General features: G+C 50.1%; 2 protein-coding genes across 2 annotated transcripts in view; both read left to right on the forward strand.

Moving 5' to 3' along the window:
• The window catches only part of LOC137540868 (cytochrome P450 2F2-like), a 24,335-nt gene extending 11,848 nt beyond the window's left edge, over positions 1-12,487 (forward strand). Inside the window, exons 7-9 of the mRNA XM_068262056.1 lie at positions 4,022-4,209; positions 6,097-6,238; positions 9,953-12,487. Of these exons, the coding sequence (XP_068118157.1) occupies positions 4,022-4,209; positions 6,097-6,238; positions 9,953-10,131 (509 nt within the window). The 3' untranslated portion in view covers positions 10,132-12,487. The remainder of the gene's footprint in view (positions 1-4,021; positions 4,210-6,096; positions 6,239-9,952) is intronic.
• Positions 12,488-20,068: 7,581 nt separating this feature from the next.
• On the forward strand, positions 20,069-80,900 carry LOC137541430 (F-box and WD repeat domain containing protein 10B-like). The gene is made up of 13 exons (XM_068262712.1): positions 20,069-20,866; positions 26,498-26,680; positions 27,737-27,864; positions 31,294-31,413; positions 31,500-31,609; positions 45,077-45,280; positions 46,524-46,645; positions 58,262-58,410; positions 62,842-62,984; positions 64,633-64,791; positions 71,297-71,586; positions 72,430-72,630; positions 77,067-80,900. Exons 1-13 carry the CDS (start codon positions 20,356-20,358, stop codon positions 77,939-77,941), a joined length of 3,195 nt encoding a protein of 1,064 aa, XP_068118813.1. The 5' UTR covers positions 20,069-20,355; the 3' UTR covers positions 77,942-80,900.
• The last annotated feature ends 41,807 nt before the right edge of the window (positions 80,901-122,707 follow it).

Here is a 122,707-nt window from a genome sequence, read left to right on the forward strand (position 1 = left end):
AAACTGTCCCTTGCAGATGTGGGGTCTGTCAGCCTATTGCCGTGTTTAGACCAAATTTGCCTTACCCCTTCAAATGATACACACCAATTGATGCAAAAGAAGATACAGGCGCTCACGTCCCACGCAGTCTGCACAGTAGAATTCTGTATTACTGACCTGAAGAAGCAAGCGAAGATGCGTGAAACGTTTTGTCTACAGTTTAACCATTATCAATTTAAAAAAAAAAACGTATTTCCCATTTCTGTGTATCATCTGAAGAGGTAAGACACCTCTATTTACTTATTGATATAGGTCCAAAATGTAGGGCACATTGTATGTTACACATTGGGCACCTCCCACAAACTTTTCATGGTTTAGTGTCTAGGCTCCTCCTTTGGAGTTGATGGTCTGTCCGAACTTGTAATTTACTACAATTAGGAATAACCCAGGCAGAGCCAATGACCAGGTTCCTGAGGATCTGTGATACCGATCAGGGACGTTTATTTCCCTGCAGGTGTATACAGTGGTGGCAAGTCTGCAACCCTTTTTCACGAGTATCCATTACTGTAATTTCCTGTTCTTCTTTGAACATCTAGCGATACTAGACAAGGCACAACATTTATATTGCGCCAAAGCTGCAGCCACTAGGGGGCTCTCTAAAGGCAGAAGCAGTGTTGGGGAGCCTTGCCCAAGGTCTCCTACTGAATAGGTGCTGGATTACTGAGCAGGAAAAGCTGAGATTTGCCGAGGTTTGAACCCTGGTCTCCTCTGCCGGAGACAGAGCCCTTCAAGGTGCACTATGGCGAAAAAATTGTAAAATTTAAAATAATGTGCAAAGATAGAGAAATAATAAGTATGGGCAGCTGACAGATCTCTCTCTGATCAGGTTCGATAAGAGGGAGGTCTTCCCATCATCGATTGATGCATGGCTACCTTTTAATATTTACTGTACATCATTCTGTAAGATGGGGATACTCAGCTACAAGCCAGAAGCTACCTTCCCACACGTGGTTGTAAATGCTGAAGAGATGACAGAGAGAGGGTAATATGCTTAGAGGGGCACTATGGCGAAAAATTTTAACATTTAAAATATGTGCAAACATAAACATATAAGTAGTAACTTTTTTCCAGAGTAAATTGAGCCATACTTTACTTTTCTCCTATGTTGCGGTCACTTACAGTAGGTAGTAGAAATCTGACAGAACCGACAGTTTTTGGACTAGTCCATCTCTTCATAGGGGATTCTCAACGAGGCATTTATTCTTTATAAAGATATTCCCTTAAAAGGGTTTACACAATGATGCTGGTCAGCTTCCCTGCTCGCTACACAGTTTTTTTGGCAGTTGGACAGAGCAACTGCCAATTCACTAAGTGCTTTTGAAAATAAATAAATCCCTGAGAATCCCCCCATGAGGAAATAGGCTAGTCCATAACCTGTCGCTTCTGGCAGATTTCTACTACCTGTAAGTGAGAGCAACATAGGAGAAAAGTAATTTATGGCTCATTTTACTCTGGAAAAAAACGTAATTCTTATTTGTTTATGTTTGGTGAAAAATTGTAAAATTTAAAATATGTGCATAGTGCCCCTTTAACCATTACACACTATTTGGCACCTGGTTTTCTCTTCACACCATAGGCACCAGGACTCCTACTCTAGGATTCAGGGTAATCTTAAAAATAACTATATTGCCATGTTTTGTAGACAAACAAAAACAGAGACTCCCCTTGCAATGGGTGCATTTAATGCCCAACTATACCCAAAACTGAACAAGACAAATTCACAAGCAGTGATATAAATTTTTGGAATTATAAACATGAGGTCCAGAGTTGAACTCTAAGTTCAGAGATCCAGAGTGCCTGTAGCGGTGCACCTATCCTTGCAGGCCTAGGCAACTTGTCTCACAAGCTCTCCTACAGTATCTCACCATTTGAAGTCAGGTGTGCATTGGTCCTCCTACATAGGGTGTCACGTTACGTCTGGTTGACCCGCCCACCAGCTGCATCCAGATGGTAGAGGGTGAGAGCTGCACTGGAGTTACCATAGTGTTTGGTACAACAGCGTCTGTGTCTTCAGTATAAATAAATCAATACGATCCCAAAAATCCCAATTTTCTTTTGCATTCATTTTCGTGAAAAAAATGTTGAACATGATTATGAGGCGAAAATTCCATCAAAAATTCATTCAGTTATTTCTTTACGTTTTTTTCTGAAATTTTACCAGTAAAACAATATTGATTTTTTTCCCTTTTTTCATGGAGAAAATTGTTGCGGTAAAAATATAATTATGCGTTGTCATGCTTTTTGCGATTTTTCATGGTATAACTATTGAGTTTTTGCTGTAAAAATAGCGATTTCGCATTTTCACAAAAACGCAAAAATACAAGCTATTTTTCGCGAAAAATTTCTCAAAATCAAAAATTGCATTTATGATACGAAAATGACTTTGGCAAAATTTCACAAGCAGCACTGCTCAATGCACAGCAATAGAAACCAGATTCCCAGAGATGGGTAACGTCCAGGGCAGGGCCGAGGCAGAGGCAGAAGAGGCTCCAGCCTCAGGGCGCAGTGTAGGAGGGGGTGAAGGCCGAGGCAGAGGCGAGAGGGGCTCCAGCCTCAGGGAGCAGTGTAGGAGGGGGCGCAGGCCAAGCCAGAAGCGAGAGGGGCTCCAGCCTCAGGGAGCGGTGTAGGAGGGGGCGCAGGGCGGGGCTGAGGCAGAGGCGAGAGAGGCTCCAGCCTCTGGGCGCAGTGTAGGAGGAGGTGCACAACTCACTCAGCTATCATTCCCCTATTGTGTTTGGAGCAAAGAGAAATATGAAAAGGGGATACATGGCAGTGACTGCAAGCCAGATAACTAGAGATTAGGGTGTTGGGGGCCCTGGGGCGCCTCTTAGTCTAATAGCAATCGGTGTGGTACAGCTGGGGTGGGAGGGATGGAGGAGGGGCCTCTTAGTCTAACAGCAATCAGTGTGTGAAGGCACGGGTGGGAGGGATAGAGGGGTGCACTTTGGTGTCTCAGCCTTGGGTGCTGGAGGACCTTGTCCCGACTCTGGTAATGTCTCAACCCGCTGGGTCAGTACCTTGTGGGACCACCTCAGCCTTGAGTATGTTGAGATAATTCTCTACTGGCTTCACACATCTACCCTGTGCAGTATTTGCCCCTCTTCTGTACAGATGTTCCACCCTAGTCACATTGGACAGTGAGCTCTATTGGGCTGAATTCCTCAGATTTTCAGTTGGGTTTAAGTCTGAGCTCTGAGTAGGCCATACAAGGATGTTCAACTTTTTCTCCCCCAGCCATGGAGTGGTCAGTTTTGCCACGGTTTTGGCTACATAATCACATAATCTGACCATATTTTGCCTCAAAATCTTCAAGGAGGGTTTTTGCAAACCTCAATTTTTTAGAATTAATGTGGCCCTATTTGAAGTGTAGCCAGATCCAGGGAGGGCTCTTGTAGTGCCACTTTCCACTTCTTAATTTTAACCTTTATGAGGCTTTTAGGGAGTGAGTAAAGGCTTCACTAATTGTTATACACATAGTTTCTGACTTGTGCCCGTCTACAACTTTATCCCTGAGATCTTTTGACGGTTCCTTACCACCCATAGTTGATTGTTTGCTTTCAGTTGCACTACCAAGCAATGGAATACTCCAGAAATAGTTGGATTGATGCTGAATAAATACAAATCATGACATCTGATCACAGATGGAAGCCAGTTAATTTAGTGTACAACTGAGAAAGTGGTTCGTAAACAGCTGAATATTACAAGTATTTTTCAGGAGGAAAAGGGATCAGTTCTCCATCTCAGTGATTCGGTTTTTTATTTTATTTGTTTTCTGAAATGTTGCTATATTTTTGGATAGGAATAATTTTGTGAGTGAATTAACACATGGGGTGAGCGGGACAGGGCCTCAGGGGTGGGTAGGAAAGGGCCTCGGGGGTGGGTAGGAAAGGGCCTCGGGGGTGGGCAGAAATGGTCCTCGGGGGGAGGAAGTGACAGATGGGCGGGGGCTGTTCAGACATAACCTTATCATTTGCTCTTGCAGAGAAAGCTCAGGCGGAGGTTGATAAAGTGATTGGCACAGAAGTATGCCCGTCCCTGGAGCACCGCGTCTCCTTACCGTACACGGACGCCGTCATTCACGAGGTGCAGAGATTCTCCAGCGTTGTGCCCAACGGACTGCCCCATGCTGCTCTGAAAGACATCAAGTTTAAAGGCTACATTATACCAAAGGTAAACATTCCAGGTCATCACCCAAACATCTGATAGTGACTATCAAATCAGCTGCAACTGCATCTGACTGTATCAGTTCCTATATGCATACAATTTGCATTAATTGTGCATGCAAGTCATAAATGTTAGCATCTCACTGACCAATCTTTTTTAAAGTGCATTAATAAAATGTTGCAGTAAAATGAGAGGCAAGTTCAGCTTGTATAGCGCTGTGGAATATGTCAGAGCTATATAAATGTATAATAATGTGTGACTGTGGTGGGGACATTAGAGTGTAAGCTCCTCTGGTGCAGAGACTGATGGGAATGGATCAGTGATCTCTGTACAGCGCTGTGGTATATGTCAGAGCTATATAAATGTATAATAATAATAGTGTGTCACTGTGGTGAGGACATTAGAGTGTAAGCTCCTCTGGTGCAGAGACTGATGGCAATGGATCAGTGATCTCTGTACAGTGCTGTGGAATATGTCAGAGCTATATAAATGTATAATAATAATAGTGTGTGACTGTGGTGAGGACATTAGAGTGTAAGCTCCTCTGGTGCAGAGACTGATGGGAATGGGTCAGTGATCTCTGTACAGCGCTGTGGTATATGTCAGAGCTATGTAAATGCATAATAATAATAGTGTGTGACTGTGGTGAGGACATTAGAGTGTAAGCTCCTCTGGTGCAGAGACTGATGGCAATGGATCAGTGATCTCTGTATAGCGCTGTGGAATATGTCAGAGCTATATAAATGTATAATAATAATAGTGTGTGACTGTGGTGAGGACATTAGAGTGTAAGCTCCTCTGGTGCAGAGACTGATGGGAATGGATCAGTGATCTCTGTACAGTGCTGTGGAATATGTCAGAGCTATGTAAATGCATAATAATAATAGTGTGTGACTGTGGTGGGGACATTAGAGTGTAAGCTCCTCTGGTGCAGAGACTGATGGCAATGGATCAGTGATCTCTGTACAGCGCTGTGGTATATGTCAGAGCTATATAAATGTATAATAATAATAGTGTGTGAGTGTGGTGAGGACATTAGAGTGTAAGCTCCTCTGGTGCAGAGACTGATGGGAATGGATCAGTGATCTCTGTACAGCGCTGTGGTGTATGTCAGAGCTATATAAATGTATAATAATAATAGTGTGTGACTGTGGTGAGGACATTAGAGTGTAAGCTCCTCTGGTGCAGAGACTGATGGGAATGGGTCAGTGATCTCTGTACAGTGCTGTGGTATATGTCAGAGCTATGTAAATGTATAATAATAATAGTGTGTGACTGTGGTGAGGACATTAGAGTGTAAGCTCCTCTGGTGCAGACACTGATGGGAATGGATCAGTGATCTCTGTACAGTGCTGTGGTATATGTCAGAGCTATATAAATGTATAATAATAATAGTGTGTGACTGTGGTGAGGACATTAGAGTGTAAGCTCCTCTGGTGCAGAGGCTGATGGGAATGTATCAGTGATCTCTGTACAGTGCTGTGGTATATGTCAGAGCTATGTAAATGCATAATAATAATAGTGTGTGAGTGTGGTGAGGACATTAGAGTGTAAGCTCCTCTGGTGCAGAGACTGATGGGAATGGATCAGTGATCTCTGTACAGTGCTGTGGTATATGTCAGAGCTATATAAATGTATAATAATAATAGTGTGTGACTGTGGTGAGGACATTAGAGTGTAAGCTCCTCTGGTGCAGAGGCTGATGGGAATGGATCAGTGATCTCTGTACAGCGCTGTGGTATATGTCAGAGCTATATAAATGTATAATAATAATAGTGTGTGACTGTGGTGAGGACATTAGAGTGTAAGCTCCTCTGGTGCAGACACTGATGTGATAGGATTGGTGCGACATTGTGAAATAATTGAGGGTAAAATGAATACTTTGATTTTTAGGACACACAGATTGTCACCATGCTCCATTCAGCTCTTTTTGACAAGAAATATTGGGATAAGCCTGAGGAGTTCAACCCTGAGCGTTTTCTGGATGAAAATGGCAAGTTTGTGAAGAATGACGCTCTTATTCCCTTTGGAGCTGGTGAGTGCAGAGGATTCACTCCTCTCTCATTTGCATTGCTGCCCCTCCTCCCCTCTCCCACCCGATCAGGTGCAGGAAGTCTCAGCTGTTGGAGCAGACAGCAAGTGTTTACACTTGTAGTTCAGGTAAACAGGAACTTAAAGGGGAACTCCAGTGAAAACAATGTAATTAAAAAGTGATTAATTTTTACAATAACTATGTATAAATGATTTAGTTAGTGTTCGCCCATGTAAAATCTTTCCTCTCACTGATTTACATTCTGACATTTATCACATGGCGACATGTTTAATGCTGGCAGGTGATGTCAGTGGAAGGAGATGCTGCTTGCTTTTTTTGGCAGTTGGATACAGCTGTAAACAGCTGTTGTTATTTCCCACAATGCAATGAGGTTCACAGACTGGAAACTGTGGAAGGGGTTTCACCACAATATCAGCCATACAGCGCCCCCTAATGATCCGTTTGTTAAAAGGAAAAGATTTCTCATGGGAAAGGAGGCATCAGCTACTGATTGGGATCAAGTTCAATTCTTGGTTACGGTTTCTCTTTAAAGGACAACTGAAGTTAGAGGGATATGGAGGCTGCCATATGTATTTCCTTTTAACCAATACCAGTTGCCCGGAAGCCCTGCTGGTCTATCTGGCTGCAGTAGTGTCTGAATCACATACCTGCAACAAGCATGCAGCTAATGTTGTCAAATCTGACAATAATGTCAGAAACACCTGATCTGCTGCATGCTTGTTCTGGGGCTATGGCTGAAAGTATTAGAGGCAGAGGATCAGCAGGACAGCCAGGTGCATAATGACGTGCTTCATGACCTCGGCACCCAACTGCGGCGACGTGCGGCGGACCGTAAGTCTTGTAAGTCTATGGTGATGTGAGGATTTAAAAAATGATGGCGTGTCGGCGAGCATGCGTGGAAACGTATTTTTACAATACACTTCTCTGCACTTCCATACTTCTGAAACAGGAAGTGACTGCAAGCGAGTGTCACTTCCTATTTGGATGTTGGCCAGAAGGGGATTACCGCCTACTAACGCAGTACTCCCCAAAGGCCTTTTTTTGGCGGTGCTGCCCCGATCTGAAAATGGCCTTAGGTGAGTGATTCAGACACTACTGCAGCCAAAGCCATCAGCAGGACAGCCAGGTAACTGGTATTGTTTAACAGGAAATAAATATGGCAGCCTCCATATACTTCTTGCTTCAGGTTCCCTTTAATAATACTTCCCAGAACTTTGCCAAAACTCTTAGTGGTTCTCTTTTGAAATCTTGGCCTCAGGTTCCTGTTGCTTAGATCTCAACCTACCTTGATAGATAGATAGATAGATAGATAGATAGATAGATAGATAGATACAGTGGGTTGCAAAAGTATTCGGCCCCCTTGAAGTTTTCCACATTTTGTCACATTACTGCCACAAACCTGAATCAATTTTATTGGAACTCCACATGAAAGACCAACATAAAGTGGTGTACACATGAGAAGTGGAACGAAAATCATACATGATTCCAAACATTTGTTACAAATAAATAACTGCAAAGTGGGGTTGTGCATAATTATTCGGCCCCCTTTGATCTGAGTGCAGTCAGTTGCCTATAGACATTGCCTGATGAGTGCTACTGACTAAATAGAGTGCACCTGTGTGTAATCTAATGTCAGTACAAATACAGCTGCTCTGTGAGGGCCTCAGAGGTTGTCTAAGAAAATATTGGGAGCAACAACACCATAAAGTCCAAAGAACACACAAGACAGGTCAGGGATCAAGTTATTGAGAAATTTAAAGCAGGCTTAGGCTACAAAAAGATTTCCAAAGTCTTGAACATCCCACGGAGCACTGTTCAAGCGATCATTCAGAAATGGAAGGAGTATGGCACAACTGTAAACCTACCAAGACAAGGCCATCCACCTAAACTCACAAGCCGAACAAGGAGAGCGCTGATCAGAAATGCAGTCAAGAGGCCCATGGTGACTCTGGATGAGCTTCAGAGATCTACAGCTCAGGTGGGAGACTCTGTCCATAGGACAACTATTAGTCGTGCACTGCACAAAGTTGGCCTTTATGGAAGAGTGGCAAGAAGAAAGGCATTGTTAACAGAAAGCATAAGAAGTCCCATTTGTAGTTTGCCACAAGCCATGTGGGGGACACAGCAACCATGTGGAAGAAGGTGCTCTGGTCAGATGAGACTAAAATGGAACTTTTTGGCCAAAATGCAAAACTCTATGTGTGGCGGAAAACTAACACTGCACATCACTCTGAACACACCATCCCCACTGTCAGATTTGGTGGTGGCAGCATCATGCTTGGGGGGTGCATCTCTTCAGCAGGGACAGGGAAGCTGGTCAGAGTTGATGGGAAGATGGATGGAGCCAAATACAGGGCAAACTTGGAAGAAAACCTCTTGGAGACCGCAAAAGACTTGAGACTGGGGCGGATGGTTCACCTTCCAGCAGGACCCTAAACATAAAGCCAGGGCAACAATGGAATGGTTTAAAACAAAACATATCTATGTGTTAGAATGGCCCAGTCAAAGTCCAGATCTAAATCCAATCGAGAATATGTGGCAAGATCTGAAAACTGCTGTTCACAAACGCTGTCCATCTAATGTGACTGAGCTGGAGCTGTTTTGCAAAGAAGAATGGGCAAGGATTTCAGTCTCTAGATGTGCAAAGCTGGTAGAGACATACCCTAAAAGACTGGCAGCTGTAATTGCAGCAAAAGGTGGTTCTACAAAGTTTTGATTCAGGGGGCTGAATAATTACGCACACCCCACTTTGCTGTTATTTATTTGTAAAAAATGTTTGGAATGATGTATGATTTTCGATCCACTTCTCATGTGTACACCACTTGGTATTGGTCTTTCATGTGGAATTCCAATAAAATTGATGCATGTTTGTGGCAGTAATATGACAAAATGTGGAAAACGTCAAGGGGGCCTAAAACTTTTGCAACCCACTGTAGCTAAAAAGATAGATAGATAGATAGATAGATAGCTGAATAGATAGATATAGATAGAAAGATAGATAGTCATTCTTGTACAGTATATAGTAGCCTGGTAGTTAGGTGTGGCTGTTTGCTGAGTTTAGGGCTGGCTTCATTGAGGTTATTAGTATTTTTGCTTGTACAAACTTGCACCTTATTTCAATACGCACTATTTGCAGTTTGCTGACTCATTTCAGTTTATGCTGCCTGTTGTTGTGACCACAAATTCCTCTGGCAGAAACAAGGGGGAGTCATCGACATGTACTTACAAAAAAGTGCCTGGAAATTTGTAATAACAATAGAAAGATATCGGTATTTAATACTGATATTTTACTATGGCTAACCCAACCCCACCCACACTAACCCTACCCCCCTCCCCCCCAAACAAACTACCAACCTAGTGCCTAAAACTAACCCCCTCCCTCTCACACACACACACACACACACACACACACACACACACTACCTAACTATTGCTAAAAATTACCATCCACGCACATGCTACCTACCTAATACCTAAACCCCCAGTACACGCTAAATGCCTAAACCTAATTCCTCTCCCCCCACCCCCTCCCTACTGCCCAAATTCACCCCCTAACCCCCCCCCCCCCGTATCACACCCATGGTGGGAAGGTTTCCAGGATTGTGCCCTCAGATTGGCTTGTATATGTGTGACCAGTATTATGGTCGATGTCTCCTCTCTACAATCTCTGACCTCGTTCTTCTCTCCCGCCTCCAGGTAAACGAGCGTGCATCGGGGAATCTCTGGCCAAGACCGAACTATTCATCTTCTTCGTCAGCTTCCTCCAAAAATTCAACCTGAAGTTCCCTCCCGGTGAGAAAGGACCCATTGGCCTTGTCCCGGGAGGAACCCGCGACCCCCAACCGTTCAATATGTGCGCTGAATTACGCTCTTAGGGAAATGGATTGTCTCCAAGGAGCCGAGATGTAATATATATTTTTATAAAGACTGTTTTATTACTTGAGGGCATTTTCTGAAAAGACGTTCTTGTCCACTAGGATGGGCTTCATGTTCAATCCGAACCCATTGAAATGGTTTGAGGGTTGTTTCTTTCAAAATCAGCTCCCCAGAGCACAAACATTTCAGCGTCCCAACAAAAAGTGCATCGAGAGGAATGTGGTGTCTGTCGATGGAAGAAGAGCATATCAACGACCCAGAAGATTCTGATGTCTTCTTGACCAGGAGATAAACCTTGAGCTGCCTCCAGCCATCCTGCCACCGTATTACACATGAACTCCCGTATGGTGAATACCAAGAGAGAAACACAGAGGGCCCAATATAGTGTAGTATGTATTGGATTTGATCAATAGTGTAAGTAAATTGATACTCACAAACCAGGGTTACCCGATAGGCAACCACGGTAAATGCAGGTGGGGAGATTGGACCTGTCCTCACTCAGGATTAAGAAGTTGCTCTCTGCAGATCGGAAAGAAGGGGGTATATAACCCCTCTAGAGGTGGACACAGGTATTGCAGGGATTGAACAGAGGCGCCAACAGGATAAAATATGCTAAAAACTTTAAAATTGCTGAGGAGGCAGTGGTGGACTTACCTCCTCAAAGCAGACATGAAACTGTCAATTTTCAAAGGTTTAGATTTATTAATATACTCCAGAAACCAGTTACAACGCGTTTCACAGGTGTGGCCCCCACTTCATCAGGCATACAGCAACAAATGTCTCAGCCTAGCACCTCTGTCCCTTATGGGTTCATATCTTTCAGATCAGGACTATTACTATGATGCTGAATGTATTGTGATCTCTGATCCTGGCGGGTTTATGTTTTCCCACAAGCACAGCAGTCCTCATATCTCCACACTAAATTTGTACTTATGTTTTCTGGAAGTCTGGTTTACATGCTGGCCTCTTCTGTCAGTCAGGCGCCCCACAGCACACTTACCCAAGCCAAATTATGGCAGTGCCCTCCTGTGATGTACTCTCCAGATTATACTGTAGAATGTTTACAAAGAGCAAGAGGTTCCTGCAGTGACTGCTGCATCATAGCTATGTGGGAGGGGCAGAAACAATTGCTGCAGGGAGATCCCACCATTGTGGGAGGGGCAGAAACAATTGCTGCAGGGAGATCCCACCATTGTGGGAGGGGCAGAAACAATTGCTGCAGGGAGATCCCACCATTGTGGGAGGGGCAGAAACAATTGCTGCAGGGAGATCCCACCATTGTGGGAGGGGCAGAAACAGTTGCTACAGGGAGATCCCACCATTGTGGGAGGGGCAGAAACAATTGTTGCAGGGAGATCCCACCATTGTGGGAGGGGCAGAAACAATTGTTGCAGGGAGATCCCACCATTGTGGGAGGGGCAGAAACAATTGCTGCAGGGAGATCCCACCATTGTGGGAGGGGCAGAAACAATTGCTGCAGGGAGATCCCACCATTGTGGGAGGGGCAGAAACAATTGCTGCAGGGAGATCCCACCATTGTGGGAGGGGCAGAAACAATTGCTGCAGGGAGATCCCACCATTGTGGGGGGAGCCCAAACGTGCGGTCCCGTTTGGCGTCACGTGCCAAATGGATCGGTTCTAATGGATTAATATGAACTGATGCTATTGATTAAAAAAGGATCTGTTTACCCCCCTTAGGATCCGGCTGAACGGATCGTTTTTAGTGCCAATGTGCGCCGGGCCTAAATCTTGTGTTTGCCTTCAGTGGCGTAGCTAAGGAGCTCTGGGCCCTAGTGCAAGTTTTACAATGCCCTCCCCCCCCCCCCCCCCAAGTACTCTATACATAACATCTGATATGGTGCAATAATACTTGCCAAGGAAAACCACAGCGTCAGAGGTGAAAGAAGGGGAAGGGGAGGAGTTTATTAATAATCACTACTAGTCAAAGCATCTATAGAAGTGATTATTACCAGTAAAAGACCAAATAAAGAGCCAATACTGCGGTTGAGAGAGAGCCCCTCTGGCCCAGGGGCCCTGATGCGGTCGCAACCTCTGCACCCCCTATTGCTACGCCACTGTTTGCCTTTGATGTATAGCTGATGTCCAGGTGCCAAACCCTCTCAGGCCATGATTATCCCATATGTATTATATGTACACTGTATTATGTGTTTAATATCATTTTGTTTCTTACACTAATTACTAAACACAGTCATGGTTGGTTGGAGCAGCTGGCAGAGTGCTAGCTCTGAGGTCACCGATGTGTAATACTTCTATTGGCTGGCCTGGCTGTCCGCTCAGCTATTATTTTTTGTTGTGTGTATTCCGATTTTTATTAAAGCATATATCAAAATAAAAGTGCAATAGAATGATCATTCAATATTATGAACCAACCACAATTATTCAGGACAGAATATATGCAACATTGGTCCATTTCACAAACATAAAGGCAGCCACTAATTATACAATTTGCTGAACAATTGATTACAAACGATTTTTCCTATGAACGTTCACAAATGATCGTTTGAGACCACTAATGGACAAAAATCTTCTAACCAATTTGATCAGATGAATGAAATCTATCCGAATTTTGGTTTCACGTCAATCTGATTGGATTGTTTAGGAGATTTTTGTCCATTAGCGGTCCCAAACGATCGTTTACTGTATGAACGTTCATAGGAAAAAATCATTCGTAATCGATCGTTCAGCAAATTGTATCATTAGTGGCCACCCTGAGATATGCCATCGAAAAACAACACAATCTCCTAAAGGCTCATACACACATCAGACTATAGTCTTTGGAAAATGAAAGATCATAGACCAATTTTACCCCCTTCCATGTAGTATGAGAGCCATACCTACAAAGTCTTTTCTATGGAGCTGAACTCCCCATCAGACAGAAATCTTTGCAAGATGCTGCACACAAAGATGCTGTAGACATTCAAAAGATCAGTATCTGCAAAAGATCTGTTCCTGCCAAAGATCCGTTCCTGCAAATTGCATTCATAGTCTATGAGATCTGCAGATCATCATACACACCTTGTTTAACAGACATTCATCTGCAGATCAGATAATCATCTGCAGATCTGAAAATCCATCCTGGTGGATCTGATCTGCAGATGAATGTCTGTTAAACAAGGTGTGTATGAGGATCTGCAGATCTCATAGACTATGAATGCAATTTGCAGGAACAGATCTTTTGCAGGAACAGATCTTTTGCAGGAACAGATCTTTTGTGTCTGTACAGCATCTGTGTGTGCAGCATCTTGCAAAGATTTTTTTCTGATGTGGAGTTCAGCTCCATAGAATAGACTGTGTAGGTATGGCTCTCATACTACATGGAAGGGGGTAAAATTGGTCTGTGATCTTTCATTTTCCAAAGACTATAGTCTGATGTGTGTATGAGCCTTTAGAGTGGAGGACGAGGGCTTGATCCCCTTGTGACGTCCTCCTGCGATATAAACCAGCATAACTCGCACAAAACTAAATTTGCATGAACAACCAATAGAAGAACGATAAAACAGTTAAAGGACACCAGAATTGAGAGGGATGTGGAGGCTGCCATATTTATTTCCTTTTAAACCTTGCAGATTGCCTAACAGGAAATAAATAGGGCAGCCTCCAAATTCTTCTCATTACACTTGTCCTTTAAGGATAGGATAGAAAAGGTGAAGAGAAGAGAAAGAAGAAGAAAACTACAAGATACTACAGAGACAGAGAGAGTTGTGTGCTGGCTGATAACCAGCCCCCGTAGTAGGGACAAAGCACCCTGGTAAGCAGCGCCGGATTTACCATAAGGCACTGTAGGCTCATGCCTACAGGCGTCTGATGATGGAAGGGCGGCTCATTTCCCTCCCTTCTTCCCTATGCCTAGTCCCGATGAGAGTGTAAATGAGTAGTTACTCACCCTGCTCTTTGCATTCCACTGACGAGATCTCCCTTTAGCCAGGGGTACCTCTAGCTTTAATACTGAGGTTTCACTAGGTACCTAATATTGAGGGTACTTCTGTCTAATACTAAGGGTCTCCTGTAGCTACCTGTGATGGGAAGGGAAGTAAGGGAGACATGACAGCTGGGACCGCCAGCTCACCCATGGTGCAGTTTGGCGGGTGTTTGTAGGTTCATGGAGCATGAAGTCTAAAGCACCAGGAAATCTGTGCCTATAGGCTCCTTTCGGTACCTAAATCTCAGTATGTTGCAGAACTTTATCCCAGTATTTGCCCATTATGGGCGGAGTCCCAGAAGATAGGATGTAATGACCCCGTCTGAGCACAGTCCCTCCAGCAGAGGGGCGAAAGAGAGCTGGAAACCATTTATGTAGCCACTCCAGAATTCTATTAGACATCATCATCATTTTATATGCCCGAATATACTCGTGTATAAGCCGGCCAGAGTATTAGCCAAGGCACACAGTTTTCCCTCAGATACAAGGAAAAAGTGATTGACCTCAGGGTTGCTCGTAAACTACGCCAGTGCGAATCTACGCATCGTAGTTCATAGACGAAGTTTAAAAACTATGTGTACGTATTTCCACGTAGTCGTATGCAAAACTTTGCCCGCTACCCGTAGTTGACGTATGTATTGCGAAGTCAACTACGTGTGCGGTAACTGCGTCTATACGGATCAATGCGCATGCGCAGAAATATTATTGCTCTTCTATACGTATACAATTCCGCATTGGAAGGTGGAATGTACGCATATATTAGTTCACCCATGTGCATAGTGAGCGGATTATTGCGGAAATTTTTCCGCATAAGGGCATAAGCATCCGCATAAACTACGCTTCACACTACGCGAAGCTTCCGTATTTTAACGCGTAGTCTACGAAATGCAAATGTAGCGAAGCTTCTGATTTCGTAGCCGTAGTTTGCGAAGCGTAATTGCGGAAAACTACGCATAGTTCCAGCGTAGCGAAGTTGGCTGACTACGGCCATCCCTAATTGACCCGCATATAAGCCGAGGATAGGAAATGTAGCAGCTCCTGCGTTTTAATAATTGAAATAAATGCCAAATAAAATGACATTATAGGAAGTCCCAGATAAGTAAAAGTGTTTTATAACTGCTCAGGTACACTTTACCTACTTCTCCACCACTGTTTTTTTTCCCTTCAAAACCAGAGCAATTTTCACATCATGCTCCTCCCATTCATTGGCCAATAACTTTATTCCTACTTATCACACTCAAATGACACACTCAAATGATCTACATATTTTGTTGCGGGACAAACTAGGCTTTCTTTGGGCAGTACTTTTTGCTAAGAATTATTTTATATACATTGTACAGGGAAGAAGAAGAAAAAAATTAGCAAAAATTCATAATTTCTCAGCTTTCAGCCATCGTAGTTTAAAAATAGGGGTTAAAAATAATAATTTATTACATTTTTCTATGTAAAGGTGTATTATGGTGCATATGGGTATATTTTACTTTTTGGCCACAATTTGGCAATACACTTAGCTCCCCTCTGCTGTTAACAGTAGACAGGAACTAGTGCATGTATCAGTTTCCTTTCTGTTTTGAATGAGAGCTGCGTCTATGTCCCAAGCTCCCTTTCATCAAAGGCACGGTGATCGGGGTTGGGAACAGCTGTTTCTCATACCCTGATCACGGAAAGGCATGATTGGGAACGGCGGCGGTAAGTAAACAGTGCATATTATATATATATATATATATATATATATATATATATATATATATATATATATATATATATGCTCCTGATCCGCAAGTGAAGTAAACCGGGACATATATATATATATATATATATATATATATATATATATATATATATATATATATATATATATATACGTACCAAGGATCTGGAAGTGGTTAATATTTATGATTTATGATGAGCATACGCAAGTGCTGCATACACATATGCATTGGTTTGGGGACAGATTATCATACTGGAGTCTTACATTAGGTTCTGACATCACTGCTGCACACTGATTCGATCGACAATGTACTCGAGGACGAAGGCCAGTCTTCACACAGCAGGTGTAGGTGACTCGTGTATAAGCCAAGGGCGAACTTAGCACATTTTGTGTGCTGAAAGATTAGGCTTATACGCGAGTATATAAGGTATAATTTCTTTAGTTAAGACACAAATAGATTTTTTTGGCTGCATTTACAATATCAAAGACCATACTTTGCTATCTGTGGTGGTACCAAAAGCCGTCTCCCAATATTGCATATAAAAGTGTTTTTTAAGTCCAGAGACAAAGGAACAGGAGCATTTATCCAGGAATACAACATAAACCCTTTTGTTGTGGGAACATTTCCCGAATGGAGTCAAACTCGGTCTTCCTCGGGAACATCAAAGTTGGGGACAGGAACCGAAGGACGTTCCGGATCTGCATGTGTTGTAGAAAGTGTGTATCAGCAAGTTGTAATTGTTCTTTGAGAGCAACAAACTAGTACAATCAGTGGCGGCACCACGCTGGGGCTTACCCAGGCTTCTGCTGAAATGTTGCCCACATCACGTTTATTTTCTGCTGACATGTTGCCCAGATTGCATTTATTTTCTGGTGTGTGGTGTAACTGTTACTGCATTTATTATTTAATGGTCATAGTTGGCTGTGTTTGCTGCTTTGAGGTTACGGAATACTATTAAATAGCATCACACAGTTTCTGCACACCCATGATGCGAAACCTCGTCTGACCACATCATGGCGTAAACACTGCTTTCTTATGCCTCGCTGTTATGTAACACCTCTGAAATGCTTTCACTGTAAAGAAATCCTCCAGACACCAATCAAGTTCTTTTTAAGAAATATTTGTATTAAATCATATGGATAAAAAAAGTTCAGTGACAAAACACATTCATAAACTTCTTCTTAGCAGATGAGTATAGGTAGGCCTCTGTATACATCCGCCTGCTAGGATCAGGGCTAGTTCAGGAAACATATATGTGATACAGTTTATTTGCATGAACTTGCCAGAATTTTCCTCACACAGCGCTCCGCTATCTGACACTTCTTCACCACTGTCTTTTTAAAGTGGACCTGAATTCTTGCACAGGACAGAAGGAAACTTAGAGAAATGTCTGGCGGTTACCTAGCAACATCCAGGATGGGACAGAATATGTGAAATTGATAATTGTGAATGATCACTTAACATATAAGAAGCACCGCTGTCTCCTCTGTAGCTTGTCTGCCAGCTGTCATCACACAATCTCTTCAGACACCGCACTGCAGTCTTCACTGCTTTTCTTTAATCCTGTCACTTGTTGCTCTGTGTCACTCTTGTATGCATTGCTGTCCTGTTGTCTCTGTGTCACTGTAATGTCTCTGCTGGTTTCGGTTATCTCTCTCTGTTACAGGTACATTTTAATATCCTTGTCTTTCATTCTTATTGCTTACTGTTTCTCTTCTGGCTTATCTCTCCAGTATCGCTGCTCTTTACCGGCCTGTAGTTGTGAGTGGTCTCTCTCTTCTCCTGTAATGTCTGCAGCTCTCTTTCTCTTCCTTAGTTTTGTTTTCAGTAAGTGCTCACTTGTCTGTGGCTCTGCCTTGCTCAGACTGTCTCACCAATGGCTGGTCTCTTCTTGTGTCTCTCCTCTATTTCCTCACAAATCAAACTTATTTCTTGCTGCATCATCAGCTCAGTAGTGTTGTCCGGATCATGAACGATTCGGATCTTTGATCCGAATCTATTTTGAGAGTCGAATCATCCGAATCATCAAAATGAGTGATTCGGATCGAAAAAGGGGCGGGGCAAGGAGCGACACGCCCCCTCTCAGCGGGCAAGCGGGGTCTTGGAAGCAGAGCAGAGATGGATCGCTCTGTTGGAAGAGAGCCAGCCTTGCTGCAGGGACAGGTAGATGAGAGAGGGGACATGGGTGCCACTGCCAGATATGTGTAGAGCACACATACTGGCTATAATGTGCTGCTCATTATAGGCTGTCTGTTCCGTAGTGCTGCACAGTGATCACATTGGAAGCTTTTGGCTCAGCACAGCTCAGTAACTTTGCAGGCACTGTGATTGAAAGGCAATATGATCCTCCTGCACTCGGCACTAAACAGCTGCACTTATCTTCTGGGAATGCTTTCTTTCACTGTGCGACCTTTTCTTTCAAAGTACACAGATGCACATATAGGTGAAATACATGTAAAGCATATGATTGCAGCATGTGGGTATTGTGTGCAAACAAACATTTCTGCTCTCTGCTCGTCCCTCCTCCCTTCTCTGTCCACTCCCTGCCCTCTGTCCATCTTCTCCCCTTCTCTGTGTGTCCACTCCCTCCCCTTCTCTGTTCACCGCAGGGAAAGTCCTGTCCTGCTATTCATTTCACCCCCGAATGCTTCGGTAGTAAAATGATCCGAGATTCGGATCAAAGATCCAGATCTCTTCAATGATCCGATTCGAATCATCCGGATCATTGAAAAGATCCGAACTTCCCATCTCTACAGCTCAGTCTCCACGGCTACTTGACTCCTCCCCCTCACTAGCCTTCAACTGCCAAAACCTGTTACATGCTGGGCAGCTTCTCTCTCCTCTTTTCTGATAATGGGCTCCCCCTGGTGGCACCTGCAGACTCTTTACAGCAGCACTTTCTACAAAAACGAAATGCATATTTAACTCTTGCTGTGTGTGTTGCAATGACACACACACAGGGTTACATTTACATCATTACGTTAGCTCTGCCCATACAATGTCATGGCCACGCCCATTTCAACCGGTCTGAGACTTCCCCAGCATGCTCTATCGATACATTTGATTCATTTCTTGGTTTGGCTGTCGATCGGCCATGCTTGTTGAGGCACCAATTTTTGGCAGATTCGATAAAATTTGTGAATCAGATTAGATTTTTGTTTCTACAATTAAAATCGCTAGATGTCTAGCCAGCTTAAAGAGACTCTGAAGCGAGAATAAATCTCGCTTCAGAGCTCATAGTCAGCAGGGGCATGTGTGCCCCTGCTAAAACGCTGCTATCCCGTGGCTAAACGGGGGTCCCTTAGCCCCCAAACCCACCCCTGCAAGACTTGGTCGCAAAGTTGGTTGTGAAAAATCTCTTCCTGGTAGCAGGGCTAACGGCTGCAGCCCTGCCTCCCAGCGCGACTATCAGCGGCGCATCGCCGCCTCTCCCCCGCCCCTCTCAGTGAAGGAAGACTGAGAGGGCCGGGGAGAGGCGGAGACACGCGTCTGGCAGACGTGCGTGGGGCAGGGCTGCGGCGGCTAGCCCTGCCCCAATGCGGAAGCGCTCCCCCGCTGTACGGAGGGGATTTAGGGGATCAGGGACCTCCGTTAAGCCGCGGGATAGCGGCGTTTTAGCAGGGGCACAACTCTGAGGTCTGAAGCGAGATTTATTCTCGCTTCAGACTCTCTTTAAAGGACAACTGAAGAGAGAGGAATATGGAGGCTGCCATGTTAATTACCTTTTAATCAATACCAGTTGCCTGGCTGTCCTGCTGATCCTCTGCCTCTAATACTGGGAATTCATTCATTTCTGGCGCTCGATTCTCCTCTCGATCGATTCTGCAGTCGACTCTCTTATCTTCCGTTCGTTTTTCTTATCTTTTTCCATTCACTTCTATCAGAAATCGAGCGGCGAAAGGGAGATCGGACATGTAGGAAATTATCTATCGAACCATCTAGATGACTCAAAAACGAACCGTGTATTCCCAACATAATACTTGTAGCCACAGCCCCTGAACAAGCATGCAGCAGATCAGGTGCTCTGACTTAAGTGTGACTGTAGCTGCATGCTTGTTTCAGGTGTGTGATTCAGCCACTACTGCAGCCAAAGACAGCAGCAAGACAGCCAGGCAACTGGTATTGTATTAAGAAAAATAAATATAGCAGCCTCTATATTCTTCCCACTTCAGTTGTCCTTTGGCGCCACCTTGCGCTCCTTCCCTCTTTTGAGGCAGTTGAGCCGCTGGCTTTCCTCTCAGTCACATATCTGTGGTGATATCGGTGGGGCGACCTGGTGCTGTGGTCACTGCATGGTTAATCCAGGCACAGCACCTTCCTGTGCAGCGACAGGCAGGCTATTGTATGGATTACGGTACCTCCCCTGGCCTGGCTGCCGTACTCCAGTAATTGTGGCTTTCACCGTCTCCTTGGATTCCACAACAATGGAGAGAAAGTTGTGCAAACAGCGGCTGTCCTGGGAGTGAATCTGTGACATGATTTCCCGGCCTCGATGGCTCACGTTAGATGGTGGTGAGGGGATGGTCTGACTCTGGAGGAAGACCCCCTTGCACCGCTGACTGGCCGGCAGGATGAAAGCCATGGAGATTTCGGAGCTCAAGCTGCAGGGTGGGGCAGACCTGCGTTGCGAGAGCCAAGCTTGCGGCGTGCCGCTGTGCCAGGCGTGCGAGAGCTGCGTGCTGGCCGGAAAACTCGCCGTCACCAAGGAATGGTTCATCAGAGCGGGCGACAACTCCCAGCGGAGGTTCCTGTTCGGGGTCATCAGGCGGCTGAAGAGTTTGGACTTGTTGGCGTACGTGGAGCGGGTCCTGCAGCCGGCCTTAGGGAAAGATTTTACCTACAGCCGCTCCAGGATAAACCCGAGCCTGGCGCAAGACCTCAGCACCGCCAGCTCGGACCGGGCACTGAACCGCCACCTGCTGCTCCAGTTCATGGTGGAGACTTGGGACTGGTTCAAGAACGGGTCCTACTGGACCAAAGCTAACTACGCTTTACTGCTGCTGCAAATGTGCAGCCCACACCTGCTGCACGGCGCTGCCAACCTCATCCACGTGCTGATCGCTCGCCACAGGCAGCAGCGGGGTAAGAGAGAAGATCGTAGGCAGGACCGGTCACTGATAACTAGGAGGAGCTCAATGTAAACTAACATAACTTAAAGAGGACCTGTTGTGAAAATAACATTGCTTATTTTTTTACAATATTCATCTATAGATTAGTCAGTGTTTACCCATTGTAAACTCTTTCCTCTCCCTGATTCTGAAAATTATCATTGGTGGTGACATCTTTATTTCTGCCAGGTGATTTGTACACAGAGGGAGATTCTGCTAGATTAGCAGTTGGGGAAAAAAAATTCCCATAATGCAATGAGGTTCACACACAGCAAACTGTCAGGACCTTGGTCATGACATCACACTGTGGGGGGGGGGGGGGGGGGGGGTTCACCACAATATCAGCCATACAGCACCCCCTGATGATCTGTGTGTGAAAAGGTAAAGATTTCTCGTGGGAAAGGGAGTATTGGCTACTGATTAGGGTGATGTTCAATGCTGGGTTACAGGTCCTCTTAAAAAGAGAGTTTAAAACTAGATGTATATTTCTGGATAAATGGCCATTTGTCCTCTGTACAGGTTGGCCAATACCTTCCATCCAGTTCTACACAGTTTAGTTCAGACTGGGCCCCTTAGTACCCCATCGTATGTCCAGACTTGTATTTTGTTTTGGAGAGGCCCACATGGCCGAGGGGGCCCCACACAGTGAGAACAGCACTCCTCCCACCTGCTGACACTGGCTGCTATTGGGGTAGCCTCGGTCTGTGTGTCCCCTTCCATAACTATCGATAATCTACTACAAACATAACTACGCTATACTAGTCTCACCGTGTCCCTGCGTGTTCTGTATTCCTGGAAGATCCTCTAATAATATCTTGCGTTGTGTGTTTATTTTACACATGCTCTGCAGAGAGTCACTGAGATTTGGTGCTCTGCAGAGTCACTGAGATTTGGTGCTCTGCAGAGAGTCACTGAGATTTGGTGCTCTGCAGAGAGTCACTGAGATTTGGTGCTCTGCAGAGAGTCACTGCGATTTGGTGCTCTGCAGAGAGTCACTGAGATTTGGTGCTCTGCAGAGAGTCACTGAGATTTGGTGCTGTGCAGAGAGTCACTGAGATTTGGTGCTCTGCAGAGAGTCACTGAGATTTGGTGCTCTGCAGAGAGTCACTGAGATTTGGTGCTGTATAGAGAGTCACTGAGATTTGGTGCTCTGCAGAGAGTCACTGAGATTTGGTGCTGTGCAGAGAGTCACTGAGATTTGGTGCTGTATAGAGTCACTGAGATTTGGTGCTCTGCAGAGAGTCACTGAGATTTGGTGCTCTGCAGAGAGTCACTGAGATTTGGTGCCCTGCAGAGAGTCACTGAGATTTGGTGCTGTACAGAGAGTCACTGAGATTTGGTGCTGTGCAGAGAGTCACTGAGATTTGGTGCTGTGCAGAGAGTCACTGAGATTTGGTGCTCTGCAGAGAGTCACTGAGATTTGGTGCTGTGCAGAGAGTCACTGAGATTTGGTGCTGTGCAGAGAGTCACTGAGATTTGGTGCTGTATAGAGTCACTGAGATTTGGTGCTCTGCAGAGAGTCACTGAGATTTGGTGCTCTGCAGAGAGTCACTGAGATTTGGTGCTCTGCAGAGAGTCACTGCGATTTGGTGCTCTGCAGAGAGTCACTGAGATTTGGTGCTCTGCAGAGAGTCACTGAGATTTGGTGCCCTGCAGAGAGTCACTGAGATTTGGTGCTCTGCAGAGAGTCACTGAGATTTGGTGATCTGCAGAGAGTCACTGAGATTTGGTGCCCTGCAGAGAGTCACTGAGATTTGGTGCTCTGCAGAGAGTCACTGAGATTTGGTGCTCTGCAGAGAGTCACTGAGATTTGGTGCTCTGCAGAGAGTCACTGAGATTTGGTGCTGTGCAGAGAGTCACTGAGATTTGGTGCTCTGCAGAGAGTCACTGAGATTTGGTGCTGTGCAGAGAGTCACTGAGATTTGGTGCTCTGCAGAGAGTCAGGGCTCAGCCACACTATAAGCGCTTTTCTGAGCGCTTTTTAAAAATCGCTCCCATTCACTTTCATTAAAATTGTGATAAAAAGCGCATCGGTCTGTGTGTCCCCTTCCATAACTATCGATAATCTACTACAAACATAACTACGCTTTACTAGTCTCACCGTGTCCCTGCGTGTTCTGTATTCCTGGAAGATCCTCTAACAACATCTTGCTTTGTGTGTTTCTTTTACACAAAGACTGAGATTTAGTGCAATACAAAGATTCACTGAGATTTGGTGCTGTGCAGAGAGTCACTGAGATTTGGTGCTGTGCAGAGAGTCACTGAGATTTGGTGCTCTGCAGAGAGTCACTGAGATTTGGCGCTCTGCAGAGAGTCACTGAGATGTGGTGCTCTGCAGAGAGTCACTGAGATTTGGTGCTGTATAGAGTCACTGAGATTTGGTGCTGTACAGAGAGTCAATGAGATTTGGAACTCTGCAGAGAGTCACTGAGATTTGGTGCTCTGCAGAGAGTCACTGAGATTTGGTGCTCTGCAGAGAGTCACTGAGATTTGGTGCTCTGCAGAGAGTCACTGAGATTTGGTGCTCTGCAGAGAGTCACTGAGATTTGGCGCTCTGCAGAGAGTCACTGAGATTTGGTGCTCTGCAGAGAGTCACTGAGATTTGGTGCTGTGCAGAGAGTCACTGAGATTTGGTGCCCTGCAGAGAGTCACTGAGATTTGGTGCTGTATAGAGAGTCACTGAGATTTGGTGCTCTGCAGAGAGTCACTGAGATTTGGTGCTGTGCAGAGAGTCACTGAGATTTGGTGCTGTATAGAGTCACTGAGATTTGGTGCTGTACAGAGAGTCACTGAGATTTGGAACTCTGCAGAGAGTCACTGAGATTTAGTGCTCTGCAGAGAGTCACTGAGATTTGGTGCTCTGCAGAGAGTCACTGAGATTTGGTGCTCTGCAGAGAGTCACTGAGATTTGGTGCTCTGCAGAGAGTCACTGAGATTTGGCGCTCTGCAGACAGTCACTGAGATTTGGTGCTCTGCAGAGAGTCACTGAGATTTGGTGCTGTGCAGAGAGTCACTGAGATTTGGTCCCCTGCAGAGAGTCACTGAGATTTGGTGCTGTACAGAGAGTCACTGAGATTTGGTGCTGTGCAGAGAGTCACTGAGATTTGGTGCTCTGCAGAGAGTCACTGAGATTTGGTGCTGTGCAGAGAGTCACTGAGATTTGGTGCTCTGCAGAGAGTCACTGAGATTTGGTGCTCTGCAGAGAGTCACTGAGATTTGGTGCCCTGCAGAGAGTCACTGAGATTTGGTGCTGTGCAGAGAGTCACTGAGATTTGGTGCTCTGCAGAGAGTCACTGAGATTTGGTGCTCTGCAGAGAGTCACTGAGATTTGGTGCTGTGCAGAGAGTCACTGAGATTTGGTGCTCTGCAGAGAGTCACTGAGATTTGGTGCTCTGCAGAGAGTCACTGAGATTTGGTGCTGTGCAGAGAGTCACTGAGATTTGGTGCTCTGCAGAGAGTCAGGGCTCAGCCACACTATAAGCGCTTTTCTGAGCGCTTTTTAAAAATCGCTCCCATTCACTTTCATTAAAATTGTGATAAAAAGCGCATCGATTTTTCACGTACGCAATCGCTGCAATTTTTACTGCGATTTTAATGAAAGTGAATGGGAGAGATTTTTAAAAAAATCAATTTTTAATCGGTTGTTAAAGAAAACCTGAACTGAAAATTAAAAGTCAAAATAAGCATACACAAGTCATACTTTCCTTCCATGTAGTCTACTCCTCAGTGTCTTTCTCCTGTCCCGCGTCCTGTTTGTTCACTGTGATCAAGGGAATTTTCCGTCCTCCATTTTGAAAATGGCCATTACCCATAACAGCTTTTTGGTCAGCACACAGTTAAACTGTAACATCGCCCACTTGAGCCATAGGAAAACATGGACATTACCTGGTACATCAGTTTTCCTCCCAGCTATAACTGACAGCAACTGATATTTTACTGACAGCAACTGATATATTTCAGTTCTGACAAAATATTGTCAGAATTGGAAGGGATTATTGTCAAAAGAAAATGGTGAGCTTCTGAGAGGAACTGATGGCAAGGTAACTCTGTAATGTTCATTTGAAGTTACCTCATGTGTTTATTTTAAATATTTTTACTCAGTACAGGTTCTCTTTAATCACAAGCGCTCAGAAAAGCGCTTATAGTGTGGATGAGCCCTCACTGAGATTTGGTGCTCTACAGAGAGTCACTGAGATTTGGTGCTCTGCAGAGAGTCACTAAGATTTGGTGCTCTGCAGAGAGTCCCTGAGATTTAGTGCTATGTACAGAACTACTGAGATTTGTTGCTCTGCAGAGTGACTGAGATTAGTTGCTATGCAGAGAGCCACTGAGGTTTGGTGCTGGGAGTGGAGGTGCTTAGGTGGTCTTCACAGTGGTGGGGAGCAGGTAGAAGGTGGAGCAGTGACATATAGTCTGAAGAACTGGCAGGAGTGATGTCACCCATCAGAACTCTGTAGACCCCCCACCAGCACAGGTTTGGGGGGGGGGGGGGGGGGTTGATATGGATTGCAGAACTGGTGACATTTATACGTGGCAGATCATTTACTGGCAGCTCTGCACAGGGATGTAAGCGGACCCCTCTCTTACCAGGGAACTCTTATTTGTCAACGTTCATTTGTGTCGTCTCATATATCATTCATTAGTTTCCTGGTGAGCTGTGGAACTTTCCCCTACACCAAATGTAAAGCTCAGTTGTTATTAGCAGTACTGCTGCTGCTATTACTACTAATATTCACGCATTTATATAGTGCTACCATCTTCCGTAGTGCTGTCCAGACTGCGATATAGATGATAACAGGTATACAGGACATATACAGGTCATGCCTATTACAACAGAAACAGCCAACAATACCAGTGCATACATATACATAGAGGTAATTCATAGAGCAACTAGATCCTATGAAAATACAGTATGTGCATAGCTCCCAACTGTCCCTCCTTTGGAGGGACAGTCCCTCTTTGGGAGCCCTGTCCCTCTTTCCTCCTTATTTGTCCCTCTTTCAGGACTTTGTCCCTCTTTCTATATAAATATATATATTTCTCTACTAAAAAATGTGTTTGTCTGACTCTAAACTTTATTCCCATCCTTTAAATTGATATGTTACTAATTTTAAAATGTTTATATGAAGGAAAATTAACCAGGATAGAAAGGACCAGTGTGGTATGAATTACAAAACAACATTTTTCTTATGAAATCTTCATAGTATACGTGACTAGGGGTGTGCCAGGGGCGTGATTAGGGGTGTGGCTTAAGTGTCCCCCTTTCTCATCTCAAAAAGTTGGGAGGTATGTATGTGAAACAGTAGTGAGAGAGCCGTGTCCTTCAATTTCTCAGATTTTTACCCTCCTCTGATTGTCTGGCCACCAGGGGCGTCGCCAGGGTACAAGCAAGACAAGCCTTTGCTTAGGGCCTCACTTTAGAGTCCCGGGTGGCCGTCAGGAGAACGGGGGAGTTTTGGGGCCCGGGGGTTGGATCTGGGCCATGTGACCCACATGGGTAATGAGGGTTGGCACAAATTATTTGCCGCTTGGGGCCACAAATAAAACTTTAGCAGCACCCCTGCTGGACACCACTAGTTAAGGTTTTCTGTATTTATTCCCACAGAGACCCAGAAGGAAGCAGTTGAGGATGATGGTGGGCGAGTCCAGTTGGAGGTACCGGACCACCAGACAGAAGATGACCCGACACTCATGGTGGTCCCTACTTCTTTCCAGTCCACATCCGGTGTGACGAAGTACCGGGACTTCATACGCTGCCTCCCGGTCCATCTCTCCAAAAAGATCCTAGGTGAGTCCACAAACGTCTACTCTGTGCCAAGGCTCTGCCAGCTGGATAGGCTACTCAGGCATATGCCCAGGCCATCAAGATTTAGAGGAGAAATGTAGATGTTCTTTAATGATCTTTGCTCTTGGTTGGGGAATTTAGTAAATTTAATGATTTAATGCAAAATCATCTCCAACTTCCACCAGCGAATAATATATATATTTATATATAAAAGACACCTCTTTGCCTAAAAAAAGAGGCGATTTGCTATTGGAACTGGTCTGGTGCTCAGATCTTTCAAGTCTAAACTTTGTCGTACCAATTGTCTGGTCCACCGGAGACCGGAGCCATTTACCAGATTCCCTCAGTTACTGACCAATCCTGCGATAGCTCTGCTTCTGTTGTCTTGATGGAATTTCTTTGTTGTTATCTTGATATATTGCATCCTCAGTAAAACAGACAAACAACATGGAGTGGATAGCCCAACAGCCTCTTGGCAGGTCTCACCGGGAACTTTATCTGTGGCCTCTGAGGAAGTGGGGGAGACCCGTGAAATGGCTGTCAGGCTGTCCACAACACGTTGTTTGTCTGTTTTACTGAGGATGCAATAGAAAAGTGATTTGCTATTGGAACTGGTCTGGTACCCGGATGTTTCAAGTCTAAACCTTGTTGTAAGAACAAAGAGAACATGTCCGTTCCAGTTATCCTTGGACCTATCCAGTAAAGTCTGCCCGCCCATGCTCCTGACTGCCAGACAGTGGCCTAATTACAATTCATGGGGTTCCCCAGAAAACCTTTCATGCCCCCCCCCCCCCCAATGGTCACACCCCTTCCCTTGCCTCCCCTTGATGTCCTTCACGGCCTGGGAGTCCATCTCACAAGGGACATAACACAAGTGTGGCCATCATGATCTTCAAACCCATAACAAGTGTAGCCACAAAACTACCTGATCTGAAGTATAGTCCCCTGTATCGGAGGAAGGGAAGGTTAGTAGATGGGGCTCCCCACAGCTCTGGGCCCCTCTAGTTACACCCCTGGTGCCAGTCCTTGTTGTCCTTTTCTGTTTCTTGTTGCTGTTAGGATACTTGAAGAAGAAGCAGCTCTTTGGTTGTCTCTTGGTGTCCCATCACTGGTGTTACCTGACGAAGGAGCTTCTGCTGGACCTGGAGGCTGAGAGGCTGGTGCGGAATGAGGCCATGATCCTGCAGGTACAGCTCTATTACATCACACTTCTTAGGTCCTCTGGTTGGGCAGATGTTCTGCAGAATTACTGAATAATCAGATGCCCCATCACCGATGACGCTTCCATAGAGGCATTTTCCCCAGGGCTCCAGAACCTGTAGTCTCCCCCAAGTGTCTCCCCTCCTCCCCCACAGCTATGGTGACCCTAATCATGCCTGCAGGGAATGAGGAAGAGGTGGAGACCAGAGCATAGAGCATGGTGCTGCCTCCTGTGTCCTGCCTGGGGGTGGGATGGGGCCTGTCAGCCAGCTAGGAGGCCCAGGATGGTGAATTTGCTGTGGGGGTGGGGCTGTGCTAAGGGGGCCCCCAAAGTTACTTTTGCCGGAGGAGGGCCACACTGGAGCTTGAACCGGCCCTGTACCCCATTAGCAGAGGTCCGGGGAAAATCTGCATCAGAAATGATCTCAAAGCAAGGACAGTGGAGAGCCTGAGCTCTTGTAGCCAGCAGTTCTCCAGCCGTACATAACCTTCTGTGAGATGTGCAGGAATAGGAAGCAGTATTTAGCAGCAGGGATGTCGCTAGCCCAAAAGATCAGTGACACATGCCCCGTATCTATTCTAGGGTGCCCCGGATGTCCCCCAGGCAGAGTCAGCTATGGTGCTTCAATGGTGGGCATGCTGGGAGCTGTGGTGCATCAACTGGGGGTTATGCTGGGTGCTGTAGTGCCTCTATGTGGGCATACTGGGTGCTGTGGTGCCTTTATGGGGGCATACAGGGAGCTGTGGTTCTTCTATGGGGGCATGCTGGGAGTTGTAGTGCCTCAATGGGAGGACGTGGGAGCATAGGAGGGGGCCCACCAGAAGGTCAGGGAATGCTATGGGGGAACTTCCAGATAACCTAACCTGGCAGCAGGCTGGCCCACCCAGCAGAAAGCCAGAACAGCCAGCACAGAAGCCAGGTAACTATATTTACGTATGTGCTATGCTGCATTTTTTTTTTGTATTAATGGAGAGGGGACGTCATCCAACATTTTGCTGGGCAGGCCTACTAAGACGAGTAAATTTGGCTCCACCCATGACCACACCCACATTTTGGTGCATGGCCACACCCATTTTCCAGCAGGAGCGCCCAAAAGTGCCCTGGATCTCTTCGCATCCTAGCAACGCCGCTGTTTAGCAGAGATTTCGGTTTCTGCTGAGATTTGACCTGAATTTGTGAGAAGGTTCTGGATGATAAGAGGTCCTGTAGTTGCGATTTGTCCCAGTCTGCACTGTGGGCTTAAATTGAAAATCATTATTGTTCTCAGCACCAGTGATGATCGATATGTGCGATTACCATTTCAAAAAATACTGCATAATTTTCATAATTACGACTGCGATTGTAATGGAAAAATCATAATCACTAAAAATTACACACATTTTTCGTAATTACAATCATTTTCGTAATTGTGATTGTTTGAGATGAATTTCCATGTAGAACATGAAATTCCAATTTCACATTAGCTATAATTTCATGTCAAACAAGAAATTACGATTTCAGTTTTTGGTCATTTTCGTAATTCCGATACATTACGGAATAACTGAAACATGAAATTCCGATTTAACACAAAATTACGAAATTAAGATTTTTCGGTTAATTACAATTAATTACAATTAGGCCTGGTTCACATTGGCGTTCGCCGTCAGGATTTTCCGTACCGGATCCGGACCGTATACTGTACAAACGGAACGGATGTTTGGCGATCCAATGTAACTCTATGGATCCTACACACTCGTCCGTTCCTCACTGACCAGATCCTGACCGGATCCGGACTCTGGGCTACGGTCCGGATTTTTCCAACCTGCTCTATTTTCGCCGTACGTTTCATCCGGCCGCCGCACCCGGACCGGATCCTGACTAAACCATCCGCACAGCAGAAATCAATGAGAAACTGAAATGACACAACACACTGGCTATAAAATCCAGCCTATGTACCCCACTTCCGTAGCGTTTTCTATGGTGATAGTGGCCATTTTGGATGGTGACACATGGGCCCAGCATTTGAGGAGTGGAGCAGCAGTGAGTTCTTGCTGGAGCTATTTGGGACCATGTCACAAGAAGAGGTCAGGACTTTCCCACCTGAGGACCTGATTCTACAGGTGCAGCAGCTACCTGCCCTGTGGGAGAAGGGGCACCAAGACCACAGCAATGTCAGGCTGTGCGAAAGACTGTGGGAGCAGATAGCCAAGTCCTACGTCGAGGGGTTTGACGACCTGCCCCGCAAAGAGAAACCGGCACACGGTATGTTGACTACAAGTGTTGTTTGGGGGGGCTTGTGGCTTTTCATTTGTGTTTTGTTTGATTGTGATGTATTCCACTTTTGCTATCGATGTGTGGTCCAAACTGCAGTCTCTCTATCCAAGCATGGTCTCCCCATGTCAGGCTGTCTCCAACAATGACCTCAGGGCTTCTGCAGACCTCCCAGACCCCAAAAATGTATATAGTCTGCCTCTTTAAAAAACAGATCCGGATAGCAACCGGATCCGTAACGGATGAAAATCCGGATGCAAACGGACCGGATCCTGACCGGATCCGGATTGCAACTGGATGCATCCGAACCGGATCCGGACATCTGGTCCGTTTTGGTAAAAAACACAAATGTGAACCGGGCCTAATTGCAAGTTTCGTGTCGTGATCACGAAAACACGACATTTCGTCTCATCAGAATCCATTTTATTTCGCCAAGTAAGTTTGCACCTACAAGGAATTTGTCTTGGCAGTTGCTTAACAAACACAAACAAAAACAATGCAAGGACAGTCAGTGTGTATATTACAAGTCAAGGACATTATGCAAGTATAGTGGCAATAAGCAATGTGAGAATTGTTCATTTACAGTTCTGTGCTGATTACTATCAAGTCCTGGCAGCTCTAACGTGGTTCAGCATTAAGTATGGCTACCGCTTGAGGAAAAAAGCTGTTCCTGTGTCTGGAGGTTTTGGTAGTGATTGACCGGAATCTTACTCCTGAAGGCATGCGCTGGAAGATGGAGTGAGCTGGGTGAGAGGGGTCAGAGGCAATTTTGGTTGCTCTTTTTCTGCACCTGCTAGTGTAAAGATCCTGCACGGAAGCTACAGCCAATTATCCTTTCCGCTGTTCGGATGATGCGCTGCAGCCTCACCTTTTCTAATGCTGAGCAGGAGCCGAACCATACAGTCATAGATGATGTTATGGTGGATTCGATGATTGCAGTGTAGAACTGCACCATTACATTTTGAGGTAGGCCAAACTTTTCAGCTGCCGTAGATGGTAGTGTAGAACTGCACCATGTACTATCTACGGCAGCTGAAAAAGTTTGGCCTACCTCAAAAACTAATGGTGCAGTTCTACACTGCAATCTGTTGCGCTTTCTTGACAATAGTGGCATTGTTGTTGTCCCATTTTAGGTTCCCTGCTCAACAAGTCTTTATCTTCCCAGGGAACTTCCTATAAAGGCGTGAGCGTCTCCTACGCCAAAAGACAACCCATACCAGTGCCGAAAATAGGAGAAGATGGCAACACTCTGCCCAGGCTGGAGAAGTATTACAAAGATGTCAAAGTGAGTGGAGACTGTTCTCCGATATGCTGATTAGTGATTTGCATGTGAATAATGAGTGGGCGTGGCTTTTCTTTATGTGTCCTCAGGCAGGGGAGAGCCTGGAGGTGGCGTATGCTGAGACAGAGACAGAGATGGTGATTATGGAGGAGAGGAACCTCTTCTGTGGATCTTATAACGTTCTCATCCTCACAGGACAGTAAGTGCAAGGCAGCAATATTGGAGTGCGTGTGTTGGAGTACACACCTTTATGTGCACATACAACTGGCCTGTAGATGGCACTGTTCTACCTGCATTAGATTATCTAGACTGCTGTGGGTCACTGGTTCCTGTTCTGCCTGACTGGAGACATGAAGAAAGCAGGTGAATGCTGTAAATAAGCCCAGTTTCAGTAATTCTTCATCTGTGACTACTGAACACAACACTTTTTAAGTCCAGTTTATCGGGAGTCCTGACACCGAAATGAAGTCCAAATAAAAGTTAGTATTTACTCATTTAGAAGTACACGGTGGTGTATGGAAGACCGGCCCGTCCGCCTGCCAGGAGTGCACATATACAGGCAGACGCTGGCCAATCCCCGTGTCTCTGCTTTGTGTAAGGGCTCTGCCTCTGGCACAGGTGACCTGGGTTCAAATCTCGGCTCTTCCTATTCAGTAAGCCAGCACCTATTCAGTAAGGAGACCTTGGGCGAGACTCCTTAACACTGCTACTGCCTATAGAGCGCGTCCTAGTGACTGCAGAGCTGGCTTACACTGCTGCTGCCTATGGAGCGCCCCCTAGTGGCTGCAGCTCCGGCCTAACACTGCTACTGCCTACAGCACACCCCCTAGTGGCTGCAGCTCTGACCTAACACTGCTACTGCCTATAGAGCGCCCCCTAGTGGCGGCAGCTCCGGCCTAACACTGCTACTACCTATAGAGCGCCCCCTAGTGGCTGCAGCTCTGGCCTAACACTGCTACTGCCTATAGAGCGCCCCCTAGTGGCGGCAGCTCCGGCCTAACACTGCTACTACCTATAGCACGCCCCCTAGTGGCTGCAGCTCCGGCCTAACACTACTACTGCCTATAGAGTGCCCCCTAGTGGCTGCAGCTCTGGCCTAACACTACTACTGCCTATAGAGCGCCCCTAGTGGCTGCAGCTCCGGCCTAACACTGCTACTGCCTATAGAGTGCCCCCTAGTGGCTGCAGCTCTGGCCTAACACTGCTACTGCCTATAGAGCGCCCCCTAGTGGCTGCAGCTCTGGCCTAACACTGCTACTACCTATAGCGCGCCCCCTAGTGGCTGCAGCTCTGGCCTAACACTGCTACTACCTATAGCGCGCCCCCTAGTGGCTGCAGCTCTGGCCTAACACTGCTACTGCCTATAGAGTGTCCCCTAATGGCTGCAGTTCCGGCCTAACACTCCTACTGCCTATAGAGCACCCCCTAGTGGCTGCAGCTCTGGCCTAACACTACTACTGCCTATAGAGCGCCCCTAGTGGCTGCAGCTCCGGCCTAACACTGCTACTGCCTATAGAGTGCCCCCTAGTGGCTGCAGCTCTGGCCTAACACTGCTACTGCCTATAGAGCGCCCCCTAGTGGCTGCAGCTCTGGCCTAACACTGCTACTACCTATAGCGCGCCCCCTAGTGGCTGCAGCTCTGGCCTAACACTGCTACTGCCTATAGAGCGCCCCCTAGTGGCTGCAGCTCTGGCCTAACACTGCTACTGCCTATAGAGCGCTCCCTAGTGGCTGCAGCTCTGGCCTAACACTGCTACTACCTATAGCGCGCCCCCTAGTGGCTGCAGCTCTGGCCTAACACTGCTACTGCCTATAGAGCAACCCATAGTGGCTGCAGCTCTGGCCCAACACTGCTACTGCCTATAGAGCGCCCCCTAGTGGCTGCAGCTCCGGCCTAACACTGCTACTGCCTATAGAGCGCCCCCTAGTGGCTGCAGCTCTGGCCTAACACTGCTACCGCCTATAGTGCGCCCCCTAGTGGCTGCAGCTCTGGCCTAACACTGCTACCGCCTACAGAGGGCCCCCTAGTGGCTTCAGCTCCGGCCTAACACTGCTACTGCCTATAGAGTGCCCCCTAGTGGCTGCAGCTCTGGCCTAACACTGCTACTGCCTATAGAGCGCCCCCTAGTGGCTGCAGCTCCGGCCTAACACTGCTACTGCCTATAGAGTGCTCCCTGGTGGCTGCAGCTTTGGCCTAACACTGCTACTGCCTAAAGAGAGCCCCCTAGTGGCTGCAGCTCTGACCTAACACTGCTACTGCCTATAGAGTGTCCCTGGTGGCTACAACTTTGGCCTAACACTGCTACTGCCTATAGAGAGCCCCCTAGTGGCTGCAGCTCAAGCAATTTGAGTCCGCCAGGAGGAAAGCGCAATTAATATGTTCCTGGTCGCTCTCTACTTTGCCCCCCCCCCATCTTACCCTCACAATTTAATCACCCCAATCTTATCAGTAACCCTAGCCTATAGCTGTCAATATATACATTCACTTTTACCGACAGATTATTTCACTATGATTTGGATCTGGTGATTATCAACCACCCACATTGATCATATTTTCAATCAATCCGCGGCAAAAATGTATCAAAACTACGATCAAACAGTACATTGTTCAATTGGACACAGTGGTATAGAGGCGGTAGATCGGAGGCCCGTAGTATTGCACTGAAACACAACTGTAATATGATTATTCTCTGGTGACATGCTGCTGCATTACGATTATTTTCATGGGGGGGAGGCGCCACAGGTTTCCTGGAGTGACAAAATGCCCAGAGGCGCCCTTGCTGCCGTTTGTGGCCTCCTGCCATATGGGTAACACTCTCATACAGCTGCCAGTGCAGGCGACACAGGCTACCATAGACCCGGGGAGGCCACACACAGCAGGGATTGGGTGACTATTAACGGTACAATATTCCTCAGATGCGATCATTGGATCAGATTTTACGATTTAATTGTACAGAAAACGACTCAGTATGTGGAGAAAATTAATGTGAAACGATTCTATGGTCGACGGGAATACAGAATTTTGTTGGTCGGATTACTGGATTTTATGATCGTATCTGAAGAGAGTAGGTGCCCTAATCTGTCCGTTTATGGGAGCTATCGATAATTTCAATGATCGCATCTGAGGAAAATATTGCACCGTTCATCATGGACACCTTAAGGCCTCTTGCACACTACATGCAATTCCCATTTTTTATCTGATCCGATTTTTGATTCTGATTAGAAAACGTAACAGCATGCAGTTCTTTTTAAAGCGGAATCCAAAATCGGATCAGATTTAAAAAGATTGTAATCTCATATAGTGTGCAAAAGGCCTAAGAGGGGCACGGGGGCCGGCGTCGGTAAACTCGCACTCACGGTAGTGTAAAGTTTACTACCGCTGGCACGCAGGAGACAGCAGGTGTACCAGGAAGTCCAGTTTATTTAAAGGGTACCAGAGTCAAAATCACCTAGAGAAATGGAGGGAGCAGGAATATTCTGTGACCTGTCCTCATGCTCACTGCTCCCCCTTCTACTCTCTGCCCCCGCATTATACCTAAATGCACCTCCGGCAGACTCTTGCCGGAGTCGGGCACTACTGCGCAGGCGCTGGCCGGACTGCACGCATCCTATAGTGCGTCCATGGCCAGGAGCACTGCGCGCATGTGTATGACCTCATACGCGCGATGTCATACGCATGCTTAGAGCGCTTCCGGCCACAGGGCGTGCCCGACTTCAGGAAGAGGCTGCTGGAGGGGCATTGAGCTATGATGCGGGGGCACAGAGGAGAACGGGGGGAGCGGCAGGGTGGCCACTTGCAGAACCGCAAAAAGGAGGACATCACACCCTGAAAAGGAGGACATCGTACTGAGCGTGCCAAAAGTGGGCATGGTCAAGCATAAAGTGGGCGTGGTCATGGGTGGGGCCAAATATACATGACCTTAGCAGTGGTGTAAATGGTCTGCCGGTGAAGTTTGAGCTCTGCCATAGTGTAGCCCCCAAAAATAGATGTAATCTGACAGCATTTCACCAAAAAGACACGTAATCTGGTAAAAGTTCCTCCAAAATACAGATAATATGGCAGTGGTTCCCCCAAAATAGACAATGTGGCAGCAGCAGTTCCCCCCAACATACATATAATCTGGAAGCAGTCCCCCAAAATACGCAAAACCTAGCAGTGGATCACCCAAAATACACGTAACACCCAAAATACATATAAACTGGCAGCAGTGGTCCCCCAAACATACACAATCTGGCAGCAGTTCCCCAAAATACGCAAAATCTGGCAGCAGCCGTGCCCCTAACATACATAATCTGGCAGCGGTTCCCCAAAATACACTTAATCTGTTAACAGCGGTTCCCCATAAACACACATAATCTGACAGCAGTTCCCCCAAAATAGGTACCCCCAGAATAGGTAGCCAGGTCTATAGGTGTCCCCAGTATAAGTAGTCATGAGTATAAATGTCCCCAGAATAGGTAGCCAGGTGTATAATGTCCCCAGAATAGGTAGCCAGGTCTTTGGGTGTCCCCAGAATAGTTAGCCAGGTCTATAGGTGTCCCCAGTACAGATAGCCAGGTGTATAGTGTCCCCAGTATATGTAGCCAGGTCTATGGGTGTCCCAAGTATATGTAGCCAGGTCTTTAGGTTCCCCCAGAATAGTTAGCCATGTGTATAGGTGTCTCCAGTACAGATAGCCAGGTGTATAGTGTCCCCAGTATATATAGATAGGTCTATAGGTGTCCCCAGTATATTTAGCCAGGGCTATGGGTGTCCCAAGTACATGTAGCCAGGTCTATAGGTGTCCCCAGAATAGTTATCCAGGTGTCCCCCGGCAGGAGGGGCGAGCTCAATGAAGGGAGAGCGGTAGGTACAGCAGTGTGAAAGGGAGGACAACTCCCCCCCCCCCTTCCTCACCTTTGGGCCCCCCCCTTCCTCGCGCTCCCATCTAGAACTAAAGTTTTGGGGTGGCTGGCAGCAGGCGGGACTTACCTTGCCTCCTTCCACAGCGAAGCAGTAGTGATGTCCGGTTCATGAGTCATTTGAGCCTGTTCTTTCCTGTGATCCGACTCATCCACTGAGCCGAATCAGTTCAGTGGATGAAACAGGAACTGCAGCTGCACACTCCTGTCTCATCCACTGAACTGATTCGGTTCAGTGGATGAGTCGGATCATTAAACTCACAGGAAAGAACAGGCTCAAATGACTCATGAACGGACATCATTACTCAGCGCTTGGAGCGAGGCAAGGTAAGTCCCTCCCACCGCCAGCCACCCCAAAACTTTAGTTCTAGAGGGGAGAGCGAGGAAGGGGGAGCCCAAAGGTGAGGAAAGGGGGAGGGGATATGTCCCCCCTTTTCCAGTGTGCCCACCGCTTCCTCTTCTCTGCGCTCTCTCCCTCCACACAGCCCAAAAAGGAGGACATCTGGCTGTCCGTCCTGGCCTTGCGCCTGACGGAGGCCAAGCAGTCTAAAAACCGGACTGTCTGGCCTAAATTCGGACGGATGGCCACCCTAGGGAGCTGGAGGCATCAGGACAGGTCACAATATACATCTGCTTCCTAGGTTATTTTGGCTCTGGTATCCTTTAACCTGTAGTAAATCCTACGCCGCACTTGTGGCTGTCTAAGCCTGATGCGGTGTAGGATTTACGCCACCTGCCATTTTCGCTCCCGCTGCGATCGTGTGTTACCCGAGAGGGGAGATTAAGCTGTCATATGACAGCTGACATCTCCCCTCAGTGATCAGGAGCCATCGTTTTTGGCTCCTGATCACATGATCGCTATCAACGCCGGTGGATCATAGTGATCATTATTAGAGCTGCAGCAGTAAGGAGGAAAGAAGAGGATCCACTCACCTTCCTGACGTTCCCCCTGCGATCGGCTCTCCGCTCGGCCAGGGCCGGTTCTAGCTACAATGGGGCCCTGGGGCAAGAGTAACTGCGGGGCCCCCCTAATACCCCCCAACCAAATCACCCCCAGGGCCCCTGAGCTGGCTGCCAAGCTTGATCTAATTCTCCTCCTCCCATCACACAATATCATCAGGTATACATCAATTGTACCCTAAAAAGCATTTTTGAGGTTCCCATTAATCACCTTCTCCTTTTGCTATACAGAGTAATCACACAGCATCCCCACTCTTATGGGTCACCATACCTGGAGGAGAGGAGGGGCACCTTTGGGGGGCCCTACAGGCTCTGGGGCCCTGGAGCAATTGCCCCCTTTGCCTCTATGTTAGCACCGGCCCTGCTCTCGGCGTCCCTGCTCGCTCTGACGTAGGTTTTAGGTCCTGGCTTGATGACGTCATCAAGCCCCGACCTGGAACTTAATGGCAGCGTGAGCGAGGATGCCGACCAGAGCGGAGAGGGGTAGAGCTGCTCATCACTAGAGCCTGGGAGGTGCGTAGAAGCTGCTGCCAATATGGGGGACACCTAGCTACATGGGGGACACTATGCTCGGCTAGCCCTACTAGGGATCCGGCTGCCTGACCCCCCCAAACACGCCCCCCCCCCTTCAGCAAAGATGCCTGGTCCTTAAGGGGGGTTAGGCAGCCGGTCCCCAAAGGGTTAAGCCAAGACCAAACAGAAATAGGCTTTTCTTCAGCAAACGGCAGCAATACAAGTAAATCAAAACAACTTACTTCAGCTTTGTAGAGAAATCTCTCAGAGCAAACTTCTAGTCCAGAAAACAGGCCAGTGTTTGGGAAAAAAACGGATAAGTCCAGCAAGCTGTCCACTCTGTAATCACAGCTCAGTCAGGAGGCAACACACATCCACCTTACAGCACACCTGCTGCAATCCTAATCAGCTCGCCCCCAGCTCAGAACTCCAGATATCTGCTGTCTGGCTGCATTCAAAACCAGGCATGGACTGCGGGGGAACAGGGAGGCCCACCTGGTTACCTGCCTGCCCTGTTCCAGAGCTCCGGGCCCTGAAGAATCTAAACATAGCAACCGCCAACCGTTGGTCTCCCAGTAAAGTTAATTTTATAACTGATAAGTGAGAAAACTAAAAATGTAAAAGGTGCCCATACATCAGATGATGGGCAGATCAACCACGAGACAGATCTCTCTAAGATTTAACCTCACCAGAGATCTGTTGCCTGCCCATACATAACAGATTGATTCCCAATAGATTTCAACATGAAATCTATCAGATATCTGCCTAGGGACCCCACCTCCACCACCTGCCTGGCGCCCCCCACCCACGGTGTGCCCCTCCTCCCCCCCCAAGTGCACTAGCTCTGCAAATTCTCACTACTCCCACAGTTTTCTGCCATCACCCAAGTCTGCCCTTACCACGAAAGCTGTACTACGTGGCGTGTGTACCACGTGACATCACATACGCGCCTGGTGCCACTTGCTACAGGCACTCGTGGTAACGCTGGACATGGGGGGGAGGGGGGGGGGTGACGGTGGAAGAGCCCAGTACTTGGGCCAACACACAGGTGAGTATTTACAGACCACGGGCACCAGGGTGGACATTTAACACTTGGGAGGACAGCGGCTGGGGATCCATTGCGTACGTCGGTCATTACAATATTGCTCGAAATTACAGCATTGTTTTCCAGCATGACTGATTTCAGCCTGAAATTGATCCGATTTTCATTTGTTTAAAAAAATATTTAATCGGATGGTCCATCCAGGGCCGGGCCGAGGCATAGGCTGGAGAGGCTCCAGCCTCAGGGCGCAGTGTAGGAGGGGGCGCACAATTCATTCAGCTGTCATTCCTAGTTGTGCATGAAGCAGAAAGAAATAAGAAAAGGGGATACATAGCAGTGACTGCAAGCCAGATAACTAGATATTAAGGTGTTGGGGAGGTTGTGGGCCCTGTGGCGCCTCTTAGTCTAATAGCAATCAGTGTGTGACGGCTGAGGTGGGAGGGATGGAGGGGCCTCTTAGTGTAATAGCAATCAGTGTGTGACGGCTGAGGTGGGAGGGATGGAGGGGCGCACTTTGGTGTCTCAGCCTTGGGTGCTGGAGGACCTTGTCCCTGCTCTGGGTCCATCAGACGCAAAATCGGTAGATGTATGTATCACCAACTTTATTTTAGTACTGAATAGTAAGAAAAATACAAATGTAACACGGCCATCCGGAGAGGGTGGCAGCTCCTCCCAAAGCAGGCAGCGTCTGAATGACTATCAGCATAGGTGCAATAACATGACAGCAGGGAGAGGTGGCAGCTCCTCCCAAAGCAGGCTGCGTCTGAATGACTACCAGCATAGGTGCAATAACATGACAGCAGGGAGAGGTGGCAGCTCTTCCCAAAGCAGGCTGCGTCTGAATGACTACCAGCGTAGGTGCAATAACATGACAGCAGGGAGAGGTGGCAGCTCCTCCCAAAGCAGGCTGCATCTGAATGACTACCAGCATAGGTGTAATAACATGACAGCAGGGAGAGGTGGCAGCTCCTCCCAAAGCAGGCTGTGTCTGAATGACTACCAGCATAGGTTCAACAAGACAGCAGGGAGAGATGGCAGCTCTTCCCAAAGCAGGCTGTGTCTGAATGACTACCAGCATAGGTGCAATAACATGACAGCAGGGAGAGGTGGCAGCTCCTCCCAAAGCAGGCTGTGTCTGAATGACTACCAGCATAGGTTCAACAAGACAGCAGGGAGAGATGGCAGCTCTTCCCAAAGCAGGCTGCGTCTGAATGACTACCAGCATAGGTGCAATAACATGATAGGAGGGAGAGGTGGCAGCTCTTCCCAAAGCAGGCTGTGTCTGAATGACTACCAGCATAGGTGCAATAACATGACAGCAGGGAGAGGTGGCAGCGCTTCCCAAAGCAGGCTGTGTCTGAATGACGACCAGCATAGGTGCAATAACATGACAGCAGGGAGAGGGTGGCAGCTCCTCCCAAAGCAGGCAGCGTCTGAATGACTATCAGCATAGGTGCAATAACATGACAGCAGGGAGAGGTGGCAGCTCCTCCCAAAGCAGGCTGCGTCTGAATGACGACCAGCATAGGTGCAATAACATGACAGCAGGGAGAGGTGGCAGCGCTTCCCAAAGCAGGCTGCGTCTGAATGACTACCAGCATAGGTGCAATAACATGACAGCAGGGAGAGGTGGCAGCTCTTCCCAAAGCAGGCTGCGTCTGAATGACTACCAGCATAGGTGCAATAACATGACAGCAGGGAGAGGTGGCAGCTCCTCCCAAAGCAGGCTGCATCTGAATGACTACCAGCATAGGTGTAATAACATGACAGCAGGGAGAGGTGGCAGCTCCTCCCAAAGCAGGCTGTGTCTGAATGACTACCAGCATAGGTTCAACAAGACAGCAGGGAGAGATGGCAGCTCTTCCCAAAGCAGGCTGTGTCTGAATGACTACCAGCATAGGTGCAATAACATGACAGCAGGGAGAGGTGGCAGCGCTTCCCAAAGCAGGCTGTGTCTGAATGACGACCAGCATAGGTGCAATAACATGACAGCAGGGAGAGGGTGGCAGCTCCTCCCAAAGCAGGCAGCATCTGAATGACTATCAGCATAGGTGCAATAACATGACAGCAGGGAGAGGTGGCAGCTCCTCCCAAAGCAGGCTGCGTCTGAATGACTACCAGCATAGGTGCAATAACATGACAGCAGGGAGAGGTGGCAGCGCTTCCCAAAGCAGGCTGCGTCTGAATGACTACCAGCATAGGTGCAATAACATGACAGCAGGGAGAGGTGGCAGCTCTTCCCAAAGCAGGCTGCGTCTGAATGACTACCAGCATAGGTGCAATAACATGACAGCAGGGAGAGGTGGCAGCTCCTCCCAAAGCAGGCTGCATCTGAATGACTACCAGCATAGGTGTAATAACATGACAGCAGGGAGAGGTGGCAGCTCCTCCCAAAGCAGGCTGTGTCTGAATGACTACCAGCATAGGTTCAACAAGACAGCAGGGAGAGATGGCAGCTCTTCCCAAAGCAGGCTGTGTCTGAATGACTACCAGCATAGGTGCAATAACATGACAGCAGGGAGAGGTGGCAGCTCCTCCCAAAGCAGGCTGTGTCTGAATGACTACCAGCATAGGTTCAACAAGACAGCAGGGAGAGATGGCAGCTCTTCCCAAAGCAGGCTGCGTCTGAATGACTACCAGCATAGGTGCAATAACATGATAGGAGGGAGAGGTGGCAGCTCTTCCCAAAGCAGGCTGTGTCTGAATGACTACCAGCATAGGTGCAATAACATGACAGCAGGGAGAGGTGGCAGCGCTTCCCAATGCAGGCTGTGTCTGAATGACGACCAGCATAGGTGCAATAACATGACAGCAGGGAGAGGTGGCAGCGCTTCCCAAAGCAGGCTGTGTCTGAATGACTACCAGCATAGGTGCAATAACATGACAGCAGGGAGAGGTGGCAGCGCTTCCCAAAGCAGGGTGCGTCTGAATGACTACCAGCATAGGTTCAATAACATGACAGCAGGGAGAGGTGGCAGCGCTTCCCAAAGCAGGCTGTATCTGAATGACTACCAGCATAGGTGCAATAACATGACAGCTGGGAGAGGTGGCAGCGCTTCCCAAAGCAGGGTGCGTCTGAATGACTACCAGCATAGGTGCAATAACATGACAGCAGGGAGAGGTGGCAGCTCTTCCCAAAGCAGGCTGCATCTGAATGACTACCAGCATAGGTGCAATAACATGACAGCAGGGAGAGGTGGCTGCGATTCCCAAAGCAGGCTGGATCTGAATGACTACCAGCATAGGTGCAATAACATGACAGCAGGGAGAGGTGGCAGCGCTTCCCAAAGCAGGATGCATCTGAATGACTACCAGCATAGGTGCAATAACATGACAACAGGGAGAGGTGGCGGCGCTTCCCAAAGCAGGCTGCGTCTAAATGACTAGCAGCAAAGGCGCAATAACATGACAGCAGGGAGAGGTGGCAGCTCTTCCCAAAGCAGGCTGCGTCTGAATGACGACCAGCATAGGCGCAATAACATGACAGCAGGAAGGAGTGGCAGCGCTTCCCAAAGCAGGCTGCGTCTGAATGACTACCAGCATAGGTGCAATAACATGACAGCAGAGAGAGGTGGCAGCTCCTCCCAAAGCAGGCCGAGTCTGAATGACTACCAGCATAGGTGCAATAACATGACAGCAGGGAGAGGTGGCAGCTCTTCCCAAAGCAGGCTGCGTCTGAATGACTACCAGCATAGGTGCAATAACATGACAGCAGGGAGAGATGGCAGCTCTTCCCAATGCAGGCTGCATCTGAATGACTACCAGCATAGGTGCAATAACATGACAGCAGGGAGAGGTGACAGCGCTTCCCAAAGCAGGCTGTGTCTGAATGACTACCAGCATAGGTGCAATAATATGACAGCAGGGAGAGGTGGCAGCGCTTCCCAAAGCAGGCTGCGTCTGAATGACTACCAGCATAGGTGCAATAACATGACAGCAGGGAGAGGTGGCAGCTCTTCCCAATGCAGGCTGCATCTGAATGACTACCAGCATAGGTGCAATAACATGACAGCAGGGAGAGGTGGCAGCTCTTCCCAAAGCAGGCTGCGTCTGAATGACTACCAGCATAGGTGCAATAACATGACAGCAGGGAGAGGTGGCAGCTCTTCCCAAAGCAGGCTGCGTCTGAATGACTACCAGCATAGGGGTAACAAGACAGCAGGGAGAGATGGCAGTTCTTCCAAAGCAGGCTGCGTCTGAATGACTACCAGCATAGGTGTAATAACATGACAGCAGGGAGAGGTGGCAGCTCTTCCCAAATCAGGCTGCGTCTGAATGACTACCAGCATAGGGGTAACAAGACAGCAGGGAGAGATGGCAGTACTTCCAAAGCAGGCTGCGTCTGAATGACTACCAGCATAGGTGCAATAACATGACAGCAGGGAGAGGTGGCAGTGCTTCCCAAAGCAGGGTGCGTCTGAATGACTACCAGCATAGGTGCAATAACATGACAGCAGGGAGAGGTGGCAGCTCTTCCCAAAGCAGGCTGCATCTGAATGACTACCAGCATAGGTGCAATAACATGACAGCAGGGAGAGGTGGCTGCGATTCCCAAAGCAGGCTGGATCTGAATGACTACCAGCATAGGTGCAATAACATGACAGCAGGGAGAGGTGGCAGCGCTTCCCAAAGCAGGATGCATCTGAATGACTACCAGCATAGGTGCAATAACATGACAGCAGGGAGAGGTGGCGGCGCTTCCCAAAGCAGGCTGCGTCTAAATGACTAGCAGCAAAGGCGCAATAACATGACAGCAGGGAGAGGTGGCAGCTCTTCCCAAAGCAGGCTGCGTCTGAATGACGACCAGCATAGGCGCAATAACATGACAGCAGGAAGGAGTGGCAGCGCTTCCCAAAGCAGGCTGCGTCTGAATGACTACCAGCATAGGTGCAATAACATGACAGCAGAGAGAGGTGGCAGCTCCTCCCAAAGCAGGCCGAGTCTGAATGACTACCAGCATAGGTGCAATAACATGACAGCAGGGAGAGGTGGCAGCTCTTCCCAAAGCAGGCTGCGTCTGAATGACTACCAGCATAGGTGCAATAACATGACAGCAGGGAGAGATGGCAGCTCTTCCCAATGCAGGCTGCATCTGAATGACTACCAGCATAGGTGCAATAACATGACAGCAGGGAGAGGTGACAGCACTTCCCAAAGCAGGCTGTGTCTGAATGACTACCAGCATAGGTGCAATAACATGACAGCAGGGAGAGGTGGCAGCGCTTCCCAAAGCAGGCTGCGTCTGAATGACTACCAGCATAGGTGCAATAACATGACAGCAGGGAGAGGTGGCAGCTCTTCCCAATGCAGGCTGCATCTGAATGACTACCAGCATAGGTGCAATAACATGACAGCAGGGAGAGGTGGCAGCTCTTCCCAAAGCAGGCTGCGTCTGAATGACTACCAGCATAGGGGTAACAAGACAGCAGGGAGAGATGGCAGTTCTTCCAAAGCAGGCTGCGTCTGAATGACTACCAGCATAGGTGTAATAACATGACAGCAGGGAGAGGTGGCAGCTCTTCCCAAATCAGGCTGCGTCTGAATGACTACCAGCATAGGGGTAACAAGACAGCAGGGAGAGATGGCAGTTCTTCCAAAGCAGGCTGCGTCTGAATGACTACCAGCATAGGTGCAATAACATGACAGCAGGGAGAGGTGGCAGTGCTTCCCAAAGCAGGCTGCGTCTGAATGACTACCAGCATAGGTGCAATAACATGACAGCAGGGAGAGGTGGCAGCTCTTCCCAAAGCAGGCTGCGTCTGAATGACTACCAGCATAGGTGCAATAACATGACAGCAGGGAGAGATGGCAGCTCCTCCCAAAGCAGGCTGCGTCTGAATGACTACCAGCAGAGGTGCAATAACATGACAGCAGGGAGAGGTGGCATCTCTTCCCAATGCAGGCTGCATCTGAATGACATCAGCAGAGGTGTACAGAGCCCAATTATAGGCAGGGTACACATCCTGCATTCAAAGCAGATGCTCCAATTACCATAATGGAGGACGTTAGCTTCCAAAAACAGTTTGCATGTAGATTGTTCTGTACTGAACCCTTCCACCGCGATGAGGCTATCAGGGTCCTGTAAGGGACCCTAACCTCTAACTTATTACCAAATAAGCATAGTGTGAACATGGGAGAAACTGGCCATAAAATGGTTTACACCTTAGGAGAGAGATTATGATTGTGATTATGTCTGATGTATAGTCCCGGTCACATATATCTCACACACATCTCTTTGTCGTCACTCAGAGGGGATCCGCACAGAGTCATCCACTTCGATGGCGGCCGGCTGGTGGCGGCAGGATCCACAGACAGGAAGGTGAAGCTGTACGATATGGTGGAGATGGCGCAGGCCCCGCCCCTTATCCAGGGGCACTCCGGGAGCATTCGCGTTGTGCGGCTGTGCGAGGACAGAGGCTTTGTGTTCAGCGGAGGGTTCGATCTCAGTATCAGGTGAGAGAAATATCTGCTTCTTACCCACAATGCACCTAGCTGGTGGACGCAAAGTCACTGATGATATCCCGCGTCTCTGGGGATGAGAATACGAGTAATGCCGAAAACCTGCCCTGCAATGATTATACAACATCTGCTATAATGTAACAAAACCTTGCAGCCCTGGGTCATATCAAGACATGGCTGAGAAGGCAATAAATTAACAGAGGGGTGACACTGGATAAGGCTCAACACACACCATACAATCTTGGTTGTTCAATCGTACCACTTTCATGTAGTATAAGAGCTTATCCAGTCAATCATTAAAGGTATTTTAAATCTGTTGGCCCTTATACTACATAGATTTGGTAAATCTGTACAACCAAGATTGTATGGTGTGTGCTGAGCTTAAAGTGAACCTAAAGTGAAGTAAAAAAAAATGAGATTAACTCACCTGGGGCTTCCCTCAGCCCCCTGCAGCCAATCGGTGCCCTCGCAGCTCCGCTCCGATGGTCCAGGACCCGCCGGCGAACACTTCCGGTTTGGCCGTCACCGGCCGACAGGCATGGGAACGCGAGTGATTGTTCGCGGTCCCAGACTGTATATCGCCCCCTATGCTGCAATTGCGGCCTACTGAGGAATGACAGATTATATGATTGTCTGAAGAGAGGGGGCTAAGATTGCAGTTGAAGATGTGGAGCATACAGCTAGTTTACTATCAGTACAAGCACAGAGTAGCAGCTTATACTGTACATACTGGAGGCAGCAGAGACCAGCACACTCTGCAACTAGTTTACTATCAGTACAGACAGAATAAAAGCTTATACTGTACATACTGGAGGCAGCAGAGATCAGCACACACTGCAGCTAGTTTACTAACAGTAGAGGCACAGAGAAACATTTTATACTGTACATACTGAAGGCAGCAAAGATCAGCACACACCACATCTAGTTTACTATCAGTACAGGCACAGAGTAACAGCTTATACTGTACATACTGTGGGTATCAGAGATCAGCACACACTGCAGCTAGTTTACTATCAGTACAGGCACAAAGTAACAGCTTATACTGTACATACTGGAGGCAGCAGGGATCAGCACACACTGCAGCTAGTTTACTATCAGTAGAAGCACAGAGTAACAGCTTATATGGAGAGTATAGGTACTGCAGTTATGCATGTTGTCTGTATCTCTGGAGTGTCCAGCGGTGTTGTATCACCCCTTGCAGGAGAGGAGCAGCATATCACTGTACATTCTTTTGCAGGCAGTGGGATATACACACAGGGGTCTGCCTTCACATTTTCCATGGTCACATGAAGACCATCACATGCCTGGATGTGCAAGAGGACCTCCTGCTGTCCGGAGCCAAGGACGGCCATGTCAAAGGTGAGCTGCAACACTGAAACACATAATGACTTAGAGGTCCTGTAGTGACATATAGCAGAATGCAGTAAGGAGGCCCTGTAGTGACATATAGCAGAATGCAGTCAAGAGGCCCTGTAGTGACATATAGCAGAATGCAGTAATGAGGCCCTGTAATGACATATAGCAGAATGCAGTAAAGAGGCCCTGTAGTGACACATAGTAGAATGCAGTAAAGAGGCCCTGTAGTGGCATATAGCGGAATGCAGTAATAAGGCCCTGTAATGACATATAGCAGAATGCAGTATAGAGGCCCTGTAGTGACATAGTGGAATGCAGTAAAGAGGCCCTGTAGTGACATATAGCAGAATGCAGTAAAGAGGCCCTGTAGTGACATATAGCGGAATGCAGTAATGAGGCCCTGTAATGACATATAGCAGAATGCAGTAAAGAGGCCCTGTAGTGGCATATAGCGGAATGCAGTAATAAGGCCCTGTAATGACATATAGCAGAATGCAGTAAAGAGGCCCTGTAGTGGCATATAGCGGAATGCAGTAATAAGGCCCTGTAATGACATATAGCAGAATGCAGTAAAGAGGCCCTGTAGTGACATATAGCGGAATGCAGTAATAAGGCCCTGTAATGACATATAGCAGAATGCAGTAAAGAGGCCCTGTAGTGGCATATAGCGGAATGCAGTAATAAGGCCCTGTAATGACATATAGCAGAATGCAGTAAGGAGGCCCTGTAGTGACATATAGCGGAATGCAGTAAAGAGGCCCTGTAGTGACATATAGCGGAATGCAGTAATGAGGCCCTGTAATGACATATAGCAGAATGCAGTAAAGAGGCCCTGTAGTGACATATAGCGGAATGCAGTAAAGAGGCCCTGTAGTGACATATAGCGGAATGCAGTAATGAGGCCCTGTAATGACATATAGCAGAATGCAGTAAAGAGGCCCTGTAGTGGCATATAGCTGAATGCAGTAAAGAGGCCCTGTAGTGACATATAGCAGAATGCAGTAAAGATGCCCTGTAGTGACATATATCAGAATGCAGTAAAGAGGCCCTGTAGTGACATATATCAGAATGCAGTAAAGAGGCCCTGTAGTGACATATAGCAGAATGCAGTAAAGAGGCCCTGTAGTGACATATAGCAGAATGCAGTAAAGAGGCCCTGTAGTGACATATAGCAGAAGGCAGTAAAGAGGCCCTGTAGTGACATATAGCAGAATGCAGTAATGAGGCCCTGTAATGACATGTAGCGGAATGCAGTAAAGAGGCCCTGTAGTGACATATAGCAGAACGCAGTAAAGAGGCCCTGTAGTGACATATATCAGAATGCAGTAAAGAGGCCCTGTAGTGACATATATCAGAATGCAGTAAAGAGGCCCTGTAGTGACATATAGCAGAATGCAGTAAAGAAGCCCTGTAGTGACATATAGCGGAATGCAGTAAGGAGGCCCTGTAGTGACATATAGCGGAATGCAGTAAAGAGGCCCTGTAGTGACATATAGCGGAATGCAGTAATGAGGCCCTGTAATGACATATAGCAGAATGCAGTAAAGAGGCCCTGTAGTGACATATAGCGGAATGCAGTAAAGAGGCCCTGTAGTGACATATAGCGGAATGCAGTAATGAGGCCCTGTAATGACATATAGCAGAATGCAGTAAAGAGGCCCTGTAGTGGCATATAGCTGAATGCAGTAAAGAGGCCCTGTAGTGACATATAGCAGAATGCAGTAAAGATGCCCTGTAGTGACATATATCAGAATGCAGTAAAGAGGCCCTGTAGTGACATATATCAGAATGCAGTAAAGAGGCCCTGTAGTGACATATAGCAGAATGCAGTAAAGAGGCCCTGTAGTGACATATAGCAGAATGCAGTAAAGAGGCCCTGTAGTGACATATAGCAGAAGGCAGTAAAGAGGCCCTGTAGTGACATATAGCAGAATGCAGTAATGAGGCCCTGTAATGACATATAGCGGAATGCAGTAAAGAGGCCCTGTAGTGACATATAGCAGAACGCAGTAAAGAGGCCCTGTAGTGACATATATCAGAATGCAGTAAAGAGGCCCTGTAGTGACATATATCAGAATGCAGTAAAGAGGCCCTGTAGTGACATATAGCAGAATGCAGTAAAGAAGCCCTGTAGTGACATATAGCGGAATGCAGTAATGAGGCCCTGTAATGACATATAGCAGAATGCAGTAAAGAGGCCCTGTAGTGACATATAGCAGAATGCAGTAAAGAGGCCCTGTAGTGACATATAGTAGAATGCAGTAAAGAGGCCCTGTAGTGACATATATCAGAATGCAGTAAAGAGGCCCTGTAGTGACATATAGCAGAATGCAGTAAAGAGGCCCTGTAGTGACATATAGTAGAATGCAGTAAAGAGGCCCTGTAGTGACATATATCAGAATGCAGTAAAGAGGCCCTGTAGTGACATATAGCAGAATGCAGTAAAGAGGCCCTGTAGTGACATATAGCAGAATGCAGTAAAGAGGCCCTGTAGTGACATATAGCAGAATGCAGTAATGAGGCCCTGTAATGAAATATAGCAGAATGCAGTAAGGAGGCCCTGTAGTGATATAGCAGAATGCAGTAAAGATGCCCTGTAGTGACGTATAGTAGAATGCAGTAAAGAGGCCCTGTAGTGACATATAGTAGAATGCAGTAAATAGGCCCTGTAGTGACATATAGCAGAATGCAGTAAAGAGGCCCTGTAGCGACATATAGCAGAATGCAGTAAAGAGACCCTGTAGTGGCATATAGCAGAATGCCGTAAAGAGGCCCTTTAGTGACATATAGCAGAATGCAGTAAAGAGGCCCTGTAGTGACATATAGTAGAATGCAGTAAAGAAGCCCTGTAGTGACATATAGCAGAATGCAGGAAAGAGGCCCTGTAGTGACATATAGCAGAATGCAGTAAAGAGGCCCTGTAATGACATATAGCAGAATGCAGTAAAGAGGCCCTGTAGTGACACATAGTAGAATGCAGTAAAGAGGCCCTGTAGTGGCATATAGCGGAATGCAGTAATAAGGCCCTGTAATGACATATAGCAGAATGCAGTATAGAGGCCCTGTAGTGACATAGTGGAATGCAGTAAAGAGGCCCTGTAGTGACATATAGCAGAATGCAGTAAAGAGGCCCTGTAGTGACATATAGCGGAATGCAGTAATGAGGCCCTGTAATGACATATAGCAGAATGCAGTAAAGAGGCCCTGTAGTGGCATATAGCGGAATGCAGTAATAAGGCCCTGTAATGACATATAGCAGAATGCAGTAAAGAGGCCCTGTAGTGGCATATAGCGGAATGCAGTAATAAGGCCCTGTAATGACATATAGCAGAATGCAGTAAAGAGGCCCTGTAGTGACATATAGCGGAATGCAGTAATAAGGCCCTGTAATGACATATAGCAGAATGCAGTAAAGAGGCCCTGTAGTGGCATATAGCGGAATGCAGTAATAAGGCCCTGTAATGACATATAGCAGAATGCAGTAAGGAGGCCCTGTAATGACATATAGCGGAATGCAGTAAAGAGGCCCTGTAGTGACATATAGCGGAATGCAGTAATGAGGCCCTGTAATGACATATAGCAGAATGCAGTAAAGAGGCCCTGTAGTGACATATAGCGGAATGCAGTAAAGAGGCCCTGTAGTGACATATAGCGGAATGCAGTAATAAGGCCCTGTAATGACATATAGCAGAATGCAGTAAAGAGGCCCTGTAGTGGCATATAGCGGAATGCAGTAATAAGGCCCTGTGATGACATATAGCAGAATGCAGTAAGGAGGCCCTGTAGTGACATATAGCGGAATGCAGTAAAGAGGCCCTGTAGTGACATATAGCGGAATGCAGTAATGAGGCCCTGTAATGACATATAGCAGAATGCAGTAAAGAGGCCCTGTAGTGACATATAGCGGAATGCAGTAAAGAGGCCCTGTAGTGACATATAGCGGAATGCAGTAATGAGGCCCTGTAATGACATATAGCAGAATGCAGTAAAGAGGCCCTGTAGTGGCATATAGCTGAATGCAGTAAAGAGGCCCTGTAGTGACATATAGCAGAATGCAGTAAAGATGCCCTGTAGTGACATATATCAGAATGCAGTAAAGAGGCCCTGTAGTGACATATATCAGAATGCAGTAAAGAGGCCCTGTAGTGACATATAGCAGAATGCAGTAAAGAGGCCCTGTAGTGACATATAGCAGAATGCAGTAAAGAGGCCCTGTAGTGACATATAGCAGAAGGCAGTAAAGAGGCCCTGTAGTGACATATAGCAGAATGCAGTAATGAGGCCCTGTAATGACATATAGCGGAATGCAGTAAAGAGGCCCTGTAGTGACATATAGCAGAACGCAGTAAAGAGGCCCTGTAGTGACATATATCAGAATGCAGTAAAGAGGCCCTGTAGTGACATATATCAGAATGCAGTAAAGAGGCCCTGTAGTGACATATAGCAGAATGCAGTAAAGAAGCCCTGTAGTGACATATAGCGGAATGCAGTAAGGAGGCCCTGTAGTGACATATAGCGGAATGCAGTAAAGAGGCCCTGTAGTGACATATAGCGGAATGCAGTAATGAGGCCCTGTAATGACATATAGCAGAATGCAGTAAAGAGGCCCTGTAGTGACATATAGCGGAATGCAGTAAAGAGGCCCTGTAGTGACATATAGCGGAATGCAGTAATGAGGCCCTGTAATGACATATAGCAGAATGCAGTAAAGAGGCCCTGTAGTGGCATATAGCTGAATGCAGTAAAGAGGCCCTGTAGTGACATATAGCAGAATGCAGTAAAGATGCCCTGTAGTGACATATATCAGAATGCAGTAAAGAGGCCCTGTAGTGACATATATCAGAATGCAGTAAAGAGGCCCTGTAGTGACATATAGCAGAATGCAGTAAAGAGGCCCTGTAGTGACATATAGCAGAATGCAGTAAAGAGGCCCTGTAGTGACATATAGCAGAAGGCAGTAAAGAGGCCCTGTAGTGACATATAGCAGAATGCAGTAATGAGGCCCTGTAATGACATATAGCGGAATGCAGTAAAGAGGCCCTGTAGTGACATATAGCAGAACGCAGTAAAGAGGCCCTGTAGTGACATATATCAGAATGCAGTAAAGAGGCCCTGTAGTGACATATATCAGAATGCAGTAAAGAGGCCCTGTAGTGACATATAGCAGAATGCAGTAAAGAAGCCCTGTAGTGACATATAGCGGAATGCAGTAATGAGGCCCTGTAATGACATATAGCAGAATGCAGTAAAGAGGCCCTGTAGTGACATATAGCAGAATGCAGTAAAGAGGCCCTGTAGTGACATATAGTAGAATGCAGTAAAGAGGCCCTGTAGTGACATATATCAGAATGCAGTAAAGAGGCCCTGTAGTGACATATAGCAGAATGCAGTAAAGAGGCCCTGTAGTGACATATAGTAGAATGCAGTAAAGAGGCCCTGTAGTGACATATATCAGAATGCAGTAAAGAGGCCCTGTAGTGACATATAGCAGAATGCAGTAAAGAGGCCCTGTAGTGACATATAGCAGAATGCAGTAAAGAGGCCCTGTAGTGACATATAGCAGAATGCAGTAATGAGGCCCTGTAATGAAATATAGCAGAATGCAGTAAGGAGGCCCTGTAGTGATATAGCAGAATGCAGTAAAGATGCCCTGTAGTGACGTATAGTAGAATGCAGTAAAGAGGCCCTGTAGTGACATATAGTAGAATGCAGTAAATAGGCCCTGTAGTGACATATAGCAGAATGCAGTAAAGAGGCCCTGTAGCGACATATAGCAGAATGCAGTAAAGAGACCCTGTAGTGGCATATAGCAGAATGCCGTAAAGAGGCCCTTTAGTGACATATAGCAGAATGCAGTAAAGAGGCCCTGTAGTGACATATAGTAGAATGCAGTAAAGAAGCCCTGTAGTGACATATAGCAGAATGCAGGAAAGAGGCCCTGTAGTGACATATAGCAGAATGCAGTAAAGAGGCCCTGTAATGACATATAGCAGAATGCAGTAAAGAGGCCCTGTAGTGACACATAGTAGAATGCAGTAAAGAGGCCCTGTAGTGGCATATAGCGGAATGCAGTAATAAGGCCCTGTAATGACATATAGCAGAATGCAGTATAGAGGCCCTGTAGTGACATAGTGGAATGCAGTAAAGAGGCCCTGTAGTGACATATAGCAGAATGCAGTAAAGAGGCCCTGTAGTGACATATAGCGGAATGCAGTAATGAGGCCCTGTAATGACATATAGCAGAATGCAGTAAAGAGGCCCTGTAGTGGCATATAGCGGAATGCAGTAATAAGGCCCTGTAATGACATATAGCAGAATGCAGTAAAGAGGCCCTGTAGTGGCATATAGCGGAATGCAGTAATAAGGCCCTGTAATGACATATAGCAGAATGCAGTAAAGAGGCCCTGTAGTGACATATAGCGGAATGCAGTAATAAGGCCCTGTAATGACATATAGCAGAATGCAGTAAAGAGGCCCTGTAGTGGCATATAGCGGAATGCAGTAATAAGGCCCTGTAATGACATATAGCAGAATGCAGTAAGGAGGCCCTGTAATGACATATAGCGGAATGCAGTAAAGAGGCCCTGTAGTGACATATAGCGGAATGCAGTAATGAGGCCCTGTAATGACATATAGCAGAATGCAGTAAAGAGGCCCTGTAGTGACATATAGCGGAATGCAGTAAAGAGGCCCTGTAGTGACATATAGCGGAATGCAGTAATGAGGCCCTGTAATGACATATAGCAGAATGCAGTAAAGAGGCCCTGTAGTGGCATATAGCTGAATGCAGTAAAGAGGCCCTGTAGTGACATATAGCAGAATGCAGTAAAGATGCCCTGTAGTGACATATATCAGAATGCAGTAAAGAGGCCCTGTAGTGACATATATCAGAATGCAGTAAAGAGGCCCTGTAGTGACATATAGCAGAATGCAGTAAAGAGGCCCTGTAGTGACATATAGCAGAATGCAGTAAAGAGGCCCTGTAGTGACATATAGCAGAAGGCAGTAAAGAGGCCCTGTAGTGACATATAGCAGAATGCAGTAATGAGGCCCTGTAATGACATATAGCGGAATGCAGTAAAGAGGCCCTGTAGTGACATATAGCAGAACGCAGTAAAGAGGCCCTGTAGTGACATATATCAGAATGCAGTAAAGAGGCCCTGTAGTGACATATATCAGAATGCAGTAAAGAGGCCCTGTAGTGACATATAGCAGAATGCAGTAAAGAAGCCCTGTAGTGACATATAGCGGAATGCAGTAATGAGGCCCTGTAATGACATATAGCAGAATGCAGTAAAGAGGCCCTGTAGTGACATATAGCAGAATGCAGTAAAGAGGCCCTGTAGTGACATATAGTAGAATGCAGTAAAGAGGCCCTGTAGTGACATATATCAGAATGCAGTAAAGAGGCCCTGTAGTGACATATAGCAGAATGCAGTAAAGAGGCCCTGTAGTGACATATAGTAGAATGCAGTAAAGAGGCCCTGTAGTGACATATAGTAGAATGCAGTAAAGAGGCCCTGTAGTGACATATATCAGAATGCAGTAAAGAGGCCCTGTAGTGACATATAGCAGAATGCAGTAAAGAGGCCCTGTAGTGACATATAGCAGAATGCAGTAAAGAGGCCCTGTAGTGACATATAGCAGAATGCAGTAATGAGGCCCTGTAATGAAATATAGCAGAATGCAGTAAGGAGGCCCTGTAGTGATATAGCAGAATGCAGTAAAGATGCCCTGTAGTGACGTATAGTAGAATGCAGTAAAGAGGCCCTGTAGTGACATATAGTAGAATGCAGTAAATAGGCCCTGTAGTGACATATAGCAGAATGCAGTAAAGAGGCCCTGTAGCGACATATAGCAGAATGCAGTAAAGAGACCCTGTAGTGGCATATAGCAGAATGCCGTAAAGAGGCCCTTTAGTGACATATAGCAGAATGCAGTAAAGAGGCCCTGTAGTGACATATAGTAGAATGCAGTAAAGAAGCCCTGTAGTGACATATAGCAGAATGCAGGAAAGAGGCCCTGTAGTGACATATAGCAGAATGCAGTAAAGAGGCCCTGTAGTGACATATAGCAGAATGCAGTAAAGAGGCCCTGTAGTGACATATAGCAGAATGTAGTAAAGAGGCCCTGTAGTGACATATAGCAGAATGTAGTAAAGAGGCTCTGTAGTGACATATAGTAGAATGCAGTAAAAAGGCCCTGTAGTGACATATAGCAGAATGCAGTAAAGAGGCCCTGTAGTGACATATATCAGAATGCAGTAAAGAGGCCCTGTAGTGACATACAGCAGAATGCAGTAAAGAGGCCCTGTAGTGACATATAGCAGAATGCAGTAATGAGGCCCTGTAATGAAATATAGCAGAATGCAGTAAGGAGGCCCTGTAGCGACATATAGCAGAATGCAGTAAAGAGGCCCTGTAGTGACATATATCAGAATGCAGTAAAGAGGCCCTGTAGTGACATATAGCAGAATGCAGTAAAGAGGCCCTGTAGTGACATATAGCAGAATGCAGTAATGAGGCCCTGTAATGAAATATAGCAGAATGCAGTAAGGAGGCCCGGTAGTGACATAGAGCGGAATGCAGTAAAGAGGCCCTGTAGTGACATATAGCGGAATGCAGTAAAGAGGCCCTGTAGTGACATATAGCAGAATGCAGTAAAGAGGCCCTGTAATGACATATAGCAGAATGCAGTAAAGAGGCCCTGTAGTGACATATAGCAGAATGTAGTAAAGAGGCCCTGTAGTAACATATAGCAGAATGCAGTAAAGAGGCCCTGTAGTGACATATAGCAGAATGCAGTAAAGAGGCCCTGTAGTGACATATAGCAGAATGCAGTAAAGAGGCCCTGTAGTGACATATAGTAGTGGAATGCAGTAAAGAGGCCCTGTAGTGACATATAGCAGAATGCAGTAAAGAGGCCCTGTAGTGACATATAGCAGAATGCAGTAAAGAGGCCCTGTAGTGACATATAGCAGAATGCAGTAAAGAGGCCCTGTAGTGACATATAGCAGAATGCAGTAAAGAGGCCCTGTAGTGACATATAGCGGAATGCAGTAAAGAGGCCCTGTAGTGACATATAGCAGAATGTAGTAAAGAGGCCCTGTAGTGACATATAGCAGAATGCAGTAAAGAGGCCCTGTAATGACATATAGCAGAATGCAGTAAAGAGGTCCTGTAGTGACATATAGTAGAATGCAGTAAAGAGGCCCTGTAGTGATATATAGTAGAAAGCAGTAAAGAGGCCCTGTAGTGATATATAGCAGAATGCAGTAAAGAGGCCCTGTAGTGACATATAGCAGAATGCAGTAAAGAGGCCCTGTAGTGACATATAGCAGAATGCAGTAAAGAGGCCCTGTAGTGACATATGGCAGAATACAGTAAAGAGGCCCTGTAGTGACAAATAGCAGAATGCAGTAAAGAGGCCCTGTAGTGACATGTAGCAGGATTCAGTAAAGAGGGCCTGTAGTGATATAGCAGAATGCAGTAAAGAGGCCCTGTAGTGACATATAGCAGAATGCAGTAAAGAGGCCCTGTAGCGACATACAGCAGAATGCAGTAAAGAGGCCCTGTAGTGACATATAGCAGAATAAAGTAAAGAGGCCCTGTAGTGACATATAGCGGAATGCAGTAAAGAGGCCCTGTAGTGACATATAGCAGGATGCAGTAAAGAGGCCCTGTAGTGGCATATAGCAGAATGCAGTACGTTAATTATCTTAGTTTCAGCATCAGAAACACTTCCTGTATCTATATATTTCTGTATCTTGGTATGTAGCTCCGCCCTCCCAGTGATGTCACAGCCTAGGCTGTTTAGCTATGCAGAATTCTCCTCCCAGAGTATTCTGGAGATCAGGATACTTTTTCATCTGGCTTTAGAACTCCCAGGAAACAAACATTCTGCAGAGACTCACACCTGGAACAAGCATGCAGCCAGCGGAGTCACACCTGGAACAAGCATGCAGCCAGCAGTCACACCTGGAACAAGCATGCAGTCAGCAGAGTCACACCTGGAACAAGCATGCAGCCAGTGGAGTCACACCTCGAACAAGCACGCAGCCAGCGGAGTCACACCTGGAACAAGCATGCAGCCAGTAGAGTCACACCTGGAACAAGCACGCAGCCAGCGAAGTCACACCTGGAACAAGCACACAGCCAGCAGAGTCACACCTGGAACAAGCATGTAGCCAGCAGGGTCACACCTGGAACAAGCATGCAGTCAGTGGAGTCACACCTGGAACAAGGATGAAGCCAGCAGAGTCTCACCTGGAACAAGCACGCAGCAAGCGGAGTCACACCTGGAACAAGCACGCAGCCAGCAGAGTCACACCTGGAACAAGCGTGCAGCCAAGGGGGGAGCACCTGGAACAAGCATGCTGCCAGTGGAGTCACACCTGGAACAAACATGCAGCCAGCGGAGTCACGCCTGGAACAAACATGCAGCCAGCAGAGTCACACCTGGAACAAGCACGCAGCCAGCGGAGTCACACCTGGAACAAGCATGCAGCCAGCAGAGTCACACCTGGAACAAGCATGCAGCCAGCGGAGTCACACCTGGAACAAGCATGCAGCCAGCGGAGTCACACCTGGAACAAGCATGCAGCCAGCGGAGTCACACCTGGAACAAGCATGCAGCCAGCGGAGTCACACCTGGAACAAGCATGCAGCCAGCGGAGTCACACCTGGAACAAGCATGCAGCCAGCGGAGTCACACCTGGAACAAGCATGCAGCCAGCGGAGTCACACCTGGAACAAGCATGCAGCCAGCGGAGTCACACCTGGAACAAGCATGCAGCCAGCAGTGTCACACCTGGAACAAGCATGCAGCCAGCGGAGTCACACCTGGAACAAGCATGCAGCCAGCGGAGTCACACCTGGAACAAGCATGCAGCCAGCGGAGTCACACCTGGGACAAGCATGCAGCCAGCAGTGTCACACCTGGAACAAGCATGCAGCCAGGGGAGTCACACTTGGAACAAGCATGCAGCCAGCGGAGTCACACCTGGGACAAGCATGCAGCCAGCAGTGTCACACCTGGAACAAGCATGCAGCCAGGGGAGTCACACTTGGAACAAGCATGCAGCCAGGGGAGTCACACTTGGAACAACCATGCAGCCAGCGGAGTCACACCTGGAACAAGCATGCAGCCATGGGAGTCACACTTGGAACAAGCATGCAGCCAGCAGAGGCACACCAGACTCACACATCTGATCTGCATGCTCATTCCGGGGCAATGAATTATACTATTGGAGGCGGAGCCTCAGCACAGAAGCCAGGCAACCTGCATTGTTTATTACAAGCTGAGCATCATCACAGAAGATGTATTTTGTGGTAATTATCAGTGATTTTGTTTTAATTATTTCAATCTTCCATGATCAGGGACTTGCAGGATAAGTGTCACTCCGGGGATACTAAGGATGGAAACGTATTTTGCTTTATAGAAGAAAAAAATATGTGGAGACAATGAAACAGAAAGCTAGCCTCTCACCCACAATGCTCTTCTGCCCTAGGCTGTTGCCTGTGTTGCCTTCCCATAAGCCCGGCATAGCAAAGAGCACTACACCAGAACTTCTCCTGTTCTGCACATTATTTATATCAGTAAATCTTTTCTATTCCTCAGTGTGGAATGTGGAGACCGGGAAATGCCTGCGGACCTTTAAGCACAAGGAGGCGGTGCTGGCGGTGAAAATGCGGGAGAATATGGCGGTGAGCGGCTGTGAGAAAGGAGTGGTGAAAGTCTGGCACATCGAGGCTGCGGAACTAATCAAGGTAATGCGGGGGAGGGGTTGCTGCTGGTACTGTCACTGCTGGCGTTACAGGGGGGCAGGGGTAGGGGACCTATGGCTCGGGAGCCAGATGTGGCTCTTCTGATGGCTGCATCTGGCTCACAGACAAATCACTAGGGGTTGAGTCACTAAGCTACAGTGCTCAAGCAGCACAGCTAGTGTGGCAGCGCAAGTAACATTTTCAAAGTAGGCACGTTACTGCTGTAGCAGCACTACTAACTTACTCGCTCCTCCCCCAAAACTAACGGCTGCTGCAACTGTCCCACCCTACACCCCGTCAGGTCCAGTGACTTTATAGGACGAGATCCCTGCACTTTGATTGGCCCAATAGGCTGCCTTTCACTTGACAAGCAACCTATTGGGCCAAAGTGCAGCGATCTTATCTAATAAAGTGAATCAACCCCCAACTTAGCTAGCTAATTGTACAAGCTGTTAGTTGGCATTTCTCCTGTCTGGCGGCGAAATTGCTGATGTTGCTGAAACCCAAGAGAGGCTGAAGACGTGTCTGACACTACCACTGCCCGGAGGAATAACTGTATACACATCACCATGGTAACAGGAACGTGAGCCCTCTGCTGCGCATGCACACTGTGCCAGTTTGAAACATATTGTATGGCTCTCACATAATTACATTTTAAAATATGTGGCATACATTTATGGATCTCTCAGTCAACAAGGCTTCTGACTCCTGCTTAAAGGGAACCTGAACTGAGAAAAATGATGTAAAACAAACACATGATGTACCTGCACATGAATATTACATACTTACCTCGCCGTCAGTTCCTCTCAGAAGCTCACCATTTTCTTCTAACAACAATTCCTTCCAGTTCTGACTAGATCTAGTCAAACTTGTCTCTCAGGAAGCTGAAGCCACTAGGGCCCTTTTGCTCTATATCAGTTGCTGTCAGTTATACATCAGTTGCTGTCAGTTATAACTGAAAGAGCAACTGATGTGCAATGTAATGTCCATGTTTCCCTATGGCTCAAGTGGGAAATATTACAGTTTAGCAGTGTACTAACCAGGAAGCTGTTATGGGGTAATGGCCATTTTTAAAATAGAGGACAGAGAATCCCAACTGATCACAGTGGACAAACAGGATGCGGGAGAGGAGAAAGAGAGTGAGGAGTAGACTACATGGAAGGTAAGTATGATGTGTGTATGTTTATTTAGATTCTCATTTTTCAGTTCAGCTTTGCATTTAAGTAGAACTGCAGTTGATTTGCTTCATTTCATATGAGAGCGCAGCTAATGATTTAACTAAAACTTTAAAAATGCATTTTTAACTTTAAAATTGAAATGTGCTGCTTAGGCCTTGCCACCTTTGAGTTCTCCGCAGCCAAAGAAATGTATTATATTTAAAGAACAACTGAAGAGAGAGGTATATGGAGGCTGCCATGTTTATTTCCTTTTAAGCGATACCAGTTGCTTGGCAGCCCTGCTGACCCTCTGCCTCTAATACTGTTAGCCATAGCCCCTGAACAAGCATGCAGCAGATCAGGTGTTTCTGACATTATTGTCCGATCTGACAAGATTAGCCACATGCTTGTTTCTGGTGTGATTCAGACACTACTGCAGCCAAACACACCAGCAGGGCTGCCAGGCAACTGGTATTGTTTAACAGGAAATAACCGCCTTCATATCCCTCTCACGTCAGTTGTTTTTTAAAAGGAACCCGAGGTGAGAAGGATATATTGCCATATTTATTTTATTGTAAACAATGGCAGTTGCCTGGCAGTCCTGTTGATCTTCTGGCATAAATACAGTGGGATGCAAAAGTTTGGGCAACCTTGTTAATCGTCATGATTTTCCTGTATACATTGGTTGTTACAATAAAAAATGTCAGCTTCCATTGGATAAGCGGTCGACGTGTTCTCAGTACGCGCTCCGCCGCTGTAAACAGTAGCCACATGGGTTCATTGCGTGTCAGCTGATCTGCGGACACGCTGCTGAGTTATTGGTTAATTTGGATTCCTTTACTTTCTGATTGGTTAGTCCTTGTATATAGCTAAGGTGAGCGCCCTCAGACATCGCCCGTGATAGCATTAGCTGTGGCGTGTTGCTGGGTATGCGCTCACACTCTGATTGATCTCTTTTGCCGACTGCCTTGTATCCTGACCAAGCTTTACTCTAGATTGATTCCCGTTGCCGACCACTGCTTGTTCCTGACTTTGTCTTCGATTGGATTACCTGTTGCTAACTTTGCTTTGTACCTGGACTCGTCTGATTGCCGCCTGGATAGACCCCTGCTTGATTAAGGACTCCCTTGAACTCTGCCTGGACCGACATTGACTTGAACAGACCACGCTACCTGTAAAGTGTTTAGGTGTAGGTGGACGTTCTGAGCAGATCGTTCAGAAAGAGCCTTATCAGTCCGCCGACAGCATGTACACACGCGCACACTGTCGGCTAAAGACCGCCCAGCGGGAGGGTCCAGCGGACCCGTTGTTGCATCTGGTAATGCGTGTGTACGCACCTTTTGAACTGCCTCACCAGCCTGCAGTCACCTGACTATCATCTGGACTGCCTCAGCCTTCAGGTGACTATACTACTTGTGAATACTGTGCCTTGTATAATAACTACTGGTTTGTTTGGTGGATACTATCTGTCAGTCTGTATGCTACATCTACCTGCAGGGTTACTGTAGTTCTGTCTTAGGTAGGAATTTGTGCAGGTGTTACGGGCTGGGCTATAGGTCAGTCATATGGGCATACAGCCTGACCTATAGTCATTGACCAGACTAGCCTGACACCCCTGACCTACATACACAGGTGAATCAAATTATGAGAAAAAGTATTTAACGGAGTCCATTGTAAGTTTCCCTACTCTTAATTTTCTCTGAAGAGTAGCAACATGGGGGTCTCAAAACAACTCTCAAATGTCCTGAAGACAAAGATTGTTCACCATCATGGTTGGGGAAGGATACAGAAAGCCGTCTCAGATTTCAGCTGTCTGTTTCCACAGTTAGGAACATATTGAGGAAATGGAAGACCACAGGCTCAGTTCAAGTTAAGGCTCGAAGTGGCAGACCAAGAAAAATCTCGGATAAACAGAAGCGATGAATGGCAAGAGTCAACCCACAGACCAGCACCAAAGACCTACATCATCATCTTGCTGCAGATGGAGTCACTGTGCATAATTCAACCATCGGCACACTTTACACAAGTAAATGTAGAGGAAGCCTTTTCTCCGCCCACAGCACAAACAGAGCCGCTTTATGTATGCTAAAGCACCTTTAGAACAAGGTGCTGTGGACTGATGAAACTAAAATGTAGTTATTTGGGCATAACAAGGGATATTATGCATGGAGGAAAAACACCTGCTACCTACAGTAAAATATGGTGGTGATTCCATCATGCTGTGGGGCTGTGTGGCCAGTGCAGGGACTGGGAATCTTGTCAAAGTTGAGGGACGCATGGATTCCACTCAGTATCAGCAGATTCTGGATTCCAATGTCTAGGAATCAGTGACAAAGCTGAAGCTGCGCTGGGGCTGGATCTTTCAACAAGACAACGACCCTAAACACTGCTCAAAATCCACTAAGGCCTTCATGCAGAGGAACAAGTACAACGTTCTGGAATGGCCATCTCAGTCCCCAGACCTGAATATAATTAAAAATCTGTGGTGTGAGTTAGAGAGAGCTGTCCATGCTCGGAAGCCATCAAACCTGAATGAACTAGAGATGTTTTGCAAAGAGAAATGGTCCAAAATACCTTCAACCAGAATCCAGACTCTCATTGGAACCTACAGGAAGTGTTTAGAGGCTGTAATTTCTGCAAAAGGAGGATCTACTAAATATTGATTTCATTTCTTTTTTGTGGTGCCCAAATTTATGCACCTGCCTAATTTTGTTTAAACAATTATTGTGCACTTTCTGTAAATCCAATAAACTTCATTTCACTTCTCAAATATCACTGTGTGTCTCTCCTATATGATACATTTAACTGACATTTTTCATCCTAACAACCAACGATTTATACAGGAAAATCATTTATACAGGAAAATCATGACGATTAATTGCCCAAACTTTTGCAACCCACTGTAGTGTCAGAGTCAAAACCCTGGAACAAGCATATGGCTAATCCAGTAAAGCCTGGGTCAGAGTACCTGATCTGCACATGCTTGTTCGGGTCTATGGCTAAAGGTATTAGAGACACAGATCAGGGAGACACAGATCAGGGAGACACAGATCAGGGAGTATTTTTTAAGTCAGTAAATACTGTATGGCAGCCTCCATATACCTCTCATCTCGGGTTCCCTTTAAATAACAACAAAACTCGTGAGCAACCAGCACCACCTTGTGGTAAGCTGTAAAAATAACGTGGAAGAATGTTTTGATGGAGATTGGCACAATGTAGAACGATAATATTTCAGTTCGGTCTGACGGAGCGCCATGCCTTTTTGTTTCATGCATAGACATTAACTGGCCACCAGGGGGCGATCAAGTGCCTCTCCTTTGACCAGTGGCACCTGGTTTCGGGGGCTGCGGATGGATACGCCATCGCCTGGAGCATGATGGGAAAGTTCCAGAAGCGACTGATGACCTTCAGACATCCGAAGTAAGGAGACCATCATGTGCTAATAATATGTGAGACTGAGGAGGAGGGACTTGCCCGCTGATTCCTGATAGCTAAACGCCAATAGTGGTAAATCCTCCACTCCACTCCTCCACTAGAGCAGTTAGAGCACCACCATCAGGCCATCACAGGGTCTTATTATATACCTGCTTCATATAGGCAAAGTTGCAGAGAGTCACTGAGATTTGGTGCTCTGCAGAGAGTCACTGAGATTTGGTGCTCTGCAGAGAGTCACTGAGATTTGGTGCTCTGCAGAGAGTCACTGAGATTTGGTGCTCTGCAGAGAGTCACTGTGATTTGGTGCTCTGCAGAGAGTCACTGAGATTTGGAGCTCTGCAGAGAGTCACTGAGATTTGGAGCTCTGCAGAGAGTCACTGAGATTTGGTGCTCTGCAGAGAGTCACTGTGATTTGGTGCTCTGCAGAGAGTCACTGAGATTTGGTGCTGTACAGAGAGTCAGTGAGATTAGGTGCTGTGCAGAGAGTCACTGAGATTTGGAGCTCTGCAGAGAGTCACTGAGATTTGGAGCTCTGCAGAGAGTCACTGTGATTTGGTGCTCTGCAGAGAGTCACTGAGATTTGGTGCTCTGCAGAGGGTGACTGAGATTTGGTGCTCTGCAGAGAGTCACTGAGATTTGGTGCTCTGCAGAGAGTCACTGAGATTTGGTGCTCTGCAGAGAGTCACTGTGATTTGGTGCTCTGCAGAGAGTCACTGAGATTTGGAGCTCTGCAGAGAGTCACTGAGATTTGGAGCTCTGCAGAGAGTCACTGAGATTTGGAGCTCTGCAGAGAGTCACTGTGATTTGGTGCTCTGCAGAGAGTCCCTGAGATTTGGAGCTCTGCAGAGAGTCACTGAGATTTGGAGCTCTGCAGAGAGTCACTGAGATTTGGTGCTCTGCAGAGAGTCACTGTGATTTGGTGCTCTGCAGAGAGTCACTGAGATTTGGTGCTGTACAGAGAGTCAGTGAGATTAGGTGCTGTGCAGAGAGTCACTGAGATTTGGAGCTCTGCAGAGAGTCACTGAGATTTGGAGCTCTGCAGAGAGTCACTGTGATTTGGTGCTCTGCAGAGAGTCACTGAGATTTGGTGCTCTGCAGAGGGTGACTGAGATTTGGTGCTCTGCAGAGAGTCACTGAGATTTGGTGCTCTGCAGAGAGTCACTGAGATTTGGTGCTCTGCAGAGAGTCACTGTGATTTGGTGCTCTGCAGAGAGTCACTGAGATTTGGAGCTCTGCAGAGAGTCACTGAGATTTGGAGCTCTGCAGAGAGTCACTGAGATTTGGAGCTCTGCAGAGAGTCACTGTGATTTGGTGCTCTGCAGAGAGTCACTGAGATTTGGAGCTCTGCAGAGAGTCACTGAGATTTGGAGCTCTGCAGAGAGTCACTGAGATTTGGTGCTCTGCAGAGAGTCACTGAGATTTGGTGCTCTGCAGAGAGTCACTGAGATTTGGTGCTCTGCAGAGAGTCACTGAGATTTGGTGCTCTGCAGAGAGTCACTGTGATTTGGTGCTCTGCAGAGAGTCCCTGAGATTTGGTGCTCTGCAGAGAGTCACTGAGATTTTTTTGGGGGGAGGGGGGGGGGATTCATTATAATACTATAATTATAATAATGACATAATCTTGTTTCTGCAGAGAGGTGATGTGCCTGGAGCTCCTCTTCCTCAGGGTAATTACGGGTTGTGCGGACGGTAAGATCCGCGTATTTAATCTGCTGAACGGCGACTGCCTGCGGGTCATGAGGGCCAATAGCCGTGGAGATCCGGTGGCCGCATTGTGCATCCAAGACAACAGGTATGACAGAGGCGTGTTCATACATCTGGCCTGCAGATGGCACTATGCTACTTGCATTTCTTATAGGATGATCTGCACTGCTGTGGGCTGTTGGTTCCTGTTTTATGCATGTTGGAGACGCACCGGAAAGTACTGCATTATGCAGAGAGCTGCTGAAGCTTGTACATTAACCCAGTTCCAGTTATTCTGCATCTGTGACTACCAGGGTCGGATCTAGACTTTTTGCCGCCTGATGCAAACTTGGGAGATGCCGCCCCCTCTCCTCACCCTCCCCCAGTATAATAACCCCCCCCCCCCCAGAATAGGTAGCTGGAGGGGGTAGCAGGCAGGTTGGGGGCAGAGGCCACAGTGATCATACCATGCGGTTGCGCTTAATAGCTGGAGGGGGAGCGCAGATCGGGGTACCCAGTTGAGGGAGGGGGGGTCCGATCCTCCTCCCCGCCGCTGTGCCGCTGCCCCTCTTCCTGCCTGCTACTCCCTCCAGCTCGGCCGCCCCCTCCCACCCACGGCCAGGCAGGTGCGCCCCCCGACTTTGCCGCCTGAGGAACCCGCCTTACCTGGCCTCATGGGCGGCCCGGCCCTGGTGACTACTGAAAACAACAGGCTGTATACAAAGATCAGGATCAACCCCACACACAGGCCTGGGAGCACGAATCTGTGACGCATAATAGTGCAACATACCTGATCTGTAGGGCGCAGGCACACACTCCCCACTTTCCATTAGATTTAGGGACAGACCCTGAACTATAAGGCCGGTTTCACACTGAGAATTGGCAGTAGCGATGCGGCGACCGCACCGCCAAAAACAGATCTTCAGGGATTACCGCGTTGATACGCGGTAATCCCCGTCTGGCAGCCGGCCAAGCTCGAAGTGACACTCACTTCATGTGGCCGAATCTGTCACGTACGCAGAAGCGTATTGTTAACAATACGTGTTCGCGCATGCGTGATGCGTAAAACTTGCAGCGGGTTTTCACACACGCGTCACCCTAGACTTCCGTCGTACCGCGTCCGTGTGTAAGTCCCCATAGACTTTGATTGGTCTGCAGTGGGGGGGGGGGGGGGCGTGAAAGAGTGTGAAAGTTCACTGAACGGACAACATTCTCAGGCCTGGAACTACAAAACACTATCGCTAATCGCAATCGCTAGCGTTCTGTATGAGCGGTTTGTAAGTGATTTCATGAGCGTTTTAGGTAGCGATTTTAAAAAGTATAATCAATTTACCAGCGGTTGTGTAGCGATTAGCATTTTTAATTCTGATTGGTCCTTTTCATTAATTTTCATTTTGTTACATTGTGCAGTAATGTAAAAACGCTAGCAAAATCGCTCTATGTAGCTTTTGACGAGCGATTACGCCAGCGTTTATATACTTTACATTGCCTAAACGCTAATCGCTAACGCTCAAAAATGCTGCATGTCCTGCGTTTTGCGATTTGGTAATCGCAATCGCTCCAGTGGAATTTGGCCCATCCATTAACATTAGCTGAGCGTTTAGGGAAATCGCTAGCGGTTTGAATCGCTCCCTAAATGCTCAGAAAATCGCTCTAGGGGGTTCCAGCCCTTACAGCGGATACAGAACAAATCTCTGTGTATGACAGTATGTTCCAAGGTGGCCACACACTATACAATAAAAAGTTCAAATTTTTTGGCAGTTTGGTAAAAACGATCGGTTGTACAGAGAAATTGAAAGCTTTTTTTTTATTATTTGTTTTAATCTGTTTGAATTTCCCATTTTTCTTTGCAAAAAAAAAAAAAAAATAAGATCGGGAGAGGTGGATTTTTCTGATCAATGTTTATGAAAATTAAATGGTGTGTTTGGTAGAGTGACGATTTCTCGATGTATAGAACCAAGCAATCTCTCAGCATTTTCACTCATTTTTTGTTTCCATTAGTGGGAGAAAAATGTAAAATATGTGTCTGGAACATCGATCAGAGTTTTGAAATATTAAGCTCAGTTCCAAAAAACGAATCGCAAACGCGTTACTTACAGCATTTTTGGAATGATTCAGGAGCGATCACGGTACAGTGCTTACAAAGCGATGACCGAGATTGCTCTGAAATCTCGGAAGTGTCCAGTGATTTTTACCCCGCTAATCAAAGTAAAATGACTTGAGCAAAACTCTAGCGATTAGCTCTCGTTTTGCGATTTTAGATGTGAACGGGGCCTTAAACCTGCCCTGAAGTGAAGGACAACTGAAGTGAGAGTGATATGGAGGCTGCCATAGTTATTACCTAAATAAATAAACTATACCAGTTGCCTGGCTGTCCTGCTGATCTATTTGGCTGCAGTAGTGTCTGAACCACACCAGAAACCAGCATGCAGCTAATCCAGTTACACTAAAGTCACCTGCTCGGCTGCATGCTTGTTCAGGGGCTGTGGCTAAATGTATTAGAGGCAGAGGATTAGCAGGACAGCCAGGCAACTGGTAATGTTTACAAGGAAATAAATATGGCAGCCTCTCACTGTAGCTGTCCTTTAATGTACACCTGTAACAAAAAAAGTGCCCTGATGGCTCCCCCAATAAGTGCCGATAAGCACCGCGCAGGCACGGCAATATTTACCTATTGCAATCCAGCGCAGTGACCGCTCTCTGATGGGCTTCTGCGGAAATACCCGAGCCCGATCGGGTCCACTCTACTGCGCCTGCGCTGGATTGCGATAGATATAGATTTACCTCTCTGCTGTTGGGGTGCTGCAGCTCTGCATCACCAGGACAGCGGAGGACAGGGAAGCCTCATTAGGACCCAGAGGCTTCCCCCTCCCGAGGTAAGTACCTCCCAGGGGCTGTTTTTTTTTTTATGACAGGTTTACTTTAACCACTTCAGCCTACAGTGTTGTTCACCTTCTGCACCTCCCATTCATTTGCCAATAACTTTATCACTATTTATCACAATGAAATGATCTATATCTTGTTTTTTCCGCCACCAATTAGGCTTTGTTTGGGTGGTACATTTTGCTAAGAATTATTTTATTTTAAACCCATTTTAACAAGAAGATTAAAGAGACACTTAAGCCAGACAAAAAAAAATGAGTTTTACTCACCTGGGGCTTCTACCAGCTCCCTGCAGCAGTCCTGTGCCCTCGCAGCCACTCACTAATCCTCCGGTCCCCCGCTGCCAGCTAGTTCTGCCTCTACCAGCCCCCTGCAGCAGTCCTGTGCCCTCGCAGCCACTCACTAATCCTCCGGTCCCCCGCTGCCAGCTAGTTCTGCCTCTACCAGCCCCCTGCAGCAGTCCTGTGCCCTCGCAGCCACTCACTAATCCTCTGGTCCCCCGCTGCCAGCTAGTTTAGTTTTTGCCGACAGGCCCGTCAGGACTGGCCACGCGTAGCTTTCTCCGCATTCCCGACTGTAATTAGCGCTATTGCGGACCGCAACGCGTACAAAAATACGCGTTGCCACATTACAAACGCATAGATATGTGGCAACGCGTATTTTTGTACGCGTTGTGGCCCGCAATAGCGCTAATTACAGTCGGGAATGCGGAAAAAGCTACGCGTGGCCAGTCCTGACGGGCCTGTCGGCAAAAACGAAACTAGCTGGCAGCGGGGGACCAGAGGATTAGTGAGTGGCTGCGAGGGCACAGGACTGCTGCAGGGGGCTGGTAGAGGCAGAACTAGCTGGCAGCGGGGGACCGGAGGATTAGTGAGTGGCTGCGAGGGCACAGGACTGCTGCAGGGGGCTGGTAGAAGCCCCAGGTAAGTAAAACTTTTTTTTTTTTTCTGGCTTAAGGTTCACTTTAAGGCCTCTTTCACAGCACGACGTTAAAGTCGCACGTTAGATAATATTTTAACACAGAATACCGCACATCAATACTAAAGTCTGTGCAACACTCACAGTGCACACGCGTTGTGTGTAACGTGTAGCAATATTTAGAAAGTGCTGCATGCTGTGCGTTTAGCAATACATTTGCTGCGTTATGTGTGTTGCACATGCTCAGTAAGGTTTTTTTTAAAAAAAAAAAATTAACGCATGCGCCGTTTTTGTTCAATCACTGTGCGACGAAAACGGCGCACCAAACACAGGGCTAAATAACGTCCAAGTTATAGTCTTTTAATGCGTTGCATTAGGGGCATGTTATGCGACCTTAACGTCGCATCAAACGCAATGTCCCACTGTGAAAGAGGCCTTAGAAAGAAATGGAAAAAATTCATTATTTCTCCGTTTTTGGCCATTATAGTTTGAAAATAATACATGCTACTGTAATTAAAATCCACGTATTTTATTTGCCCATTTGTCCCGGTTATTTCACCATTTAAATTATGTCCCTATCACAATGTATGGCGCCGATATTTTATTTAGAAATAATGGTGCATTTTTTCAATTTGCGTCCATCACTATTTACAAGCTTATAATTTTAAAAAATATATTAATATACTCCTTTGACATGTATATTTAAAAAGTTCAGACCCTTAGGTAACTATTTATGTTGTTTGTTTGTTTTTATTGTAATTTAAAAAAAAAAGTTATTAAAAAATGTATTTGGGTCATTTTTAGTGTGGGAGGTAAACGGCTAATTTTAAATGTAATATAATGTAATTATTTAATAAAAAATGTATGTGGGTGTAGTTTACTATCAAAAAAGTCAAAAAGGTCAAAAAAGTCCTGGAAGCGTACGATCACGCTTCCAGGAACTAGAAAGAAGGCGGGAAACTTTTTTTGGGGGCAGAAAGACCGCGGCCTCTGATAAGAGACCGTTGGTTTTTCTGCGGGGGACTTAGATTGGTGAATGGGAACTTTATTCCCATTCACTGATCGGGGGGCTAATGGCAGGCAGCGGGAGCACGCGCAGGAGTGCACTTCAGGCAGCAGGAGCTGCATAGTCTATCTAGACGGATATATCTGTCCAGATAGACTTAAAGGAGTTAAACACGCATGTCTGCGTGTAACTAACCTTTTTTGTAGCTGAATCGCCCTCTCCGTTCTCCCTGAGAAATGTATCTATTTTCTGTGGTAAGCTCCGGTCGGGGACCCGACCCCGAGGTCGGGCTCCTCAGCGACCCGGAACTACATTGGTAATGCAGGCGCAGTATAATGATTAACACTGTGCGGACGCTGGCGTAGAGAGCTTCCAAAGCGTGCATCCGTTTACGCGTACTGAGCCGTCGGAGGAGGGTTTGAGCTTGCTTCGTCACTCGCACGCCAAACACTCCGCTTCAGCCACCGCCCTAAAACACGCCCACTCCCTTCAGCCGCCGCCTAGCCTGATGAAATAATCCAATAAGGTCTCAGCCTCCGCCTGCCTGCGCGTCTCATGCGCGGATGATCTGTGCTGGGAGCGCGCACGAGACGAGGCGGCGGCTGACGGGAGTGGGCTGAAAGGAGTGGGAGTGTTGATGGGCGGTGGCTGATGCGGAGGGTATGGCTTGCGAGTGACGAAGGCAAGCTCAACCCCTCCTCCGGCGCTCTACTACGTGTGTGCAGCCGTACAAGAATGTATGGAAGCACGCATTGCAAAACAACTTCCCCCTGCATTCCAAGTAAAGGATCAGGGAAGTATGGCCATTGTATGGTAATATTACTTCCGGGGCAGCAAATACAAACGGCCCGAATTGTGGAGCCGGTGAAGCCCCGGGGAAAAAAAAAAGGGATGCGATCCTGCACAGATCAGGCTTGTGAGCAGCTGCAGGTAGGCCATTTTAACTGACATTATTTTGCCTGATAACTCCTTTAAGTGGTTAAGCAAGCAGCGTTTGTGTGTGTATGAGTGTGAAAGAAGTTTTATGGGTTCTTTTGCTTGACACAACTCTAAGAACCCCATGTAGAGAAATGATATGAAGCAGTTTAGGAACATGTATCTCCCCCTGTTGCTAGGAGGGATGCATATAGCTGTCAGTTATTGGGAGTAGTGATGAGCAGAAATGATGCACATACGTAATTATGCATCGCAATACGCAATTATGCATCGTAATTGCAATGTGAAATTTCGAGGGAATAGCGTAAATAATTTTCGTAGGTAAATGTTACCATTTGTAATTACGCATGGATTTCCGCGTCATTTACGCGCAATTTCATGCCGACTTTGGCGGTGAACAGCAAAGTCCCCATACATGCCATTGCTACCACAATTGCTACATATGTTAAGTAGAATAGTGTGTACAAGTTACAAAAAGAATTGTTCAAAAAGATTTTGAGAAAATCAATTTTAAAAATACAAAAATAGTTTTAAAAACCATTTTTCTTTGCATTTTTTAAATTTATTTTCTCAAAAACTACACAATCTTTTTAAAAAATTATTTTTTAGTACCCACTCTTCTTCTGAACATATATAGCAATGTCGACAAAAAATTATGCATACATTACGATTGATTATGCAAAGTTAATTGAATTATGAACTTACAATTACGTATAGGCGTAATTGTGAAAATGTATGCGTAAATTTGCGTAATCGTAATGAGCAGATTACGCTCATCACTGATTGGGAGGGCAGAAGCCAGTCCTCTTGATGAATATAGATGTGTCTCCTTGTTTTGATTGTTGTATTAATGCTGAGATTCTGTCTGCAGAATGGTGATTAATGTCCTGAGCAGCATCATGATCTTCCAGTTTGAGGACGTCTCCTGGGATTACTCGCAGACCTCGGAGCGCGTGGATGTCCTGAAGGAGCGGGAGAGGTTTCACTCCTCCCCCCTCAAGGTCCGCCCCTACAGCTACGTACGGGCGCAGCGCATGAAACGCGTGGGCTCCAGCAACAGGAAGATCTACCAGACGGGAGAAGGGGAGGGACTGGAGGCCAGGAGTCAGCTGACCCATCACGCACGCAGTCTGTCCGCCAGGAGCACCAAGCGGGCCCACGGTACTGTATAATACGGTGGCACTACAGTCAGCATTACTGCAATGCTCCACTTATACCTACAGAAAACATAACATAACTGCTAACAGTACACAGGAATAAGTGGGGGGACCTCTAGTGGCCAAATCATAAAATTACACCTATGTACACCAAATTGAATACACTATACTACTAATTTGCCCCCCCCCCCCCCCCATAGTTACCAAAATTAACCACTTGAATAAAAAATAAAATTAAAAAAAGTGACATTTAAAAAAAAAAAACATAAATAGGGACTCAACTTTTGTTTTAATATGTTTGTCATCAGGGTTTATTAGTGTTTATTTTTTCACAAATAAGAGCTTGTAATTGGTGATGGATACAAAATTGAAAAAATACACCTTTATTTCCAAATAAAATATTGTCGCCATACATTATACATTTTTGTAATAATCAGGACTAATGGGCAAATAAAATGTGGGGGTTTTATCCACAGTATCACGTTTTATTTCAAAACTATAATGGCTGAGAAGTCTTTTTTTCCATTTTTTTTCTTGTTATTCCCGCTAAAACGCTTATAGTATAAAATAATTCTTAGCAAAAAGTACCATTCAAAGAAAACCTAATTGGTGGTGAAAAAAACAAGCTATAGATCATTGTAGTGTGATAAGTAGTGATAAAGTTATTGGCGAATGAATGGGAGGAGCACTGAAAGGTGAAAATTGCTCTGGACCATAAGGGAAAAAACTCCTCAGCTGTCAACTGGTTAAATGATGATCAGAATTCTCCCTCTCATTAGGGGCTGGCAGTTACAGCAGCCATTGGTGGGTTTGTCCACAAGACGTGAACCTGTTTGTCTCTCTGCAGATCTGCATGTCGAGTCTCTAAAGCCGTCGACGTGGCCAGAGCTAGTGAAATACCGCCGGAGCTACGCCTACATCGACTTACAGCCCGAATTCATTAGGAAGCCGCCATCAGCCTGCAGACCGCACACAGCAGCGCACAGCAGCGCAGAGGCCTATAGCAGAGCCAGTACTGCCCCCGATGTGAAGGCCAATGAGGATTCAGGTATACAGAGATTCAATGATTGTTCTTATACAGAGGGAAGAGACCTGTGGGATAGTTCTCGCCCCAGTGTATACAGCTGATATAGGACTGTCTAGCAGAGTGCAAGATGTCTCCTCCTCCAATTCATATTTCTGTTGTGTGGTATAATTCCCTCCCCCACTCATTGTGTGGGTGTTGCAGGAAGGACAGGGAATGTGATATAACCTCATCTCTCTTCCCAGGGGTCTGCATACACATACAATCACTGACAGATGAGTCGATACTGTATAAATGGGCGTGGTCAAGCACACCGTGGGCGTGGTCATGGGTGGGGCCAAATATACATGACCTTAGCAGTGATGTAAAAGGTCTGCCAAGGAAGTTTAAGCTCTGCCGTAGTATATCCCCCAAAAATTGATGTAATCTGACAGCATTTCACCAAAAAGACACAATCTGGTAGAAGTTCCTCCAAAATACAGATAATATGGCAGTGGTTCCCCCAAAATAGACAATGTGGCAGCAGCAGTTCCACCAACATACACATAATTTGGAAGCAGTTCCCCAAAATACGCAAAACCTGACAGCGGATCACCCAAAATACATGGAACACCCAAAAGACATAATCTGGCAGTAGTGGTCCCCCAAACATACACAATCTGGCAGCAGTTCCCCAAAATACACGTAATCTGGCAGCAGCCGTTCCCCTAACATACACATAATCTGGCAGCTGTTCCCCAAAATACATAACAGCGGTTCCACAAAAATGCAGATAATCTGACAGCAGTTCCCCCAAAATAGGTACCCCCAGGTAGCCAGGTCTATAGGTGTCCCCAGTATAAGTAGCCTTGAGTATAGTAGTCCCCAGTATATGTAGCCAGAGGTATAGTTGCCTAGTATATGTAGCCAGGGGTATATGTGCCCAGTATATGTAGCCAGTGGGATATGTCCCCAGTATATGTAGGCAGGGGTATATGTCCCCAGTATATGTAGGCAGGGGTATATGTCCCCAGTATATGTAGGCAGGGGTATATGTCCCCAGTATATGTAGGCAGGGGTATATGTCCCCAGTATATGTAGGCAGGGGTATATGTCCCCAGTATATGTAGGCAGGGGTATATGTCCCCAGTATATATAGGCAGGGGTATATGTCCCCAGTATATGTAGGCAGGGGTATATATGCCCAGTATATGTAGGCAGGTGTATATGTCCCCAGTATATGTAGGCAGGTGTATATGTCCCCAGTATATGTAGGCAGGGGTATATGTCCCCAGTATATGTAGGCAGGGGTATATGTCTCCAGTATGTGTAGGCAGGTGTATATGTCCCCAGTATATGTAGGCAGGTGTATATGTCCCCAGTATGTGTAGGCAGGTGTATATGTCCCCAGTATATGTAGGCAGGGGTATATGTCCCTAGTATATGTAGGCAGGGGTATATGTCCCCAGTATATGTAGGCAGGTGTATATGTCCCCAGTATATGTAGGCAGGTGTATATGTCCCCAGTATATGTAGGCAGGGGTATGTCCCCAGTATATGTAGGCAGGTGTATATGTCCCCAGTATATGTAGGCAGGTGTATATGTCCCCAGTATATGTAGGCAGGGGTATATGTGCCCAGTATATGTAGCCAGTGGGATATGTCCCCAGTATATGTAGGCAGGGGTATATGTCCCCAGTATATGTAGGCAGGGGTATATGTCCCCAGTATATGTAGGCAGGGGTATATGTCCCCAGTATATGTAGGCAGGGGTATATGTCCCCAGTATATGTAGGCAGGTGTATATGTCCCCAGTATATGTAGGCAGGGGTATATATGCCCAGTATATGTAGGCAGGTATATATGTCCCCAGTATATGTAGGCAGGTGTATATGTCCCCAGTATATGTAGGCAAGTGTATATGTCCCCAGTATATGTAGGCAGGGGTATGTCCCCAGTATATGTAGGCAGGTGTATATGTCCCCAGTATATGTAGGCAGGTGTATATGTCCCCAGTATATGTAGGCAGGGGTATGTCCCCAGTATATGTAGGCAGGTGTATATGTCCCCAGTATATGTAGGCAGGTGTATATGTCCCCAGTATATGTAGGCAGGTGTATATGTCCCCAGTATATGTAGGCAGGTGTATATGTCCTCAGTATATGTAGGCAGGTGTATATGTCCCCAGTATATGTAGGCAGGGGTATATCCCCAGTATATGTAGGCAGGGGTATATGTCCCCAGTATATGTAGGCAGGGGTATATGTCCCCAGTATATGTAGTCAGGGGTATGTCCCCAGTACATGTAGGCAGGTGTATATGTCCCCAGTATATGTAGGCAGGTGTATATGTCCCCAGTATATGTAGGCAGGGGTATGTCCCCAGTATATGTAGGCAGGTGTATATGTCCCCAGTATATGTAGGCAGGTGTATATGTCCCCAGTATATGTAGGCAGGGGTATATGTGCCCAGTATATGTAGCCAGTGGGATATGTCCCCAGTATATGTAGGCAGGGGTATATGTCCCCAGTATATGTAGGCAGGGGTATATGTCCCCAGTATATGTAGGCAGGGGTATATGTCCCCAGTATATGTAGGCAGGTGTATATGTCCCCAGTATATGTAGGCAGGGGTATATATGCCCAGTATATGTAGGAAGGTGTATATGTCCCCAGTATATGTAGGCAGGTGTATATGTCCCCAGTATATGTAGGCAGGTGTATATGTCCCCAGTATATGTAGGCAGGGGTATGTCCCCAGTATATGTAGGCAGGTGTATATGTCCCCAGTATATGTAGGCAGGTGTATATGTCCCCAGTATATGTAGGCAGGTGTATATGTGCCCAGTATATGTAGGCAGGTGTATATGTCCCCAGTATATGTAGGCATGGGTATATGTGCCCAGTATATGTAGCCAGTGGGATATGTCCCCAGTATATGTAGGCAGGGGTATATGTCCCCAGTATATGTAGGCAGGGGTATATGTCCCCAGTATATGTAGGCAGGGGTATATGTCCCCAGTATATGTAGGCAGGGGTATATGTCCCCAGTATATGTAGGCAGGGGTATATGTCCCCAGTATATGTAGGCAGGGGTATATGTCCCCAGTATATGTAGGCAGGTGTATATGTCCCCAGTATATGTAGGCAGGTGTATATGTCCCCAGTATATGTAGGCAGGTGTATATGTCCCCAATATATGTAGGCAGGTGTATATGTCCTCAGTATATGTAGGCAGGTGTATATGTGCCCAGGTAGCCAGGTGTGCCCCCAGCCCCCCACCCGGAGGGAGCAGAGCAGGGAAGGCGAGCTATAGGGACAGCGGGGATGGGCGGACATCTCCCCCCCCCATCCCTCACCTTTGTGCTCCCCTTCCTGCCTCTCCCCTCCGGCGTTTTATGTGTCGGCCCGGCGGCGAGAGTGGGCGGAGACTTACCTCGTTCCAATCGCATGAGACGCTCCTCTCTGTGTGCGGCTAGAAGACCAGACTAGCCGCACACAGAGCGGAGCGTCCCATGCGACTGGAACGCAGGAAGTCTCCGCCCACTTTCGCCGCAGGCCCAACACTTAAAAACGCTGGAGGGGAGAGGCAGGAAGGGGAGCACAAAGGTGAGGGATGGGGGGGGGAGATGTCCTCCCATCCCCACTGTCCCTATAGCTCGCCTTCCCTGCTCTGCCCCCCTCCACACAAGCCAGGGTGAACGGCGTTCACTTTGAAGAAAAAGTGGGTGGACGCCGTTCACCTGCGTTCACGCAGGACTCGACCCCTGATTTTACCGATCCCCTTGCCCAATGCCAATTCATTAAACTTATTACCGCACTGAAAATTACCAACTTGTGAGGTAAATTACTGACTTGTGCCGTAAATACCTCCAGAAATTGAAATGCACAACGATTAAAGCATTGGGTAACAAGTAAAACTGTCTGGTATTTATCTCCAGCTCTGACCAGCCGTTTACTCACAATCTCCATGCGGTACCGTATTGTCAGATGTAGCAGACAGCCAATAGGGAGAGCCACATAGCCCTGCTTCTCACCCTATTTGATCCGATACTCCGGTGGGTGGTACTTCAGAACAGCAGAGCAGGAGAAAGAGACATTTAAAAAAGCTTTTCTGTATCCCTTTAGCTGTGCATATCTGTATACTGATACACAGAAGAGCTCTCTATAGTTAGCATAGATGCACTGGACAGAAAATAGAATGGCTCATACACAGATTTGTAAGAGAAGACTGATAGCTTGCTGCCTGACCTGCTCCACAGCCGGTGAGACTACCAAGCAGGGCTTCGTGAATTGAAGCATGTTTTTTCGGTATATTACCGAAGTTCTACCGCATGCAGGAAATCTTAGTGAATTTGTAAAAAAGAAAGTGTAAATTACCGAATGCAGTATTTTATCTAAATTATTTTACCAAACTGCCCTTAGTGAGTTGAGGCCATTGTGTTTAGGCCCCTTAATATTACTTTTCTTATTTGATTCCAGATGGAGAGTCAGGCTACGGATCCCCTGGTCGAAAATCAGCCGTTTCGATAAGCGAGAGCGCGACATTGCGTCGTATGAAGGGGCGAGGCCCTCACACTCCAATGAGTCCCGACCACATCCTCCTCAAAGTCAGCACCTTACAGAATCTCCAACGAGTGGATGAGATCGGGCTAAATCTGGAGTACAACTCCAGGATTCGGGATGTCTGGCGACCTCCTTTGTCCAGAAGCCAAGAGGAGAAGGCGGGTCAAGCTTCCCGTTCAAAAGAAGCGGAAAAGGTTGACGTTTTGGCCATTCTCGAGTATCTCAAGTCTTCCACCGCTCCTGCTGAGATGAAGAACATCATTACGGCATTTGAGATGAGAAAATTGAGTCTTAAATTGAAGGAGTCTCTCCATGGGCCAGAGATTCAGTCCACCATACCAGCTCCAGCAGTTGTGCGACCTCAGACCAGCTGTGGCTACAGGAAGAAGGAGCGAAGGCCAACCTTGTCTAGAAGGTCCACTTCAGCAGTGGAGATCGGCGTGAAGAGAATTGGCTTATATACCAGCCCTGAATCTGTGCAGCCTATAAGGATGGTCATGGGCCAGAATCACCAGAAGGTCATCTCAAAACGGGCAGCAACAGCGCCGGTGGCCTCGGTAGATCCGTACCGAGAGAAGAGCGGCTTCCAGTTACTCACCGTGAAGCAGCTGAAGGAGTTCCAGCAGGAGAAGATGTTCCAGCACAGAGAAGCTGAGGCCCTCACACAAGCCACCAAAACCAAAGAGAGCAGGAAGGCCTGGCTGAGGAAAATCAAGGGCGAGAACATCGATGGCTTCACCAAGGAGGGGAAAATTGCTGCGCCTGAATTTGGGCCAAACGTCTATCTATAATCACGGTACGGAAATCCACAGGACTCGTTTCCTGCTCATGGAGGAAGTTGTTCTAAGAGTGGAGAACTGAGGAGTGATCCACCTGCTTATGGAGGAAGTTGTTCTAAGACTGGTGAAATATGGAGATCATGAGTGGTCCACCGGCTCAGAGTTGGAACATTACTGATAATTGCGATTGTATTTGATGGGTTCTGGAGACATCTTGATTGATCAATGTTCAAATCGGAATTAGAAGTATGAATATAGATGCTTAAGTCACTGTGAATTCCACCTCTTTGAACTACAAATTATTAAGATCAGTGAAAACTATATGCCCTTTCCCCAATGTTGTCAAACCCTCCCATCCCCTCACGGTGGCCCTATGATAGACAATACAATACAATACCATTTGTAAAGTGCTTCTCTCTTATTGGACTCGAAGTGCATGGATATGTCTCAGATCAGTACAGGGCTGCAGGCTGGACTGTGTTACAGAAGAAACCGTCAGGTGTTTGTACAACCCAGACTAAACAAATGGCTTTTCAGTTTGGACTTAAATGCTTCCAGGACTGGAGCTGTCCTGAGTGGGTGTGGCAGGGAGTTCCAAAGTGTAGGGGCAGCATGACGGAAGGCCCTGTCTCCAAAGGTTTTGAGGTGGTCTCAAGGTGGGGGTGACCAAGGTATTACATCCTTTTGATCTAAGATTGTGGGGGATGTGATGCAGTTGCAACAAGTCCTTCTGATATCCAGGGCCCAGATTGTGCAAGGATTTGAATGTCAATAAGCCAATCTTAAACAGAATTCTCCATTTTATCGGTAGCCTGTGGAGTTTGTGAAGGATTGGTGTTATGTGGCAATGGTGGGGTGGGTTAGTTAACAGCTTTTCGGTGGCATTCTTTACTAGCTGCAGGCGGGGCAGGTCTTTGTTTGGAAGGCCTGTATAGAGAACATTGCAGCAAACCAGCCTTGATGTGATGAAGGCATTATGGTTGGAAAATCCGTTGGAGGTAGGAGGTGTTTAATCCTTGCCTGATATGATATGAAGGCCCATCTAAGAGGTGTCATACACCAATATAGTCACCATAACAGTGAAAACCATGAATCCCCCATCACGAGTGAGGCCACAATAGTGTTGGACAAACTTGCTGCTGTGCAGTTTCCTGGGTGAGCGGCTTGCCTTTCAGTTCACCAGCCACCAACAAACCTGCAGTCTGGTGTACCCGTAAATCCCCATGTGAACGGGCATCCGTCTGTTTGTCCGCACTGGCCATCACCTCTTGTCACCTTTCCCCGGCTGCTAAGCATGGACAGGGGGAGCTGTAGACGAGTTTGGACTGCTTGTGGCGGAGGGGGTTTAACTCGTATCCCACGAAGCATCCTACGCCACATCTAATCGCGTTCCACGTCACTCCCATGCTTCCTTCTACCAAGCTGGAGAGAGAAGCATGGGAGTGACGTGGGACACGCATAGAGTGCATTGGCGCCTGGGTAAGTTAACCCCCTCTTGGCCGTTGGCAGCCCAAATTTATTTACATTTTGATTAGGTGTGGCTATCACTCGTAATGAGCATCGCTAGCTGCAAATGGGAAGCAACACATAGAAGAAGGGAGTTTATGCCAAGGGGGCTGTGCATGGAAGTGAGGGGCTGGGGTACACATGGAAAGGGGGCTGCACATGGAATGGGAATGGGACTGCTACACATGGGAGTGGAGCCAGATGACCTAGGGATGGAAAAAACATACGCCTGCCCTCACTGGAGCTGCTCTGGCGCCTCTTAGTGGATCAAATAAAAAGTACACATTAATTTACAATGAAATAAATAAAATATTAAACCTGCATAATAAATAAACAGCTGATTTCACATACGGCAGCCCAGTGCTGTCCGCGGATAATATTGCACACCGGGACCCTCGCCTGTGGTGTTCAGGCCGCTGGGCAATTGCTTTGGATACCGCCTCCACTCGCGGCGGTGGGACAAGGTCCTCCAGCACCCAAGGCAGAGACACCAAAGTGCGCCCCTCCATCCCTCCCACCCCAGCCGTCACACACTGATTGCTATTAGACTAAGAGGCACCCCAGGGTCCCCAACACCTTCATCTCTAGTTATCTGGCTTGCAGGCACTGCCATGTATCCCCTTTTCTTATTTCTCTCTACTTCAAACAATAATAGCTGAGTGAGCTGTGCGCCCCTTGGGCCCTCCTACACTGCGCCCTGAGGCTGGAGCCTCTCTCGCTTCTGCCTCCGCCCCCTCCTACACTGTGTCCTGAGGCTGGAGGCTCTCTTGCCTCTGCCTCGCCCTGCATCCCCTCCTACACTGCGCTCTGAGGCTGGAGTCTCTCTCACCTCTGCCTCGCCCTGCACCCCCCTCCTACACTGTAACCTGAGGCTGGAGCCTCTCTCGCCTCTGCCTGGCCCTGCGCCCCCTCCCACACTGCGCCCTGAGGCTGGAGCCTCTCTCGCCTCTGCCTGGCCCTGCGCCCCCTCCCACACTGCGCCCTGAGGCTGGAGCCCCTCTCGCCTCTGCCTGGCCCTGCGCCTCCTCCTACACTGCGCCCTGAGGCTGGAGCCTCTCTCGCCTCTGCCTCGGCCCAACCCTTGCCCTTTCTACTCATGCACCTTTGTTAAGCCTATTGGGTTGGTGGCGTGCATGGTGTTTTCCCCGGGGTCTCACCACCCTCAGGCAGCACTGAGCTGCCATCCGTTGAAGAGATCAGCTGTCAGTTTATTATATTAAGTTAATACGTTCATTCTTCATTTATTTGAATTGTTGTAAATGTATGTGTACTTTCTATCAGATCCACTGAGAGACGCCAGAGCACCAGCTCCAGGGAAGCAAATTACAGGGAAGCAGATTACATGCTGTGCTGAGGAACAGAGCGGAGCAGCCGACGAATAGGGATGGTCGGGAAAGCCCTTTTCCGATTTCACCAAAATTACGATTTCCACCAACGCCAATCACTGGTTTTTCTCATTTCCGATTTCCGATATTTGAGGAGTATTTCCTTAGTTATTTTTTTGCATAAAAAATGCAAATAAAAAATAAACAATAAAAATAATAAAAATTAAAAATTGGGAAATCAGTGTTGTGATTGGTCTAATGTGACCGCGGCGATCCAAGTTTTGCAGATAAATTCTGCGTTCTCTGATCGGTGCAATGCTTCCAAGTTCTGTGATTGGGCTAAAATTCCCGAGCTGCGGTAAATCGGATTTTCAAGGAATTAGATTTCCGTTTTTTGATTTCCGTTTTCCAATCGGAAATGCTGAAATTTAAAGTTCCGCGGAATGCGAAAGAGCGTCCCTAGTGATGTATAATTTCTCAGCAAGTGGAACAGATTGGCTGGTCGACAACCTAAATCATAAGTCCCCCCAAGAAACCTGTCCTGTGCCTGGGAGGGTCCCTTTCATCAGAAAGTGCAGATCGTATTCCTGAAGAAGGGACCCTCCGTGGCCCCGAAACAATTGTCAGCTGCTGTGTTGGCATATACCGTGAAAAATAAACCACTTAAGCATTTACAAATGGTGTGCAAACCTATTTTGGACTTTTGCTGTAACTTTAGGGGCGTGGCTTGACACCCAGGTTATGCACCCACCTGCATGTACGGGAAAGTGTGCCAATCCAAATCTACCAGTAAAGTGTACCTGTGTCTGTGCGTTGTGCAGGGGGAGCATGCACGGCACGCGGACAGACTTCAGAGAGCGGAGGACGGGAGCAGGGGGACGAGCAGGCTTGTGCGTGGGCATATTCATGCGTGGGTTAGGGAAAGGCGTGTCCGAAGCCTAGCGCCCGTTTTTCAATGGGCGGGCCTTTTAGTGAGTGTTTTTGAAGTGGGATTGTCACCATAAAAATGTCAACAGCAACTGGTCTGAGTGTATTAAGTGATAAAGATGCTAATCCTGCATTCAAAACTTAATTGCCATTGCCATCGGCTGGCAAAACAGTTGCATGCTGGGGGGTATTTTTGTATCTATAATATATTCCCCCTCTTCCCTTTATTTCCCCCTCCTTCTAATGACATAAGACAGTGCACTTGCTAGTATAGTCCTCAGTGGGAGTGTCTGAAGACTCTGGGAGGAGGGCGGGTCAGCAAGCCACAATTATCAAGAGGAGAGAAAAAAAAAAAGAGTGAGGGAGGAAATGATGTCAGGATTAGCTTCATTCAAAGGTAACCAAGATGGAAACTGCCTAGAATAGGATTCTCTGCTTTTCTTTTATACAATTCACAGGAATCATAACATGGACAGTGCAATACATCTGTTATGTAAGTAGAGCTAGTATTTATCTACTTATATATGTGTTTTTTATTTCTAGGTTAGCATGGGTGTCACTTGTTCTTTAAAGACTCTGGGCTGGATGCACAAAGTGGTGGTAACATTGCCGTGTGCAGCGCAAATCAGTCTTGCCAGTACGAAGGGAACAAGGGGGCAGTGTTTTGTTACCCTATTAGCATAACATGTGTTACCAGGGTAAGACAGGGGGAGGCATAAGCTGGCCATACACTGTTTTACTTCCGACCAAAGACCAACACACACTACAGATTAATCATTTTAGTAGCTGTCCCAGCATGCAACAGGAACCTGCCTCAGCCAGAATGGGTGGGGGGAGGGGTGGCAGCATGGCTGGGGGGAGGGGGCAGCATGGCCAAGGAAGGGGGAGGGGCTTCAGCTTGCAATTAGTTACATGCATGGTTAAACTTTAAAAAACAAAATCAGGATTTCATATTAAAATATAATGTTGATTATTGTGCAAGGCACGATCAGTTTTTGATTTGAGTCCACTTTAACTTCCCTGGGGGTCTGACTATTTCCAGATTTTAGCGTCTAAAAGTGGTGCATTTTTTTTTTTTGCATGTTTTTAGACCCTAAAACCGCAAAACAATCATCCTGCCAGAAAGCCTCAGCAATTACTCACCTCTCAGGGATCCAGCGCTGCAAATCTCCCTCCGTACTCTTGGTGGTGCTGTAACCATATAGTAAGATTGCCGGCTGTCGTCATGACGAGAGGCGGGGATCGTACCAGGGGGGTGCAAAGCCTCTGAGAAGAAGAAGAAGAATGGCTGCCGGCGTCTGGATCCCAGGGGAGGTGAGCTGAAACGCCTGCTGCATGCTATACTCTGCACTCACCTCCTGGGGATCCAGCGCTGCAGTTCTCCCTCCGTACTCAAGGGGGCTCAGTAACCTATAGTGAAATTGCCGGCTGTCGTCATGACGAGAGGCGGAGATCGTACCAGAGGGGTGCAAAGCCTCTGAGGACAGGAAGAAGAATGGCTGCCGGCGTCTGGTTCCCCAGAGAGGTGAGCTGAAACGCCCGTTGCGTGCTGTACTCTGCAGTAACCTTCCGGTGGTCACCATGAGTCTGGCTCGGGGTTACCGCTCTGAGCTGCGGATTTCCAACCCCGAGCCTGACTCGGAGTTACCGCCAAGGAGGTTAAGCTATTTCAGGTTTGCATCTAGAACTGAGGTGTGCAGTGCCGCAACTGCCATGAGTCACTGCAATGGGTGAAGCTAGCTCACCCGAGGTGAGAGAGATATGAAGGCTGCCATATTTATTACCTTATAAACAATGCCAGTTGCCTGGCAGCCCTGTTGATCTTCTGGCATAAGTAGTGTCTGAGTCAAAACCCTGGAACAAGCATATGTCTAATCCAGTAAAACCAGAGTACCTGATCTTCTGCATGCTTGTTCAGGGTCTATTGCTAAAAGTATTAAAGACACAACATCAGCACTGCCAGGTAACTAGTATTGTTTAAAAGGAAATAAATATGGCCGTGATTGGCCAATCATAACTGATAGTGTGTATCAGGCTTTATGGATGGACATAAGTGGTGTTACCTGTTCCAGGTGGGCTGGCAGAAGCTGGACTCCTCAGTGTTATACGCTCGCTTGGCTATGAGCAGAAGAGCAGGAGGAGAACCATTCATCACTGCCGCCTATAGGGTTATGTACTTCCATATATGGTCTCATTACACGTGGACGTAGCTCTCAGCGCTCTCTGGCTGTGGACAGAGACTCCACATTATCCATCGGGACCTTGTAGCTCAGCAGTGATGAGGATCTGAGGGATAAATACAGACATAACCATCAGATGAGTCCAGGCGTAGAATGTCCCATCACACATAAACACTTAAAGCGGGATTGTCAGCCATAAAATCAAATTCCAATTACCCACTGCTCTGTATTTATTATGTAGTCTACATGCAGTCTGCATTGCAAGCATTCCAATATAATCATACATGTTTCTGCTATCATGAATCTTATCTCAGTCAGCCTGGCTCTATTTGGTACATTGTCAAAGAGAGGGAAGCTTGTTATCTGCCCTCCCACCTTTCTGATCCTCACTAATTGGCTGAGGGTAGTTCAGTGTGAATCTGCTGAAATACGATCTATGCTGTGCTCACGTTTGTTTACAAAGCAAGCTAGATATGACAGTGTAGTTTCCAAGAGAAAAACAAGAGTAAGGGAAGAAATGACATCAGGATTGGCTTCAGGCAGAGGTAGTAAAGATGGAAAATGCCTGAAACAGTTTTTTCTTTATTTACTATATAAAATTCACTGAAATAAAAAACGTGGACATTACAATACAAAGATTATGTAAGTAGAGCAAGTATTTATCTACTTGTATATGTGGTTTCTTTTCCTGGGATAGTATTGCTGTCCCTGCTGCTTTAACAGATGATTAAGTAGGCGGAGCATGACGCATGTAGCGTGATTAGACAGGTCCGCAGTAAAATGTCATCATTGTTCTCCAGGAAACAGATGAAGGAAGTGACATCTGATTGGTGGGAGTTATACGCTAGGCGCTGTATCTGTCCTGACTGGTGGCCTGTGGGAGAAGCTGAAGAACCTCTCTGGGATTTCCTGTACCTGCTGACCATCATTAACCCTCTGCATTCATAACATGCTCACAGCTAAGCTGGAACGCTGAACAAAATAAAAACAACTAGGTTGCAAATTTGCATTTGGTTTCAAAAGTGGAGGATCTTAGCTTCCAAAATGGATTGCATGGAAAAGCATTCTGTACTAGACCCTTTCACCAGCACTGAGGTTCCCTCCATAGAAAGGGTCCCTAATCTACCCACACCAGTCAGCAAGCAAGAATTCCATGCACCCGAACCTGAGATTCATGCTAAGGCCTACCTGATTCCACCACTCTAAGGGAACACATGCACATAAATCAGACTAAAATCTCCGGGGAGTGATAAACTGCACTACATACACCATCTGATAGATAGGCTGCACTGGCATAGAGGACAGGGGAACTACAGCCATGGGTAAACACAAAATTTATTGGTGTCGGTGATCTGGACTGCACCGCCTTACTCTAGAGCAAAGAGGCAACCTGGAATCGGGGGAAGGGGCCAGTGCTAGCTCCTGCACTGTAGGTCCACCCCCTTGCACACACACCAGTGTAATTTTGTACCCCTGCATGTTGCTGGAGGGGCTCACTGTCTGACACTATGATACACACAGGGGGACGCCGTGCTAGACTAGATCCAGCAGCAGTGCCCCTAGTGACAGCACAAAATGCCCCCATATAATAATTATATTAGACGGCACAGCAGCGGCGGATGGGGACGGCATCGATTGAAGTGTTGGAGTGTGTCTGACACTGATCTGAAGGGGCTACTGCTGTGCTCAAACGTTATCCGTCAACAGTGACAGAACATTAGTCACATGTCACATGCCCCAATTTAATAAGAATCTCCTAAGCCAGGAAACACAGGAGAACATTCATCCAGAAAACCTGGACTGCATTTGATAAAAAAAAAAAAAAAAAGTTTTTATTAGGTGAGTAACTAGTACTGGATTGTATGTTTATGCCTCTGAAAACTTAACTTCAGGATCAGAGGTGTATTTATGCGCACTTCCTTGTTTTTGTACACCCCCCTTGCCTCCTAATTGCGTTCCAGTGAGCCCTGGTCAGTGCTGATCGGTGGATGGGAATGTGTGTTCCCAAAGTTGATCAAAAAGCCTGCAGATGATTGATTATCAGCATCCACGAGAAGCCATTTTGTTCATTCATAGAGTGAAAGTAAAAAAACACACACACTCACTTCCTGTGTACTGCTCACAGTATACAGGATAAAGTTTGGGGACATCTAGTGGAGAAAAAGGTAAAATTACATTCACATGCATTAACAAATAAATTTCCTTTAGTATAAACCCCTTCTACCCCCTCCTCCTCCCCCATAGTTGCCAAAATTAGGAAAGGGAAAGAAAAGGTGACTGTATTTAATGAAAAATACATAAGTGACGGTAGGGGCTCAACTTTTTTTTTTTTAATATGTATGTCATGAGGGTATATTACAGTTATTGTTACAAATAAGGGCTTGTAATTACCCGTCTGGCCTTGTGTATAATTCGATTCCAATATTTGACCCTCTTAAGCTGCAATTTTTATTGACTCAAGTATAAGTCTACCCAGCAAAGTTAATGGCTGCACTTGTGGACCAGGAGGGGTTAACCTTCTGGGCGTTACGGACGAGCTCAGCTCTTCCAGTAACGCCGCGGTGGATTGCTCCGGCCCTGGTGGGTCAATTTGCATATTTTTTTTTTTCATACACGCAACTAGCACTGTGCTAGCTGCGTGTCTTACCAATCGCCGCCGCTCGCCGACGATCCACCACTACCCGACGCGAAAGTGAGTAAGGTTATCTCCAAATATATCTCCATATATGGCAGCGTTATCTCCAGAACTAACCGTAATATGGCAGTGTTATCTCCAAATATGGCAGAATTATACGGTAAGGTTATCTCCAAAACTACATGCAATATGGAAATGTCAACTGTTAAAACCACACACAGCGTTATCTCCAAAAGTTAATATAAAAAAATGACACCTATTATAACAGCGTTAACTACAAAACGACACCTAATATGGGCAGCGTTATCTCCAAATATGGAAGAATTATATTGTAGCGTTATCTCCAAAACAACTCGCAAAATGGCAGCATTATCTCCAAATATGGCAGCTTTATTATCTCCACAACTACATGGAATATGGCAGCATTATCTCTAAAACTACAACTACACACATTACTCAGTGGGTTCGTAATTCATGTACAAGTCGACACCTCGAGTGTTATCTCCAAAACTACACAATATGGCATTGTTATCTTCAAATATGGCAGCTTTATCTCCAAAACTACAAGGTAAGTATTTCACCCTAATAACCAATCCTTCCCCAATCTTTGAAAGGGGAGAGGTGTGAAGCCTTTGGTATGTCATATCGAATGTGGCATAAGCCCTGTCTGGATGCCAACGGTATCGATAGTAGCCAATGACATCTGTTCTTTCTAGAATGGTTTGTTCGCTTAGCACATTTTTAGTCACGGTCATCACATTTGCCCCACCAGGAGCATCAGACTCCCAATGGATTGAAACAGGCCAATGAGAATCTTCTTTGGATTGAGGTAGGATTCCCATTGGTGTGTTGCAATCCAATGGCGAGCCTCAATGGTTCTGCTGGGATCTGTATACCATCACTTCTCCCATGCAGGGGACCCGAGTGGCGGCGGAGGAACGTGAATGTGACGGCGACAAGTATAGTAACATGCATAAAAGCGCATGTGGCAGAGGCGGGGCCCGATGCATAATCACCTCGGTAACAAGGCAGCACATGCATAGTACATTTACACGGTGGTGTCTGTAGATCGCCCCGAGGTACCCTATGGGTGCTCCTGTAGGTAGGTCCATCGCCTCACTTCCTGTCTCCATACTGGATATCCTGCATGGTGCACACCAATGCCCCGCCCTCCTGATACCTGCCGCACAGTCCAGATTTCACAGCTGGATAACATGCTCATGTGATAAGATACCATATCTATACGGAGTCCATAATATCATTTATGATGGCGTGTGACTGCAGTGAACCTGTATCAAGGTGCCATGTGACAATGAGATAATCTATCAGCACGAGGTCATCATAGCACAGAGAGATAGATAGACTGGGAATGGGATCTATGGAAAACAGTAGTGTTGCAGCTACAGAGGCATGCGTCGTCCCCCCCCCCCCCCTCCCCCCAGATATGACTGTAGGATGCTAAACCTGCACAGGACCTTAATGTGAGAGCTGTAAACAGGCTGAAGAGAACATTCTGTTAATGATTGCCATCTATGTATAGCGGTGAACATTACTAACACAACACCAGTGAAGACCTAATACAGCAACTGGAGGAGGGCCCAGGTGCAGCCTCTGTGCACTACCCTCTACTGCTAGAGCTGCTAGAAGAGGCACATATATCCTCCTCACCCAATAGCAGCACAGTACTGGGGGACGCAGGCCACAACCCTCCCCGCACAATATCAGCACTGTACTGGGGACGCAGGCCACAACCCTCCTCGCACAATATCAGCACTGTACTGGGGGACGCAGGCCACAACCCTCCTCGCACAATATCAGCACTGTACTGGGGGTCGCAGGCCACAACCCTCCTCGCACAATATCAGCACTGTACTGGGGGACGCAGGCCACAACCCTCCTCGCACAATATCAGCACTGTACTGGTGACGCAGGCCACAACCCTCCTCGCACAATATCAGCACTGTACTGGGGGACGCAGGCCACAACCCTCCTCGCACAATATCAGCACTGTACTGGGGGACGCAGGCCACAACCCTCCTCGCACAATATCAGCACAGTACTGGGGGAAGCAGGCCACAACCCTCCTCGCACAATATCAGCACTGTACTGGGGGACGCAGGCCACAACCCTCCTCGCACAATATCAGCACTGTACTGGGGGACGCAGGCCACAACCCTCCTCGCACAATATCAGCACTGTACTGGGGGTCGCAGGCCACAACCCTCCTCGCACAATATCAGCACTGTACTGGGGGACGCAGGCCACAACCCTCCTCGCACAATATCAGCACTGTACTGGGGGACGCAGGCCACAACCCTCCTCGCACAATATCAGCACTGTACTGGGGGACGCAGGCCACAACCCTCCTCGCACAATATCAGCACTGTACTGGGGGACGCAGGCCACAACCCTCCTCGCACAATATCAGCACTGTACTGGGGGACGCAGGCCACAACCCTCCTCGCACAATATCAGCACTGTACTGGGGGACGCAGGCCACAACCCTCCTCGCACAATATCAGCACTGTACTGGGGGACGCAGGCCACAACCCTCCTCGCACAATATCAGCACTGTACTGGGGACACAGGCCACAACCCACCTCGCCCAATATCAGCACTGTACTGGGGGTCGCAGGCCACAACCCTCCTCGCACAATATCAGCACTGTACTGGGGACGCAGGCCACAACCCTCCTCGCACAATATCAGCACTGTACTGGGGGACGCAGGCCACAACCCTCCTCGCACAATATCAGCACTGTACTGGGGGTCGCAGGCCACAACCCTCCTCGCACAATATCAGCACTGTACTGGGGGACGCAGGCCACAACCCTCCTCGCACAATATCAGCACAGTACTGGGTACACAGGCCACAACCCTCCTCGCACAATATCAGCACTGTACTGGGGGACGCAGGCCACTACCCTCCTCGCACAATATCAGAACAGTACTGGGGGACGCAGGTCACAACCCTCCTCGCACAATATCAGCACTGTACTGGGGACGCAGGCCACAACCCTCCTCGCCCAATATCAGCACTGTACTGGGGACGCAGGCCACAACCCTCCTCGCACAATATCAGCACTGTACTGGGGACACAGGCCACAACCCTCCTCGCACAATATCAGCACTGTACTGGGGACACAGGCCACCACCCTCCACGCACAATATCAGCACTGTACTGGGGGAAGCAGGCCACAACCCTCCTCACACAATATCAGCACTGTACTGGGGGACGCAGGCCACTACCCTCCTCGCATAATATCAGCACTGTACTAGGGGAAGCAGGCCACAACCCTCCTCGCACAATATCAGCACTGTACTGGGGGAAGCAGGCCACAACCCTCCTCGCACAATATCAGCACTGTACTGGGGGACGCAGGCCACCACCCTCCTCGCACAATATCAGCACTGTACTGGGGACGCAGGCCACAACCCTCCTCGCACAATATCAGCACTGTACTGGGGGTCGCAGGCCACAACCCTCCTCGCACAATATCAGCACTGTACTGGGGGACGCAGGCCACAACCCTCCTCGCACAATATCAGCACAGTACTGGGGGTCGCTTGCCACAACCCTCCTCGCACAATATCAGCACTGTACTGGGGGACGCAGGCCACAACCCTCCTCGCACAATATCAGCACTGTACTGGGGACGCAGGCCACAACCCTCCTCGCACAATATCAGCACTGTACTGGGGGACGCAGGCCACAATCCTCCTCGCACAATATCAGCACTGTACTGGGGACGCAGGCCACAACCCTCCCCGCACAATATCAGCACTGTACTGGGGGTCGCAGGCCAAGACCCTCCTCGCACAATAGCAGCACAGTACTGGGGGACGCAGGCCACTACCCTCCTTGCACAATATCAGCACTGTACTGGGGGTCGCAGGCCACAACCCTCCTCGCACAATATCAGCACTGTACTGGGGACGCAGGCCACAACCCTCCTCGCACAATATCAGCACTGTACTGGGGGACGCAGGCCACAACCCTCCTCGCACAATATCAGCACTGTACTGGGGGTCGCAGGCCACAACCCTCCTCGCACAATATCAGCACTGTACTGGGGGACGCAGGCCACAACCCTCCTCGCACAATATCAGCACAGTACTGGGTACACAGGCCACAACCCTCCTCGCACAATATCAGCACTGTACTGGGGGACGCAGGCCACTACCCTCCTCGCACAATATCAGAACAGTACTGGGGGACGCAGGTCACAACCCTCCTCGCACAATATCAGCACTGTACTGGGGACGCAGGCCACAACCCTCCTCGCCCAATATCAGCACTGTACTGGGGACGCAGGCCACAACCCTCCTCGCACAATATCAGCACTGTACTGGGGACACAGGCCACAACCCTCCTCGCACAATATCAGCACTGTACTGGGGACACAGGCCACCACCCTCCACGCACAATATCAGCACTGTACTGGGGGAAGCAGGCCACAACCCTCCTCACACAATATCAGCACTGTACTGGGGGACGCAGGCCACTACCCTCCTCGCATAATATCAGCACTGTACTAGGGGAAGCAGGCCACAACCCTCCTCGCACAATATCAGCACTGTACTGGGGGAAGCAGGCCACAACCCTCCTCGCACAATATCAGCACTGTACTGGGGGACGCAGGCCACCACCCTCCTCGCACAATATCAGCACTGTACTGGGGACGCAGGCCACAACCCTCCTCGCACAATATCAGCACTGTACTGGGGGTCGCAGGCCACAACCCTCCTCGCACAATATCAGCACTGTACTGGGGGACGCAGGCCACAACCCTCCTCGCACAATATCAGCACAGTACTGGGGGTCGCTTGCCACAACCCTCCTCGCACAATATCAGCACTGTACTGGGGGACGCAGGCCACAACCCTCCTCGCACAATATCAGCACTGTACTGGGGACGCAGGCCACAACCCTCCTCGCACAATATCAGCACTGTACTGGGGGACGCAGGCCACAATCCTCCTCGCACAATATCAGCACTGTACTGGGGACGCAGGCCACAACCCTCCCCGCACAATATCAGCACTGTACTGGGGGTCGCAGGCCAAGACCCTCCTCGCACAATAGCAGCACAGTACTGGGGGACGCAGGCCACTACCCTCCTTGCACAATATCAGCACTGTACTGGGGGTTGCAGGCCACAACCCTCCTCGCCCAATATCAGCACTGTACTGGGGGACGCAGGCCACAACCCTCCTCGCACAATATCAGCACTGTACTGGGTGTCGGAGGCCACAACCCTCCTCGCCCAATATCAGCACAGTACTGGGGGACGCAGGCCACAACCCTCCTCGCACAATATCAGCACTGTACTGGGGACACAGGCCACAACCCTCCTCGCACAATATCAGCACTGTACTGGGGACGCAGGCCACAACCCTCCTCGCACAATATCAGCACTGTACTGGGGGACGCAGGCCACAACCCTCCTCGCCCAATATCAGCACAGTACTGGGGGACGCAGGCCACAACCCTTCTCACTCAATATCAGCACTGCACTGGGGACGCAGGCCACAACCCTCCTCGCACAATATCAGCACTGTACTGGGGACGCAGGCCACAACCCTCCTCGCACAATATCAGCACTGTACTGGGGGTCGCAGGCCACAACCCTCCTCGCACAATATCAGCACTGTACTGGGGGACGCAGGCCACAATCCTCCTCGCACAATATCAGCACTGTACTGGGGACGCAGGTCACAACCCTCCCCGCACAATATCAGCACTGTACTGGGGGTCGCAGGCCAAGACCCTCCTCGCACAATAGCAGCACAGTACTGGGGGACGCAGGCCACTACCCTCCTCGCACAATATCAGCACAGTACTGGGGACGCAGGCCACAACCCTCCTCGCACAATATCAGCACAGTACTGGGGACGCAGGCCACAACCCTCCTCACACAATATCAGCACTGTACTGGGGGACGCAGGCCACTACCCTCCTCGCACAATAGCAGCACAGTACTGGGGGACGCAGGCCACTACCCTCCTCGCACAATATCAGCACAGTACTGGGGACGCACGCCACTACCCTCCTCGCACAATATCAGCACTGTACTGGGGGTCGCAGGCCAAGACCCTCCTCGCACAATAGCAGCACAGTACTGGGGGACGCAGGCCACTACCCTCCTCGCACAATATCAGCACAGTACTGGGGACGCACGCCACTACCCTCCTCGCACAATATCAGCACAGTACTGGGGACGCAGGCCACAACCCTCCTCACACAATATCAGCACTGTACTGGGGGACGCAGGCCACTACCCTCCTCGCACAATATCAGCACTGTACTGGGGACGCAGACCACAACCCTCCTCGTACAATATCAGCACTGTACTGGGGACGCAGGCCACAACCCTCCTCGCACAATATCAGCACTGTACTGGGGGACGCAGGTCACAACCCTCCTCGCACAATATCAGCACTGTACTGGGGGACGCAGGCCACAACCCTCCTCGCACAATATCAGCACTGTACTGGGGACACAGGCCACAACCCTCCTCGCACAATATCAGCACTGTACTGGGGGACGCAGGCCACAATCCTCCTCGCACAATATCAGCACTGTACTGGGGACGCAGGCCACAACCCTCCCCGCACAATGTCAGCACTGTACTGGGGGTCGCAGGCCAAGACCCTCCTCGCACAATAGCAGCACAGTACTGGGGGACGCAGGCCACTACCCTCCATGCACAATATCAGCACTGTACTGGGGGTTGCAGGCCACAACCCTCCTCGCCCAATATCAGCACTGTACTGGGGACGCAGGCCACAACCCTCCTCACTCAATATCAGCACTGTACTGGGGACGCAGGCCACAACCCTCCTCACTCAATATCAGCACTGTACTGGGGGACGCAGGCCACAACCCTCCTCGCCCAATATCAGCACAGTACTGGGGGACGCAGGCCACAACCCTTCTCACTCAATATCAGCACTGTACTGGTGACGCAGGCCACAACCCTCCTCGCACAATATCAGCACTGTACTGGGGACGCAGGCCACAACCCTCCTCGTACAATATCAGCACCGTACTGGGGGACGCAGGCCACAACCCTCCTCGTACAATATCAGCACTGTACTGGGGGACGCAGGCCACAACCCTCCTCGCACAATATCAGCACTGTACTGGGGACGCAGGCCACAACCCTCTTCGCACAATATCAGCACTGTACTGGGGGTCGCAGGCCACAGCCCTCCTCGCACAATATCAGCACTGTACTGGGGGACGCAGGCCACAATCCTCCTCGCACAATATCAGCACTGTACTGGGGACGCAGGCCACAACCCTCCCCGCACAATATCAGCACTGTACTGGGGGTCGCAGGCCACTACCCTCCTTGCACAATATCAGCACTGTACTGGGGGTTGCAGGCCACAACCCTCCTCGCCCAATATCAGCACTGTACTGGGGGACGCAGGCCACAACCCTCCTCGCACAATATCAGCACTGTACTGGGGGTTGCAGGCCACAACCCTCCTCGACCAATATCAGCACTGTACTGGGGGACGCAGGCCACAACCCTCCTCGCACAATATCAGCACTGTACTGGGTGTCGGAGGCCACAACCCTCCTCGCCCAATATCAGCACAGTACTGGGGGACGCAGGCCACAACCCTCCTCACTCAATATCAGCACTGTACTGGGGACGCAGGCCACAACCCTCCTCGCACAATATCAGCACTGTACTGGGGGACGCAGGCCACAACCCTCCTCGCCCAATATCAGCACAGTACTGGGGGACGCAGGCCACAACCCTTCTCACTCAATATCAGCACTGTACTGGGGACGCAGGCCACAACCCTCCTCGCACAATATCAGCACTGTACTGGGGACGCAGGCCACAACCCTCCTCGCACAATATCAGCACTGTACTGGGGGTCGCAGGCCACAACCCTCCTCGCACAATATCAGCACTGTACTGGGGGACGCAGGCCACAATCCTCCTCGCACAATATCAGCACTGTACTGGGGACGCAGGCCACAACCCTCCCCGCACAATATCAGCACTGTACTGGGGGTCGCAGGCCAAGACCCTCCTCGCACAATAGCAGCACAGTACTGGGGGACGCAGGCCACTACCCTCCTCGCACAATATCAGCACTGTACTGGGGACGCAGGCAACAACCCTCCTCGCACAATATCAGCACAGTACTGGGGGACGCACGCCACTACCCTCCTCGCACAATATCAGCACAGTACTGGGGACGCAGGCCACAACCCTCCTCACACAATATCACCACTGTACTGGGGGACGCAGGCCACTACCCTCCTCGCACAATATCAGCACAGTACTGGGGACGCAGGCCACAACCCTCCTCACACAATATCAGCACTGTACTGGGGGACGCAGGCCACAACCCTCCTCGCACAATATCAGCACTGTACTGGGGGACGCAGGCCAAAACCCTCCTCGCACAATATCACCACTGTACTGGGGACGCAGACCACAACCCTCCTCGTACAATATCAGCACTGTACTGGGGACGCAGGCCACAACCCTCCTCGCACAATATCAGCACTGTACTGGGGGACGCAGGCCACAACCCTCCTCGCACAATATCAGCACTGTACTGGGGACACAGGCCACAACCCTCCTCGCACAATATCAGCACTGTACTGGGGGACGCAGGCCACAATCCTCCTCGCACAATATCAGCACTGTACTGGGGACGCAGGCCACAACCCTCCCCGCACAATGTCAGCACTGTACTGGGGGTCGCAGGCCAAGACCCTCCTCGCACAATAGCAGCACAGTACTGGGGGACGCAGGCCACTACCCTCCATGCACAATATCAGCACTGTACTGGGGGTTGCAGGCCACAACCCTCCTCGCCCAATATCAGCACTGTACTGGGGACGCAGGCCACAACCCTCCTCACTCAATATCAGCACTGTACTGGGGACGCAGGCCACAACCCTCCTCACTCAATATCAGCACTGTACTGGGGGACGCAGGTCACAACCCTCCTCGCCCAATATCAGCACAGTACTGGGGGACGCAGGCCACAACCCTCCTCGCACAATATCAGCACTGTATTGGGGACGCAGGCCACAACCCTCCTCGTACAATATCAGCACTGTACTGGGGGACGCAGGCCACAACCCTCCTCGTACAATATCAGCACAGTACTGGGGGACGCAGGCCACAACCCTCCTCGCACAATATCAGCACTGTATTGGGGACGCAGGCCACAACACTCCTCGTACACTATCAGCACTGTACTGGGGGACGCAGGCCACAACCCTCCTCGTACAATATCAGCACAGTACTGGGGACGCAGGCCACAACCCTCCTCGCACAATATCAGCACAGTACTGGGGACGCAGGCCACAACCCTCCTCGCACAATATCAGCACTGTACTGGGGGACACAGGCCACAACCCTCCTCGCACAATATCAGCACAGTACTGGGGATGCAGGCCACAACCCTCCTCGTACAATATCAGCACTGTACTGGGGGACGCAGGCCACAACCCTCCTCGTACAATATCAGCACAGTACTGGGGGACGCAGGCCACAACCCTCCTCGCACAATATCAGCACTGTATTGGGGACGCAGGCCACAACCCTCCTCGCACAATATCAGCACTGTACTGGGGACGCAGGCCACAACCCTCCTCGTACAATATCAGCACTGTACTGGGGGACGCAGGCCACAACCCTCCTCGTACAATATCAGCACAGTACTAGGGACGCAGGCCACAACCCTCCTCGCACAATATCAGCACTGTACTGGGGGTCGCAGGCCACAACCCTCCTCGCACAATATCAGCACTGTACTGGGGGACGCAGGCCACAACCCTCCTCGCACAATATCAGCACTGTACTGGGGACGCAGGCCACAACCCTCCTCGTACAATATCAGCACTGTACTGGGGGACGCAGGCCACTACCCTCCTCGCACAATATCAGCACTGTACTGGGGGACGCAGGCCACAACCCTCCTCGCACAATATCAGCACAGTACTGGGGGACGCAGGCCACAACTCTCCTCACCCAATAGCAGCACAGTACTGGGGACGCAGGCCACAACCCTCCTCGCACAATATCAGCACAATACTGGGGGACGCAGGCCACAACCCTCCTCGTACAATATCAGCACTGTACTGGGGGACGCAGGCCACTACCCTCCTCGCACAATATCAGCACTGTACTAGGGGTCGCAGGCCACAACCCTCCCCGCACAATATCAGCACTGTACTGGGGGACGCAGGCCACAACCCTCCTCGCACAATAGCAGCACAGTACTGGGGGTCGCAGGCCACAACCCTCCTCACACAATAGCAGCACTGTACTGGGGGACGCAGGTCACAACCCTCCTCGCACAATATCAGCACTGTACTGGGGACGCAGGCCACAACCCTCCTCGCCCAATATCAGCACTGTACTGGGGACGCAGGCCACAACCCTCCTCGCACAATATCAGCACTGTACTGGGGACACAGGCCACAACACTCCTCGCACAATATCAGCACTGTACTGGGGACACAGGCCACCACCCTCCACGCACAATATCAGCACTGTACTGGGGGAAGCAGGCCACAACCCTCCTCACACAATATCAGCACTGTACTGGGGGACGCAGGCCACTACCCTCCTCGCATAATATCAGCACTGTACTGGGGGACGCAGGCCACAACCCTCCTCGCACAATATCAGCACTGTACTGGGGGAAGCAGGCCACAACCCTCCTCGCACAATATCAGCACTGTACTGGGGGACGCAGGCCACCACCCTCCTCGCACAATATCAGCACTGTACTGGGGACGCAGGCCAAAACCCTCCTCGCACAATATCAGCACTGTACTGGGGGTCGCAGGCCACAACCCTCCTCGCACAATATCAGCACTGTACTGGGGGACGCAGGCCACAACCCTCCTCGCACAATATCAGCACAGTACTGGGGGTCGCTTGCCACAACCCTCATCGCACAATATCAGCACTGTACTGGGGGACGCAGGCCACAACCCTCCTCGCACAATATCAGCACTGTACTGGGGACACAGGCCACAACCCTCCTCGCACAATATCAGCACTGTACTGGGGGACGCAGGCCACAATCCTCCTCGCACAATATCAGCACTGTACTGGGGACGCAGGCCACAACCCTCCCCGCACAATATCAGCACTGTACTGGGGGTCGCAGGCCAAGACCCTCCTCGCACAATAGCAGCACAGTACTGGGGGACGCAGGCCACTACCCTCCTTGCACAATATCAGCACTGTACTGGGGGTTGCAGGCCACAACCCTCCTCGCCCAATATCAGCACTGTACTGGGGGACGCAGGCCACAACCCTCCTCGCACAATATCAGCACTGTACTGGGTGTCGGAGGCCACAACCCTCCTCGCCCAATATCAGCACAGTACTGGGGGACGCAGGCCACAACCCTCCTCGCACAATATCAGCACTGTACTGGGGACACAGGCCACAACCCTCCTCGCACAATATCAGCACTGTACTGGGGACGCAGGCCACAACCCTCCTCGCACAATATCAGCACTGTACTGGGGGACGCAGGCCACAACCCTCCTCGCCCAATATCAGCACAGTACTGGGGGACGCAGGCCACAACCCTTCTCACTCAATATCAGCACTGCACTGGGGACGCAGGCCACAACCCTCCTCGCACAATATCAGCACTGTACTGGGGACGCAGGCCACAACCCTCCTCGCACAATATCAGCACTGTACTGGGGGTCGCAGGCCACAACCCTCCTCGCACAATATCAGCACTGTACTGGGGGACGCAGGCCACAATCCTCCTCGCACAATATCAGCACTGTACTGGGGACGCAGGTCACAACCCTCCCCGCACAATATCAGCACTGTACTGGGGGTCGCAGGCCAAGACCCTCCTCGCACAATAGCAGCACAGTACTGGGGGACGCAGGCCACTACCCTCCTCGCACAATATCAGCACAGTACTGGGGACGCAGGCCACAACCCTCCTCGCACAATATCAGCACAGTACTGGGGGACGCACGCCACTACCCTCCTCGCACAATATCAGCACAGTACTGGGGACGCAGGCCACAACCCTCCTCACACAATATCAGCACTGTACTGGGGGACGCAGGCCACTACCCTCCTCGCACAATATCAGCACTGTACTGGGGACGCAGACCACAACCCTCCTCGTACAATATCAGCACTGTACTGGGGACGCAGGCCACAACCCTCCTCGCACAATATCAGCACTGTACTGGGGGACGCAGGTCACAACCCTCCTCGCACAATATCAGCACTGTACTGGGGGACGCAGGCCACAACCCTCCTCGCACAATATCAGCACTGTACTGGGGACACAGGCCACAACCCTCCTCGCACAATATCAGCACTGTACTGGGGGACGCAGGCCACAATCCTCCTCGCACAATATCAGCACTGTACTGGGGACGCAGGCCACAACCCTCCCCGCACAATGTCAGCACTGTACTGGGGGTCGCAGGCCAAGACCCTCCTCGCACAATAGCAGCACAGTACTGGGGGACGCAGGCCACTACCCTCCATGCACAATATCAGCACTGTACTGGGGGTTGCAGGCCACAACCCTCCTCGCCCAATATCAGCACTGTACTGGGGACGCAGGCCACAACCCTCCTCACTCAATATCAGCACTGTACTGGGGACGCAGGCCACAACCCTCCTCACTCAATATCAGCACTGTACTGGGGGACGCAGGCCACAACCCTCCTCGCCCAATATCAGCACAGTACTGGGGGACGCAGGCCACAACCCTTCTCACTCAATATCAGCACTGTACTGGTGACGCAGGCCACAACCCTCCTCGCACAATATCAGCACTGTACTGGGGACGCAGGCCACAACCCTCCTCGTACAATATCAGCACCGTACTGGGGGACGCAGGCCACAACCCTCCTCGTACAATATCAGCACTGTACTGGGGGACGCAGGCCACAACCCTCCTCGCACAATATCAGCACTGTACTGGGGACGCAGGCCACAACCCTCCTCGCACAATATCAGCACTGTACTGGGGGTCGCAGGCCACAGCCCTCCTCGCACAATATCAGCACTGTACTGGGGGACGCAGGCCACAATCCTCCTCGCACAATATCAGCACTGTACTGGGGACGCAGGCCACAACCCTCCCCGCACAATATCAGCACTGTACTGGGGGTCGCAGGCCAAGACCCTCCTCGCACAATAGCAGCACAGTACTGGGGGACGCAGGCCACTACCCTCCTTGCACAATATCAGCACTGTACTGGGGGTTGCAGGCCACAACCCTCCTCGCCCAATATCAGCACTGTACTGGGGGACGCAGGCCACAACCCTCCTCGCACAATATCAGCACTGTACTGGGGGTTGCAGGCCACAACCCTCCTCGACCAATATCAGCACTGTACTGGGGGACGCAGGCCACAACCCTCCTCGCACAATATCAGCACTGTACTGGGTGTCGGAGGCCACAACCCTCCTCGCCCAATATCAGCACAGTACTGGGGGACGCAGGCCACAACCCTCCTCACTCAATATCAGCACTGTACTGGGGACGCAGGCCACAACCCTCCTCGCACAATATCAGCACTGTACTGGGGGACGCAGGCCACAACCCTCCTCGCCCAATATCAGCACAGTACTGGGGGACGCAGGCCACAACCCTTCTCACTCAATATCAGCACTGTACTGGGGACGCAGGCCACAACCCTCCTCGCACAATATCAGCACTGTACTGGGGACGCAGGCCACAACCCTCCTCGCACAATATCAGCACTGTACTGGGGGACGCAGGCCACAATCCTCCTCGCACAATATCAGCACTGTACTGGGGACGCAGGCCACAACCCTCCCCGCACAATATCAGCACTGTACTGGGGGTCGCAGGCCAAGACCCTCCTCGCACAATAGCAGCACAGTACTGGGGGACGCAGGCCACTACCCTCCTTGCACAATATCAGCACTGTACTGGGGGTTGCAGGCCACAACCCTCCTCGCCCAATATCAGCACTGTACTGGGGGACGCAGGCCACAACCCTCCTCGCACAATATCAGCACTGTACTGGGGGTTGCAGGCCACAACCCTCCTCGACCAATATCAGCACTGTACTGGGGGACGCAGGCCACAACCCTCCTCGCACAATATCAGCACTGTACTGGGGGTTGCAGGCCACAACCCTCCTCGCCCAATATCAGCACAGTACTGGGGGACGCAGGCCACAACCCTCCTCACTCAATATCAGCACTGTACTGGGGACGCAGGCCACAACCCTCCTCGCACAATATCAGCACTGTACTGGGGGACGCAGGCCACAACCCTCCTCGCCCAATATCAGCACAGTACTGGGGGACGCAGGCCACAACCCTTCTCACTCAATATCAGCACTGTACTGGGGACGCAGGCCACAACCCTCCTCGCACAATATCAGCACTGTACTGGGGGTCGCAGGCCACAACCCTCCTCGTACAATATCAGCACTGTACTGGGGGACGCAGGCCACAACCCTCCTCGCACAATATCAGCACTGTACTGGGGACGCAGGCCACAACCCTCCTCGTACAATATCAGCACTGTACTGGGGACGCAGGCCACAACCCTCCTCGCACAATATCAGCACTGTACTGGGGGACGCAGGCCACAACCCTCCTCGCACAATATCAGCACTGTACTGGGTGTCGGAGGCCACAACCCTCCTCGCCCAATATCAGCACAGTACTGGGGGACGCAGGCCACAACCCTCCTCACTCAATATCAGCACCGTACTGGGGACGCAGGCCACAACCCTCCTCGCACAATATCAGCACTGTACTGGGGGACGCAGGCCACAACCCTCCTCGCCCAATATCAGCACAGTACTGGGGGACGCAGGCCACAACCCTTCTCACTCAATATCAGCACTGTACTGGGGACGCAGGCCACAACCCTCCTCGCACAATATCAGCACTGTACTGGGGACGCAGGCCACAACCCTCCTCGCACAATATCAGCACTGTACTGGGGGTCGCAGGCCACAACCCTCCTCGCACAATATCAGCACTGTACTGGGGGACGCAGGCCACAATCCTCCTCGCACAATATCAGCACTGTACTGGGGACGCAGGCCACAACCCTCCCCGCACAATATCAGCACTGTACTGGGGGTCGCAGGCCAAGACCCTCCTCGCACAATAGCAGCACAGTACTGGGGGACGCAGGCCACTACCCTCCTCGCACAATATCAGCACTGTACTGGGGACGCAGGCCACAACCCTCCTCGCACAATATCAGCACAGTACTGGGGGACGCACGCCACTACCCTCCTCGCACAATATCAGCACAGTACTGGGGACGCAGGCCACAACCCTCCTCACACAATATCAGCACTGTACTGGGGGACGCAGGCCACTACCCTCCTCGCACAATATCAGCACAGTACTGGGGACGCAGGCCACAACCCTCCTCACACAATATCAGCACAGTACTGGGGACGCAGGCCACAACCCTCCTCGCACAATATCAGCACTGTACTGGGGGACGCAGGCCAAAACCCTCCTCGCACAATATCACCACTGTACTGGGGACGCAGACCACAACCCTCCTCGTACAATATCAGCACTGTACTGGGGACGCAGGCCACAACCCTCCTCGCACAATATCAGCACTGTACTGGGGGACGCAGGCCACAACCCTCCTCGCACAATATCAGCACTGTACTGGGGACACAGGCCACAACCCTCCTCGCACAATATCAGCACTGTACTGGGGGACGCAGGCCACAATCCTCCTCGCACAATATCAGCACTGTACTGGGGACGCAGGCCACAACCCTCCCCGCACAATGTCAGCACTGTACTGGGGGTCGCAGGCCAAGACCCTCCTCGCACAATAGCAGCACAGTACTGGGGGACGCAGGCCACTACCCTCCATGCACAATATCAGCACTGTACTAGGGGTTGCAGGCCACAACCCTCCTCGCCCAATATCAGCACTGTACTGGGGACGCAGGCCACAACCCTCCTCACTCAATATCAGCACTGTACTGGGGACGCAGGCCACAACCCTCCTCACTCAATATCAGCACTGTACTGGGGGACGCAGGTCACAACCCTCCTCGCCCAATATCAGCACAGTACTGGGGGACGCAGGCCACAACCCTCCTCGCACAATATCAGCACTGTATTGGGGACGCAGGCCACAACCCTCCTCGTACAATATCAGCACTGTACTGGGGGACGCAGGCCAAAACCCTCCTCGTACAATATCAGCACAGTACTGGGGGACGCAGGCCACAACCCTCCTCGCACAATATCAGCACTGTATTGGGGACGCAGGCCACAACCCTCCTCGTACACTATCAGCACTGTACTGGGGGACGCAGGCCACAACCCTCCTCGTACAATATCAGCACAGTACTGGGGACGCAGGCCACAACCCTCCTCGCACAATATCAGCACAGTACTGGGGACGCAGGCCACAACCCTCCTCGCACAATATCAGCACTGTACTGGGGGACACAGGCCACAACCCTCCTCGCACAATATCAGCACAGTACTGGGGATGCAGGCCACAACCCTCCTCGTACAATATCAGCACTGTACTGGGGGACGCAGGCCACAACCCTCCTCGTACAATATCAGCACAGTACTGGGGGACGCAGGCCACAACCCTCCTCGCACAATATCAGCACTGTATTGGGGACGCAGGCCACAACCCTCCTCGCACAATATCAGCACTGTACTGGGGACGCAGGCCACAACCCTCCTCGTACAATATCAGCACTGTACTGGGGGACGCAGGCCACAACCCTCCTCGTACAATATCAGCACAGTACTAGGGACGCAGGCCACAACCCTCCTCGCACAATATCAGCACTGTACTGGGGGTCGCAGGCCACAACCCTCCTCGCACAATATCAGCACTGTACTGGGGGACGCAGGCCACAACCCTCCTCGCACAATATCAGCACTGTACTGGGGACGCAGGCCACAACCCTCCTCGTACAATATCAGCACTGTACTGGGGGACGCAGGCCACTACCCTCCTCGCACAATATCAGCACTGTACTGGGGGACGCAGGCCACAACCCTCCTCGCACAATATCAGCACAGTACTGGGGGACGCAGGCCACAACTCTCCTCACCCAATAGCAGCACAGTACTGGGGACGCAGGCCACAACCCTCCTCGCACAATATCAGCACAATACTGGGGGACGCAGGCCACAACCCTCCTCGTACAATATCAGCACTGTACTGGGGGACGCAGGCCACTACCCTCCTCGCACAATATCAGCACTGTACTAGGGGTCGCAGGCCACAACCCTCCCCGCACAATATCAGCACTGTACTGGGGGACGCAGGCCACAACCCTCCTCGCACAATAGCAGCACAGTACTGGGGGTCGCAGGCCACAACCCTCCTCACACAATAGCAGCACTGTACTGGGGGACGCAGGCCACCACCCTCCTCGCACTATATCAGCACTGTACTGGGGGACGCAGGCCACAACCCTCCTCGCACAATATCAGCACTGTACTGGGGTCGCAGGCCACTACCCTCCTCGCACAATATCAGCACTGTACTGGGGGACGCAGGCCACAACCCTCCTCGCACAATATCAGCACTGTACTGGGGGACAGAGACCACAACCCTCCTCGCACAATATCAGCACTGTACTGGGGACGCAGGCCACAACCCTCCTCGCACAGTATCAGCACTGTACTGGGGGACGCAGGCCACTACCCTCCTCGCACAATATCAGCACTGTACTGGGGACGCAGGCCACAACCCTCCTCGCACAATATCAGCACTGTACTGGGGGACGCAGGCCACAACCCTCCTCGCACAATATCAGCACTGTACTGGGGACGCAGGCCACAACCCTCCTCGTACAATATCAGCACTGTACTGGGGGACGCAGGCCACAACCCTCCTCGCACAATATCAGCACTGTACTGGGGGTCGCAGGCCACTACCCTCCTTGTACAATATCAGCACTGTACTGGGGACGCAGGCCACAACCCTCCTCGCACAATATCAGCACTGTACTGGGGACGCAGGCCACAACCCTCCTCGCACAATAGCAGCACTGTACTGGGGGACGCAGGCCACCACCCTCCTCGCACAATATCAGCACTGTACTGGGGACGCAGGCCACAACCCTCCTCGCACAATATCAGCACAATACTGGGGGACGCAGGCCACAACCCTCCTCGTACAATATCAGCACAATACTGGGGGACGCAGGCCACAACCCTCCTCGTACAATATCAGCACTGTACTGGGGGACGCAGGCCACTACCCTCCTCGCACAATATCAGCACTGTACTAGGGGTCGCAGGCCACAACCCTCCCCGCACAATATCAGCACTGTACTGGGGGACGCAGGCCACAACCCTCCTCGCACAATAGCAGCACAGTACTGGGGGTCGCAGGCCACAACCCTCCTCGCACAATATCAGCACTGTACTGGGGACGCAGGCCACAACCCTCCTCGCACAATATCAGCACTGTACTGGGGACGCAGGCCACAACCCTCCTCGCACAATAGCAGCACTGTACTGGGGGACGCAGGCCACCACCCTCCTCGCACAATATCAGCACTGTACTGGGGGACGCAGGCCACAACCCTCCTCGCACAATATCAGCACTGTACTGGTGACGCAGGCCACAACCCTCCTCGCACAATATCAGCACAGTACTGGGGGACGCAGGCCACAACCCTCCTCGCACAATAGCAGCACTGTAATGGGGGTCGCAGGCCACAACCCTCCTCGCACAATATCAGCACTGTACTGGGGACGCAGGCCACAACCCTCCTCGCACAATATCAGCACAGTACTGGGGGACGCAGGCCACAACCCTCCTCGCACAATATCAGCACAGTACTGGGGGTCGCAGGCCACAACCCTCCTCGCACAATATCAGCACTGTACTGGGGTCGCAGGCCACAACCCTCCTCGCACAATAGCAGCACAGTACTGGGGGACGCAGGCCACAACCCTCCTCGCACAATATCAGCACAGTACTGGGGACGCAGGCCACAACCCTCCTCGCACAATATCAGCACAGTACTGGGGACGCAGGCCACAACCCTCCTCGCACAATATCAGCACTGTATTGGGGACGCAGGCCACAACCCTCCTCGTACAATATCAGCACTGTACTGGGGGACGCAGGCCACAACCCTCCTCGTATAATATCAGCACAGTACTGGGGGACGCAGGCCACAACCCTCCTAGTACAAAATTCAGCACTGTATTGGGGACGCAGGCCACAACCCTCCTCGTACAATATCAGCACTGTACTGGGGGACGCAGGCCACAACCCTCCTCGTACAATATCAGCACAGTACTGGGGACGCAGGCCACAACCCTCCTCGCACAATATCAGCACAGTACTGGGGACGCAGGCCACAACCCTCCTCGCACAATATCAGCACTGTACTGGGGGACACAGGCCACAACCCTCCTCGCACAATATCAGCACAGTACTGAGGATGCAGGCCACAACCCTCCTCGTACAATATCAGCACTGTACTGAGGGACGCAGGCCACAACCCTCCTCAGTGTTCTCCCCAGGCTCTTTTAGCCGGGTGCTCCACCCGGCTAGATTTGGTGACCACCCGGCTGTCATCTGCTCACCTCCTATGCTGTAAGCAGAGTTGCCCTGCATTTTCATCTCAACCCACCCGGCTACTTTTTCATGCCACCCGGCTCCTATTTCATGCCACCCGGCTGGAAAAAAATTCTGGGGAGAACACTGCTCCTCGTACAATATCAGCACAGTACTGGGGGACGCAGGCCACAACCCTCCTCGCACAATATCAGCACTGTATTGGGGACGCAGGCCACAACCCTCCTCGCACAATATCAGCACTGTACTGGGGACGCAGGCCACAACCCTCCTCGTACAATATCAGCACTGTACTGGGGGACGCAGGCCACAACCCTCCTCGTACAATATCAGCACAGTACTGGGGACGCAGGCCACAACCCTCCTCGCACAAAATCAGCACTGTACTGGGGGATGCAGGCCACAACCCTCCTCGTACAATATCAGCACTGTACTGGGGGATGCAGGCCACAACCCTCCTCGCACAATATCAGCACTGCACTGGGGGACGCAGGCCACAACCCTCCTCGCACAATATCAGCACTGTACTGGGGGTTGCAGGCCACAACCCTCCTCGTACAATATCAGCACTGTACTGGGGGACGCAGGCCACAACACTCCTCGTACAATAGCAGCACAGTACTGGGGGTCGCAGGCCACAACCCTCCTCGTACAATATCAGCACTGTACTGGGGGACGCAGGCCACAACACTCCTCGTACAATATCAGCACAGTACTGGGGACGCAGGCCACAACCCTCCTCGCACAATATCAGCACAGTACTGGGGGATGCAGGCCACAACCCTCCTCGCACAATATCAGCACTGTACTGGGAGACGCAGGCCACAACCCTCCTCGCACAATAGCAGCACAGTACTGGGGGACGCAGGCCACAACACTCCTCGCACAATATCAGCACAGTACTGGGGGTCGCAGGCCACAACCCTCCTCGTACAATATCAGCACTGTACTGGGGGACGCAGGCCACAACCCTCCTCGCACAATATCAGCACTGTACTGGGGGACGCAGGCCACAACCCTCCTCGCACAATATCAGCACTGTACTGGGGACGCAGGCCACAACCCTCCTCGCACAATATCAGCACTGTACTGGGGACGCAGGCCACAACCCTCCTCGCACAATATCAGCACAGTACTGGGGGACGCAGGCCACAACCCTCCTCGCACAATATCAGCACTGTACTGGGGGACGCAGGCCACAACCCTCCTCGCACAATATTAGCACTGTACTGGGGACGCAGGCCACTACCCTCCTCGCACAATATCAGCACTGTACTGGGGGATGCAGGCCACAACCCTCCTCGCACAATATCAGCACTGTACTGGGGACGCAGGCCACAACCCTCCTCGTACAATATCAGCACTGTACTGGGGGACGCAGGCCACAACCCTCCTCGCACAATATCAGCACTGTACTGGGGGACGCAGGCCACAACCCTCCTCGCATAATATCAGCACTGTACTGGGGGACGCAGGCCACAACCCTCCTCGCACAATATCAGCACTGTACTGGGGGACGCAGGCCACAACCCTCCTCGCACAATATCAGCACAGTACTGGGGACGCATGCCACAACCCTCCTCGCACAATATCAGCACTGTACTGGGGACGCAGGCCACAACCCTCCTCGCACAATATCAGCACTGTACTGGGGACGCAGACCACAACCCTCCTCGCACAATATCAGCACTGTACTGGGGGACGCAGGCCACAACCCTCCTCGCACAATATCAGCACAGTACTCGGGGACGCAGGCCACAACCCTCCTCGCACAATATCAGCACTGTACTGGGGGACGCAGGCCACAACCCTCCTCGCACAATATCAGCACTGTACTGGGGGACGCAGGCCACAACCCTCCTCGTACAATATCAGCACTGTACTGGGGACGCAGGCCACAACCCTCCTCGCACAATATCAGCACAGTACTGGGGGACGCAGGCCACAACCCTCCTCGCACAATATCAGCACTGTACTCGGGGACGCAGGCCACAACCCTCCTCGCACAATATCAGCACTGTACTGGGGGACGCAGGCCACAACCCTCCTCGTACAATATCAGCACTGTACTGGGGACGCAGGCCACAACCCTCCTCGCCCAATATCAGCACTGTACTGGGGGACGCAGGCCACAACCCTCCTCGCACAATATTAGCACTGTACTGGGGACGCAGGCCACTACCCTCCTCGCACAATATCAGCACTGTACTGGGGACGCAGGCCACTACCCTCCTCGCACAATATCAGCACTGTACTGGGGGACGCAGGCCACAACTCTCCTCGCACAATATCAGCACTGTACTGGGGGACGCAGACCACAACCCTCCTCGCACAATATCAGCACTGTACTGGGGACGCAGGCCACAACCCTCCTCGCACAGTATCAGCACTGTACTGGGGGACGCAGGCCACTACCCTCCTCGCACAATATCAGCACTGTACTGGGGACGCAGGCCACAACCATCCTCGCACAATATCAGCACTGTACTGGGGGTCGCAGGCCACAACCCTCCTCGCACAATATCAGCACTGTACTGGGGGACGCAGGCCACAACCCTCCTCGCACAATATCAGCACTGTACTGGGGACGCAGGCCACAACCCTCCTCTTACAATATCAGCACTGTACTGGGGGACGCAGGCCACAACCCTCCTCGCACAATATCAGCACAGTACTGGGGACGCAGGCCACAACCCTCCTCGCACAATATCAGCACTGTACTGGGGGACGCAGGCCACAACCCTCCTCGCACAATATCAGCACTGTATTGGGGACGCAGGCCACAACCCTCCTCGCACAATATCAGCACTGTACTGGGGACGCAGGCCACAACTCTCCTCGCACAATATCAGCACTGTACTGGGGGTCGCAGGCCACAACCCTCCTCGTACAATATCAGCACTGTACTGGGGGACGCAGGCCACAACCCTCGTACAATATCAGCACAGTACTGGGGACGCAGGCCACAACCCTCCTCACACAAAATCAGCACTGTACTGGGGGATGCAGGCCACAACCCTCCTCGCACAATATCAGCACTGCACTGGGGGACGCAGGCCACAACCCTCCTCGCACAATATCAGCACTGTACTGGGGGTTGCAGGCCACAACCCTCCTCGCACAATAGCAGCACTGTACTGGGGGACGCAGGCCACAACCCTCCTCGCACAATAGCAGCACAGTACTGGGGGTCGCAGGCCACAACCCTCCTCGTACAATATCAGCACAGTACTGGGGGATGCAGGCCACAACCCTCCTCGCACAATATCAGCACTGTACTGGGGGACGCAGGCCACAACCCTCCTCGCACAATATCAGCACAGTACTGGGGGACGCAGGCCACAACCCTCCTCGCACAATAGCAGCACAGTACTGGGGGACGCAGGCCACAACACTCCTCGTACAATATGAGCACAGTACTGGGGACGCAGGCCACAACCCTCCTCGCACAATATCAGCACAGTACTGGGGGTCGCAGGCCACAACCCTCCTCGCACAATATCAGCACTGTACTGGGGACGCAGGCCACAACCCTCCTCACTCAATATCAGCACTGTACTGGGGACGCAGGCCACAACCCTCCTCGCACAATATCAGCACTGTACTGGGGGTCGCAGGCCACAACCCTCCTCGCACAATATCAGCACTGTACTGGGGGACGCAGGCCACAACCCTCCTCGCACAATATCAGCACTGTACTGGGGACGCAGGCCACAACCCTCCTCGTACAATATCAGCACTGTACTGGGGGACGCAGGCCACTACCCTCCTCGCACAATATCAGCACTGTACTGGGGGACGCAGGCCACAACCCTCCTCGCACAATATCAGCACAGTACTGGGGGACGCAGGCCACAACTCTCCTCACCCAATAGCAGCACAGTACTGGGGACGCAGGCCACAACCCTCCTCGCACAATATCAGCACAATACTGGGGGACGCAGGCCACAACCCTCCTCGTACAATATCAGCACTGTACTGGGGGACGCAGGCCACTACCCTCCTCGCACAATATCAGCACTGTACTAGGGGTCGCAGGCCACAACCCTCCCCGCACAATATCAGCACTGTACTGGGGGACGCAGGCCACAACCCTCCTCGCACAATAGCAGCACAGTACTGGGGGTCGCAGGCCACAACCCTCCTCACACAATAGCAGCACTGTACTGGGGGACGCAGGCCACCACCCTCCTCGCACTATATCAGCACTGTACTGGGGGACGCAGGCCACAACCCTCCTCGCACAATATCAGCACTGTACTGGGGTCGCAGGCCACTACCCTCCTCGCACAATATCAGCACTGTACTGGGGGACGCAGGCCACAACCCTCCTCGCACAATATCAGCACTGTACTGGTGACGCAGGCCACAACCCTCCTCGCACAATATCAGCACAGTACTGGGGGACGCAGGCCACAACCCTCCTCGCACAATAGCAGCACTGTAATGGGGGTCGCAGGCCACAACCCTCCTCGCACAATATCAGCACTGTACTGGGGACGCAGGCCACAACCCTCCTCGCACAATATCAGCACAGTACTGGGGGACGCAGGCCACAACCCTCCTCGCACAATATCAGCACAGTACTGGGGGTCGCAGGCCACAACCCTCCTCGCACAATATCAGCACTGTACTGGGGTCGCAGGCCACAACCCTCCTCGCACAATAGCAGCACAGTACTGGGGGACGCAGGCCACAACCCTCCTCGCACAATATCAGCACAGTACTGGGGACGCAGGCCACAACCCTCCTCGCACAATATCAGCACAGTACTGGGGACGCAGGCCACAACCCTCCTCGCACAATATCAGCACTGTATTGGGGACGCAGGCCACAACCCTCCTCGTACAATATCAGCACTGTACTGGGGGACGCAGGCCACAACCCTCCTCGTATAATATCAGCACAGTACTGGGGGACGCAGGCCACAACCCTCCTAGTACAAAATTCAGCACTGTATTGGGGACGCAGGCCACAACCCTCCTCGTACAATATCAGCACTGTACTGGGGGACGCAGGCCACAACCCTCCTCGTACAATATCAGCACAGTACTGGGGACGCAGGCCACAACCCTCCTCGCACAATATCAGCACAGTACTGGGGACGCAGGCCACAACCCTCCTCGCACAATATCAGCACTGTACTGGGGGACACAGGCCACAACCCTCCTCGCACAATATCAGCACAGTACTGAGGATGCAGGCCACAACCCTCCTCGTACAATATCAGCACTGTACTGAGGGACGCAGGCCACAACCCTCCTCGTACAATATCAGCACAGTACTGGGGGACGCAGGCCACAACCCTCCTCGCACAATATCAGCACTGTATTGGGGACGCAGGCCACAACCCTCCTCGCACAATATCAGCACTGTACTGGGGACGCAGGCCACAACCCTCCTCGTACAATATCAGCACTGTACTGGGGGACGCAGGCCACAACCCTCCTCATACAATATCAGCACAGTACTGGGGACGCAGGCCACAACCCTCCTCGCACAAAATCAGCACTGTACTGGGGGATGCAGGCCACAACCCTCCTCGTACAATATCAGCACTGTACTGGGGGATGCAGGCCACAACCCTCCTCGCACAATATCAGCACTGCACTGGGGGACGCAGGCCACAACCCTCCTCGCACAATATCAGCACTGTACTGGGGGTTGCAGGCCACAACCCTCCTCGTACAATATCAGCACTGTACTGGGGGACGCAGGCCACAACACTCCTCGTACAATAGCAGCACAGTACTGGGGGTCGCAGGCCACAACCCTCCTCGTACAATATCAGCACTGTACTGGGGGACGCAGGCCACAACACTCCTCGTACAATATCAGCACAGTACTGGGGACGCAGGCCACAACCCTCCTCGCACAATATCAGCACAGTACTGGGGGATGCAGGCCACAACCCTCCTCGCACAATATCAGCACTGTACTGGGAGACGCAGGCCACAACCCTCCTCGCACAATAGCAGCACAGTACTGGGGGACGCAGGCCACAACACTCCTCGCACAATATCAGCACAGTACTGGGGGTCGCAGGCCACAACCCTCCTCGCACAATATCAGCACAGTACTGGGGACGCAGGCCACAACCCTCCTCGCACAATATCAGCACTGTACTGGGGGACACAGGCCACAACCCTCCTCGCACAATATCAGCACAGTACTGAGGATGCAGGCCACAACCCTCCTCGTACAATATCAGCACTGTACTGAGGGACGCAGGCCACAACCCTCCTCGTACAATATCAGCACAGTACTGGGGGACGCAGGCCACAACCCTCCTCGCACAATATCAGCACTGTATTGGGGACGCAGGCCACAACCCTCCTCGCACAATATCAGCACTGTACTGGGGTCGCAGGCCACAACCCTCCTCGCACAATAGCAGCACAGTACTGGGGGACGCAGGCCACAACCCTCCTCGCACAATATCAGCACAGTACTGGGGACGCAGGCCACAACCCTCCTCGCACAATATCAGCACAGTACTGGGGACGCAGGCCACAACCCTCCTCGTACAATATCAGCACAGTACTGGGGGACGCAGGCCACAACCCTCCTCGCACAATATTAGCACTGTATTGGGGACGCAGGCCACAACCCTCCTCGCACAATATCAGCACTGTACTGGGGTCGCAGGCCACAACCCTCCTCGCACAATAGCAGCACAGTACTGGGGGACGCAGGCCACAACCCTCCTCGCACAATATCAGCACAGTACTGGGGACGCAGGCCACAACCCTCCTCGCACAATATCAGCACAGTACTGAGGATGCAGGCCACAACCCTCCTCGTACAATATCAGCACTGTACTGAGGGACGCAGGCCACAACCCTCCTCGTACAATATCAGCACAGTACTGGGGGACGCAGGCCACAACCCTCCTCGCACAATATCAGCACTGTATTGGGGACGCAGGCCACAACCCTCCTCGCACAATATCAGCACTGTACTGGGGACGCAGGCCACAACCCTCCTCGTACAATATCAGCACTGTACTGGGGGACGCAGGCCACAACCCTCCTCATACAATATCAGCACAGTACTGGGGACGCAGGCCACAACCCTCCTCGCACAAAATCAGCACTGTACTGGGGGATGCAGGCCACAACCCTCCTCGTACAATATCAGCACTGTACTGGGGGATGCAGGCCACAACCCTCCTCGCACAATATCAGCACTGCACTGGGGGACGCAGGCCACAACCCTCCTCGCACAATATCAGCACTGTACTGGGGGTTGTAGGCCACAACCCTCCTCGTACAATATCAGCACTGTACTGGGGGACGCAGGCCACAACACTCCTCGTACAATAGCAGCACAGTACTGGGGGTCGCAGGCCACAACCCTCCTCGTACAATATCAGCACTGTACTGGGGGACGCAGGCCACAACACTCCTCGTACAATATCAGCACAGTACTGGGGACGCAGGCCACAACCCTCCTCGCACAATATCAGCACAGTACTGGGGGATGCAGGCCACAACCCTCCTCGCACAATATCAGCACTGTACTGGGAGACGCAGGCCACAACCCTCCTCGCACAATAGCAGCACAGTACTGGGGGACGCAGGCCACAACACTCCTCCACAATATCAGCACAGTACTGGGGGTCGCAGGCCACAACCCTCCTCGCACAATATCAGCACAGTACTGGGGACGCAGGCCACAACCCTCCTCGCACAAAATCAGCACTGTACTGGGGGATGCAGGCCACAACCCTCCTCGTACAATATCAGCACTGTACTGGGGGATGCAGGCCACAACCCTCCTCGCACAATATCAGCACTGCACTGGGGGACGCAGGCCACAACCCTCCTCGCACAATATCAGCACTGTACTGGGGGTTGCAGGCCACAACCCTCCTCGTACAATATCAGCACTGTACTGGGGGACGCAGGCCACAACACTCCTCGTACAATAGCAGCACAGTACTGGGGGTCGCAGGCCACAACCCTCCTCGTACAATATCAGCACTGTACTGGGGGACGCAGGCCACTACCCTCCTCGCACAATATCAGCACAGTACTGGGGACGCAGGCCACAACCCTCCTCACACAATATCAGCACTGTACTGGGGGACGCAGGCCACAACCCTCCTCGCACAATATCAGCACTGTACTGGGGGACGCAGGCCAAAACCCTCCTCGCACAATATCAGCACTGTACTGGGGACGCAGACCACAACCCTCCTCGTACAATATCAGCACTGTACTGGGGACGCAGGCCACAACCCTCCTCGCACAATATCAGCACTGTACTGGGGGACGCAGGCCACAACCCTCCTCGCACAATATCAGCACTGTACTGGGGACACAGGCCACAACCCTCCTCGCACAATATCAGCACTGTACTGGGGGACGCAGGCCACAACCCTCCTCGCACAATATCAGCACTGTACTGGGGACGCAGGCCACAACCCTCCTCGCACAATATCAGCACTGTACAGGGGTCGCAGCCCACAACCCTCCTCGCACAATATCAGCACTGTACTGGGGGACGCAGGCCACAACCCTCCTCGCACAATATCAGCACTGTACTGGGGACGGAGGCCACAACCCTCCTCGCACAATATCAGCACAGTACTGGGGACGCAGGCCACAACCCTCCTCACACAATATCAGCACTGTACTGGGGACGCAGGCCACAACCCTCCTCGCACAATATCAGCACTGTACTGGGGTCGCAGGCCACAACCCCCCCTCGCACAATATCAGCACTGTACTGGGGGACGCAGGCCACAACCTTCCTCGCACAATATCAGCACTGTACTGGGGGACGCAGGCCACAACCCTCCTCGCACAATATCAGCACTGTACTGGGGGACGCAGGCCACAACCCTCCTCGCACAATATCAGCACTGTACTGGGGGACGCAGGCCACAACCCTCCTCGCACAATATCAGCACTGTACTGGGGGACGCAGGCCACAACCCTCCTCGCACAATATCAGCACTGTACTGGGGGACGCAGGCCACAACCCTCCTCGCACAATATCAGCACTGTACTGGGGGACGCAGGCCACAACCCTCCTCGCATAATATCAGCACTGTACTGGGGGACGCAGACCACAACCCTCCTCGCACAATATCAGCACTGTACTGGGGGACGCAGGCCACAACCCTCCTCGCACAATATCAGCACAGTACTGGGGACGCATGCCACAACCCTCCTCGCACAATATCAGCACTGTACTGGGGACGCAGGCCACAACCCTCCTCGCAAAATATCAGCACTGTACTGGGGACGCAGACCACAACCCTCCTCGCACAATATCAGCACTGTACTGGGGGACGCAGGCCACAACCCTCCTCGCACAATATCAGCACAGTACTGGGGGACGCAGGCCACAACCCTCCTCGCACAATATCAGCACTGTACTGGGGGACGCAGGCCACAACCCTCCTCGCACAATATTAGCACTGTACTGGGGACGCAGGCCACTACCCTCCTCGCACAATATCAGCACTGTACTGGGGGACGCAGGCCACAACCCTCCTCGCACAATATCAGCACTGTACTGGGGACGCAGGCCACAACCCTCCTCGTACAATATCAGCACTGTACTGGGGGACGCAGGCCACAACCCTCCTCGCACAATATCAGCACTGTACTGGGGGACGCAGGCCACAACCCTCCTCGCATAATATCAGCACTGTACTGGGGGACGCAGGCCACAACCCTCCTCGCACAATATCAGCACTGTACTGGGGGACGCAGGCCACAACCCTCCTCGCACAATATCAGCACAGTACTGGGGACGCATGCCACAACCCTCCTCGCACAATATCAGCACTGTACTGGGGACGCAGGCCACAACCCTCCTCGCACAATATCAGCACTGTACTGGGGACGCAGACCACAACCCTCCTCGCACAATATCAGCACTGTACTGGGGGACGCAGGCCACAACCCTCCTCGCACAATATCAGCACAGTACTCGGGGACGCAGGCCACAACCCTCCTCGCACAATATCAGCACTGTACTGGGGGACGCAGGCCACAACCCTCCTCGCACAATATCAGCACTGTACTGGGGGACGCAGGCCACAACCCTCCTCGTACCATATTAGCACTGTACTGGGGACACAGGCCACAACCCTCCCCGCACAATATCAGCACTGTACTGGGGGTCGCAGGCCAAGACCCTCCTCGCACAATAGCAGCACAGTACTGGGGGACGCAGGCCACTACCCTCCTCGCACAATATCAGCACTGTACTGGGGACGCAGGCCACAACCCTCCTCGCACAATATCAGCACAGTACTGGGGGACGCACGCCACTACCCTCCTCGCACAATATCAGCACAGTACTGGGGACGCAGGCCACAACCCTCCTCACACAATATCAGCACTGTACTGGGGGACGCAGGCCACTACCCTCCTCGCACAATATCAGCACAGTACTGGGGACGCAGGCCACAACCCTCCTCACACAATATCAGCACTGTACTGGGGGACGCAGGCCACAACCCTCCTCGCACAATATCAGCACTGTACTGGGGGACGCAGGCCAAAACCCTCCTCGCACAATATCAGCACTGTACTGGGGACGCAGACCACAACCCTCCTCGTACAATATCAGCACTGTACTGGGGACGCAGGCCACAACCCTCCTCGCACAATATCAGCACTGTACTGGGGGACGCAGGCCACAACCCTCCTCGCACAATATCAGCACTGTACTGGGGACACAGGCCACAACCCTCCTCGCACAATATCAGCACTGTACTGGGGGACGCAGGCCACAATCCTCCTCGCACAATATCAGCACTGTACTGGGGACGCAGGCCACAACCCTCCCCGCACAATGTCAGCACTGTACTGGGGGTCGCAGGCCAAGACCCTCCTCGCACAATAGCAGCACAGTACTGGGGGACGCAGGCCACTACCCTCCATGCACAATATCAGCACTGTACTGGGGGTTGCAGGCCACAACCCTCCTCGCCCAATATCAGCACTGTACTGGGGACGCAGGCCACAACCCTCCTCACTCAATATCAGCACTGTACTGGGGACGCAGGCCACAACCCTCCTCACTCAATATCAGCACTGTACTGGGGGACGCAGGCCACAACCCTCCTCGCCCAATATCAGCACAGTACTGGGGGACGCAGGCCACAACCCTCCTCGCACAATATCAGCACTGTATTGGGGACGCAGGCCACAACCCTCCTCGTACAATATCAGCACTGTACTGGGGGACGCAGGCCACAACCCTCCTCGTACAATATCAGCACAGTACTGGGGGATGCAGGCCACAACCCTCCTCGCACAATATCAGCACTGTATTGGGGACGCAGGCCACAACCCTCCTCGTACACTATCAGCACTGTACTGGGGGACGCAGGCCACAACCCTCCTCGTACAATATCAGCACAGTACTGGGGACGCAGGCCACAACCCTCCTCGCACAATATCAGCACAGTACTGGGGACGCAGGCCACAACCCTCCTCGCACAATATCAGCACTGTACTGGGGGACACAGGCCACAACCCTCCTCGCACAATATCAGCACAGTACTGGGGATGCAGGCCACAACCCTCCTCGTACAATATCAGCACAGTACTGGGGGACGCAGGCCACAACCCTCCTCGTACAATATCAGCACAGTACTGGGGGACGCAGGCCACAACCCTCCTCGCACAATATCAGCACTGTATTGGGGACGCAGGCCACAACCCTCCTCGCACAATATCAGCACTGTACTGGGGACGCAGGCCACAACCCTCCTCGTACAATATCAGCACTGTACTGGGGGACGCAGGCCACAACCCTCCTCGTACAATATCAGCACAGTACTAGGGACGCAGGCCACAACCCTCCTCGCACAATATCAGCACTGTACTGGGGGTCGCAGGCCACAACCCTCCTCGCACAATATCAGCACTGTACTGGGGGACGCAGGCCACAACCCTCCTCGCACAATATCAGCACTGTACTGGGGACGCAGGCCACAACCCTCCTCGTACAATATCAGCACTGTACTGGGGGACGCAGGCCACAACCCTCCTCGCACAATATCAGCACTGTACTGGGGGTCGCAGGCCACTACCCTCCTCGTACAATATCAGCACTGTACTGGGGACGCAGGCCACTACCCTCCTCGCACAATATCAGCACTGTACTGGGGGACGCAGGCCACAACCCTCCTCGCACAATATCAGCAAAGTACTGGGGGACGCAGGCCACAACTCTCCTCATCCAATAGCAGCACAGTACTGGGGACGCAGGCCACAACCCTCCTCGCACAATATCAGCACAATACTGGGGGACGCAGGCCACAACCCTCCTCGTACAATATCAGCACTGTACTGGGGGACGCAGGCCACTACCCTCCTCGCACAATATCAGCACTGTACTAGGGGTCGCAGGCCACAACCCTCCCCGCACAATATCAGCACTGTACTGGGGGACGCAGGCCACATCCCTCCTCGCACAATAGCAGCACAGTACTGGGGGTCGCAGGCCACAACCCTCCTCACACAATAGCAGCACTGTACTGGGGGACGCAGGCCACCACCCTCCTCGCACTATATCAGCACTGTACTGGGGGACGCAGGCCACAACCCTCCTCGCACAATATCAGCACTGTACTGGGTGTCGCAGGCCACAAATCTCCTCACACAATATCAGCACTGTACTGGGGGACGCAGGCCACAACCCTCCTCGCACAATATCAGCACTGTACTGGGGTCGCAGGCCACTACCCTCCTCGCACAATATCAGCACTGTACTGGGGGACGCAGGCCACAACCCTCCTCGCACAATATCAGCACTGTACTGGGGGACGCAGACCACAACCCTCCTCGCACAATATCAGCACTGTACTGGGGACGCAGGCCACAACCCTCCTCGCACAGTATCAGCACTGTACTGGGGGACGCAGGCCACTACCCTCCTCGCACAATATCAGCACTGTACTGGGGACGCAGGCCACAACCCTCCTCGCACAATATCAGCACTGTACTGGGGGTCGCAGGCCACAACCCTCCTCGCACAATATCAGCACTGTACTGGGGGACGCAGGCCACAACCCTCCTCGCACAATATCAGCACTGTACTGGGGGACGCAGGCCACAACCCTCCTCGCACAATATCAGCACTGTACTGGGGGTCGCAGGCCACAACCCTCCTCGCACAATATCAGCACTGTACTGGGGGACGCAGGCCACAACCCTCCTCGCACAATATCAGCACTGTACTGGGGGACGCAGGCCACAACCCTCCTCGCACAATATCAGCACTGTACTGGGGGTCGCAGGCCACTACCCTCCTTGTACAATATCAGCACTGTACTGGGGACGCAGGCCACAACTCTCCTCACCCAATAGAAGCACAGTACTGGGGACGCAGGCCACAACCCTCCTCGCACAATATCAGCACAATACTGGGGGACGCAGGCCACAACCCTCCTCGTACAATATCAGCACTGTACTGGGGGACGCAGGCCACTACCCTCCTCGCACAATATCAGCACTGTACTAGGGGTCGCAGGCCACAACCCTCCCCGCACAATATCAGCACTGTACTGGGGGACGCAGGCCACAACCCTCCTCGCACAATAGCAGCACAGTACTGGGGGTCGCAGGCCACAACCCTCCTCGCACAATATCAGCACTGTACTGGGGACGCAGGCCACAACCCTCCTCGCACAATATCAGCACTGTACTGGGGACGCAGGCCACAACCCTCCTCGCACAATAGCAGCACTATACTGGGGGACGCAGGCCACCACCCTCCTCGCACAATATCAGCACTGTACTGGGGGACGCAGGCCACAACCCTCCTCGCACAATATCAGCACTGTACTGGTGACGCAGGCCACAACCCTCCTCGCACAATATCAGCACAGTACTGGGGGACGCAGGCCACAACCCTCCTCGCACAATAGCAGCACTGTAATGGGGGTCGCAGGCCACAACCCTCCTCGCACAATATCAGCACTGTACTGGGGACGCAGGCCACAACCCTCCTCGCACAATATCAGCACAGTACTGGGGGACGCAGGCCACAACCCTCCTCGCACAATATCAGCACAGTACTGGGGGTCGCAGGCCACAACCCTCCTCGCACAATATCAGCACTGTACTGGGGGTCGCAGGCCACAACCCTCCTCGCACAATAGCAGCACAGTACTGGGGGACGCAGGCCACAACCCTCCTCGCACAATATCAGCACAGTACTGGGGACGCAGGCCACAACCCTCCTCGCACAATATCAGCACAGTACTGGGGACGCAGGCCACAACCCTCCTCGCACAATATCAGCACTGTATTGGGGACGCAGGCCACAACCCTCCTCGTACAATATCAGCACTGTACTGGGGGACGCAGGCCACAACCCTCCTCGTACAATATCAGCACAGTACTGGGGGACGCAGGCCACAACCCTCCTAGTACAAAATTCAGCACTGTATTGGGGACGCAGGCCACAACCCTCCTCGTACAATATCAGCACTGTACTGGGGGACGCAGGCCACAACCCTCCTCGTACAATATCAGCACAGTACTGGGGACGCAGGCCACAACCCTCCTCGCACAAAATCAGCACTGTACTGGGGGATGCAGGCCACAACCCTCCTCGTACAATATCACCACTGTACTGGGGGATGAAGGCCACAACCCTCCTCGCACAATATCAGCACTGCACTGGGGGACGCAGGCCACAACCCTCCTCGCACAATATCAGCACTGTACTGGGGGTTGCAGGCCACAACCCTCCTCGTACAATATCAGCACTGTACTGGGGGACGCAGGCCACAACACTCCTCGTACAATATCAGCACTGTACTGGGGGACGCAGGCCACAACACTCCTCGTACAATATCAGCACAGTACTGGGGACGCAGGCCACAACCCTCCTCGCACAATATCAGCACAGTACTGGGGGACGCAGGCCACAACACTCCTCGCACAATATCAGCACAGTACTGGGGGTCGCAGGCCACAACCCTCCTCGTACAATATCAGCACTGTACTGGGGGACGCAGGCCACAACCCTCCTCGCACAATATCAGCACTGTACTGGGGGACGCAGGCCACAACCCTCCTCGCACAATATCAGCACTGTACTGGGGGATGCAGGCCACAACCCTCCTCGCACAATATCAGCACTGTACTGGGGACGCAGGCCACAACCCTCCTCGCACAATATCAGCACTGTACAGGGGTCGCAGCCCACAACCCTCCTCGCACAATATCAGCACTGTACTGGGGGACGCAGGCCACAACCCTCCTCGCACAATATCAGCACTGTACTGGGGACGGAGGCCACAACCCTCCTCGCACAATATCAGCACAGTACTGGGGACGCAGGCCACAACCCTCCTCACACAATATCAGCACTGTACTGGGGACGCAGGCCACAACCCTCCTCGCACAATATCAGCACTGTACTGGGGTCGCAGGCCACAACCCCCCCTCGCACAATATCAGCACTGTACTGGGGGACGCAGGCCACAACCTTCCTCGCACAATATCAGCACTGTACTGGGGGACGCAGGCCACAACCCTCCTCGCACAATATCAGCACTGTACTGGGGGACGCAGGCCACAACCCTCCTCGCACAATATCAGCACTGTACTGGGGGACGCAGGCCACAACCCTCCTCGCACAATATCAGCACTGTACTGGGGGACGCAGGCCACAACCCTCCTCGCACAATATCAGCACTGTACTGGGGGACGCAGGCCACAACCCTCCTCGCACAATATCAGCACTGTACTGGGGGACGCAGGCCACAACCCTCCTCGCATAATATCAGCACTGTACTGGGGGACGCAGACCACAACCCTCCTCGCACAATATCAGCACTGTACTGGGGGACGCAGGCCACAACCCTCCTCGCACAATATCAGCACAGTACTGGGGACGCATGCCACAACCCTCCTCGCACAATATCAGCACTGTACTGGGGACGCAGGCCACAACCCTTCTCTCAAAATATCAGCACTGTACTGGGGACGCAGACCACAACCCTCCTCGCACAATATCAGCACTGTACTGGGGGACGCAAGCCACAACCCTCCTCGCACAATATCAGCACTGTACTGGGGACGCAGGCCACAACCCTCCTCGTACAATATCAGCACTGTACTGGGGGACGCAGGCCACAACCCTCCTCGCACTATATCAGCACTGTACTGGGGGACGCAGGCCACAACCCTCCTCGCATAATATCAGCACTGTACTGGGGGACGCAGGCCACAACCCTCCTCGCACAATATCAGCACTGTACTGGGGGACGCAGGCCACAACCCTCCTCGCACAATATCAGCACAGTACTGGGGACGCATGTCACAACCCTCCTCGCACAATATCAGCACTGTACTGGGGACGCAGGCCACAACCCTCCTCGCACAATATCAGCACTGTACTGGGGACGCAGGCCACAACCCTCCTCGCACAATATTAGCACTGTACTGGGGACGCAGGCCACTACGCTCCTCGCACAATATCAGCACTGTACTGGGGGACGCAGGCCACAACTCTCCTCGCACAATATAAGCACTGTACTGGGGGACGCAGACCACAACCCTCCTCGCACAATATCAGCACTGTACTGGGGACGCAGGCCACAACCCTCCTCGCACAGT

Source organism: Hyperolius riggenbachi, chromosome 12 (assembly GCF_040937935.1).
Source record: "Hyperolius riggenbachi isolate aHypRig1 chromosome 12, aHypRig1.pri, whole genome shotgun sequence".
NCBI classification, from domain to species: Eukaryota; Metazoa; Chordata; class Amphibia; order Anura; family Hyperoliidae; genus Hyperolius; species Hyperolius riggenbachi.

Bases quoted from the DNA above. Each gene is read 5' to 3' on its own strand.
- LOC137541430 (XM_068262712.1), top strand. From the start codon at position 20,356: ATGAAAGCCATGGAGATTTCGGAGCTCAAGCTGCAGGGTGGGGCAGAC. The intron at 27,865-31,293 runs GTACAGCTCTAT...TTATCTTCCCAG, and splicing joins ATGAGGCCATGATCCTGCAG to GGAACTTCCTATAAAGGCGT. The intron at 72,631-77,066 runs GTATACAGAGAT...ATTTGATTCCAG, and splicing joins GAAGGCCAATGAGGATTCAG to ATGGAGAGTCAGGCTACGGA.